At 47.9% G+C, this 118,341-nt stretch overlaps 1 protein-coding gene across 1 annotated transcript; it reads right to left on the reverse strand.

Annotated features, from left to right (window-relative positions):
* Nucleotides 1–26,606: 26,606 nt before the first annotated feature.
* On the reverse strand, nucleotides 26,607–112,742 carry LOC139234764 (rho GTPase-activating protein 25-like). Its single transcript, XM_070865456.1, has 11 exons — nucleotides 112,492–112,742; nucleotides 91,287–91,486; nucleotides 86,936–87,023; nucleotides 73,274–73,399; nucleotides 51,592–51,799; nucleotides 49,247–49,379; nucleotides 46,563–46,636; nucleotides 42,249–42,370; nucleotides 39,480–39,664; nucleotides 37,906–38,507; nucleotides 26,607–27,407 (listed from the first exon to the last, which is right to left on the reverse strand). Exons 1-11 carry the CDS (start codon nucleotides 112,664–112,666, stop codon nucleotides 27,206–27,208), a joined length of 2,115 nt encoding a protein of 704 aa, XP_070721557.1. The 5' UTR covers nucleotides 112,667–112,742; the 3' UTR covers nucleotides 26,607–27,205.
* Between the last annotated feature and the right edge of the window lie 5,599 nt (nucleotides 112,743–118,341).

Below are 118,341 nucleotides of genomic sequence, written 5' to 3' on the forward strand. Positions count from 1 at the left end.
GTTGATTAACCATGTAACGAGGTTTATCGGAGTAGTGTCAGCCGTGGCTCAGTGGGTAACACCCGCGCCTCTGTCAGACGGTTGTGGGTTCAAGTCCCACTCCATGACCTTAAACACATAAATCTATGCTGACACTTCCAGTGCAGTGCTGAGGGAGTGCTGCACTGTCAGAGGTGCCATCTTTCAGATGATACATCTGCTCTCTCAGGTGGATGTAAAAGATCCCATGGCACTATTTCGAAGAAAAGCAGGGGAGTTATCCCCGGTGTCCTGGGGCCAATATTTATCCCTCAATCAACATAACAAAAACAGATCATCTGGTCATTATCACATTGCTGTTTGTGGGAGCTTGCTGTGCACAAAGTGGCTGCCGCGTTTCCCCACATAATAACAGTGACTACACTCCAAAAGTACTTCATTGGGTGTAAAGCGCTTTGAGACGTCCGGTGGTCGTGAAAGGCGCTATATAAATGCAAGTCTTTCTTTTTCGGAGTGCAGACAACTCTCGATTATCTTTTCACATATCCAATGGGAAACCGTTGTAATGAGATTTAAAATTCTGTTGCTAAGAAGTGAAAAGACAGCTCCAGATAATTTGGAAAAATCGCCTTCCAAACGCAATGCTAATTTTATTTGCTCATTCTCTGTCTCACACACTCTCTCTCCCTCTCTCTCTCACACACTCGCACATTCTCTCTCGCACACACTCTCTCTCACTCACTGTAAAAATCACCCTCCTCTGGCCTTGCTTTGCTGGGTGTGTGTGCACGCGCTGCTGTAGCCGTGGTCTCTCGCGGCCGCCGCTGACGTTGGGAACGGGGGCAGGACCGGCACCAGGCTCCAGGCACAGAACCTGTACATGCACGCTGGTAATGTCCATCTTTTGTTACTGTTTGTAGCTGATTGTATTGATTCATTAAAGTGTTAACTTTAAAATGTGCACTCACCCTAACGGAAAAATCGTTTACCCGGAATAGCCCAATCCCCGAGTAATCGAGAGTTGCCTGTACTTTTCTGCATACTGCGTTTCAATGCCGTGGATTACTGTCGCTCAGGATGAGTCCTGATTTAATTGAACTTTGGATATTGATTGAATGCCACCTGCCGAAATCCAGCCGATTTAAGGTCACATAAAAAAATTAATGCCGGCCTTGCCAGCAATGCCCACATCCCGTGAACAAATAAGGAGAAAAAAAACTAGATGGACCTTGATCTGTTTTAAATCTAGCAACTCTCCTGTTCCTACGAACCATTGAAAGCAAAGCACTTAAAAAAAAGTTGTGACTGTTAGATATAAAATAGTGGTTGGAATAAGTTGGCGTGTGATGTAAAAGTTCAACAAACGGCAGTGCACTGCCCCACAGGGCTATAACTGCACACTTTCACTTACTACTGTTCTGTGTTCAGGTCCCTGGCAGTTGTGAATGGTTTAGGTTTATTTTGAGCGAGCCTGTGTAAACTCCAGACCCACAGGGGTGACTGCAGTTGAGGAACCTATTTTAAAACCACACACACACACACACACATACACACACGGCGGGGAGGGGGGGAAAGTGAAAGCCCCCAAACCCAATGACCCTGCAAATAAATGAGACCTGACGCTCCAGCCTGCCCACTGGCCGAGAGTTTTGTTTATTGGCCTTTGCTTTATTCTGTTAATTCCTTTTTGTTTCCTGCCATTTCCTGCTTTCTTTCACCTCCCCTCTCTCCCCCGCCCCCACCATTACTGGATCCACTTCCCCACCCCGACCCCCGTATTCGAGGTGAACTTTGACCTTGGTACACCATGCTTAAAACGGAAGGTTTTGTCGAAAGGAGATTTTCGAGCCGATATGTGGAAGGGGGCCCTGGTTTTATTTTTGGCAGGATCTGTCACTGAGCGGGAAGGTAGGACTTCAGGAGGTAAGATGCCGGCTCTGACATTTTCTGCAGGCTTATCCACCTTTTGAGTTGCCCGCTGCCCGTCAGAGAAGCGGGTCATGGCAGAGGTGGAAACGACTGATGCAGAATTTGACTCCGGGCCCCCCACGACCTGTGTGAGAACACCACCGCAGGTCGGGGCTATAAATAGAGCTGGAGCGCCGGGCCCTGGAACATTGTGGACGAAGGTGCAGCGAATGAGGGTACGGGGTCCAGAAGAGCCGAGGGCCCAGGGGCAGCACGGGTCAGCCCACACTGTGCGATATGTGTGCGCACTAGGTCCGTGCAGCAGAGCAGGTCTCCAGTCGTCCTGGTTTACCCTTGCCACTGGATAAAGACCTAGCTCTGTCAAGCCCGTGTGGTGGCTGGTGTGCAACGGTCACCACACGTTAAGAAAATAAGGCATCTTCCACCCCCTCAACTGGAGTTCAGGACTGGAACATCGGGTCCTTCATTGAAACATCTGTGAACTCTTGTGGAAGCAAGCTATCCTCGTTCGAGGGACCGCCTATGATGATGAGAATTTGACGAACACCAAAGGCAGTGTCTGTTTGAATTGTAGCCTTTCATGTGTGCCTTCCAATAGCTGGCACCTTACTGGCAGCAGAGAGAGGTCTATTGTCCAGGAGCTGTTGGTGTATGATGAACCTGTATAAGACACTGGTTTGGCCTCAACTGGAGTATTGTGTCCAATTCTGGCATCGCACTTTAAGAAGGATGTGAGGGCCTTAGAGAGGGTGCAGCAAAGATTTATCACAATGGTTCCAGGGATAAGAACATAAAGAAAGTGAATTTGAAGAAGAGAGGAAACAAGCAGGAAAAAAGGGTAAAAAATCAAATTTAAAGGCACTTTGTCTAAATGCATGTAGCATTTGTAACAAAATAGATGGCACAAAATTGAGACAAATGGGTTTGATCTGATAGCCATTACAGAGATGTGGTTGCAAGGTGACCAGGACTGGGAATTAAATATTCAGGGGTATTTGACAACCCGGAAGATCAGACAGAAAGGAAAAGGAGGTGGGGTAGCTCTATTGATAAAGGATGGAATCACTGCAATATGAGAAACGATATTGGCTCAAATGATCAGGATGTTGAAACAGTTCGGGTGGAGATAAGGAATAATAAAGGGGAAAAGTCACTGGTGGGTGTAGTCTATAGGTGCTCTAACAGTAGCAGCTCTGTTGGTCGGAGCATAAACCAGGAAATAGTGGGGCTTGTAAAAAGGGAACAGCAATAATCATGAGTGATTTTAACCTCCGTATTGATTGGACAAATCAAATTGGTCAGGGTAGCCTTGAGGAGGAGTTCATAGAATGCTTAAGGGACAGGTTCCTTGAGTAGTATGTAACGGAACCAACCAGGAGGCAGGCTATCTTAGATCTGGTCCTGTGTAATGAGACAGGATTAATAAACAATCTCCAATAAAGGATCCCCTTGGAATGAGTGATCATAGCATGATTTAATTTCAAATTCAGGTGGAGGGTGAGAAAGTTGGATCTCAAACCAGTGTACTAAGCTTAAATAAAGGAGACTATGAAGGTATGAGGGCTGAGTTGGCTAAAGTGGACTGGGAAAATAGATTAAAGTGTAGGACGGTTGATGAATAGTGGTGTACATTTAAGGAGATATTTCACAACTCTCAAGAAAAATATATTCCAGTGAGGAGGAAAGGGTGTAAGAGAAAAGATGGGCATCCGTGGCTAACTAAAGAAATAAAGGATGGTATCCAATTAAAAACAAGGGCATACAAAGTGGCCAAAACTAGTGGGAGGTCTGAAGATTAGGAAGCGTTTAAAAGCCAACAAAGAATGACTAAAAAAATGATTAAGAAAGGGAAGATAGACTATGGAAGTAAACTAGCACAAAATATAAAAACAGATAGCAAGAGTTTCTATAGGTATATAAAAAGGAAAAGAGTGGCTAGAGTAAATGTTGGTCCCTTAGAGGACGAGACCGGGGAATTAATAATGGGGAACATGGTGTTATGTATGCAATAAAGGTACAAACTGAGTACTGTTTAACTGAACAAGGTACAACCTTGTTTCTGCTTTATTACGGCCCAAAGTGCCTGACTCACAAAATGGCTGGCCTTTTATACCAGAGCAGCACCATATGCGTGATGCTCAGTGGCCTCCAACAATGACACCATCTGGTGGCTACATCAGCATGTACATACATCACACATGGAGATGGCAGAAACTCTGAACAAATATTTGTATCTGTCTTTACGATAGAGGACACTAATGATATTCCAACAGTCAAGGGGCTATGGGGGGGAAGAGCTTAACACAATCACAATCACTAAGGAGGTGGTACTCAGTAAGATAATGGGACTAAAGGCGGATAAATCCCCTGAACCCGATGGCTTGCATCCTAGGGTCTTAAGAGAAGTAGCGGCAGGGATAGTAGATGCTTTGGTTGTAATTTACCAAAATTCCCTGGATTCTTGGGAGGTCACAGCAGATTTAAAAACTGCAAATGTAACGCCCCTATTTAAAAAAGGGGGCAGGCAAAAAGCAGGAAACTATAGACCAGTTAGCCTAACATCTGTGGTTGAGAAGATGTTGGAGTCCATTATTAAAGAAGCAATAGCAGGACATTTAGAAAAGCAAAATTCTGTCAGTCAGAGTCAGCATGGATTTATGAAGGGGAAGTCATGTTTGACAAATTTGCTGGAATTCTTTGAGGATGTAACGAACAGGGTGGATAAAGGGGAACCAGTGGATGTGGTGTATTTGGACTTCTACAAGCCATTTGACAAGGTGCCACATAAAATATTACTGCACAAGATAAAAGTTCACGGGATTGGGGTAATATATTAGCATGGATAGAGGATTGGCTAATGAACAGAAAACAGAGAGTAGGGATCAATGGTTCATTCTCGGGTTGGCAATCAGTAACCAGTGGGGTGCCGCAGGGATCAGTGTTGGGACCCAAACTATTTATAATCTATATTAACGACTTGGAAGAAGGGACTGAGTATAATATAGCCAAGTTTGCTGATGATACAAAGATGGGAGGAAAAGCAATGTGTGAGGAGAACACAAAAAATCTGCAAAAGGACATAGACAGGTTAAGTGAATGGACAAAAATTTGGCAGATGGAGTATAATGTTGGAAAGTGTGAGGTCATGCACTTTGGCAGAAAAAAAATCAAAGAACAAGTTATTATTTAAATGGAGAAAGATTGCAAATTGCTGCAGTACAGCGGGACCTGGAGGTAATTATGCATGAAACACAAAAGTTTGTATGCAGGTACAGCAAGCGCTCAGGAAGGCCATGTAATCTTGGCCTTTATTGCAAAGGGGATGGAGTATAAAAGCAGGGAAGTCTTAGAAACATAGAAACATAGAAAATAGGTGCAGGAGTAGGCCATTCAGCCCTTCGAGCCTGCACCACCATTCAATAACATCATAGCTGATCATTCACCTCAGTACTCCTTTCCTGCTTTCTCTCCATACCGCTTGATTACTTTAGCCATAAGGGCCATATCTAACTCCCTCTTGAATGTAGCCAATCAACTGGCATCAACAACTCTCTGCAGTAGATAATTCCACAGGTTAACAACTCTCTGAGTGAAGAAGTTTCTCCTCATCTCAGTCCTAAATGGCTTACCCCTTATCCTTAGACTGTGACCCCTGGCTCTGGACTTCCCCAACATCGGGAACATTCTTCCTGCATCTAACCTGTCCAGTCCCGTCAGAATTTTATGTTTCTGTGAGATCCTCTCTCATCCTTCCAAACTCCAGTGAATACAGGCCCAGTCGATCCAGTCTCTCCTCATATGTCTGTCCTGCCATCCCGGGAATCAGTCTGGTGAACCTTCGCTGCACTCCCTCAATAGCAAGAACGTCCTTCCTCAGATTAGGAGACCAAAACTGAACACAATATTCCAGGTGAGGCCTCAACTGTAGTAAGACCTCCCTGTTCCTATACTCAAATCCCCTAGCTATGAAGGCCAACATACCATTTGCCTTCTTCACCGCCTGCTGTACCTGCATGTCAACTTTCAATGACTGATGAACCATGACACCCAGGTCTCGTTGCACTCCCCTTTTCCTAATCTGCCGCCATTCAGATAATATTCTGCCTTTGTGTTTTTGCCCTCAAAGTAGATAACCTCACATTTATCCACATTATACTGCATCTGCCATGCATTTGCCCACTCACCTAACCTGTCCAAGTCACCCTGCAGCCTCTTAGCATCCTCCTCACAGCTCACACCGCCACCCAGCTTAGTGTCATCTGCAAACTTGGAGATATTACACTCAATTCCTTCATCTAAATCATTGATGTATATTGTAAATAGCTGGGGTCCCAGCACCGAGCCCTGCAGCACCCCACTAGTCACTGCCTGCCATTCTGAAAAGGACCCGTTCATCCCGACTCTCTGCTTCCTGTCTGCCAACCAGTTCTCCATCCACATCAGTGCATTACCCCCAATACCATGTGCTTTAATTATGCACACCAATCTCTTGCGTGAGACCTTGTCAAAAGCCTTTTGAAAGTCCAAATACACCACATCCACTAGTTCTCCCTTGTCCACTCTACTAGTTACATCCTCAAAAAATTCTAGAATATTTGTCAAGCATGATTTCCCTTTCATAAATCCATGCTGATTTGGACCGATCGTGTCACTGTTTTCCAAATGCGCTGCTATTTCATCTTTAATAATTGATTCCAACATTTTCCCCATTACTGATGTCAGGCTAACTGGTCTATAATGACCCATTTCTCTCTCTCTCCTTTTTTAAAAAGTGGTATTACATTAGCTACCCTACAGTCCATAGGAACTGCTCCAGAGTCGATAGACTGTTGGAAGATGATCGGTTGCTACAGTTGTACAGGATATTGGTGAGGCCACACTTGGAATACTGTGTGCAGTTTTGGTTTCCATATTTACGAAAGGATATATTTGCTTTGAAGGCAGTTCAGAGAAGGTTCAGAAGGTTGATTCCAGAGATGAGGCAGTTGACTTATGAGGAAAGGTTGAGTAGGTTGGGCCCCTACTCATTGGAATTCAGAAGAATGAGAGGTGATCTTATCGAAACGTATAAGATTATGAAGGGGCTTGACAAGGTGGATGCAGAGAGGATGTTTCCACTGATGGGGGAGATTAGAACTAGAGGGCATGATCTTAGAATAAGGAGCCGCCCATTTAAAACTGAGATGAGGAGGAATTTCTTCTCTCAGAGGGTTGTGGATCTGTGGAATTCGCTGCCTCAGATAGCTGTGGAAGCTGGGACATTGAATAAATTTAAGATAGAAATAGACAGTTTCTGAAACGATAAGGGGATAAGGCGTTATGGAGAGCGGGCAAGGAAGTGGACCTGAGTCCATGATGGGATCAGCTATGATCGTATTAAATGGCGGAGCAGGCTCGAGGGGCCGTATGGTTTATAAGAACATAAGAACATAAGAAATAGGAGCAGGAGTAGGCCGTTTGGCCCCTCGAGCCTGCTCCGCCATTTAATACGATCATGGCTGATCTGATCTTGGCCTCAACTCCACTTCCCTGCCCGTTCTCCATAACCCTTGACTCCCTTATCATTGAAACATTTGTCTATCTCCACCTTAAATATATTCAATGACCCAGCCTCCTCTCTAGGGCAGATAATTCCACAGATTCAAGTCCCTCTGAGAGAAAAAAATTCCTCCTCATTTCCGTTCTAAATGGGCGGCCCCTTATTCTGAATATATGCTCTCTAGTCTTTGATTCTCCACAAGGGGAAACATCCTCTCTACATCTACCCTATCAAGCCCCCTCAGAATCTTAGCCGTTTCAATAAGAATCACCATTCATTTTTATAAACTCCAGTGAGTGTAGGATCAACCTGCTCAACCTTTCTTCATAAGACAACCCCCTCATCTCAGGAATCAACCGAGTGAACCTTCTCTGAACTGCCCCCAATGCCAGTATATCCGTCCTTAAATAAGGAGACCAAAACTGTACGCGTGTTGCCAGGTGTGGTCTTACCAATAGCCTATACCGTTGAAGCAGGACTGCCTACTTTTATACTCGATCCCCCTTTGCAATAAAGGCCAACATTTCATTTGCCTTCCTAATTACTTGCTGTACCTGCATACAAACATTTTGTGTTTCATGTACAAGGACCCCCTGATCCCTCTGTACTGCACAATTCTGTAGTCTCTCTCCCTTTAAATAATAATTTGTTTTTTTTATTTTTGCTACCGAAGTGGATAACCTCACATTTTCCCTCATTATACTCCATCTGCCAAATTTGTGCCCACTCACTGAGCCTGTCTATATCGCTTTGCAGATTCTTCGCGTCCTCACAACTTGTGTTTCCACGCATCTTTGTATCATCAGAAAAAATTGGCTACATTATGCTTGGTCTCTTCATCAAAGTCATTAATATAGATTGTAAATAGTTGAGGCCCCAGCACTAATCCCTGTGGCACCCTACTATTTACAGTTTGCCAACCTGAAAATTACCCATTTATCCCGACTCTCTGTTTTCTGTTAGTTCGCCAATTGTCTAACCATGCCAATATATTACCCCCAACCCCGTGAGCTCTTATCTTGTGCAGTAACCTTTTATGTGGCACCTTATCGAATGCCTTCTGGAAATCCAAGTACACCACACCCACTGGTTCCCCCTTATCCACCCTGATCGTTACATCCTCAAAGAACTCTAGCAAATTTGTCAAACATGATTTCCCCTTTTATAAAACCATGCTGACTCGGCTTGAGTGCATTATGATTTTCTAAATGTCCTGCTACTATTTCCTTAATAATGGACTCCAGCATTTTCCCAATGACTGATGTTAGGCTAACTGGTCTATAGTTTCCTACTTTCTATGTTTCTATTGTTGATGCCAGTTTATTGGATATATTCAAGAGGGAGATATGGCTAAAGGGATCAAGGAGTGTGGAGAGAAAGCAGGAAAGGGGTACTGAGTGAATGATCAGCCATGATCTTATTGAATGGTGGTGCAGGCTCGAAGGGCCGAATGGCCTACTCCTGCACCTATTTTCTATGTTTCTATGTTTCTGCCTCCCCTGGATGAGGGAATTCAGTTGCATGGATAGACTGGAGAAGCTGGGGTTGTTCTCCTTGGAGCAGAGAAGGTTGAGAGGAGATTTGATCGAGGTGTTCAAAATCATGAGGGGTCTAGACAGAATAGATAGAGAGAAACTGTTCTCATTGATGGAAGGGTCGAGAACTAGACGACACAGATTTAAGGTGATTGGCAGAAGAACCAAAGGCGACACGAGGAACATTTTTTTTACACGAGTGGTTAGGATCTGGAATGCGCTGCCTGAGAGGGTGGTGGAGGCAGACTCAATCGTGGCTTTCAAAAGGGAATTGGATAAGTACCTGAAGGAAAAAAGTTTGCAAGCCTACGGGGAAAGGGGGGGGGAGTGGGAGTGGCTGAGGTGGTCTTGCAGAGAGCCGGCACGGGCTCGATGGGCCGAATGGCCTCCTTCCGTGCTGTAACCATCCATTCTATGATTCTATGTGTGAATAGTTTGTTGTGCGAGTGCCCAAGAACTAATCTGTTCTTCACAAATTAACTTTCAGTTAAGGTAAAATCTTAAAGGAGATTGGTGCGCTAATAAGAACATAAGAATTAGGAGCAGGAGTAGGCCACTCAGCCTTTCGAGCCTGCTCCGCCATTCAGTATGGCTGATCTTCTTCCTCAACCCCACCTTCCCGCACTATCCCAATATCCCTTGATTCCCTTTGAATCCAAAATTCTATCAATCACTGCCTTGACTATACTCAATGACTAAGCATCGACTCCCTACGGTCTCCGCTGTTATTGAAAGGATATTTTGGATCTGACAATCTGCAATGTTCCAGGAGCACTTCCCGATACTTATCCTGGCTCAACTTGTTCCTGTAAATCCCCTGGCATTAGTCTTTTCTGGATTAAACAAACTCTCCCTCATCTCACTAGATTCATCTGCTCTTTCTCTCGCGATCGTTTAATCTTGAATAGTATCGAGAATTTTTCCACTTTCTGGCCAGCAAAATTGAATATATCTCTAACTTTCCCTTTTCTGAAATCGCCATTCTCGATGGTTTATGTGTTAATGGCAATTTCTTTGTCGGATGTGATCAGTGGTTTAACAGCCTGTGTGTAACCGATTCCGCTCTTTGTGTGTTCCCTGTGCAAGACACACCCCAGCCTGTGTGTCACCTTGTGTGACATGCCCAGCCTGTGGGTAACTCAGCAATGACACAGCCCAACCTCTGTGTGGTATCCCCACTGTAAGGTGTCAGCCATGGCTCAGTGGGTGGCACTCCCGCCTCTGAGTCAGAAGGTTGTGGGTGGAAGCCCCATTCTAGAGACTTAGGCACCACATTTAGGCTGGCACTCAAGTGTGGTTCTGAAGGAGCACTGCACTTTTGAAGGTGCTGCCTTTCGGATGAGACGTTAAATCGAAGGCCCTGTCTGCTCTCTCGGGTGGTTGTAAAAGATCACAAGGCACTATTTTGATGACGAGCAGAGGAGTTATATCTGGTGTCCTGGCCAATATTTATCCCCCAATCAACAGAACAAAAACCCCCCAGATTATCTGGTCATTAGAACATAAGAAATAGGAGCAGGATTAGGCCGTACGGCTCCTCGAGCCTGCTCCGCCATTTAATACGATCATGGCTGATCCGATCATGGACTCAGGTCCACTTCCCTACCCGCTCCCCATAATCCCTTATTCCCTTATCAGTTAAGAAACTGTCTATTTCTGTCTTAAATTTATTCAATGTCCCAGCTTCCACAGCTCTCTGAGGCAGCGAATTCCACAGATTTAAAAACCCTCTGGGAAGAAATTTCTCCTCATCTCAGTTTTAAATGGGTGGCCCCTTATTCTAAGATTATGCCCCCTAGTTCTAGTCTCTCCTATCGGTGGAAACATCCTCTCTGCACCCACCTTGTCAAGCTCCCTCATAACCTTATTACATTGCTGTTTGTGGGAGCTTGCTGTGGGCAAAATGGCCGCCGGGTTTCCTATATTACAACAGTGACCACACTTTAAAAAGTAGTTTGCACGCTTTGGGATGTCCAGCGGTCATGAAAGGTGCTTGACAAAATGCACGGTAGGGTTCGAAGCGTCACGAGAAGTGGGCCTGTATCAGAAAGTCGGGGAAGACAAAGTCACGCCAGCTGACGTGCTGTGTTTTCCAACTGCTCATTTGGGGATGACAAGGGATGCTGCGTAACCAGCCGTCACAGACTAAGCTATAAACCAACAACAACTTGTATTTATATAGCGCCTTTAACGTCCCAAGGCGCTTCGCAGGTGACCATATGTCAATTATGAGAAAATTTGACACCGAGCCACATAAGTAGAAATTAGCACAGGTGACCAAAAGCTTGGTCAAAAGAGGTAGGTTTTAAGGAGCGTCTTGACGGAGGAAAGAGAGGTAGAGAGGCGGAGAGGTTCAGGCAGATGTTCCCGAGCTTGGGGCCCAGGCAACAGAAGGCATGGCCACCAGTGGTTGAGCGATTATAATCAGGGATGCTCAAGAGGGCAGAATTAGAGGAGTGCAGACACCTCGGGGGGTTGTGGGGCTGGAGGAGATTACAGAGATAGGGAATCGAGGCGTTGTTTAACTGAGAGCCAATGCAGGGCAGCGAGCACAGGGCGATATAAAAGCTGGTCCAAGTCCCACACTCAATTTGAAACCTTATACAGAGGCTCTACCCACTGCTTCTAGGATGGGAGTCCCTGGAACTGGCCTGCTGAAGCCTCTTAAAGGCCTAAGTCAGTTTACTCATGGTCATTTTTTTTTTGCTCATCCCTTGAACTCTTTTCAGCATTTTAACATAAGAAATAGGAGCAAGAGTAGGTCATTCGGCCCCTCGAGCCTGCTCCGCCATTCAATAAGATCATGGCTGATCTTCCATCTCAACTCCACTTTCCTGCACTATCCCCATATTCTTTGACTCCCTTAATATCCCAAAACCTATTGATTGCTGTATTGAATACATTCAACGACTGAGCCTCCACAGCCTTCTGGGGTAGAGAATTCCAAAGCTTCACCAGCCTCTGAGTGAAGAAGTTTCTCCTCATCTCAGTCCTAAATTGCTGACGCCTTATTCTGAGACTGTGACCCCTGGTTCTAAATTCCCCAGCCCGGGGAAACATCCTCCCTGCATCTACCCTGTCAAGCCCTGTAAGAATTTTGCTCCAGTCATTCATTGGTTTCGCTCTCCATTTTTGTTTTGTTTCTCCCCACCCCCCCCCCCCCCCCCCATCCCGTGCCAATAATTTGCTTCATTCATTCTTGGTATCCGCTGGCTTGGCGATCACACCTTCTAAAAAAGTGAGGTTGGTCACTGAACGTGATGCATCATTATCAGCATAACCTCCTGTAATGTGTACACCTGTGAGGATGCTCACAGGTTTGTAGTGCAGTTGACACGCGGTGTCCACCAGTACGCTTGCGGCCTTCCGTGAGAGGTGGGCGCCGGAGGGACTGGAGTGCATCATCACCCCCGGCAACCAAATTTGAATCTGATTTTTTATGTTTTAAAGTTTCATTAATTTTATTTCCGGGTTTTAGTGTCCCCTTCACCTTTTAGCCAGGTGGCACTTGTATAACTTGTGTTTTTAGTGCCCAAAAAAACCACAAAAAAACCCCCAAAAAACAAAAAAAACAAAAAAACATAAAAAAGGGCACTTGAAAAGTGTTTGGAGTGCCCCCCCCTCCTTTTTAATCAGGGGGCACTTGATTTAATTGATTTTGTTTTTGCAACAAAAGAGTTGTAGATCAGTTGACATGCGGTGTCCACCGGTACGCTCGCGGCCTTCCGCGAGAGGTGGACGCCGGAGGAACTGGAGTGCATCAACACCCCTGGCAACCAAATTTTAATTTGATTTAAGTTTGTGGTAAAAAGTTAATTTGTTTATTTGTCGGTTTTAGTGCCCCCCGTTAACAAGGGGGCACTTGAGTTACGTTTCAACTAAAAATAGTTGTAGAGTTGTTGAGTTGGGAGTGGCTTAGCCAGTCACGTGGTGTTCACAAGATTCAATAAAACCCCAGCCAGTTGGGTTCGGGGGATCCTCGATGGGGCAGGTGGTTGTGAGCCTGGTGGATGAACTGGTAATGTGTAGTGTGATTGTTAAACCTTTTGCAAATAAATCAACTAGCTCTTAATAGCAATGTGATGCTATGAATTCTTAAGCAATGAACACATGAAGCAAATACCTGTACATTACACCTTATATTCCCTTCTCCCAAATAGCTTCCCCTTGCATGTTTGTATGTATGTTACTTCCTTTATTAGGTGAGGCATATAATTTAAGAGCAGGGAGGTTATGCTTTGAACTGTATAAAACACTAGTTAGGCCACAGCTACAGTACTGCGTGCAGTTCTGGTCACCAATGTGTTGCTATGAATTCTTAAGCAAAGAACCCACAAAGCAAATACATTACAGGTGTGAACATCGATAGAATTTGAAGTATTTCCTCATGACATTGTCGCTGGTCTCCAGTTGCATTTGTTGGTTGGGGTGATGGATGGGGAGACTCACAGGACCCAATCATAAGGTTTGAGGAGAAACAGCATTGATATTTAAGTGAATGACATTCATAGGAGATGCTCACAGTCCCTTTTTAAAAAGAAAGACGTGCATTTATATAGCGCCTTTCACGGCCACCGCACATCCCAAAGTGCTTTACAGCCGATGAAGTACTTTTTTTGGAGTGTGGGAACCGCAGCACAACAAGCTCCCACAAACAGCATAACCAGAAAATTGTATTGTTTAGTGACGTCGATGTGATTTTTATATCTGCATTGTGTCCCTGTTTCCAATCAACGATTCGGCATAAACAGCCCAATATACACATCTCCTCAGCCGACCTTTGTTGCCTGGGTTACACACGCCATATTCAGACGCCAATCATGCAGCCAGTTGGTTTCTGAAGGAGAATTTATTGTTGGCCCCAGCAGCCTGAATCTAACGAGCGCAATGCCACAAAATTGCATCGGTTTTAAATTGACTTTTCTGTCCCATTGTGTTGATCAGGGGTTGAATCCACCGTGGGTGACTTCCTTGCCCTTCCCAGGATAGGCAGATGTTCCGAATACTGGGCTCGTGTCCCCCTCACAGCCCTGATAGCACTGGTGTCAAGAATGTCTTGTGAGTCGTCATGCGGTGATGACGACTCAGGAGGTGCGGAGGCCTCAGAGATGAGCTCGGAGGGGGTTATCTGCTGTCATTTCACACTTGGCATTGTGTCGCTGATGTCTGGAATGCAGTGTTGCGCCCCCATTGGATGACAGAGCCATGATGGCACAGGATTGGAATTCTACACTGCGTTCAACGCCAGTAGATTTTTCCACAAGATAATTGAGGCGAGGCTCTGTGCAATCGAGGGGGAGAAAGCAGAATATATCCTTATAAGAGAATAGCAGGATGGCATCAGCCTGGGCCTCCGAGCCCTCAACCTGAACGGACATCGGCAGGCCTCCAACATGTGGCAATTTTTCAGGTACCAGGTTGAGAGCAGATATATCCGAGATAATTTTTAGAACAGGTTGGCTCGGTTCTTGTGGCTGAGCAACTTACAGGGTTACAGATAAAAAATCAGAGCGTGGTGGGACTAAGCAGGACTGTGCTCTCCCTCGAGCAGTGCATTACAACAAGGGCCACACTTCAAAAAGTACTTCATTGGCTGTAAAGTGCTTTGGGACGTCCTGAGGTTGTGAAAGAGGCGATAGAAATGCAAGTCTTGCTTTATATGCTGATAGGGTTAGGTGAAGAGTGGTGGGGATCGGTAGCATGGTGGCTATGTTGCTGGACTAGTAATCCAGAGGTCTGGATTGATAAGTCAAGAGACATGAGTTTGAATCCCACCACGGCAGCTGGGGAATTTAAATTCCGTTTGTCAAATAAATCTGGAATTAAAAAGCTTGCGTCAGTAATGGTGACCATGAAACTACTGGATTGTCATTCAAAACCCAACTGGTTCACTAATGTCCTTTAAGGAAGGAAATCTGCTGCCCTTCCTGGGTTTGGCCTATGTGTGACTCCAGACCCCACAGCAATGTGGTTGACTCTTAACTGCCCTCTGAAATGACCGAGCGAGCCACTTGGTTGCACCAAACTGCTACGTCAAAGTCAGGACCTTCACCATACGGACTGCAGCTGTTAAAGAAGGCGGCTCACCATCATCTTTTCAAGGGCAATTAGGGATGGACAATAAATGCTGGTCTTGCCCAGCGACGCCCACATCTCATAAATGAATAAAACATTTTTTTTAAAGAGGCTGGTATGGAGCACAAACACCGGCATGGACCAGTTGGGTCCATGATTCTGCGATCATTCCATGGGTAGAAAGCAAAACACGTATTAAGTGCCTCCAAAGGTTTGCTGAGCCATATCTGACTTTGCAGATCTCGTGCTGAATCGAACTGCTCAATAACCTTCAGCTTCAGAAATTATTGTTATTGTGCCAGATTATTCATCGATGGCTTGCTGGTGTGCCAAGAGAAGAATATAAGAAATAGGAGCAGGAGTAGGCCCTACGGCCCCTTGAGCCTGCTCCGCCATTTAATACAATCATGGCTGATCTTCGACCTCAACTCCACTTTCCCGCCCCATCTCCATATCCCTTGATTCCCCTAGATTCCAAAAATCTATCGATCTCAGCCTTGAATATATTCAGAAACTCACCATTCAAAGCCCTCTGTGGAGGAGAATTCCAAAAGATTCAGAACCCTCTGAGTGAAGAAATTCCTCCTCATCAGTCTTAAATGGCCGACCCCTTATCCTGAGACTGTGACCATTGGTTCTAGACTCTCCAGCCAGGGGGAACAACCGCTCTGCATTTACCCTGTCAATTCCCTTCAGAATCTTGTATGTTTCAATGAGATCACCTCTCATTATTCTAAACTCCAGAGAGTATCGGCCCATTCTACACAATCTCTCAACATAACACAGCCCTCTCATCCCAGGAATCAATCTAGTGAACCTCTGTTGCACCGCTTCCAAGGCAAATATATCCTTCTTTAGATATGGAGACCAAAACTGTACTCCAGGTGTGGTCCCACCAGAACCCTGTACAATGGTAGCAAGACAACTTCCTTACTCTTACCCTCCAACCCCCTTGCAATAAAGGACAACATGCTATGTGCCTTCCTTATTGCTTGCTGTACCTGCATGCTATCTTTCTGTGTTTAACATAAGAACATAAGAAATAGGGGCAGGAGTAGGCCATATGGCCATTCAAGCCTGCTCTGCCATTTAATACGATCGTGGCTGATTTGATCATGGACTCAGGTCCACTTCCCCGCCTGCTCCCCATAACCCCTCATTCCCTTATCAGTTAAGAAACTGTCTATCCCTGTCTTAAATTTATTCAATGACCCAGCTTCCTCAGCTCTCTGAGGCAGCAAATTTCACAGATTTATAACCCTCTGAGAGAAGTAATTCCTCCTCATCTCAGTTTTAAATGGGCGGCCCCTTATTCTAAGATCATGTCCCCTAGTTCTAGTCTCCCCTATCAGTGGAAACATCCACGTGCACAAGGACACCCAAATCTCACAGAGCCCCAGAGAATCGCCAGTCTAATGAAGCGAAATAGAATCAAAGCCCCCCCCGCAACCCCAAAATAAATCGGACAGTCCGCGTCAGACCTGGATTCGGTGCGAGGGACACTGTTCCAAGGGACCATCTAAAGGAACAGCCATTGGCTCATGATGTCAATGGCCAGGTCCTCGTGTGGCATACCTCTCCAGCGATTCCTACATTCAGCTGCGTGCAGTTAGCGAAGGTGGAATTCTCCATTCCCCCACCCTCCCCCCCACTCCCCGTTAGCTATCGCAGGGCCAAAGAATGTTGCTGTCAGCTCTTGTCTTGAGCAGTGCACTCCAGTTAAGTAGAAAACTGTCCTTTGACAGTGTTTTATACACTTATCAGGAGGAGACACTTGAAGAAGTAGATACGAATGATGCTGTGTTATATTCGCAACAAGTTGGGCCGTTTGGAGACACAAAAGTTGATCCTTTATATGGGAGAATACACTCTTATATATATTTTAAATTGCAAAAATTTATGACGGTTCAGTGCCCATTATAAAGGACACGCCTGGAGTTGAAAAAAGTAGAGACAAAAGGCATTAAATCAAGAATTAGGGATTAACTGCGATCTATCCAAAAGTCGTAGGAATAAGGACATGTGAGGAAGATTCCGTTGTTTTGAAATCCTGGGAGGTACTGTGCAATAAGAACATAAGAAATAGGAGCAGGAGTCGGCTATTCGGCCCCTCAAACCTGCTCCGCCATTCAATAAGATCATGGCTGACCTGAGATCTGCCTCAACTCCACTTCTCCGCCTGCTCCCCATAACCCTCGACTACCCTATCGTTCAAAAATCTGTCTATCTCCACCTTAAATATATTCAATGACCCAGCCTCCACAGCTCCCTGGGGCAGAGAATTCCAAAGATTCACGACCTTCTGAGAGAAGAAATTCCTCCTCACCTCTGTCTTAAATGGGCGACCCCCCTTATTCTTCTTTTCAAATGGATGAGGGAAATTTGGGATTAGAAAATAACATTTTGGCATCAAGTCTTCAAATGACTGCCGGAACCTTATTCCAGTCTTCATCGGTTGAACACGCAAAGTATTGATTCTTCTTCATGCTGCATCTATATAGTGCGGAGCAGGCTGACATCCAAACTCTTGACATTCAGCTGATTTTTTTCGACTGTACAGAATGAGTCTGCAGTCCAGCACGAAGATGGTACGTCACAACCAACGAGCAAGTTGCACAATGCAGTCTGGCCCTGTATTTTTAGCACGATTTCCCCCTCCCCAGAAAAACTCCCACATGTATAGAGAAATAGATGTATTTTTAGCGAGAAGGTTTTGCTTATGAAGCAAGCGTGGGGTCTGGAACTCAGACAGAGTCGGTGGACATGCTGGGAAACATTTGTAGCCCTTGGGGAACATTGCACTCTGCAGCGTGACATTTGCTGCCGGGGGCTTATCTTCTTAACATAGAAAAACATAGAAAATAGGTGCAGGAGTTCGGCCCTTCGAGCCTGCACCACCAGTCAATACGATTGTCATGTATCTTACATTATTATATATAACTGTATCCTAACATGCTATACATGACTGTAATAAGGTATGATCTGTAACCACCAGCATACCTTACCACCAGGGGTGCACTTGCAAGAGACAGGTATATAAGGACAGGTCTCAGGCAAGTGCAGCATTCCAGAGCTGTGAAATAAAGGTGCAGGTCCAGAGTGACCTTGACTTCACGACATGCCTCGTGTGAATCTGTACTGAGGGGACAGGACTTTACAGTGGCGACGGGTTACGGGACTACAGAATCCACAGAATGGCGAACAACGGATCAGATGAAAAGTACAATGCGGGAGACAATTGGGAGGACTTTATAGAAAGGCTCCAGCAAAGCTTTGTAACCAAAGACTGGTTAGGCGACGATAAGGCAGACAAGAGAAGAGCCCATCTCTTGACCAGCTGTGGCTCGAAAACATACGCTTTAATGAAGGATCTGTTGGCACCCGAGAAACCAGCAAGCAAGTCGTTTGAAGAATTGAGCACACTGGTAAGAGACCACCTGAAGCCAGCGAGCAGCCTACACATGGCCAGACACAGGTTCTACAACTACAGACGCTGTGTGGGCCAGAGCATACTCGACTTCGTGGCAGAACTTCGGAGGTTGGCTAGTTTATGTGAGTTCTCCGATGAACTGAGGAGAGAAATGCTGAGAATTGAAGGAATAGGCCACGCAGGCATATTCCGAAAGCTCATAGAGACCAAGAACCTGACCTTAGAGGCAGCAGAATTGGTTGCACAGACATTCTTGGTAGGGGAAGAAGAAACAAGGTTGATTTACAATGCAGGTACGACAACTAACGAAATATCAGAACAAGAAGTTCACAGCACTAAACAAGCTGCTACCCCCACACACAGTCAAAACTGAGAGAACAGGCTCTCGACAGCAGGCAGAAGCCATCAAGGGCCACAGGAATGGCCGTTCACACCTCATCAACCCACAATGCGAGCAATCAACTACAAACTGAGAGAAGCTCAAGAGAAATCAGCCAGATGCAGCTCATTCTTTGGGAACACTTTGAACAATGGAACAGATCTGTGCTGGAGGTGTGGGGGTGGGCACTCGTCAAGGGGATGTCAATTTCAGCAGGCTGTTTGCAGAAATTGTGAATATACAGGGCATTTGGCCCGCATGTGCAAAAGAACGGCAGCTCGGCTGGTATACGAATTGGATGGGTCGGAAAGCGGACCAGAAGATGGTGGGGACAGTACCCGGTACACCAATGTACACCGGGTCAACACGATCAATGGCCGCTGCTCCTACAACAGGACGCCTCCTATAATGATGAGGGTCCTACTCAACGGGATATCTGTCAACATGGAGCTGGATACAGGAACGAGTCAATCTCTCATGGGCGCTCAACAATTTGAACAACTGTGGCCGCATAAAAAAGACAGACCAAAACTCACAAGGGTCGACACCAAAATAAGGACCTATACCAAAGAAATCGTACCAGTCCTCGGCAGCGCCATGCTCTCTGTCACACACAAAGGGACAGTGAACCGACTTCCCCTGTGGATTGTCCATGGAGACCCCCCAGCATTTCTGGGGAGAAGCTGGCTGGCAAAACTAAACTGGAAATGGGATGATGTCCATGCCATGTCATTAGAGGAACGGACCTCCTGCTCAACAGTTATAAAGCGATTTGAACATCTCTTTCAGCCAGGTGTGGGCACTTTCAAAGGGGCCAAAGTCAAAATCTACATCACACAGGATGCTAGACCGGTCCATCACAAGGCCAGAGCTGTACCCTATGTGATGAGGGAAAAGATTGAACACAAACTAGACAGGCTTCTGCGGGAAGGCATTATATCACCTTTGGAATTTAGCAACTGGGCAAGTCCCATCGTCCCAGTCATGAAGCCTGATGGATCCGTACAAATCTGTGGGGACTACAAATCTATCATAAACAGAGTCAGTACCAGTACCTGCTGCCCAGAGCAGAGGACTTATTTGCCACATTGGCTGGAGGTAAACTTTTCTCAAAATTAGACCTCACATCTGCGTATATGACGCAAGAATTGACCGAGGAATCCAAGCTACTCACCACCATCAACACACATCGAGGCCTTTTCATGTACAATCGATGTCCATTCGGCATCAGGTCGGCAGCTGCCATATTCCAGCGCAACATGGAGAGTCTGCTCAAGTCCATCCCGGGGACGGTTGTATTTCAAGACGACATACTTATCACGGGCAGGGACACCGACTCCCATCTCCGTAATTTGGAGGAAGTACTAAAGCGGTTGGATCGGGTAGGCCTACGAGTCAAGAAATCCAAGTGCCTGTTTCTCGCACCCGAGGTTGAATTTTTGGGCAGAAGGATTGCCACTGATGGAATCCGCCCAATAGAGTCCAAAACAGAAGCAATTCGCCTGGCACCCAGGCCCCGGAATGTCTCAGAACTGCGTGCCTTTCTCGGGCTACTCAATTACTTTGGGAACTTTATGCAGAACTTAAGCACGCTGCTGGAGCCTCTCCACGTGCTACTCAGGAAGGGTGCGATTGGTTTTGGGGGGACGCCCAGGAATGCGCCTTCAATAAGGCACGCAACCTTCTGTGTTCCAACAGTGTTTTGACTTTCTTTGACCCAGGTAAAAAGCTAGTTCTCACATGCGATGCGTCAGCGTATGGGATCGGGTGCGTTTTGCAACATGTCAATAGTGCGGGCAAATTACAACCCATAGCTTATGCCTCCAGGTCACTTTCGCGGGCGGAGCGCGGGTACGGAATGGTAGAGAAGGAGGCGCTCGCGTGTGTTTACGGTGTCAAAAAGATGCGCCAATACCTTTTCGGGGCCAAGTTCGCATTAGAAACCGACCACAAGTCTCTCACGTCCCTCCTATCCAAGAGCAAGGCAATAAACGGCAATGCCTCGGCGCGAATTCAATGGTGGGCACTCATGCTGGCATCCTACGACTATACCATAAGGCACAGACTAGGCTACCCCTGACGACCACGGAAGGGTCTGACGAACAGGACTGTGAGATAGTCATGGCAATCAATGCCTTTGAGTCCACAGGTTCGCCATGACGGCTCGCCAAATCAGAGCCTGGACGGCCAGCGACCCCACCATTGTCACTGATCAATATGTCAGGGATAACCGGTGACTGGGCAGAGGCTCGCGATGCCTGCCCCAAGGAATTAAAACCCTTTCACAGGCGCATGCATGAGCTATCACTACAAGCAGACTGCCTGATGTGGGGCGGCCGAGTAGTCATGCCTCTGCGAGGCAGAGAGGCATTTGTCCGGGAGCTCCACCGCGAGCACCCGGGGATCGTTGTCATGAAGGCCATAGCCAGATCCCACGTCTGGTGGCCTGGTATTGACGCGGACTTGGAGCTCTGCATCCGAAGGTGCACCATTTGTGCCCAACTCAGCAATGCCCCAAGGGAGGCTCCCCTGAGTCCCTGGCCCTGGCTTACCATATCGTGGTCGCGGGTGCACGTAGACTATGTGGGCCCATTCATGGGCAAAATGTTCCTCGTAGTTGTAGATGCATTTTCAAAGTGGATCGAATGCACCATTTTAAACTCGAGCACAACCTCCACCACTGTGGAGAACCTCGCAACCATGTTTGCAACGCACGGAATCCCTGACATATTGGTCAGTGACAATGGTCCGTGCTTCACCAGCGCAGAATTCCAAGACTTTATAATTGACCACAGCATAAATCACGTCAAGACGGCACCGTTCAAGCCGGCCTCCAACGGCCAGGCGGAGAGAGCAGTGCAAATCATTAAACAAGGCATGCTTAAAATCCAAGGTCCCACGCTGCAGGGTCGCCTGTCGCTACTGCTGCTGGCATACAGATCTCGTCCGCACTCACTGACTGGGATCCCCCCCCGCGCAACAGTTGATGAAAAGGACTTTAAAAACAAGGCTCTCATTAATCCTCCCAGACATGCACAAAATCGTTGAGGCAAAGCGCATAAGCTGACTGAGTACCATGACAGAAATCCGAGGGGGAGATGGAATGAGATAGGGGACAAAGTGTTTGTACTAAACTATGGCAGGGGTCCCAAATGGCTTGCAGGGACAGTAACGGGCAAGGAAGGAAACAGGCTACTGGTAGTACAAATGGACAATGGCAAAACCTGCCGGAGGCATGTAGACCAAGTCAAAAGCAGATTTACCAACAACACTGCGGAACCAGAGGCAGACTACAACGTGGAACTCGCACCACACCTGGTGGACAGACAGAGGGAACAACCTGAGGAAAGGGCAATCCCAACAGACAGCCCAGGCGAGATACCAGCAACCACACCCAAAGAAAAATAGTCACCAAGGCAAACAACTGAACCACAACTCAGATGCTCCACGCGAGAGCGTAGACTACCTGAGAGACTGAACCTATAAAGACAATAAGACCTTGGGGGAGGGTGATGTCATGTATCTTACATTATTATATATAACTGTATCCTAACATGCTATACATGACTGTAATAAGATATGTCCTGTAACCACCAGCATACCTTACCATCAGGGGTGCACTTGCAAGAGACAGGTATATAAGGACAGCTCTCAGGCAAGTGTAGTATTCCAGAGCTGTGAAATAAAGGTGCAGGTCCAGAGTGACCTTGATTTCAGTACATGCCTCATGTGAATCTGTACTGAAGGGACAGGACTTTACAACGATCATGGCTGATCATGCAACTTCAGTACCCCATTCCTGCTTTCTCTCCATACCCCTTGATCCCTTTAGCCATAAGGGTCACATCTAACTCCCTTTTGAATATATCTAACGAACTGGCCTCAACAACTTTCTGTGGCAGAGAATTCCACAGGTTCACAATTCTCTGAGTGAAGAAGTTTCTCCTCATCTCGGTCCTAAATGGCTTACCCCTTATCCTTAGACTGTGACCCCTGGTTCTGGACTTCCCCAACATCGGGAATATTCTTCCTGCATCTAACCTGTCCAATCCCGTCAGAATTTTATATGTTTCTATTAAAATCATGTAACGATGCGAGCAAAGGCCATCACAAGTCCCTGGGGGGACATGTCAACACTGCCTGCCGCTGGGTGCTGATCTCCTTGCGCACTGCACCATCGAGGGGTGGGACTGTCCAATTGTGATCTTTGCCTGGGCTGTTTCTGAACGGTATGGAACAAAAGAACTTGAATCTGTGTCCTGCTATTCATGAACTCCAGACGTTCCCAACAACAACGTGTATTTATATAGCACCTTTAACGGAGTGAAACATCCCAAGGCATTTCACAGGAGTGTTATAAGAGAAAAAAATTTAACACCGAGCTGCATAAGTCGAAACTAGTGCGGGTGACCGAAAGTTTGGCCAAAGAGATCGGTTTTAAGGAGCGTCTTGAAGGAGGAAAGAGAGGTGGAGAGGTTTAGTGAGGGAGTTCCACAGCTTGGGATCCAGGCAACAGAAGGCAAGGCCGCCAATGGTTGAACAATTATAACAGGGATGCTCAGGAGGGCAGAATTAGAGGAGCGCAGATATCTCGGGGGGGTTGTGGGGCTGGAGGAGATTACAGAGATAGGGAGGGGCGAGGGCCATGGAGGGATTTTCTGGCACAGTAGCACACGATGGGTATTGGGTACTAAACTCAATCCTTTCACAAGGATCATTGAATGTTAGTTCATTGCAGCTGTTCCTATCAATATAGTTGGTGCCATAAGACACTGTGTAACTCGCACCAAGTCCCGCTCACCCATCACCCCTGTGCTCACTGACCTACATTGGCTCCCAGTTAACCAATGCCTCGATTTTTAAAAGATTGATCCTTTCTTTCTAATCCCTTCAATGTCTCTCCCCTCCCTATCTCTGTAATCTCCTCCAGCCTCACAAACCCCCGAGGTATCGGCATTCCTCTAATTCTGCCCTCTTGAGCATCCCTGATTATAATTATGCCTTCTGTTGCTTCGGCCCCAAGCTCTAGAATTCCCTCCCTAAACCACTCCACTTTTACCCTTTAAAACGCTCCTTATAACCTACCTTTTTGACCAGGCTTTTGGTCAACTGTCCTATCTTCTTATGTGGCTCGGTGTCGGTTTTTAGTTTGATAATTGCTGCTGTGAAGCGCCTTGGGACGTTTTACTTCGTCAAAGGTGCTATATAAATGAAATGTAGATGCTGACACCACTCTGGCCACGGAAGGTGTCATTAAATGTAGCTTACTCCGTTCTTATCTAATGTATGCACAGGTTTGGAGAGCTGTTGATGCCGTCCGGACACGCCATGGCGCACCATCTTGCCATCCGGAGGAGGCAGGGGTCCCCAATGGAGTGCACTCGATGTGGGAGTCCTCCCTCTATTTATTGGGGACTTGGCCTGGAGGGTGTTGCACGGAGCAGTCCCGTGCAATCGTTTTTTAAGCTGGTTCACGGACTCCATGTTCTATGTATGTGTAGAGTGTGCGAGGTTGCATGCCCCTGTTCCATTATTTGAAGGGGCTGCTCCTCAAATTCTGGTTGCACTTCAGTCCCACACTCCTGATCTTTAGGCACCCTGTGCAGAGGGGAGCGGGCAGGTTGGAGAGCCTCCTCGTAGGACCGCTCCTGGGCATGGACAAGGGGGCCATTAATCGGTCCAGGCAGCGGGCGGCCGAGGGGATCGTTCAGCCCGACTGCCTGCCTCTCTTCTGCAGTTACATCCGAGCCAGGGTGTCCCTGGAGATGGAGCACGCGCTGTCCACCGGTACGCTCGCGGCCTTCCACGAGAGGTGGGCGCCCGAGGGACTGGAGTGCATCGTCACCCCCGGCAACCAAATTTTAATTTCATTTCAGTTCTGGTAAAAAGTTAATTTGATTAATTTGTCGGTTTTAGTGCCTCTTAGTCAAGGGGCACTTGATTATTGTTCGACCAAAAATAGTTGTTGAGCTGCTGAGTGGGAATGGCTTAGCCAGTCACGTGATGTTCACAAGACTCAATAAAACCCCAGCCAATTGGGTCCGGGGAATCCACGATGAGGCAGATGGTTGTGAGCCTGGTGGATGAACTGGTAATGTGATTGTTAAACCTTTGCTAATAAACCAACTAGTTCTTAGCAGCAATGTGTTGCTGTGAATTCTTAAGCAAAGAACCATGAAGCAAGTACATTCCAATATTTCTCACTGTGGGTACTAGGGACGGTGCAGGTAGACTCAGTCACTGACGTTCTTCATCCATTCTTACCTGTATAGCACTCCCCAAAACTGCAGTAGTCTGGTTTCTCCTCTCACCATGTGATGGCAGTGTACCATTTGTTAGCCTGATTTGTTGGTGCACTGAATAGGTCAGCGATACAGAAAATAGGACGCGACAGGGAGTGGCCATCAATTCTTGTGACTCAGCAGGGGAGAGTTTTTTTGGTTGGGAAGAAAAATCGTTAAGTGTTCTGGGGCCCAGACTGACTTTTGCAGTGTCGCAAAGTGTTTTCTCTGCTTGATTCCACCATCGTGCTGCGCCTTGGTTCATGAAGGAAAGGAGACTTTGCCAGCTGTGTGTCCTCGCCGGCAGTGCCCCTTTAAAACTCGGAAACTGGTGGCAGAGATTGTGGCTGCTCCGCAGAAGTGCAGAGAGTCAGATTCAGTCGCACTGCTCCACCTGCTGGAAGCACAGTGCAAATGCAGTCACTGCATCCATGCAGGGAGGATGTTCCCCTGGCTGAGGAGTCTAGAACCAAGGGTCACAGTCTCACAATAAAGGGTCGGCTATTTAGGACTCAGATGAGGAGAAACTTCTTCACTCAGAGGGGTGGTGAATTTTTGGTATTCTCTCCTCCAGAGGGCTGTGGAAGTTCAGTCGTTGAGATGCAAGCGCTCTACTTGGAACTCCTACACGGCAAGCGAGCCCCAGGTGAGCAGAGGAAACGTTTCAAGGACACTCTGTCACTGATAAAGTGCAACATCCCCACCGACACCTGGGAGTCCCTGGCCAGAGCCCACCCTAAGTGGAGGAAGAGCAGCCGGGGAGGCGCTGAGCACTTCGAGTCTCGTCGTCGAGAGCGTGCAGAAAACAAGCGCAGGCAGCGGAAGGAGCGTGCGGCAAACCTGTCCCACCCACCCTTTCATTCAACCGCTGTCTGTCCCAGCTGTGACAGAGACTGTAATTCCCGTATTGGTCTATACGGCCACCTGAGAACTCACTTTTAGAGTGGAAGCAAGTCTTCCTCGATTTCGAGGGACTGCCTTTGATGATATTCAAGACAGAGATTGATAGATTTTTGGATATTAAGGGAATCAAGGGACATGGGGATAGAGGTAGAAGATCAGCCATGATCTCATTGAATGACGGAGCAGGCTCGAGGGGCCGAATGGCCTACTCCTGCTCCTAATTCTTATGTTCTTAAAGTTTGGCAATATACCGTCCCAGCACGGAGTAGTACCTAGCGTCAGTGTCATTGTCTATCAGGCTAATGTTACCTTGACAGGCTCGAGGGACCGAATGCCGTACTCCTGCTCCTAGTTCTTATGTTCTTATGTAAGGCACATGAACCGCAGCAAATGGCAATCGATTGTTGTACTTCAGCCAACCATGTATTGATTGAACAGTCAGTCAGTGCAAAGGGACACTGCAGGATTTCTGCAGTCCTTCCTGCCCTCCATTACCTCCGTGGAGCTTGCCTCCAACATTGTGACAAACTGGTGGAAGGAAAAGTAAAAGTGGAACATCTTTATTTCATTTGATTTCTAAACATCCATCGCAATGTAAAAATTTGTGAACTGGAAGAAATAACTTGAGACCAAAAAGTCTCTTCAGACTGGTGTTAGAATTGAAGATTCATTCAGTGGGACACTAGCTAAAGCAACTTAAACAGCGCGAACATAAATAACTGATAACGGGCAGCTCCAAACATCTGAAGGCCAAGAATGTCCTGTCTGACTCCAACCTCGGGGGATAAATGGGAAGAGGAGGGTTTCACGCAAGAGTTGAGACAAAGATCCCGACATATCACGGGTTAAATTGCCCTGCCAATATCCTACGCCAGACCCACCCCTAAGAGAGTATGAAAGAAAGACCCAGAAGGTGTTTCAGGGCAGACGGTGCAGAGAAGAATTGTTCATGCCACCAACCGTCTCTCTGATCGGGACTCCTACCTGCTACTTGTCATGGTCGTATGTCTACTATGTCGATGTTGATTGTGTGTTGTGTTTGACTATATTTGAACTACCGCTCCCTTAATAAAATGCCTTATAACTCCGAAGACCCTTTGGATATCTGTGTGTGACCTGTGATCCGAAACCTACAGCAAGAACCTATTTGGAGATTTAAGCCGAGTGTTCATTTTTTGCCTGAACTAAGTCCTTCAGCTCCTGGGCCAGGACCTGGTTGCGTGTCTCGGCGGCCTCCTGTGCACGCAGAGTGTTGCTCAGCCTGATTTCCAGCGCTTCGTGTTGCTTCTTGTCTTGCTCCATCTGCTGGTTGAGTCGCACCACCTTGGCCCAAACTTCATAATTCTCCTTTTCAAGGCTGCAAAACAAAAACGATTTGATTTCGTCAGAATGTAAGGAATAGGAGCAGGAGTCAGCCATACGGCCCCTCGAGCCTGCTCTGCCATTCAATAAGATCATGGCTGATCTGATCCTGGCCACAACTCCACTTCCCCATCTGCTCCCCATAACCCTGGACATAGGAGCAGGTCAGTGCCAATGATCAGAGACATTAAAGCACAGCAGCAGAAAATAGAACACAGAAACACCTCGAGGCCCTTATTCTAGCTGCTTGGTGTCTGCCGTGGCTCAGTGGGTAGCACTCTCACCTCTGAGTCAGATGGTTGTGGGTTCAAATCCCACTGCAGGAACTTGAGCACAAATATCTAGGCTGACCCTCTAGTGCAGTGCCAAGGGAATGCCGCAATGGTGGAGGTGCTGTCTTTTGGATGAGATGTTAAACTGAGGCCCTGTCTGCTCTCTCAGATGGACATAAAAGATCCCATGGCACTATTTCAAAGAAGAGCAGGGGAGTTCTCCCCGGTGTCCTGGAGCCAATATTTATCCCTCAATCAACATAACAAAAAAAACAGATTATCTGGTAATCACATTGCTTTTTGTGGGATCTTGCTGTGCGTAAATTGGCTGCCGCGTTTCCCACATTACAACAGTGACTACACTCTGAAAGTACTTCATTGGCTGTAAAACGCTTTGAGACAGAAACAGAAAATGCTGGAAATCTCAATGGGTTAGGCACCATCCGTGGAGAGAAACAGAGTTAATGTTGAAACATTAACTCTGTTTCTCTCTCCACTGACGCTGCCTGACCCGCTGAGATTTCCAGCTTTTTCTGTTTTTATTTCAGATTCCAGCATCCGCAGTAATTTGCTTTTGTACAAGCGCGTTGAGACATCCGGTGGTCGTGAAAGGCACGGAATAAATCCAATTCTTTATTTCCACTTTTTATGCAAACACAAGATTTGGACCCTTGCAGAATTCTGACAAATGACCTACCTCCCCCACCGCACCACCCCCCCCCCCCCCCCACCCCGCCCCCCTCCACTTTCTGATATTGGGGCATGCCGCAACATTTAGCTTTGAGTTAGGGGTCATGTTCCCTGACCTGTGACAGCTGTGTCTGTATCCTTTCTGAACCCACAGCAGCAGCTACACCACTTCCTGTTCCATGTACTCAGTCACTCAGTGCATTCGTGACATGCGGATGTGTAATATGAGGAAATCATCTGCTGCCTGGAACACTAAATGCATAGCATTGTGGCAATTCGTGCAAGATGTGATCTTCAGGCTGAGATCAGAACTGTTCTTATCAACCAGCCGGCACTAAAATTCTTATTAAGTTTGACCGGGGCCTCTTGAGCATCCCCCGATTATAATCGCTCCACCATTGGCGACCGTGCCTTCAGCTGCCTGGGCCCCAAGCTCTGGAATTCTCTTCCTAACCTCTCCGCCTCTCTATCTCCCTCCCTAACCTCTCTGCCTCTCTATCTCCCTTCCTAACCTCTCCGCCTATCTATCTCTCTGTTTCCTCCTTTAAGCAATTTTATATGAGTCCCTAGTGAGACCACACCTGGAGTACTGTGCACAGTTTTGGTCTCCTTACCTAAGGAAGGATATACTTGCCATAGAGGGAGTGCAATGAGGGTTCACCAGACTGATTCCTGGGATGGGAGGGATTGTCCTATGAGGAGAGATTGAGTAGACTAGGCCGATATTCTTTCGAGTTTAGATGAAAGAGAGATGATCTCATTGAAACATACAAAATTCTTACAGGGCTCGACAGGGTAGATGCAGAGAGGTTGTTTCCCCTGGCTGGGAAGTCTAGAACCAGGGGTCACAGTCTCAGAATAAGGGGTCGGCCATTTAAGACTGAGAGGAGGTGAAACTTCTTCACTCAGATGATGGTGAATCTTTGGAATTCTCTGCCCCAGAGGGTTGTGGAGGCTCAGTCTTTGAGTATATTCAAGACAGAGATCGATTGATTTTTGGATATTAAGGGAATCAAGGGATATGGGGATAGTGCAGGAAAGTGGAGTTGAGGTAGAAGATCAGCCATGATCTCATTGAATGGTGGAGCCGGCTTGAGGGGCCAAATGGCCTACTCCAGCTCCTATTTCTTATGTTCTATGTTCCACCGCAGGTCTCCCGCATATCTGCATCTGTGAGTGTAGAATGTGAGGGGCAGCATGCTATTTGGCCATGGGGGCAGCACAGCTGGGTCGTAAATCTGGTGAATTCTCTGCCCCAGAAGGCTGTGGAGGCTGGGTCATTGAATATATTCAAGGCGGAGATAGACAGATTTTTGAAACATTAGGGGAGTCACGGGTTTTGGGAAACAGGCAGGAAAGTGGAGTTGAAGCCAAGATCAGATCAGCCATGATCTTATTGAATGGTGGAGCAGGCTCGAGAGGCCAAATGGCCGACTCCTGTTCCTAATTCTTATGTCCTTATGTTCTAAGATGCTCCTAAAAACCGACCTCTTTGACCAAACTTTAGGTCATCTGCCCCAATATCTTCTTATGTGACTCGATGGCAAATTTTTTGTCTTGCAGTTGTGTTTGATAACACTCCTGTGAAACGCCTTGAGGTTTTATTATATCACAGGCTCTGTTTAATAAATGCAAGTTGTTGTTGTAGTCCCACCCTCAGATTTACGAGGCGTTGGACAGCATGGAGAGGAACACTATATCCCAAATTTGTGTTGACTGCTCTCGCGATGGTAGTTTAGCTCTGACCAGTTTCACAGAGAGCTGACACTGCTGAAATGAATTCCAGGGACTTGGGCACATAACTCAGCTTGACGGCACTCCCAGTGCAGTGCTGAGGGAGCACTGCACTGCCGGAGGTGCCGTCTTTCAGATGAGACGTTAAACCGAAGCCCCCCCGTCTGCTCTCTCGGGTGGACGTAAAAGATCCCATGGCCTCTATTTTGAAGAAGAGCAGGGGAGTTATCCCCAGTGTCCTGGGGCCAATATTTATCCCTCAACATCACTAAATCAGATCATCTGGTCATTATCACATTTCTGTTTGAGGGAGCTTGCTGTGCGCAGGTTGGTTGCCATATTTCCCACATTGCAACAGGAACTGCACTTCAAAAGTATTTCATTGGCTGTAAAGCGCTGTGGGATGTCCTGAGGTCATGGAAAGCGCAAAATAAATAGAAATCTTTCTTTCTATCTTGCTATTTCTGTAAAGTGATTCTGGACATTTGATATTCACTCACTCATCACTGTTCTGTTCCTAACACAGATGAGGCTGCACACAGGGAGGTTAAAGTAACAATGACCTCAGTCTTTAATAAGACACTCCAGAGTGAGGAACAGGCCTTAGGGGCCGGCTTATTTACAGTGCTCCCAAAGGATGCTGGGATCCCTTGGAACTTCAGGGGATGAGCTCCCTGGTGGCGGAACATGGGAGTGCATGCTTTACAGATACACAACATCACTCCCCCCCCAAAGTCAAAGTGAAAACTATTTACAAGGAGAGAAGGTCGGGAGCCTTTCTTGCCCTGGTGGACCGCCTCGGTACAAATGTCTGTTCTGGTGTGTTGGCTGTGCCCTCGCTGGGCTGGCGTGTTGTTGGCCCTGCAGGGCTGCTGGGTGAGCCTGGCCTTGCTGGGCTGTTGGGTATGATGGGTTCGATTTCCTGGTCCGACGTGGTGTCGTTAATCCTTTGGGTGTGTGTTGTGGGCTCGAAAAGGTGGTGTCTGCTGTGGGTTGTTCAGGGCAATCTGTGAACTGCAGCCTCATTTGGTCCAGGTGCTTTCTGCAAATTTGTCCATTGTCTAGTTTGACTACAAACACCCTATTCCCTTCTTTAGCTATCACCGTGCCCGCGATCCACTTGGGACCATGTCCATAGTTTAGCACATACACAGGGTCATTCAGATCAATTTCCCGTGACACAGTGGCACGACCATCGTTTACATTTTGTTGCTGCCACCTGCTCTCTACCTGATCATGCAGGTTGGGGTGAACCAGCAAGAGTCTGGTTTTAAGTGTCCTTTTTATGAGTAGCTCAGCCAGGGGCACCCCTGTGAACGAGTGAGTCTCGTGCGATAGTTGAGCAGTACTCGGGACAGGCGGGTTTGGAGTGAGCCTTCTGTGACTCGTTTAAGGCTCTGTTTGATGGTTTGTACTGCCCGCTCTGCCTGCCCATTGGAGGCTGGTTTAAACAGGGCCGAGGTGACATGTTTGATCCCATTGCGGGTCATGAATTCTTTAAATTTGGCACTGGTGAAACATGGCCCCTTGTCACTGACCAGTATGTCAGGCAAGCCGTGGGTGGCAAACATGGCCCTCAGGCTTTCAATGGTGGCGGTGCTTCCCGACATTATTTCACATTCAATCCATTTTGAAAAAGCATCCACCACCACCAGGAACATTTTACCGAGAAACAGGCCCGCATAGTCGACATGGATCCTCGACCATGGTCTGGAGGGCCAGGACCACAAACTTAGTGGTGCCTCTCTGGGCGCATTGCTCAACTGAGCACATACGCTGCATTGCCGTACACAGGACTCTAAGTCAGAGTCGATACCGGGCCACCACACGTGGGATCTGGCTATCGCTTTCATCTTTACTATACCCGGGTGTGTGCTGTGGAGATCCGAGATGAACGTCTCCCTGCCCTATTTTGGTAGCACTACGCAGTTACCCCACAACAGGCAGTCTGCCTAAATGGACAGCTCGTCCTTTCGCCGCTGGAACGGCTTGATTGGCTCTTGCATTTCAACGGGGATGCTGGCCCAGCTCCCATGCAGTACACAGTTTTTTACTAGGGCACAGTTTTTTTACTAGCGACAGCAGAGGATCTTGGCTGGTCCAAGTCCTAATCTGGCGGGCCGTGACAGGTGATTTATCATTTTCAAATGCTTCCATGACCATCAACAAGTCTGCGGGCTGCGGCATTATCAGCAAGTTTGCAGGCTGCGCCATTTCCACCCCCGTGGTGGGCAATGGTAGTCGACTGAGAGCATCCGCACAGTTCTCGGTGCCTGGCCTGTGGCGGATGATATAGTTATACGCTGATAGTGCGAGTGCCCACCTTTGTATGCGGGCTGAGGCATTAGTATTTATCCCCTTGTTTTCAGTGAACAGGGATATGAGGGGCTTGTGATCGGTTTCCAGCTCAAATTTGAGGCCAAACAGGTACTGATGCATTTTTTTTACCCCGAACACACACACACACTAATGCCTCTTTCTCAATCATGCTGTAGGCCCTCTCGGCCCTTAGACAAGCTCCTGGAAGCATAGTCGACAGGTTGCAACTTCCCCGCAACATTAGCTTGTTGTAATACACACCCGACTCCGTACGACGACGTGTCACATGCTAGCACAAGTCTTTTACACGGGTTATACAATACAAGCAGCTTGTTGGAGCATAAAATGTTTCTGGCTTTCTCAAAAGCAATTACTTGTTTTTTTTCCCCATACCCAGTTCTCACCTTTGCGCAATAACACATGTCGGGGCTCTAAGAGGGTGCTTAACCCCGGTAGGAAGTTACCAAAATAGTTGAGGAGTACCAGGAACGACCGCAGCTCCGTGACGTTCTGTGGCCTGGGCGCGTTCCTGATAGCCTCTGTCTTGGCGTCTGTGGGCCGAATGCCGTCCACCGCGATCTTTCTCCCCAAAATCTCCACTTCTGTTGCCATGAAGATGCGTTTCGACCTCTTCAGCCGCAGCCCTACGCGATCCAGTCGCTGGAGGATTTCCTCCAGGTTTTGTAGGTGCTCGGCGGTGTCCTGACCCGTGACCAATATGTCGTCCTGAAAGACCACCGTGTGTGGTACCAACTTGAGTAGGCTCTCCATGTTTCTCTGGAAGATCACTGCAGCCGACCGAATTCCCAACGAGCATCTGTTGTAGATGAACAGTCCTGTGTGCATAATGATGCAGGTAGGGCCCTTCGAAGACTCCTCCAGCTCCTGCGTCATGTAGGCCGAAGTCAGGTCGAGCTTGGTGAATGTCTTGCTTCCTGCCAGCGTCGCAAATGGGTCGTCTGTCTTTGCTGGCAGGTATTGGTCCTGTAGCGAGAAACGATTAATTGTTACTTTATAATCGCCGCAAATCCTGACCGTGCTATCACTTTTGAGTACTAGAACAATCGGGCTGGCCCACTCGCTGAATTCCACTGGGGAGATGATGCCCTCGCATTGCAGCCTGTCCAGCTCAATTTCCACTCTCTCTCATCATGTGAGGTATCGCTCGCGCCTTGTGGTGAATGGGTCATGCCTCTGGGACCAAGTGGATCCGCACCTTCGCCCGGAAAAGTTTCCAATGCCTGGCTCAAAAAGGGAAGGAAATTTGTTAAGAACCTGGGTACATGAGGCCTCATCGACATGTGATAGTGCTCGGATGTCATCCCAGTTCTAGCGGATTTTGCCCAGCCAGCTCCTTCCAAGCAGTGTCGGGCCATCGCCCGGGGCAATCCAGAGTGGCAGTTCCCACACCGTGCCCTCGTAGGTAACCTTGACCACGGCGCTGCCCAGGACAGTGATAAACTCTTTGGTGTACGTTCTCCGTTTCGTGTGGATGGGGCTCAGGGCTGGTCTGAATGCCTTGTTGCACCACAGTCTCTCAAACATCTTTTTACTCATGATGGATTGGCTAGCGCCAGTGTCCAGTTCCATGGCTACGGATAAGCTATTCAATTTTACGTTTAGCATTATAGGTGGACATTTCGTCGAAAATTTGTGCACCCCGTGTACTTCAGCATCTGCCTCCTCTCTCTGAGGCTCGAAATTGCTTTGATCCACCTGCAAGCTCGTTGGAGGTGCCCCATTGTTCCACAGCTCTTGCAGACATACCCTTTGAAGCGGCATGAATAGGCTGAATGGAAACCTCCACAACGCCAACAAGGTGTGAATTGCCTTGCATTCATCCTTTGTTGGGGACTCTGAGTCATCTGGGTCACCTGAGGCCTGCTGACAGTTGCAGACTCGTGGTTTCTGCCCTGTACATTTCTGCTCACAAACACAGTTCCAGTTAATTTATGAACATTGCTAGCACTTGTGTACTGAGAGATTTGTTTGGTGTTATCACTGGTGGACATAAACGCCTGTGCTCTCGCAATGGCCTTACCGAGGGTCGGTGTCTCTACAGTCAAAAGTTTTCATAGGATGGTCTCATGGTCAATGCCCAGTACAAAAAAGTCTCTGAGCATTTGCTCCAGGTAGCCATCAAACGCACATTGTCCTGCAAGTCACCTTAGCTCGGCAACATAGCTCGCCACTTCCTGACCTTCAGATCGCTGGCACGTGCAGAACCGATACCTCGCCATCAGCATGCTCTCCCTTGGGTTAAGATTCTCCCGAACCAGTGTACACAGCTCCTCATATGACTTATCTGTGGGTTTCACCGGAGCCAGAAGATTCTTCATGAGGCTGTAGGTCGGTGCCCCGCAGATTGTGAGGAGGACCACTCTCCTTTTTGCAGTGCTTCCTTCTCCGTCCAGCTCATTGGCTACAAAGTACTGGTCTAGCCGTTCGACATAGGCTTCCCAATCCTCACCCTCGGAGAACTTTTCCAGGATGCCCAAAGTTTGCTGCATTTTTGCGTTAGATTCGTATTCTCGTCGCCAGTTATTGTGTTCCTAACACAGATGAGGCTGCACACAGGGAGGTTAAAGTAACAGTGACCTCAGTCTTTATTAAGACACTCCAGAGTGAGGAACAGGCCTTAGGGGCCGGCTTATATACAGTGCTCCCAAGGGATGCTGGGATCCCTTGGGACTTCAGGGGATGAGCTCCCTGGTGGCGGAACATGGGAGTGCATGCTTTACAGATACACAACAATCACGACTAAGACTAACTCATTCATAGGAAGCTCCTGTCAAGTGAATATTTTGCTTCGGCAATTAAGCTCATGAGAGCTTGATAGTATTAATCCTCTATTTTTTTGTTTACATTTCTCTCCCACACCACAGCACTTGTAGCCAAGAGATCAGGAAATAACTGATGAACTTGAATTTTATACAGTTTCAATCACAACCTCTGGACCATCCTAAGGCGCTTCACAGCCAATGAAGTTTTTTTTGAAATGCAGCCACTGTTGCAGGAAACACAACTGACTTGTGGCCCCGAAACTCAATCTACTCCCAGGCCACCAGCAGGTCCTGTGTGAAATCCCTCCATGGCCCTCGCCCCTCCCTATCTCTGTAATCTCCTTCAGCCTCACAACCCCCCTGAGATGTCTGCGCTCCTCTAATTCTGCCCTCTTGAGCAACCCTGATTATAATCGCTCAACCATTGGTGGCCGTGCCTTCTGTTGCCTGGGCCCCAAGCTCTGGAACTCCCTGCTTAAACCTCTCCAGCTCTCTACCTCTCTTTCATCCTTCAAGATGCTCGTTAAAACCTACCTCTTTGACCAAGCTTTTGGTCACTTGTCGTAACTTCTTCTTATGTGGCTCGGTGTCAAATTTATTTGTTTTGTCTTAAAACACTCCTGTGAAGTGCCTTGGGATGATAAAGACGCTATATAAATACAAGTTGTTGTTGTGTAAGACAGCAGCCCCTGCCGTTGACATTCCTTCCCACCCACTCGGGGTGTTCCATGACTCCTACGGCATGGACTTTGTGAAAAGAAATCTCGTCCTTTCAACACAAAGGTTCATTTGCCGTTCCAACCTGTCAAGGTTCCCCACCTGTCCCCTTTTTTCCAGTGGGATATCTGGTCTTTTCTAAAAGCTAAACTGGAAAAAGTGAAATATTATTTAAAAGTCCAGGTTGCTTGTGTGATTGTGACAGCATCAGTTAGTGAGCTTATTGAAGTTTCTAATCAGTTTCCATCGCTCCCTCCCTAACAGCACTGTGGGAGCACCTTCACCACACGGGACTGCAGCGGTTCAAGAAGGCGGCTCACCACCACCTTCTCAAGGGACAATTAGGGATGGGCAATAAATGCCGGCCTTGCCCAGCGACGCCCACATCCTAGAACTGAATTTTTGGAGGAAAAAACAGCCAAACAAACTTGGAAATTGAAGTCCTGCCTCACAGGCTCACACTGCCTGCCTCGTTCCTTGTTCCAATCGTCATCCCACACTGACCTGACAAAGTACCGCGAACCAGCTGATACCCCCAAAGGCTCAAAAATGCCGTCCTTTTTTAAAAAAATATTCATTCACAGGAAGTGGGCATCGCTGGCAAGGCCAGTATCTCTGGCCCATCCCTCATTTCCCTCGGGAAGCTGGTACTGAGCCATATTCTTGACAACTGAGTGTCTCGCTGGGCCATTTCAGAGGGCAGCTAAGAGTCAACCACATTGCTGTGGGTCTAGAGTCGCATATAGGCCAGACCGGGTAAGGACGGCAGATTTCCTTCCCCAAAAGGACATTAGTGAACCATTTGATGGGTTTCTAATGACAATTTGGTAGTTTCATGGTCATTATTACTGATATGACATTCTCTTTTTAATTCCAGATTTATTTAATTAACTGAATTTAAATTCCCCAGCTGCCGTGGAGGGATTTGAACTCGTGTCTCTGGATCAATGGTCCAGGTTTCCAGGTCTCCTTATTTAAGGAGGGATATCCTTGCATTGGAAGCAGTTCAGAGAAGGTTCATGAGGTTGATTCCTGAGATGAAGGGGTTGTCTTATGAAGAAATGTTGAGCAGGTTGGGCCTCTACTCAGTGGAGTTTAGAAGAATGGGAGCTGATTTTATTGAGACATATAAGATTATGAGGGGGCTTGACAGGATAGATGCAGAGAGAATGTTTCCCCTCGTCGGGGAATCTAGAACTAGGGGACATAGTTGCAGAATAAGGAGTCACTCATTTTAAATGGAGATGAGGAGGAATTTCTTCTCTAAGGGTTGTGAATCTTTGGAATTCTCTACCCTAGAGAGCTGTGGAGGCTGGGTCATTGAATATATTTAAGGTGGAGATAGACAAATTTTTCAACGATAAGGGAGGGAAAGGTTATCGGGAGCAGGCAGGGAAGTGCAGTTGAAGCCAAGATCAGGTCAGCCATGATCTTATTGAATGGCGGATGCCAGATATGAGACTCCAAAAGCAAGCACTCTACTCAGAACTCCTTCACGACAAACGAGCCAAAGGTGGGCAGAGGAAACATAACAGGGACACCCTCAAAGCCTCCCTGAAAAAGTGCAACCATCCCCACTGACACCTGGGAGTCCCTGGCCAAAGATCGCCCTAAGTGGAGGAAGTGCATCTGGGAGGGCGCTGAGCACCTCGAGTCTCATCGCCGAGAGCATGCAGAAAACAAGCGCAGGCAGCGGAAAGAGCGTGCAGCAAATCTGTTCCACCCTCCCCTTCCCTCAATGACTGTCTGTCCCACCTGTGACAGGGATTGTGGCTCTCGTATTGGACTGTTCAGCCACCTAAGGACTCATGTTAAGAGTGGAGGCAAGTCTTCCTCGATTCCGAGGGGCTGCCTATGACTGACTGAATGGTGGAGTCGGCTCGAGGGGCCGAATGGCCGACTCCTGCTCCTATTTCTTATGTTCTTATGTTCTTATGATTACTAGTCCAGTAATCCTGTCTGTTTTACAGACACTTACCTGTCAATTCTCTCCTCGTAGCTGTGCTTCTGGCTCATCATCTCCTGCTTCAGCTCCAGGAGCTGGTTCCAAACCTGTTCCATGCTCATATCTCCCTGCCCAGCCTCCACTTCCTCTACTTTGCCTTCTGCCTTTGGTTGCTCCTGTTGGGTCTTTGTCGAAAGGCTTTGGCTGGTCTGGAGCAAGGACTTCCCCGAGCTTCCCGCTTGACCGCTGCCCCGTTCCGCAGCGGGAGGCGCACAGAGTGCCGCGCACCACCCAGCGTCCAGAGAGTCCTTATCCTGAGAGGCAGTCGGTGTTGGGACGTTGTCATAGGTGGAGACCCTCTGATCGGCAGACGGGGCCTTCTGAATGTCCTGGGAGTGAGTCCTTCTGTGCCTCTCCAAAAAGATATCCTTGCAGTTGCTGACCTGGGAAATCTTCGGTGCATTCCAGAACTCAGTGCCAGAACCGTCTGCCGTCACACTCTTGAACATCTCCCCAACTGAGCCCAAGGTGCATTTCCTGGCTGGGAGTGTCTGCGTTCTTTTCCTGGGGCTCTCGTTCCAGCTGTCCAATTCGCTCTCTGACGTAACATTGTCATTCCCATCGATTTGGCCAGGCTGGAGAAAAATAAATTACTGTAAATAGTCTTAATATTTTCCCATAGGAAGAATTGCATTTCTATAGCGCCTTTCACAACCTCAGGATGTCCCAAAGCGCTTTACAGCCAATGAATTTTTTTTTTTTGGAAGTGTGGTCACTGTTGTAATGTAGGAAACGTGGCAGCCAATTTGCGCACAGCAAGCTCCCACAAACAGCAATGGGAGGACAGACGCATCAACGTTAGCGCCCTTGATTAGGCCAACATCCCCAGCATCGAAGCACTGACCACATTCAATCAGCTCTGTTGGGCGGGCCACATTGTTCACATGCCAGACACGAGACTCCCAAAGCAAGTGCTCTACTCGGAACTCCTTCACAGCAATCGAGCCAAATGTGGGCAGAGGAAATGTTACAAGAACACCCTCAAAGCCTCCCTGATAAAGTGCAACATCCCCACTGACACCTGGGAGTCCCTGGCCAAAGACCGCCCTAAGTGGAGGAAGTGCATCCGGGAGGGCACTGAACACCTCGAGTCTCATCGCCGAGAGCATGCAGAAACCAGTCTCAGGCAGCGGAAGGAGCGTGCGGCAAACCAGTCCCACCCACCCTTTCCCCCAACGACTGTCTGTCCCACCTGTGACAGGGACTGTGGTCCCCGTATTGGACTGTTCAGCCACCTAAGGACTCATTCTTAGAGTGGAGGCAAGTCTTCCTCGATTCCGAGGGACTGCCTATGATGATGAATGACCAGATAATCTGATTTAACAATGTTGGTTGAGGGATAAATGCTGGCTGGGACACTTCCCTTAATGGCTCCTGCTTTGGCTCGGTGTCAAATTCTGTCATCTGCCGCTTCTGTGAAGCGCCTTGGGACGTTTGACGAGGTTGAAGGTGCTAAATAAGTGCAGGTTGTTGTTGACTGAGATCGTGGCACGACAGCGGTGAGCTGGCGATTGTGTCAGACTTGGCTTAGTCTTCACCGATCCTACCCTGGAGGTTCTGGCTGCTGTTCCCGTCACAATCTCTGCAGCTCCCCAGCCAACCATACTCCGCTGTACTGACGCTTTCCTGCTGTCTGACTTCGAAGGGGAGGGAGGTTTATCCTTGTGTTTCGGAAACAGTTCGTCATGGCCGCTGATCAGCACGGTCATCAGCTTCTGAATCTGTGGTGCCCCTGTTTCAAAGAAAATGACAGAAGATTGGTGTCATGTATTCAACCAGCATTGTAACCCATGTATAATCTGACCTAAGTTGTACACTGTGAGAACAATGACCACTAGGTGGTGAACTTGTGGGAGACACTCCTAACCGGGACCTTCAGATATAAAAGGGGAAGCTCCACCTAGTTCCATCACTTGAGTGCTATGGAATAAAGGACAGGTCACAGACTGACCTTCTCTCAAGCATAGGCCTCATGTGCATTTATACTGTATAGTAAGGATGTATCAATTGGGTTATTATTCTGCAGGCGAAAGAAAAGTCTTAAGTTCAACATATTGCCAACAAAACGCCTTTGACTTCAAGCCTCTCGGGGACAAATAAAATCCACCGGTTAAAATGAGTTGCAGGACAAAGTAATTCTCCTAATGGCACACAAGGTGGCAACGACCTCGTGCCTCCGGAAATGGCCACCAGGCATCCCAAAGCGCTTTACAGCCAATGAAGCATTTATTTTGAAGTTAAGCCACTGTTATAATGTTGGAAATATGGCAGCCCAACAGCAAGCTCCCACACACAGCAATGGGATAATGACCAGATAATCTGTTTTTGTGCTGCTAATTGAGGGTTAAACAACGCCTCCATTTCAACATTCTCATCCTTGTTTTCAAAACCCTCCATGGCCTCGCCACTCCCTTTCTCCTCCAGACCCACAACACCCCCGAGATGTCTGCGCTCCTCTAATTCTGCTCTCCTGAGCATCCCTGATTATAATCGCTCAACCATTAGTGGCCGTGCCTTCTGTTACCTCAAGCCCCAAGCTCTGGAACTCCCTCCCTAAACCTCTCCGCCTCTCTTTCCTCCTTTAAGAAGCTCCTTAAAACCTACCTCTGTGGCCTCCTGCCGTAATTTCTTCTTTTGCGGCTCGGTGTCAAATTTATTTGTTTTGTCTTATAACACTGCTGTAAAGCACCTTGGGACGTTTTACTATGTTCAAGGTGCTATATAAATACAAGTTATTGATATAAATATTGGGCCCAGGACACCGGGGATAACTGCTCCGCTCTTCAACATCGCAACAATCACTGCACTTTAAAGCAGTTCATCACATGTGAAGGGCATTGGGCCATTTCTGAGGTGTGACGTGACACTGCAGAAATGCAGGTCTTTTTTTCTTGTTTTTCCTTCGTTCAGACTAAGCATTGTCGTTTCTTCCTGTGAGATATTTATCTTCTCACCTTCCCCTCTCTCTCAGACGTGACTTTCCACGCACCTGGTCTGTTCGCAGATGTCTATTGATACCACCCTAACCAGCGATTGGAATGTGAACAGTCTTGTCCAAGGCGCGATACTCGATAACAACAACTTGTATTAAAATAGCGCCTTTAATGTAATGAAACGTCCCAAGGCGTTTCACAGGAGTATTGAGATTAATGAAAATTTGACACCGAGCCACATAAGGAGAAATTAGCGCAGGTGACCAAAACTTTTTCAAAGAGGTATGTTTTAAGCAGCGTCTTGAAGGAGGAAAGAGAGGTAGAGAGGTTTAGGCAGGGAGTTCCAGAGCAACAGAAGGCATGGCCACCAATAGTTGAGTGATTATCATCTGGGATGTTCAAGAGAGCAGAATTAGATGATCGGGGGCTTGTGGCGCTGGAGGAGTTTACAGAGATAGAGGGGCGAGGCCATGGAGGGATTTGAATTTTGAAATCGAGGCGTTGCTAAACCGGGAGCCAATGTAGGTCAACGAGCACAGGGGGTGATGGGTGAGTGGGACTTGGTGCAAGTTAGGACACCCTTTGATATCCTGCCTTCCCCCTCCCCCTGTTGGGAAGAGTTTGACCTCCCTTTAAGCATTTCATGAAGAAGGCACAGCTGAGATGGGCATGTGGGCAGGCTTGTGCCCACTTCCTGTCCCTCTGTGGTGCCACGTGTTTGGGTGCCCCATCCATGCCATGCCCCCTACCATCGCAAGATCCTACAAATCCCCTGGGAGGACAGACGCACCAATATTGGTGTTCTCCACCAGGCCAACATCCCCAGCATTGAAGCACTGACCACACTCGACCAGCTCTGCTGTGCAGGCCACATCGTCTGCACGCCTGACACGAGACTCCCAAAGCAAGCGCTCTATTCGGAACACCTTTATGGCAAACGAGCCAAAGGTGGGCAGAGGAAACGTTATAAGGACACCCTCAAAGTCTCCCTGATAAAGTGCAACATCCCCACCGACACCTGGGAGTCCCTGGCCAAAGACCGCCCGAAGTGGAGGAAGTGCATCCGGGAGGGCGCTGAGCACCTCGAGTCTCGTCGCCGAGAGCATGCAGAAATCAAGCGCAGGCAGCAGAAAGAGCGTGCGGCAAACTAGTCCCACCCATCCTTTCCCTCAATGACTGTCTCTCCCACCTGTGACAGAGACTGTAATTACTGGACTGTTCATTCAACTAAGGACTCATTTTTAAGAGTGGAAGCAAGTCTTCCTCGATTGCGAGGGACTGCCTATGATGATGATGCCCCCCACCAGCAAGAGCGTCATGGACCAGCACGAACCATCGGATTCAGGCACGGCTGAAGAATTTGCTCAAGACTCTTTGACTTGCCTCGCATGATGGCCACAGGATCTTCGATTTTGGGCCTGAGCAGATTCACCCCGATGACCGTTGCCAGGTTATCAACGCTCATTTTGTTGATGCTGGAGTGCAGCTGGACCTCGTGGAGAAACCTGTCCGAGGAACAGGGAAGAAACATTCATTTTGCACGTTCTTGTAGATCTGGGACCAGTGACCCCAAGGCTAAACATGTACTGTCAAAGAATCATAGAATAGTACAGCACAGAAGGAGACCATTCGGCCCATCAGTCCGCGCTGGCTCTCGCGAAGATCAATCCAGTGAGTCCCACTCTCCCGCTCTTTCCCCACAATCCCTGCAATTGTTTCTCCAAACAGTAGTAGTGAGGTTGGGGACAGCATCAAACAAGAAATTAGGGATGCGTGCAATAAAGGTACAGCAATTATCATGGGCAACTTTAATCTACATATTGATTGGGCTAACCAAATTGGTAGCAATGCGGTGGAGGAGGATTTCCTGGAGTGTATTAGGGATGGTTTTCTAGACCAATATGTCGAGGAGCCAACTAAAGGGCTGGCCATCCTAGACTGGGTAATGTGTAATGGGAAAGGACTAATTAGCAATCTTGTTGTGCGAGGCCCTTTGGGGAAGAGTGACCATAATATGGTAGAATCCTTTATTAAGATGGAGAGTGACACAGTTAATTCAGAAACTAGGGTCCTGAACTTAAGGAAAGGTAACTTCGATGGTATGAGACGCGAATTGGCTAGAATAGACTGGCGAGTGACACTTAAAGGGTTGACGGTGGATATGCAATGGCAAACATTTAAAGATCACATGGATGAACTTCAACAATTGTACATCCCTGTCTGGAGTAAAAATAAAATGGGGAAGGTGGCTCAACCGTGGCTAACAAGGGAAATTAAGGATAGTGTTAAATCCAAGGAAGAGGCATATAAATTGGCCAGAAAAAGCAGCAAACCTGAGGACTGGGAGAAATTTAGAATTCAGTAGAGGAGGACAAAGGGTTTAATTAGGAGGCGGGGAGGGAGTACTAGAGTACGAGAGAAAGCTTGCTGGGAACATAAAAACTGACTGCAAAAACTTCGATAATATGTGAAGAAAAAAAGATTAGTGAAGACAAACGTAGGTCCCTTGCAGTCAGATTCAGGTGAATTTATAATGGGGAACAAAGAAATGGCAGACCAGTTAAACAAATACTTTGGTTCTGTCTTCACGAAGGAAGACACAAATAACCTTCCGGAAATACTAAGGGTCCGAGGGTCTAGTGAGAAGGAGGAACTGAAGAAAATCCTTATTAGGCGGCAAATTGTGTTAGGGAAATTGATGGAATTGAAGGCCGATAAATCCCCGGGGCCTGATAGTCTGCATGCCAGAGTACTTAAGGAAGTAACCCTAGAAATACTGGATGCATTGGTGATCATTTTCCAACAGTCTATTGACTTTTGATCGGTTCCTATGGACTGGAAGGTAGCTAATGTAACACCACTTTTTAAGAAGGGAGGTAGAGAGAAGGTGGGTAATAATAGACCGTGTTAGCCTGATATCAGTAGTGGGGAAAATGTTGGAATCAATTATTAAAGATGAAATAGCAGCATATTTGGAAAGCAGTGACGGGATTGGTCCAAGTCAGCATGGATTTATGAAAGGGAAATCCTGCTTGACAAATATTCGAGAGTTTTTTGAGGATGTAACTGGTAAAGTGGACAAGGGAGAACCAGTGGATATGGTGTATTTTCAAAAGGCTTTTGACCAGGTCCCACACAAGAGATTGGTGTACAAAATTAAAGCACATGGTATTGGGGGTAATGTACTGACGTGGATAGAGAACTGGTTGGCAGACATAAAGCAGAGATTCGGGATAAACGGATCCTTTTCAGAATAGCAGGCAGTGACTAGTGGGGTGCCGCAGGGCTCAGTGCTGGGACCGCAACTATTTACAATACACATCAATGATTTGGATGAGGGAATTGAGTTTAATATCGCCAAGTTTGCAGATGACACTAAGCTGGGTGGCGGTGTGAGCTGTGAGGAGGATGCTAAAAGGCTGCAGGGTGACTTGGACAGGTTAGGTGAGTGGGCAGATGCAGTATAACGTGGATAAATGTGAGGTTATCCACTTTGGGGCAAAAACACGAAGGCAGAATATTATCTGAATGGCGGCAGATTAGGAAAAGGGGAGGTGCAACGAGACCTGGGTGTCATGGTTCATCAGTCATTGAAAGTTGGCATGCAGGTACAGCAGGTGGTGAAGAAGGCTAATGGTATGTTAGCCTTCATAGCTAGGGCATTTGAGTATAGGAGCAGGGAGATCTTACTGCAGTTGTACAGGGCCTTGGTGAGGCCTCACCTGGAATATTGTGTTCAGTTTTGGTCTCCTAACCTGAGGAAAGATGTTCTTGCTATTGAGGGAGTGCAGCGAAGGTTCACCAGACTGATTCCAGGGATGGAAGGACTGACATATGAGGAGAGACTGGATCGACTGGGCCTCTATTCACTGGAGTTTAGAAGGATGAGAGGGGATCTCATAGAAACATATAAAATTCTGACGGGACTGGACAGGTTAGATGCAGGAAGAATGTTCCTGATGTTGGGGAAGTCCAGAACCAGGGGACATAGTCTAAGGATAAGGGGTAAGTCATTTAGGACTGAGATGAGGAGAAACTTCTTCACTCAGAGCGTTGTTAACCTGTGGAATTCCCTCCCGCAGAGATGTTGATGCCAGTTCATTGGATATATTCAAGGGGGAGTTAGATATGGCCCTTACAGCTAAAGGGATCAAGGGGTATGGAGAGAAAGCAGGAAAGGGGTACTGAGGTGAATGATCAGCCATGATCTTATTGAATGGTGGTGCAGGCTCGAAGGGCCGAATGGCCTACTCCTGCACATATTTTGCATGTTTTCTATGTTTTCTCTAAGTATTTATCCAATTCTCTTTTGAAGGCTACTATTGAATCTGTTTCCACCACCACATCAGGCAACGCATTCCAAATCCTAGCTACTCGTTGCATTAACAAAAGTTTTCCCTCATAATGCCTCTGGTTCTTTTGCCAATCACCTGAAATCTGTGCCCTCTGCTTATCCACCCTTCAGCCATTGGAAACAGTTACTCTTAATTTCCTCTATCCAAACCCTGTCATTTGCATTAAAGATTTACCACATCGGATGAATCAGTAATCATTCCCATTTTAAACTGAAATTTGAATCCAACTTGTAGAATTTTTTTAAATTTCATTCACGGGATGTGGGCATCGCTGCAAGGCCAGCATTTATTGCCCATCCCAAATCGCTCTCGAGAAGGTGGTGGTAAGCCGCCTTCTTGAATGGCTATTTCAGAGGGCAGTTAAGAGTCAACCACATTACTGTGGGTCTGGAGTTACATATAAGCCAGACCGGGTAAAGAAGCCAATTTCCTTCCCTGAAGGATATTAATGAACCAGATGGGTTTTTACAACAATCCAGTAGTTTCATGGTCACCATTACTATTACTCGCTTTTTTATTCCAGATTTATTTAATTAACTGAATTTAAGTTACCCAGTTGCTATGATGGGATTTGAACTCATGTCTCTAGATCATTAGTCCAGGCCTCTGGATTACTAGTCCATTGGCATAACCACTGTGCTACCATCCCCCGAATTGTATAATAAGTGGTACATGCGGAGGAAACCATGGGAAATCCTATCTGGAGACCCAGACCAGATCAGCCCATTCCTGGCAAAAGAGTCGCATCATATCCTCTGCCTGTTATATCCTTATCTGCTTGGTTGGCCATGTGCTCTCTCAGAGAAAGTCCATGAGGAGATATTGATTCCATACTCTGATTGGGAAAGTCCATCCTTTCTCCAATCTTGCAAGTTCATATCCAGAGTCTTCACCAATTAGTTCATCTCTTGCGGCCAGACCAATATCCTTCTATTCCCAGCCCCAAATCTCTCCATTCCCAATCTCACATTCCTCTACGCCCAATCCCATGTCCCTCTACTCCCAATCCTATGTCCTTCTATTCCCAATCCCAAGTTCCTCCATTCCCAATCCCACATTCCTCTACTCCCAATCCCATATCCCTCTATTCCCAATCCCACATTCCTCTACACCCAATCCCATATCCCTCTATTCCCAATCCCATATCCCTCTATTCCCAATCCCTTATCCCTCTATTCCCAACCCCATATCCCTCTATTTGCTACCTCATATCCCTCCAGTCCCATAGCCCTCGGTCGAGAGTCGACATTCTGATTTTCCAACACCAGGTGAAGCAAAGGCCGAAGTATGCAACAATCGAAGGGAGTGTGCGTGTCGAGCGCCTCGGGTGTGACCACCCTACCTGCAGATGTAGCTGAGCAGGTTGTAGTTTGCCTGAGGTAACAATGACACCTGTTTCATCACCTCCTGCTGCCCCTGTCGAGAGAAAAGTTAACAATTCTTAGCATCAGTCGGGTGTCCGAACAGGTCGGCACAAAGTACATTTTGCCTCTTTTACCCGCAAACTGCTGGTACCAGAAGAAAGGATTCAAAGGGTTAATTTGCGTTAGATTCTGGCCCACCTTCCTGGGGAACTACGCGACAGAACCTCTCCCAGTGATGCACAAAATGTCTCCTTGAAAAGGAGACTGAACATCACAGGCAACAACCTGTTCTTGATCATTGCATCACCCCCATAAAATTCAAAGTGACATTTTAAAAAGATCCACAGGATATTTCAGTTTCTAATCATAATTTTAAGGATCAGGGGCCATTTCCCAATACAGGTGCTGAGAGTATAGTCGTATTTGTGCAGCTTATGATCGCGCCGCACCGCAAGGTGAGGGCTTAAACATTGCAAAGTGCCGCAGTACAGCGGGACCTGGGGTACTTGTGCATGAAACACAAAAGGCTAGTATGCAGGTACAGCAAGTGATCAGGAAGGCCAATGGAATCATGGCCTTTATTGCAAAGAGGATGGAGTATAAAAGCAGGGAAGTCTTGCTGCAGTTATGCAGGGTATTGGTGAGGCCACACCTGGAATACTGCATACAGTTTTGGTTTCCATATTTTCAAAAGGATATACTTGCTTTGAAGGCAGTTCAGAGAAGGTTCACTAGGTTGATTCCGGAGATGAGGGGGTTGACATGAGGAAAGGTTGAGGAAGTTGGGCCTCTACTCATTGCAATTCAGAAGAATGAGAGGTGATCTTATCGAAACGTATAAGATTATGAGATTGACAAGGTGGATGCAGAGAGGATGTTTCCACTGATAGGGGAGACTAAACTAGGGGGCATAATCTTAGACTAAGGGGCTGCCCATTTAAGACTGAGATGAGGAGGAATTTCTTCTCTCAGAGGGTTGTTAATCTGTGGAGCTCGCTGCCTCAGAGAGCTGCGGAAGCTGGGACATTGAATAAATTTAAGACAGAGATAGACTGTTTCTAACCAATAAGGGTTTAAGGGGTTACGGAGAGCGGGCACGGAAATGGAGCTGAGTCCATGATCGGATCAGCCACGATCGTAATAAATGGCGGAGCAGGCTCAAGAGGCCATGTGGCCTACTCATGCTCCTATTTCTTATATTCTTATGTTCTTAAAATAACTCTGTGTTGGCACTGAATCCATTCAGCCCCTGGGACGTAGCTGGTTGCCGCAGAATTGGCTGTACCCATTGAACCTGTAGCAACATGTCACACACATATCTCTGCTTTTGTGCAGCAGCAACTATCATTATTGGGAGGGGATTACTTCTGTCTTCCCACCTGCTTTAATTCTGAACCACAACCAACATTCTCACTTAACTCTCTGTTGCTGATTCTCCAGTGTGACTTCCTGAAGTGTGGCACCGTATCTACCATGTTTTATCAGAGATGGCTTGGCTGTTCAACAACAATTTGTATCTTTACAGCGCCTATAACGTAGTGAAACATCCCAAGCCGCTTCGCAGGAGGCCATAAAATTTGACCCAGAGCCGCATAAGGAGAAATTAGGGCAGGTAACCAAAAGCTTGGTCAAAGAGATAGGTTTTAAGGAGTGTCTTGAAGGAGGAGAGAGAGGCGGAGAGTTTTATGCAGGGATTTCCAGAGATCAGGGCCTTGGCAACAGAAGGCAACTCTAACTAGGTTTGTATTTACTATCTTGAGCCAACTGAACGGAATCTATTCCTTCAATCTATCAACGTACAGCTTCATCCATCTCTTATTTCAGATTTCACCGGAACAATACGATGAGGCACTCGCCCTAAAGGCTCGGTGTGGAAGGTGCAAGGTCCAATTTGGGGCTGAGCCATTTCGAAGAAATGGGCAGGATCCTGAGCTGGGGAAATCCCACCATGAATGTTAGGTGTTGGCTCATCAATGAGCTTGGCTGTGGAACCCCTCACAATCCCATTGCCTGACGACAAGTACTGCCGGAACTCGACTGATGAAGAATGATGAGGAACAGGAGGGGTGTGCACACTTTCTTCCTCTCTCCATCAACAGTCCTTGTGGATCACCAACTCCAAATCCTGCTTTACTCGGTCTCTGAACCACAGAACTCCTCCGACCCCCTTTTCTCCTATAATCTAAGCTTGTCAGCACCCAACAACCATTTATTTGTTTACCATGTCCTCTCGCCTACTGTTTTCAAGCATTAATTAGTATCCTGCACTGAGTTTTGTCCGTTTTTCAAAACACACAAGGGAGACCTATAATTCTGCCCTCTTGAGCATCCCCGATTATAATCGCTCAACCATTGGTGGCCGTGCCTTCTGTTGCCTAGGCCCCAAGCTCTGGAATTTACTGCCCAAACCTCTCTACCACTCTTTCCTGCTTCAAAACGCTCCTTAAAACTAATCTCTTTGACCAAGCTTTTGGTCACCTGTGCTAATATCTCCTTATGTGGCTCGGTGCCAAATTTTAAAATCTCATAACAATCCTGTGAAGCGCCTTGAGACGTTTCACGATGTTAAAGGCGCTATAAAAGTACAAGTTGTTGTTGTATATCATCAAGGCTATGCTTTGGAAGGCAGAGATAGAGAACCACAGGTAGAATGACAACACACCCCCTCTTCATCGCTGCTCATTATCTGGCTGCAGGCGAGGAAATCTTCGTACTGGGACCATGGGATCACTGGTTCCGGGAGTTCCCTGAGGTAAAGCTTGAACAAGGAGGCCACGGTGTGCACATCTGTATCCCTGGAAGAAAAGGGAAGTTTCAATATAGGAACTCTGAATCACGATACTACAAACTCCACAGGAAAGGAAGGGTTTCAAAGAACTTACTCACAGATAAACCTACAGATTTAAGCTCATTTACCATGAGATAAAGGCATCTCTGGACCTAGCCACTTGTAATTTATTACAAAGTTTTCATTGCCGGGAATGAATTTTACACACTACAGGTTAAAGTCAGTCACTGGATGAAATTGCATAGGTTAAATGGGGATCACATGGCAATTTCCCTTCTAAATTTCCCTTAACCCAGTCTGGGATGTATATCTTCTCTCAGTGACGAGCACTGATGTCTGGCACATCTTATTTTCCCCAATTGATTTACACCTTAAATTGAGTTCAGTTCTGTACACAACAAGCAATTAAGAAAGCAAATGATATGTTGGCCTTTATTACAAGAGGATCTGAACACAAGAGTAAAGACATCTTACTGCAGTTATATAGGGCCCTGGTGAGACCACACCTGGAGCATTGTGCACAGTTTGGTCTCCTTATCTCAGGAAGGATATACTTACTATAGAGGGAGTACAACAAAGGTTCACCAGACTAATTCCTGGGAATGGGAGAATTGTCCTATGAGGAGAGATTGAGTAGTCTAAGCCTGTAATCTCTAGAGTTTAGGTGATCTCATTGAAACATACAAAATTCTTACAGGGTCGATGCAGGGAGGATGTTTCCCCTGGGCTGGGGTGTCTAGAACCAGGGATCTCAGTCTCAGAATAAGGGGTCGGCCATTTAGGACTGAGATGAGGAGAAATTTCTTCACTCAGAGGGTGGTGAATCTTTGGAATTCACTGCCCCAGAGGGCTGTGGAGGCTCAGTCGTTGAGTATATTCAAGACAGAGATCAATAGATTTCTGTATATTAAGGGAATCAAGGGATATGCAGATAATGCAGGAAAGTGGAGTTGAGGTAGAAGATCAGCCATGATATTGAAAGGCTCGAGGGGTCGAAAGGCCTACTCCAGCTCCTGGTTCTTATGTCCATATGTCCTTATGGGATTAGAAGGGAGACTATTCATGAACATAGTTTCGGGTGGGGTGGAGAGTGCATATAGTGTGATGCACAAGGTATCACAATTGTGTGGGATAGGCTGGATGGACCACAGAGTCGTTACCTGTATGTTTGTATGTAATGTCAGTGCTGAATACCTGGTCACTCTGGGCACCCAATGCTACCGTGAATCACTCCTAGGCCATATATACCATGAGTTAGATGCAGCTGAAGCTCCCTCTATTCTTCCCCAACCGCATTCCTCCACCCCAAACACTGAAGAGCTGTACAGGATCAAGTTCCTGGTTGTGAAGCGAATATAAGACTTTGAATCAAAGCCATGGTTCCCTACATAAGAACATAAGAATTAGGAGCAGGAGTTGGCCATTCAGCCCCCCAAGCCTACTCCGCCATTCAATTAGATCATGGCTGATCTTCTACCTCAACTCCAATTTCCCACACTATCCCATTATCCTTTGATTCCCTTTGTTCCCCCAAATTTATCAACCTCTGTCTTGAATATTCTCAACAACTGAGCCTCCACAGCCCTCTGGGGTAGAGAATTCCAAAGATTCACAGCCCTTTGAGTGTAGAAATTTCTCCTCATCTCAGTCCTAAATGGCCGACCCCTTATTCTGAGACTGTGACCCCTGGTTCTAGACTCCCCAGCCAGAGGAAACATCCTCCCTGCATCTACCCTGTCAAGCACTGTAAGAATTTTACATGTTTCAATTAAATCACCTTCTTAAACTCAAGCGAATATAGGCCAAGTCTGCTCAATCTCTCCTCATAGGGCAATCTTGTCATCCCAGAAACCTTCAGTGCACTTCCTCTAAGGCAAGTATGTCTTTCCTTGGGTAAGGAATACCATAACACTGTAGGTAATTTTGAGTTTGTGTGATAGTGTAAAACGTGTGATTGTGAAGAGCCATCAGATTTCGCACCCCATCCGGTTTTTATTGCCGTTGATGTTTTTAATATTACCCGATGACCTCAATGGAAAGTAAGATCGGGAGAGGTGTATGGCGGACGATGGATGACGGATCTGGCCCATTTTACTCCACCGCCTAACGTTAAGATGAACCCTAGTGTCGTGTGTCATATCGCCAATTGGTAATGGGCTTGAGCAGTGCAGTGCTGTAAGACGAGCTCGCTCATTGTTTAAAAGTGGCTATTTGCCTACCGATCAAAAGACGGCCTCTCTCCAGAGTCGAAGGCATCCCTCAGTTCTTTCACAAGGTTGTCTTGCCCGGGTAACCGAAAGATTCCTTCCTCGTTCAGTCCGTGCTCCCTCATGAAGTCTGCGCATTGCTCCACTATAATGGGTACCAGGTGAGGCCCAAACTTCTGCTCATACGCTACCGTGTCAGCCAAACGTTGGCCAAAGACAGCTGAGGACAGAGTAAGGCTTAAAGTGAAGAAGATATTCTGATCTCTGACACTTTACATTTCTTGCAGCTTGATGGATTTGCGCGAAACAGAACCTGGTGATACTATCAACTTTGGGCCTGATACACTTCATAGAATCGTAGACACTTGCAGCTCAGAAGGAGGCCATTCGGCTCATCGTGCCTGTGCCGCCTTTTTTAAAGAGCATATAAACATAAGAAACAAGAGCAGGAGTCGGCCATTTGGCCCCTCGATCCTGCTCCGCCATTCAATAAGATCATGGCGATCTGATCATGGACTCAACTCCACTTCCCCGCCCGCTCCCCATAACCCTTGACTCCCTTATCGTTCAAAAACCTGTCTATCTCCACCTTAAATATATTCACTGACCCAGCCTCCGCAGCTCTCTGGGGCAGAGAATTCCAAAAATTCACCACCCGCTGGGAGAAGAAATTCCACCTCATTTCCGTTTTAAATGGGTGACCCCCTTATTCTGAAACTATGCAGTTTGTCGCACAGCCCCCGCTTTGTGTCCGCAACCCTGGAAGTTCCACATTCTCCAGTACCTGTCCAAATCCCTTTGAAAATTATTGATACAATCAGCTTCCACCACCTTTTCAGCTCGAGCGTACCAGATCCCCAAAACTCTCTGAGTGAAAAACAATTCTTCTCATCTCCCCTCTGGACCTTTTGCCAAATGATTTTAAATCTGTGACCTCTGGTTTTGTATTAACAGTTTTGGAAGGTCTGAAGTGAAGGGTGTGCGTTCTTGCATACTGAATACAGAGGCTCCAATCAGCCAATCTTCACTTTACCAGCGTTATCCCCTGCTTATATATAAAATCCTAGCTTGATACAAGAGTCTGTTCATGTTATGCATACATTTCAAGCAATTCATCAGCTGTCCAGATTCACTGTTGGATTTAGACACCAGTATATACTGTTAAAATCATAAAAGTTGGCTCAGTTTTGGACACCATGGTCATGTCCTTGAAGCTGTTCCCTCCCCACCGCCATAACTTTACCGGAAGAGCAGTGGAGACTCTTACTTACTCCTGGGAACAGCTCCAAGGAAATTCACAGACACATGCCAATGCAGGCAAATGCTGTATTTTCTCTTTCCAAAGGACACTGAAGATATCTAGCCATGGCTTAGTGTCTCCACTCTCGCCCACAAGTCAGAAGATTGTGGGTTCAAGTCCCGACACCAGAGACTTGGGTGCATAATCTGGGCTAGCACTTCAGTGAGTGCTGCACTGTCGGAGGTGCCGTCTTTCAGATGAGACGCCAAACCTGACCCCTGTCTGCCCTCTCGGGTGAATTTGCAAGATCCCACGGCATTATTCAGAGAAGTGTAGGGGAATGGTCCCGTTGTCATGGCCAATATTGATCTCTCACCCAACACCTATAAAACAAATGATATGATCATTTATTTCATTGCTGTTTGTGGGAGCTTGTTGTGTGTAAATTGGCTGCTGTGTTTCTCTATATTAGAACAGTGACGACACTTAAATAAAAGTACCTCATTGGCTGCAAAGCGCTTTGGGACATCCCGAGGTCATGAAAGGCGCTATATAAATGCAAGTTCTTTCTTTCTATCTAGAGACAAAATACAACCGGCAGGAATTTCCTGGGCTGTTCCGCCAATCTGCTGCTGAATCTTTGATGAAAGATCAATGAAAATGCCAACCAGATGTGTACACGGGATTTCCACCAAGGTTTTGGCTGCGGATCAGAGGAAGCCCAAGTGGAATTCCTGGTGCTTGTACAAAGATACTGAGCTAAACTGTCGACAACTGTATCCGTATCAGAAAGAGGAGACACCGTGTAGTGCTGTGAGTGCAGCAGTAATAGTCATCATCATCATAGGCAGTCCCTCGGAATCGAGGAAGACTTGCTTACACTCCTGAAGTGAGTTCTTTGGTGGCTCAACAGTCCAATACGAGAACCACAGTTTCTGTCACAGGTGGGACAGATAGTCGTTGAGGGAAAGGGAGGGTGGGACAGGTTTGCTGCATGCTCTTTCTGCTGCCTGCGCTTGACCTTTTCATGCTCTCGGTGTTGAGATTCGAAGAGCTCAGTGCCCTCCCGGATGCACTTTCTCCACTTAGGGTGGTCTTTGGCTAGGGACTCCCAGGTGTCAGTGGGGATGTTGCACTTATCAGGGAGGCTTTGAGGGTGTCCTTGTAACGTTTCCGCTGTCCACTTTTGGCTCATTTGCCGTGGAGGAGCTCCACATAGAGCACTTGCTTTGGGAGTCTCGAATCTGGCATGCGAACTATGTGGCCTGCCCAGCGAAGCTGAGCGAGTGTGGTCAGTGCTTCAATGCTGGCGATGTTAGCCTGGATGACGATGTTGGTGCGCCTGTCCTCCCAGGGAATTTGTAGGATCTTGCGGAGACATCATTGGTGATATATCTCCAGCGACTTAAGGTGTTTTCCGTACATCATCCATGCCTCTCAGCCATACAGGAGGGCGGGTATTACTACAGCCCTGTAGATCATGAGCTTGATGGTAGATTTGAGGATCTGGTCTTCGAACACTCTTGTCCTCAGACGGCCGAAGGCTGCACTGGCGCACTGGAGGCGGTGTTGAATCGCCACATCAATGTCTGCTTTTGTTGATAAGAAGTTCCCAAGATATGGGAAATGGTCCATGTTGTCGAGGGCCATGCCATGGTTCTTGATGTCTGGGGGCAGTGCTGTGTGGTGAGGACAGGCTGGTAGAGGACCTTTGTCTTATGGATGTTTAGCGTAAGGCCCATGCGTTCAGCCTCAGAATGTGCACAGACGCAGGCGTCGTTCGCGTACTGTAGCTCAACAACAGAGGTTGGGGTGATCTTGGACCTGACCTGGAGGATGCGCAGGTTAAACAGCTTCCCACTGGTTCTGTAGTTTAGTTCCACTCCAGCTGGGAGGTTGCTGACTATGAGGTGGAGCATGGTAGCGAGGAAGATTGAGAAGAGGGTTGGAGAGATGATGCAGCCCTGTTTGACCCCGGTCCGGACGTGGATTGGGTCTGTAATGGATCCGTTGGTAAGGATCTCGGCCTGCATGTTGTTGTGAAGCAGGCGAAGGATGTTGACAAACGTTTGGGGGCATCTGAAACGGAGGAGGATGCTCCATAGACCCTCACGGTTGACAGTGTCAAAGGCCTTTGTAAGGTTGAAAAAAGCCATATAGAAGGGCTGGCGCTGCTCCCTGCATTTTTCCTGCAGTTGCCATGCTGCAAAGATCATGTCCATTGTGCCCCGTAGAGAACAAACTCTGCACTGCGACTCTGGGAGGAGCTCCTCAGCCACAGGGAGAAGACGTTTGAGGAGAACTCTAGTGACAACTTTCCCAGTGGTTGATAGCAGGGAGATTCCCCTGTAATTGCCGCAGTTGGACTTGTCCCCTTTTTTAAAGATGGTCATGATCACTACATCTCTGAGATCTCCAGACATGCTCTACTCCCTCCATATGAGAGAGATGAGGTCATGTATCCACGGCAACAGCACCTCTCCGCCATACTTTAGTGCCTCAGCAGGGACTCTATCCGCTCCCGTAGCCTTGTTGTTCTTGAGCTGTATTATGGCTTTTCCTACCTCATGCAATGTTGGGGTTTCACTGAGATGGTGGCAGGTTGCATGCTGCAGGATGGAGTCAAAAACACTCGAGTCAAAGGCAGAGTCTCGATTGAGGAGATCTTCAAAGTGCTCCTTCCAGTGGGCCCTGACTGCCTCGGTGTCCTTGATGAGTGTTTCCCCATTCTTGGCCGGCTGTGGAGTGGGGCCTTGGGAGTTTGGATCGTCAGTGGCCTTGACTGCGATGAAGAATCCTCACATATCATGGCTGTCGGCCAGTTGTTATATCTCCTGTGCTTTCTCCATCCACCACCTGTTCTTTAGGTCCTGGGTTTTTTGTTGGACCTCAGCCTTGAGCCGTCTGTAATGTTGAATTGCTGCTCCCGTGTTGGGTTGTTGCTTGAGGCTCAGAAATGCTCTGCGCTTGCGATCTATTAGTTCTTGGATCCCCTGATCATTCTCATCAAACCAGTCCTGATGTTTTCTGGTTGAGTGACCAAGTGTCTCTTCACAGGCACTGGTTATGGAGGCCTGGAGGACAGATCAAGCGCTGTGGGCATTCAGCATCTCAGGGTCATCAAGGCGCGCCAGGTTAGCTGTGAGAAGCTGGCTGTATAGGTCTTCCTTAGCTGGGTCTTTAAGTGCCCCGGCATTGACTTTTTTGCAGCACTGCTTCTGCTGCCCCCTCCGCTTTAGGGCTATATTAATGTTGATGATGTATCGGATTAGGCGGTGGTCCGTCCAGCAGTCGTCAGCTGCTGTCATGGCGCGGGTGATGCGCACATCCTTGCGATCCCTGGCTCAGACGATGACATAGTCGAGCAGGTGCCAGTGTTTGGAGCGAGGGTGTTGCCATGATGCCTTGTATTTGTCCCTCTGGCGGAACAGGGTGTTGGTGATGAGGAGTTTGTGTTCCAGACATTTTGTCAGGAGTAGGGTAGCGCTGGAGTTGGCTTTCCCTACCCCCTCTCTGCCAATCTCGCCTCCCCAGAGGGTTGTGTCTTTGCCGACCCTGGCGTTGAAATCACCCAGGAGGATCAATTTGTCACCCATGGGGACACGGGACAGGGGTTTTTTGAGATTGGAATAAAAACCCAATTTGGTGTCACCCATTGCATCGAGTGTTGGGGCGTACGCACTGATGACTGTGGCGCATTGGTTCCGGGATAGGGTGAGTCGAAGAGTCATGAGGCATTCATTAACCCCGCAGGAGGAGTCTTTGAGGCGGTCGACCAGCTCATTTTTGATGGCGAAGCTGACTCCGTGAAGGCGGCGTTCTTCCTCTGATTTTCCTTTCCAGTAAAAAGGTGTAACCTCCACCTTGTTCCTTGAGCTGGCTTTCCCCTGCCCCCGCTGGGTCTCGCTTATGGCGGCGATGTCGATGTCAAAGCGTCTAAGTTCCCGGGCAACTATGGCGGTGCGGCGTTCCGGCCTGTCGCTGTTGGAGTTGTCCATGAGGGTCCTGACATTCCAGGTCCCGAATTTCATTTTAACGGAGTGGAAGATGCCTGTGCGTGAGTTCTTTTAACATGCAGTGGCCGTTGCACACCAGCCACCACACGGGCTTAGCTGAGCAAGGTCTTGGTCCAGTGGCAAGGGGGTCCAAGACGACTGGAGACCAGGCACTGCTGTATGGGCATAGTTGCCTACGGCGAGATGTTGGCCGCAAGCTTGGCTCCGAGTAGCGCCCTTGATGGTAGGTGGCCCAAGGCTTGGTTGGAGGCAGGCATTAAGAAGGTCAGTTGCCCGCTGGAGCTCCGAGGGATGTTTTAAAAGTTTCTGCCAAAGTTTAAAAAAATAAGAGTTTTCCAAAGTTATTTAAAGTTTCCCCAGAGGATTTTTAAAAAAATTCTCCAAGTTGTTTAAAAGTTTAAAAGTTTTCCCAAATTGTTTAAAAAGTTTCTCAAGTTGATTAAAAGTTTAAAAGTTGATTAAAAATTTAAAATGTAAGTCAGTAGTAGGTTACTCCCTTGGCACTGCTCCATGGGCACTGCCAGCCCTCTGCAGCTGCACAAAGCCCTGGCCAGGCCACACCCGGAGCACCGCGGGGAAGTAGAGGCCCAATAATCCCCGAAGGGGGACCGAATGCTCGGACGCCGCTGGGGAGAGGCCTGGACACCGTGGGGGAGAGGCCTGGATGCCGCCGGGGGCCTGAGTGCAAGCTGGGTGTGTTGAGCAGTAGTTGCGGGTAGTTTCCTGTGTTGTCCTGGGCTGGCCCCGGAGTCTCTTCAGCCGGTTAAACGCCGGCCACGGAGTCCCTCCGGCCGGTTAAATGCCAACCACGGAGTCCCTTCGGCTGGTTAAAGTCATTGGAAACCAAACTCACTTTGACAAAAGCAAAATACTGCAGATGCTGGAATCTGGAATGAAAACAGAAAATGCTGGAACTCTCAGTGGGTCAGGCGGCATCTGTGGCGAGGAAGCAGAGTTAACGTTTCGGGTCGATGACCCTTCATCAGAACTGAAGAGATTTCGTAACACGCACTGAAAGGGGGAGGGGAAGAAAGAACAAAAGGGAAGGTCCGTGATAGGGTGGAAGACAGGAGAGATCAGAGGGACAAAGGGGATGATGGGCCAAATTTAACTCGTAATAGTACAAGTTAGAAAAACATTAGTCTAGATAGGGTGTGAATGGCGGGATAATGACCAACTGCCATTGGAGACAAGGAGAAAAAAAGAAAGAAACAGGTTCTGAGGGGGAGGTGGAGGGGGGGGGGGGGGGGGCAAAGATTGGCAGCGGTTACGTTCTGAAATTGTTGAACTCGATGTTGAGTCCAGAAGGCTGTAAAGTGCCTAAATGAAAGATGAGGTGCTGTTCCTCGAGCAGACTAACTTTGACCTGTTCATGATTTTAGTCCCATGCGCATCCACTCCAGTTGGTTGCAGTCATACCTGTGACAGGTAAATTCCAAAGCTGCTGTAAAGTCTGACGCACAGACATATGCCAGGCAATTGACTGGCCACAGGGCTTAGTTACAGGGCTTCAACACCAGTGTTCATCCACAGTGTCTCTGTTGAGTTCAGTCCATTATTCAGAATACCACTATGCAAGGGGCTGAAGAATAACAAATCGCAGGGAGTCGACTCTCCCGTCTCACCTGTTTAACACACACCCAACTATTGTGGTGCTAATCACAGTCCACTGCCTTCAAAAGAAAGAAAGACTTGCATTGATATAGCGCCTTCCACGACTACCGGACACCTCAAAGTACTTTACAGCCAATTAAGTATTTATTGGATTGCAGTCACTGTTAAATGTGGGAAACACGGCATCCAATTTGCGAACAGCAAACTGCCACCAACAGCAATGTGATTATGACCGGATAATCTGTTTTAGTGATGTTGATTGAGGGATAAATATTGGCCCAGGACAGCAGGGATAACTCCCCTGCTCTTCTTCGATGAGATCTTTTATGTCCACCTGAGAGAGCAGACGGGGCCTCGGGTTTAACGTCTCCTCAAAAAGACGGCACCTCTGACAGTGCGGCGCTCCCTCAGCACTGCACTGGGTGTGTCAGCCTAGAGTTATGTGCTCAAGTCCCTGGAGTGGGACTCGAACCCACAACCTGCTGACTCGGAGGTGCTACCCACTGAGCCACAGCTGACACTGTTCAACAAAGCAACAACTACTTGCATTTATATAGCACCTTTAACATAGAGAAATGTACCAAGGAGCTTCACGGGAGCGTTATCAAGGAGAATTTGATACCGAGCCGTGTAAGGAGATATTGGGACAGGTGACCAAAAATTTTGGTCAAAGAGGTAGTTTTTAAGGAAGGGAAAGAGCTAGTGAGGCAGCGAGGATTAGGGAGAAAATTCCAGAGCTGAGGGGGTCCCAGCAGTCGGCGGAGCGATTAAAATCGGGAATATGCACATGCTCGACAAAAACCAGCGGCGACTTGCGTTTATACCGTGTCTTTAATGCCAACATGGCTGCATGGCGAGTAGACAAGGAGCAAGGTCAGGAGGGTTTAGAAAGAGTGACGGAGAGTTTGGTGCAGGGCTGAGTTTTGGAGAGTTGGTTAAAGGAGGTGTCGAGGTTAAGGAGAGAGGGAATTCCAGAGAGTAGGGCCCAGGTGGCTGAAGGCTTTGCAACCAACGGAGGGACAATGGGTGGGGAGAATATAGGGCTGAAGGAGGTTGCAGGGAGGTAAGTGTGGAGCAAGGCCATGGAAGGATTTGAAGATGATGAGACGGATTTAAAATTTAATGTAGCGGGGGGAAATGTGGGGCCAATATAGTCAGTGGCAGCAAGAGTGTTGGGTGAGCGGGACTTAGTGTGGGACAAGTTATGTGCGACACATTGGAATTTATATAGTACTGGAGCCATCAAGGAGAGCGTTGAAGTGATCATTGGGGAATTGAAAATTCCTGAGTGTATGTTTTTATCAGAGAGTAAAATAATCCACAATGTGATTTTGTTACTGAAGTTCTGAAATACACCTAAAGCAGGCCAGGTGAACAGGTCTCTTCAATAGCCGTTAATGGTGTCATTGTTTGGGAGGGAATATTTTTTGTCTCAAAGTGACTTGTTCATGTAGAGGGCTGTCTCACACCTTTCATGAACTGATAGACATAGGTCGGAACACATGAGTCTATATTTCATTTGGCAGCCAACAAGGTCCCTGTGGTGAAAGTAACAGAGGCCTCATTGTCTTACCTTTGATCATAAACTCTTTGTGCCACAAGAATAGTTTCCAAAAAAGGATCAGTCAGACCCACGGTAACTACAAACACGCACTGTTACTGTCAGTCTGGTAAAAGTTCAGAAAGCCTGTAGCAATCAGCATGTTCCAGCAACATCTCAGTTGCAAATAGTCGTCTGGCCAAAAATTTGGTCAGTGACCACTTTGGCTTCCCTTCTTAACTTGCTAGTTTTTCATTTGTTCTTGAGTCCTTTTCCATAAGATTGGGATCGTCACTATCTTAGTTTCTCACCGTATCTTAACGTTTTTGGAGCTTTTCAAAGGAAAAAAAAACAGCTTGAAGTTTTAATTTTGTAGTGCAAGTCAATATGTACCAAATGGCACAGATCGTATCCTGGGGCTAATATGTATCCCTCAATCAACACAACAAAAACAGATGATCTGGTCATTATCACATTGCTGTTTGTGGGAGCTTGCTGTGCGCAAATTGGCAGCTGCGTTTCTAACATCATCATCATCATAGGCAGCTCATCGAAATCGAGGAAGACTTGCTTCCACTCCAAAAGTGAGTTCTCAGGTGACTGTACAGTCTAATGCGAGAATTACAGTCTCTGTCACAGGTGGGCCAGGCAGTGGTTGAAGGAAAGGGTGGGTGGGGAGTCTGGTTTGCCGCACGCTCTTTCCGCTGCCTGCGCTTGGTTTCTGCATACTCTCGGCGACGAGCCTCGAGGTGCTCAGCGCCCTCCCTGATGCTCTTCCTCCACTTAGGGCGGTCTTTGGCCAGAGACTCCCAGGTGTCGGTGGGGATGTTGCACTTTATCAAGGTGCAGCCTGTAAAGCGCTTTGAGACGTCCAGTAGTCATGAAAGGCGCTGTATAAATCCAAGTATTTCTTTCTTTGGCAAGCTTGTGACGCCCAACCTTATGGTCAGAAAAATGAAGGGATTCTCGTGACCTCCAGTGCCAATGTAGTGGATTTTGTTTTGGAAAAGGCACAGCATCCTATCCTCATTGAGAGACTGACCTTTGGCGGCAGCAGTTATGAGTTATTCAGCTGACTACATGACTTCCTCTGATGACCTGAAGCATCAGAGCATGATAAATGGTTGTCTGTCTAATTGCACGGCACGGAAACAGGGCTCGCTCGGGGGAAGTTTGCTTGGCCTCGCTCGGTGTTTCTCTTCTTCAATCCTGCTGCAATCAGCATTATCAAAAGGGATGTGAGTCTTTTTGCTGTTGACACCGACAGTCCCTCCACAGAGGGGAGCACCCCGTGTCCTTATTTACATAATCGGGTTGGGCAATAAATGCCAGCCTTGCCAATGACGCCCATATCCTGAGAATACATTTTTTTTTTAAACGGAATCAAATCTGAGATAAACTTGTTCCAAAGTTCTTCTCTAGGTATGTGAAACAAATCTTATCTGATGACCGATAGGAAGGGTGTGAAGGCTTTGGATAAGGTATGGAAGAGATTTACCAGAATGGTTCCAGGGATGAGCGACTACATTTACGTGGAGAGACTGGAGAAGCTGGGGTTGTTCTCCTTGGAGCAGAGAAGGCCGAGAGGAGATTTGATCGAGGCGTTCAAAATCATGAAGTGTTTGGATAGAGTAAATAAGGAGAAATTGTTTCCAGTGTCTGAAGGGTGGATAACCAGAGGACACAGATTAAGATGATTGGCAAAAGAACCTGAGGTGACATGAGGGAAAAACTATTTTACACAAGTGGTGAAGATTTGGAATGCACTGCCTTGTAGGGTGGTGCAGCGTGGAGACCCCGACCTGCGTGAGAACACCAGCTCAGGGCCATAAAAGGAGCAGTGTGGAGGCCCAGGAGCAGTGTGGAGGCCTCGGAGAGCAGCGTGGAGGCATACTACTTCAGGGAGCGGTGCGAGCTGGTGCAGGAGGGCAACGGCAGCGAAGAGTGACGTCATCAAGGTCCAGGTCGGTGAATGGGACATGGGCAGATACGGCAGGAGCAGCAAAGGAGCGGCGAGAGACTGTAGAGGGACATGATCGGGAACCAGGAGAGGTGTGAGTTCGGGGCCCAGGGGCAGCACGGGCCCAGCCCACACTGCGATATGTGTGTGCACTAGGTCTGTGCAGCGGAGCAGGTCTCCAGTCGCCCTGCCACTGGACCAAGACCTAGCTCTGTCAAGCCCGTGTGGTGGCTGGTGTGCAACGGCCATCCCAAATTAACAAAATCCACGCACATACATCTTCCACCCTTGAGGATGCAGTTCAGGTCCTTCATTGAAACACCTGTGAGCTCATCCTTTTTTGGCATGGAAGCAGGTCATCCTCGCTTCGAGGGACTGCCTGTGATGATGTTGATGATGGGTGGAGGCCTTCAAAAGGGAACTGGATATTCAAGGAAATTCAAAAGAGCAGAGGGAGTGGGACTAACTGGATTGCTCTTCGAAAGAGCCGGCGCAGACTTGATGGGCCGAATGGCCTCCTTCTGTGTTGTACTATTCTATGATTGAATGCGGGTGAAAATCAATTAAAGGGGAGGGCCGCTGCGCGCTCTGCAGTGCCGTTAGCGGCCGCTAATGGGCCACCGGGGACGCCCTCGACTGGGCCAACAGCCCGGCACCCAAAACGGAGGGCCTGGCCGCAGGACGGCGGCCTGGTCGAGGTGCGGACCACTTTGGTCGGCCGACAGAAAAAGTTGGCTTCGATTACCCCCGAAGCTGACGGTGACATCGGCGAGCGACATCCTCGCCGCCCTTGGGGGCACAAATGGGTCGGGGCGGCGAGGGTTCGGCGCGCACAGCCATGACGTTATCGACGTGCATGCGCTTGTCCGGGGCTCAAATCGTGGGGCCCCCCCAAACCTCCGGTGTAATTTCTCCGGAGGCGCTATCGACCTCCTCCTCTGGGTGGTAACCTCGTTGCACCCCATTAGCGCCCCCTGGAGGTGTTAATGGGGCTATAAAAAAGGGCAATTTCGCCCCCTATGATTTTATCCTTAAGATCTGCAACTGTAACAATAGAGAATTGACCTCACTTGCCATCAGCTATTTTAAACACACGAGATTTCAAGAGTCTTTCGAATGTAAGTGGGCATTCCCCGCCAGTCTAGGAAACCAGAGCAACGGAAGTGGGAAGAGAGCGGAGGGTAGTGTCTGCACCAGTCGTCCTATGGATTACAGCTTTTGCAGAAACCTGTTACTCTGTCTGGTATACTAACCATCCCTTCAGGAAGTCGCACCTGTAAATCTGCACAGATTTCTAGTTGTCTTCCTGAGGTTAAAGAGGCAACGACTTTCATCCAAGCTCAGCACAAGGCCAGCTTCAGCGGAAATCGGCACGCTAGGATTGACAGGCCCCATTTGATAAGTAAGCTCGATGGGAACGAAGGTTCAAATGTGAAAACTCTCAAACCTTAATGAGATCAAATGTTTCAAAAGGCTTGCAGTTCAGCACAGAGATTGAGAACAATTGGACCAAACGATTGAAAAGGTTTTTGCAAACACACCTGTACCTGGGGCAAAACTGCTAACAAAAGGGTTCCAAATTCTCAGGGTCGTGCTAACTATTGGCGGGCACGATGTTAATCAGGCTTCAGGGTGTTGGAGGCCCAGTCACCTCCCTGTTGTTCATGATGAGATGCTCAGTGTCATGGCAACGGTGACATCCAGCTGTGGAGATGCTGGCAGACACCGTGGGCTGAACGCGATTCAGGTTCTCAATAAAAGCAAAATAAGTGCATTTGCAGCGTGCAGGCGAGTGGGAGGGAGGGGCGTGGAGCGGGCGGTGGGGAGTTTGGCTCTCCTGTGGCCTGGCTGGAATCGCTGGGAGACGTCGCATTTTGTGAAGAGCGATGGACTGCTTTCTTGCTCTTTTTCGTTTCGTTGCATGAAACGTCAGATTTACAAACACACTCAGTTGTGATAATGGCAGGCTCATGTCTTCATTTAACCTTCATACTGCACAAAAAGCAGTATGAACGTTATTGAGACACACACACACCCCAAATCTCATGTATGCTCCCTGCCCTTGAGACACACACGTTCTGTTTCCAGTGTCTGCTCTTGAGAGACACACACCCCAATTCTAGCGTCTGCTCAAACAGTAAACACTCGCGTCTCTTATACGAAATTAGGTTTTTGAACTCTATAGTTCATACATACCATCAATAAATCATGGTATATCAAAAGTACATACAAATACCGACAGACGGACAATGTAAGCTCAACAACCAACCACTCAACGTCCTGAAATTGGTTTATTGCCGCAAGTGACTCTTGCCATGAATTCTATCACTGTAAGTGTGCCGAAAATTGCGGCCTCGCTGGTTGCGTACAATGTGCCACACGTCCGAAGAGTCCTCGCAAATGCTGGTTCTCGGCACGCGATGTCCATGCGATCTGTCTTTTGACAAATCCAATGCATCCTCGCAGGAAGGACATCCACGGGGCAGAGACTGGGCCTATTTGCCAGGCGAATGTCCTTCAAACTCTTATGCCTGGTATTAGAAAAATTTAATTTTAATCAATAATTTTTCTGTTAAAAACCCTGGCCATTAAGGTAAGTTTATTGTTAACCCTATTAAAACACATTAAAAAAAATTCAAAAAATATATTTTTTCTGAAACATTTCATTTCAAATCATTTTAAGTAAGTAAGGTGTTTTTTTTTAATTTATTGTGTTGTGTCCTGTGTTTTGAGGGGGTATTCTCATTGATAGTAATGGGATCTCATATAAACGGAGTTCCTTTTATTATCAATCAGGAGACTAGATGTTCATTGGTGGTCCAGGCCCACGTGATCCCAGGATACGAACACGTACCTGGAAGACATGTTCCCGTATGCTGGACTGCAAAACTAGGCCTCCGACACAATCCTCCGCTCCTCCAGGGCCATCGGTATTTTCGTAAAAACATTTCTGGTCAGAGGTGTTTGCCCGAAGAAAACCTCCGACTGCAATTTTCCCCCATTATAACACACAGGTGACCAAATAGACACATTCAAAAGTGGCTGAATGACTCTCATACCTTTTAGCCTTTAATTTCCTCGGCTTTGATCTAAACTTCAAATTTACAATCCGTGCTGATCAGGAAAGCTGCTTGCACTTTTAACCCAGCGCGTGTCATCTCAGACTGCGCTGAAAGCGACGTATTCGGGTAATACGGGCTATCGTTCCCACAAAGTGTTGCAGGGAAGAACTCGGATTCCTACCACTCCATGGGGCAGCACACTGGCACAGAGTTAAGCTATACCAACAGCTGGCCAAATTTGAAGAGTAAGTTGTGCATCAGACATCCAGCAAAACATGTCTATCGCTGCAAACGCAACATCTATTTCAAGCTGACTATTTCTCACTGTATTTCTCACAGAGCGCTCTCGCCTCTGAGTCAGAAGGTTGTGGGTTCAAGCCCCAATCCAGGAACTTGAGCACAAAAATCTAGGCTGACACTCCCAGTGCAGTGCTGAGGGAGAGCTGCACTATCGGAGGTGCCGTCTTTCAGATGAGACGTTAAACCGAGGCCCCATCTGCCCTCACAGGCGGCTGTACAAGAACCCACAGCACTATTTCGAAGAAGAGCAGGGGAGTTATCATCGGTGTCCTGGAGCCAAAATTTATCCCTCAATCAGCAGAACAAAACATTAGATTATCTGGTCACTATCACATTGCTGTGTGTGGGAGATTGCAGCACACAAATTGGCTGCCGCGTTTCCCAAGTTACAACAGTGACTACACTCCAAAAGTACTTCATTGGCTGTAAGCGCATTGAGACATCCGGTGGTTGTGAAAGGCGCTATATAAATCCAAGTCTTAATCTCTTTTATTTCTCACTGTTGACTCCCGATTAAAGTTAATGAATTTGTTCACGTTCTGCCAAAAGTGTCTTGTTATAAGCTTGATAAATGAACTGTCAAAACTCTGGCCAAAAACGTTCCATTTTCCTCTGACATTAAGTGGCCCGCTCTTTGCTGTCAGTGCGACAAACCTCACTGGACCATTTCTAAATCCCCGGTGCAACTCCAGCGGAAAGCTCGACCGATAAAGGAAAGAGTGGGGGGGGGTGGGGATGCAGGTGGATGGGGTGGGGGAAGTGGGTGGAGGTGGGTGGAAGGGGTGGGGGGAAGGGGTGGGGGGGATGGGAGGAAGGGGTGGGGTGGAGGGCAGGGGTGGGGGGATGGGAGGAAGGGGTGGGGGGAAGGGGTGGGGTGGGGGGATGGGAGGAAGGGGTGGGGGGATGGGAGGAAGGGGTGGGGGGATGGGTGGGGGAAGGGATAGGGGGTGAGGTGAGGTTGGGGGTAGGGATGGGTAGGGGGGGTGGGGGGGAGAGGGGCGGGGGTGGGAGCATACCTTTAGTGCCTGAGAAGCAGCTTCTCAGCCCATTGCAGCCCAGCTTCAAACAGGACGCGGGGATGGGAAAGCAGAGCACGCTCCATTGGAAGAAGGCTTTGGCTTCAGGCATGAGAGTCGGCAAAACCAAGCGACCGGCGGGAGGCAGGCGGTTCAGGACAGGCTCCTTGCACCAAATAAATCAGCAGCACGGCAGCTCCTCGCCAAGCTCCATGCCAACCGCTCAACAACTGTTCCTTCAGTGACGTTGGAGCATTCTTTGAACAATGCCACATTCCTTTCTCTGGCTTCCCATTTTGATTGAAAGCCACAATTCCTTTCCCGGAGCCACAGAGCGGGCCTGTGCTTGCCTGGCTCTTTGAGGCTCGGTGAATCAGCAGCAATGTGTTGCACAAACTTGCTCATTGATAGCTCCTCTAATCTCCCTCTCTCTCTGCTCCCTCTCTCTCTCTCGCTCTCCATCAGATTTTAAAGTGTAAAATAAGCGGGATAGGGGGGAAAGTGTGCAGTTTAGAGGGGGTGTAAATGCTTTTACAATTGACCTCGCAAATCGATTTCTCTGGAAATATTTGTTATGTTTGTTCATTGAGTTTTTACTGGGAATGCTAGTGCCACTGACTTTTTGAAGAATGCAGTTTGGATTATAGGAGCAGGAGTCGGCCATTCAGCCCCTCGAGCCTGCTCCGCCATTCAATAAGATCATGGCTGAACTTTGATCCCCAACTCCACTTTCCCGCCCAATCCTCACATCCTTTGATTCCCTCGTGGATTCTATTTCTATTTCTTACAAACAAATTAATTTTCTCTCTCCAGTTCTACCACGAAGGTAGCGATGCTTGCTACGGTTCCACAAATACAACACGGACTGCAGCGGTTCAAGAAGGCGGCTCATCACTGTGGTGTCCCTGCACCTTACTACAAAATCACACGAGGCATGTACTGCAGACACTGCCACTACGCGACCTTAACCTTTATTCCCAGGACCAAGGAGTGCTGACCCTGTATGGGACCTCCCCTTTTATACCTGGAAGCCCAGGTGAGGAGTGTCTCCCACAAGTTCACCCCCTGTGGTCAGGGTGTGCATTTCTAGGGAATAAGTACAGTGTACAGGAGTTACATGAAGGTTACAGTTACATGAAGGTTACCGTTGCATGATGGTTACATACATGACATCACCTCCCCCCTTACATCTTTTTGTGTCAAAGGTTAAGTCTTTCAGGTGGTCGACGCTCTCTCGTGGAGCGCCGCAGTTGGAGCTCTGGTGGCTGAGCCTTGGCATGCGTCTCTGTCACCTGAGGTGATTCCGGCCTGTCCGGGCTGGCCGCAGGGACTGTGCATGCTGTGGATTGTCCTCGTTGCTCGTCCACTGGCAGTGGTGTGGGTGACATCTCATGCTCTTCTTCAGGTTCCTCCGTGTCTAAGCTGAACCTTTTCTTTACTTGGTCCAAGTGTTTGCGGCATATCTGCCCATTGTTTAGTCTGACCACTATGACCCTATTCCCTTCTTTGCCAATTACTGTGCCCTCAAGCCACTTGGGTCCCAAAGCATGGTTAAGAACAAATACCGGGTCATCCATTTCTATACACCTCCCCCTTGAGTTTCGATCATGGAACTCGGTTTGGGACTGGCGCTTGCCCTCAACAATGTCTGCCAGGGCTGGGTGAATGAGGGACAGCCGCGTTTTAAGCGTGCGTCTCATGAGGAGTTCCACTGGCGGGCCTCCCGTGAGTGAGTGCGGGCGGGACCTGTAAGCCAGCAGGAGGGGCGATAGGCGGTACTGAAGGTAGGGTCCTACGATGCGTAGCATGCCCTGTTTTATGACTTGGACCGCCCGTTCCGCCTGGCCATTGGAAGCCGGCTTGAACGCCGCTGTCCGGACGTGTTTGATACCATTGCCCGACATAAACTCCTGGAATTCATGGCTGGTGAAACACGAGCCATTGTCGCTGACCAGGATGTCCGGCAAGCCGTGGGTCGCGAAAACCGTACGCAGACTCTCCACGGTGATGGACGTCATGCATGAATTTAATATGATGCACTCGATCCATTTCGAGTACGCATCGACACCGATCAGTAACATTTTCCCCATGTACGGGCCCACATAGTCTACGTGAATACGTGACCATGGCCTGGTAGGCCAGGGCCACGGGCTGAGTGGGGACTCCCTGGGGGCATTGCCCAGCTGGGCACACATCGTGCAACTGCGAACCCAGTGTTCCAGGTATGAGTCAATCCCCGGCCACCATACATGTGACTGGGCAATGGCCTTCACGATGCCCGGGTGTTCGCTGTGGAGTTCCCTGATGAATGCTTCCCTTCCTTTCTGGGGCATAACTACGCGGCTGCCCCATAGCAGGCAGTCGGCTTGAATGGAAAGCTCATCCATCCGTCTCTGAAACGGTCTGACTTCCTCGGGGCACGCCCCGTGTGCAGGCGCCCGATCCCCAGTCAGAACACATTTCTTTATCATGAATAGGAGGGGGTCTCGGTTGGTCCAGAGTTTGATCTGGCGGGCTGTGATGGGGGAGCCTGCGGTGTCAAAAGCCTCGACGGCCATGACCATCTCAGTGCTTTGCTCCGACGCCCCCTCAGTGGTGGCCAGTGGGAGCCTGCTGAGCGCGTCAGCGCAATTTTCGGTGCCTGGCCGGTGCCATATGGTGTAGTCATACGCAGCCAGCGTGAGAGCCCATCGCTGTATGCGAGCTGACGCATTGGCATTGACGGCCTTGCTGTCGGACAACAGGGATGTTAACGGCTTGTGGTCCGTTTCTAGCTCGAACCGTCTACCGAAAAGGTACTGGTGCATCTTTTTCACACCGTACACACAAGTGAGTGCCTCCTTCTCGACCATGCCGTATCCACGCTCTGCCTGGGAGAGTGACCTGGAGGCATAAGCCACTGGCTGGAGTCGGCCGTCATCATTACCCTGCTGCAATACACACCCAACCCCGTAGAATGATGCATCGCACGTTAAAACCAGTTTTTTACAGGGGTCATACAAAGTCAACAGTTTGTTAGAACACAGCAGGTTCCTCGCCTTATTGAAAGCCCGTTTTTGACAGTCCCCCCAAAACCATTCACAACCTTTACGCAGGGGCATGTGTAACGGCTCCAACAAAGTGCTTAAGTTCGGCAGAAAGTTTCCGAAATAGTTCAAAAGTCCCAGGAATGATCGCAATTCCGACGTGTTGCCGGGCCTGGGCACCCGGCGGATCGCCTCCGTTTTTGAGTCAGTGGGCCGGATCCCGTCTGCGGCAACGCTCCTGCCCAAAAGCTCGACCTCTGGGGCCAAAAACACGCACTTGGCCTTTTTCAGCCGCAAGCCTACCCGGTCCAATCGGCGTAGCACCTCCTCCAGGTTGTGGAGGTGTTCCTGGGTGTCTCGACCCATTATAAGGATGTCGTCTTGGAATACGATTGTTCCAGGAATGGATTTGAGCAAGCTTTCCATGTTTTTCTGAAAGACAGCTGCCGCCGAACGAATGCCAAACGGACACCTGTTGTAGATAAATAATCCCTTGTGCGTCGTGATGGTGGTCAGAAGCTTGGATTCTTCCGCCAGTTCCTGAGTCATGTAGGCCGAAGTGAGATCCAGCTTCGTAAACAGCTTGCCACCTGCCAGCGTGGTAAAAAGATCCTCCACTCTCGGGAGCGGGTATTGGTCTTGCAGCGACACTCGGTTGATGCTGGCTTTGTAGTCACCACAAATCCTGACCGAGCCATCTGCTTTAAGGACAGGAACGATGAGACTTGCCCAGTCGCTGAATTTAACGGCCAAAATTATGCCCTCTCTGAGCAGCCTGTCCAATTCACTTTCTATTTTCTCACGCATCACATATGGCACTGCTCTGGCTTTGTGGTGCACTGGTCTGGCGTCCGGAGTGATGCGTATCACTACTTTGGTGCCCTTGAACGTTCCGACACCAGGTTGAAACAGCGACCCTAATTTTTGTAGAAACTGTGAGCATGAACTTCGCTCCACAGATGAAATGGCGTGCACATTCCCCCATTTCCAATTCATCTCGGCTAGCCAACTCCTCCCTAAAAGCGCGGGGCCATTTCCCGGGACGATCCAGAGTGGCAGTCGGTTCTGTGATCCATTATGTGTTACCACCAAGTTTGCACTGCCCAGCACTGGGATGATCTCTTTGGTGTACGCCCGTAGCTGCATGTCAATGCGTTCCAGTTTGGGCCTGCTAGCTCTGTGCGGCCATAGTCTCTCAAATTGTTGGGCGCTCATAAGTGACTGGCTAGCTCCCGTATCCAGCTCCATGCGCACCGGGTTGCCATTCAATAACACTTTCATCATCATGGGTGGCGTTTTAGTGTATGAGCTGTGGACATCAGCCACATTGACCCGCTGAACTTCAGCATCTATGGCTTTTCCCCAGGCATCATCCTGCATTGCAGACCCCTCGTCTGGTTCCTCCGTCTCGCAGATTAGCCTCGCTACAGCCTTTTTGCACATCCTGGCCAAGTGTCCACTGACGTTACAAATCCGACAGGTATATTGCTGAAACCTGCAGCTTTTCGCAGTATGTCTACCCCCGCACCTCCAGCATGAGCTGAGATTGTTGTTAACAAAAGGACTGTTACCAGGCATTCCTCTCTGATTGCCCATTTGATTGTTTCTAGGCACTCTGATGGTGGGTGTTAATGGTCCCATCGCGGGACGCATTGTTCCTCGTGATGGCGTGAATTGCCGATTCCCTTTCCATTGTCCCTGTTGCAGGCCCACCCTAGAGTCTGTTGCTGCTTGGGCAGTTTCGAAATGCCCTTGCCTGCCTGTGGGGTCCTGAGCCGCATTCACCATGTTAACTCCCTGGTCCATCGCCACGTTGGCACCAGGGCTGTATGCGTAAATTAGCTTGGTCTCCTCTTCCCCTGCCATGAAGGTCTGAGCTATCGACGCCGCCCCTTCTAAAGTCAAGTCCTTGGTCTCTATGAGCTTCCTGAAAATCCCGGCATGATTATTGCCCTCAATGAAAAAGTCCCTTAACATCTCCCCCCTGCAGGCGTCTGTGAACTTACAGAGACTGGCCAAGCGCCGCAGGTCCGCAACAAAGTCCGAGATGTTTTGTGTAGAACCGGTGCCGGGCCATGCGTACGCTACTCGCCGGCTTGAGATGCTCACTGATCAGCTGGCTGAGCTCTTCAAAGGACTTGTCCGCTGGCTTTTGGGGTGCGAGCAGGTCTTTCATCAGCGCATACGTCTGTGGTCCGCAGCTGGTCAGTAGATGCGCCCTCCGCTTGTCAGCAGCTGTCGCTCCCAGCCAATCCTTCGTGATAAAGCTCTGCTGGAGTCTCTCCATGAAGTCGTCCCAGTCCTCACCCACACAGTAACGTTTCTCTGTGCTACCGGTGGCCATCCTCGTAGTTCGGTGATTCCCGTTTCTCGTCGCCAAATGTGGTGTCTCTGCACCTTACTACAAAATTACACAAGGCATGTACTGCAGGCACAGTCACTACGTGACCTTAACCTTTATTCCCAGGACCAAGGAGTGCTGACCTTGGGTGGGACCTCCCCTTTTATATCTGGAAGCCCAGGTGAGGAGTGTCTCCCACAAGTTCACCCCCTGTGGTCAGGGTGTGCATCTCTCGGTACAGTGTATAGGAGTTACATGAAGGTTACAGTTACATGATGGTTACATACATGACAACCACCACCTTCTCCAGGGGCAATTAGGGATGGGCAATAAATGACGTTCTTGTCAGCGATGCCCACATCCTGTGAATGAATTTTTTAAAAAAATACTGCCCCCTCATCCAAGTGACTGTCTCCAGTGACAGCTGTGGTTCAGTGGTCAGCACTCGCGCCTCGGAGTCAGAAGGTTGTGGGTTCAAGTTCCACCCCAGAGACATGAGCACAAATTTATAGGCTGACGCTCTGGTGCAGTACTGAGGGATTGCAGCACTGTTGCTTCTTCATGTATCGTTGGTATCAAAGCACCTTCATCAAAGCGGAGCTTGCAGACAAAAGAGTTGCCAAAACGATTGTATAGTTACATTGAGTCTATAGCACAGAAACAGGCCATTCGGCCCAACTGGTCTGCGCTGGTGTTAATGCTCCACACAAGCCTCCTCCCACCCCTCTTCATCTCACCCCATCAACATATCCTTCTATTCCTATATCTTGCTTCTGCGGCAGAAGGTTGTGGGTTCAAGTCCCACTCCAGAGACATGAGCACAAATTTATCGGTTAACACTCCAGTGTAGTGCTGAGGGAGCGCTGCACTGCTGGAGGTGCCATCTTGCAGATGAGGCGTTAAACCAAGCCCCCGTCTACTCTCTCGGTGGATGTGAAAGATCCCATGGCAATATTTTGAAGAAGAGCAGGTGCCCTGGCCAATATTTATCCCTCAATCAACATCACTAAAACAGATTATCCGGTCATTATCACATTGCTGTTTGTGGGAGCTTGCTGTGCGCAAATTGACTGCCGCGTTTCCTACATTACAACAGCGACTACACTCCAAAAAGTACCTCATTGGCTGCGAAGCACTTTTGAGACGTCCGGTGGCCAACTGTAATGTATGCACCTGTGAGTATGCTCACAGGTTGGTGGAGCTGTTGAGTTGGGAGTGGCTTAGCCAGTCACGTGATGTTCACAAGAATCAATAAAACCCCAGCCAGTTGGGTTCGGGGGAATCCACGATGAGGCAGGTGGTTGTGAGCCTGGTGGATGAACTGGTAATGTGTGGAGCGATTGTTAACCCTTTTATTAATAAACCAACTAGTTCTTAATAGCAATGCGTTGCTATGAATTCTTCAGCAAAGAACCCATGAAGCAAATACTTTACACCGACAGCACTGCACTGGGAGTGTCAGGCTAGATGTTCGTTATAAGATTTAGTTGGCACTTCAACCATTTATGGAATAGGTCTGCCCCAGCCAGCGTTTGTTTTATACACATCAGTTAAAGATTGCCTGAATGTAAGATAGTACCTCCACTGGACAGAGCCCCCACCGTTCTGCGGATTGCTTTGACCCAGTCTTCCATCTCATTCTGCGAATTGGCCATCAGCATGTGCGAGTCCTGAACGCCTATCCGGTCTCGTTCTCCACAGCCGGCTGAAAAACACCAGGCAGCAAACGATTCAGCAAGCATTCGGTTCAGATCCACATGGCTTAAACCTTCAACCAACCTGGGCTTATGCACACACCGAGGGATCGTCCCCTGATGCCTTACCATTCAGCAGCAACAGTTTGCGTTGATACGGCGCCTTCACAGCGGTAAAAGCCGTATAGCTCGTCGCAGAAGGTGCTGAACAAGAATGGAACTATAATTGGCGGAGGTGACTGAGGGTGATATAAGGAGGCTTTTGAAGGTGGGTGGAGAATGATATGCCGGAGAGGTTTAGGAAAGAGCTTCTGGAGTTTCCTACATTACAACAGTGACTACACTCCAACAATACTTCATTGGCTGTAAAGCGCTTTGAGAGATCCGGCGGCCGTGAAAGGCGCTATATAAATGCGAGACTTTCGTTAAGTGTGTTCGGGCTAAGGTGGCTGAAAGCTGTGCCACTGATGGTAGAGGGAAGAGTTGGAGGAGCAAAGATCATGGTCTGGACATACTGCTGGAGGAGGTGCTCGGGTAGGGTGTGGAAGGGCTGTGGAGAGATCTACACAGGAGTTTGCGAATTTTCAATCGTGCTGGAGGATGGTGAAGTAACGGAGGGTGGGGGCTGGGGAAGAAAGAGGTGATGGAAGATTGGCACTTAAATGTTTGGAAAACTGGCTGGAAGTTATTTTCAATCACAAAATGCATAAATTGACTCAAAAACATAAGGTAACGTGAGCATTATGGTGAAAATTACTTGTCCCTCCCCTCAAATTTCAGATGGGCAAGTTCAGACATTTCTTGTAGCCGGGTAGTTGGAGATCTCCTGCAGTGGCCTTCACCCAACCAACCTGTGATTTCAAACTCTGTGATAATGACTGACCAGCGACATATGTAAAGCACCAAGTTTAACCCTGTTCTGTAGTTAAATCCATAAGAACATAAAAAATAGGGGCATGAGTAGGTCATTCAGGCCCTCGAGCCTGCTCCGCCATTCAATAAGATCATGGTTGATTTTCTACCTCAACTCCACTTTCCTGCACTGACTCCATATCCCTTGATTCCCTTAATATCCAAAAATCTATTGATCACTGTCTTGAGTATACTCAACGACTGAGCCTCCACAGCCCTCTAGGGCAGAGAATTCCAAAGATTCACCACCCTCTCAGTGAAGAAGTTTCTCCTCATCTCAATCCTAAATGGCCAACCCCTTATTCTGAGACTGTGGCCCCTAGTTCTAGACTCCTCAGCCAGGGGAAACATCTTCTCTGCATCTACCCTGTCGAGCCCTGTAAGAATTTTTCATGTTTCAATAAGATCATGGCTGATCTTCTACCTCAACTCCACCTTCCTGCCCTATCCCCACATCCCTTGATTCTCTTCATTGATAAAATTCTATCGATCTCAGTCTTGAACGAGGGTGGATAAAGGGGAACCAGTGGATGTGGTGCATTTGGACATCCAGAAGGCATTTGACAAAGTGCCACATAAAAGATTACTGCGCAAGATAAAAGTTCACGGAGTTGGAGGTAATATATTAGCATCGATAGAGGATTGGCTAACTAACAGAAAACAGAGAGTCAGGATAAATGGTTCATTCACGGATTGGCAATCAGTAACTAGTGGGGTGCCGCAGGGATCAGTGCTGGGACCCCAACTATTTACAATCTATATTAATGACTTGGAAGAAAGGACCGAGTGTAATGTAACCAAGTTTGCTGACGATACACAGATGGGAGGAAAAGCAATGTGTGAGAGGGACACAAAAAATCTTCAAAAGGACACAGACAGACTAAGTGAGTGGGCCAAAATTTGGCAGATGGTGTATAATGTTGGAAAGTGTGAGGTTATGCACTATAGCAGAAAAAAATCAAAGAGCAAGTTATTATTTAAATGGAGAAAGATTGCAAGTGTTGCAGTACAGAGGGACCTGGAGGTACTTGTGCATGAAACACAAAAGGTTAATATGCAGGTACAGCAAATGATCAAGAAGGCCAATGCAATCTTGGCCTTTACTGCAAAGGGGATGGAGTATAAAAGCAGGGAAGTCTTGCTACAGTTATACAGGGAATTGGTGAGGCCACACCTGGAATACTGCGTGCAGTTTTGGTTTCCATATTTACGAAAGGATATCTTGCTTTAGAGGCAGTTCAGAGAAGGTTCCGGGGATGAGGGGGTTGACTTATGAGGAAAGGTTGAGTAGGTTGGGCCTCTACTCATTGGAATTCAGAAAAGTGAGAGGTGATCTTATCGAAACTTAGAATATTATGAGGGGGTTTGACAAGGTGGATGCAGAGAGAATGTTTCCAATGATGGGGGAGACTAGAACTAGGGAGCATAATCTTAGAATAAGGGGCCACCTAGTTAAAACTTAGATGAGGAGAAATTTATTTTCTCAGAGGGTTGTAAACCTGTGGAATTCACTGCCCCAAAGAGCTGTGGAAGTTGGGACATTGAATAAATTTAAGACAGAGATAGACAGTTTCTTAACCAATAAATGAATAAGGGGTAAGGGAGAGTGGGCAGGAAAGTGGATCTGAGTCCATGATCGGATCAACCAAGATCATATTAAATGGCGGAGCAGGCTCGAGGGGTTGTATGGCCTGCTCCTATTTCTTATGTTCTTATGTTCTTATGAATATACTCAACGACTGAGAATCCACAGCTCTCTGGAGCAGAGAATTCCAAAGATTCACCACCCTCTAAGTGAAGAAATTCCTCCTCATCTCAGTCCTAAATGGCTGACCCCTTATCCTGAGACAGTTCTCGATTCCCCAGCCTGGGGAAACATCTTCTCAGCATTAACCCTGCCAAGCACCTTAAGAATTTTATATGTTTCAATTAGATCACCTCTCATCCTTGGCCGCCATGGTTATGCAGATAGTAGATCACAGCCATGACAAACTGAACTTTCTAAAAGTAGATTCAAAGCTTTAATACAACACGCTCACCTTCAAACAGAGGAAGCATGCTCAATATTTAATCAAGTTTAAGCGATGGGTTTATAAAAGATCTAACAAATAAAAACTAAAGTCACAGTGACTTAGAAAACGTAATCTAGCTTTGAGTGAGAAAACACTCCGGTTATACTGTCTTTCTCAGCATCAAATAGTAGAGAGGGTACCGGGTTGCTGCACCGTGTGTTGTTGAATCGAACCCGCCCTCACTTCACGCTAACTTCTCTCACAGAGACCACATCCTTTGCAATTTCGGAAACCAGTCTCGAGCTAGCAGTGCGTGTACATTTGGGTGAAAATTGTTTGCCGACTGCCTTTCATGTGTCAGTAGGGGTTACACAGGATGATAGTCTGACAAACCGCCCCACCCACACATTGGTGGGTGCACGGTGGAGGCAGAGAGGATATTTCCACTCATAGGGGAAACTAAAACTAGGGGACATAGTCTCAGAATAAGGGACCGCCCATTTAAAACTGAGATGAGGAGGAATTTCTTCTCTCAGAGGGTTGTAAATCTGGGGAATTCTCTGCTCCAGAGAGCTGTGGAAGCTGGGACATTGAATATATTTAAGGCGGAGATAGACAGATTTTTGAACGATAAGGGAGTCAAGGGTTATGGGGAGCGGGCAGGGAAGTGGAGCTGAGGCCAAGATCAGATCAGCCATGGTCTTATTGAATGGTGGAGCAGGCTCGAGGAGCCAAATAGCCGACTCCTGCTCCTAGTTCTTATGTCCTTATGTCCTTATTGCAAAAAGGTCATGCAAAGACACCGAGGATCGAAATGAGTGTACACCCGTGTGACAATCCATACCTCATTCTCACCCCTAAATTAAAGATGGAGGTGGTTAATCGCAGATGTTCTCATCTGTGACTGATTCAATAAATCGAAGAATATATAGGTCACCAAAAAACAGAAAAATTATCAAACGTGATGCCTCCCCCCCGCACCACCCCACCCCCCCACCTGAAAATGAAAGGAGATAAAGCTGGCATTCACTTTAGTGGGGTTCAAATCGGACCCCTTTTCGGCCATTTTTTGGGGTGTGAAACAGGGGCAGAAATGACCAATTTTGGGGTACTATGACCTGCATTCAAAGAGCACCTGATGTTCACGAGACTCAATAAAACCCCAGTCAGTTGGATCTAGGTCATCCACGATGAGGTATGCAGATGTGAGTCTAGTGGATGAACTGGTAACGTGCAGTGTGATTGTTAAACTGTTGTTAATAAACCTACTAGTTCTCAATAGCAATGTGTTGCTCTGAATTCTTAAGCAAAGAACCCACGAAGCAAATACATTACACCAGATCAATATTTTTATTTTATAACAATTTTTGTCATAACATTTTAATACTCTTAGAATTGAAAGGTAACCAACAGTATCCCATTACATGGGTAATTCACAGGTGTGACCTTACAAACAGAATCTCTGTTTGAGGGAGTTGAGACACAACGTTGAGATGAAGCTGCAACAGCTGCTGTGCTCCTGGCTTCCTCTAGGGGGAGTTTCTTAAGTATTTTCATCTCTGAGTGATAGTCAAGCTGGTGCCTTGATCATAGCATCACAGCTGAAGAGGAGGACATTCGTCCCATTGTGCCTGTGCTGGCTCTTTGAAAGAGATCCAATTAGTTGCACTCCCTTGCTCTTCCCCAATAGCTCTGTAAGTTTTTTTTCCCTTCAAGTATTTATTCAATTGGAGCAGAGAAGGCTAAAGGGAGATTTGATAGAAGTGTTTAAAATTATGAAGGGCTTAGATCGAGTAAATACACAGAAACTGCTTCCAGTGGTTGAAGGGTCAATAACCAGAGGGCAGATTTAAGATTATTGGCAACAGAACCAGACGAGACATGAGGAGAATCTTTTTTTACACGAGTGGCTACGAAATGGAATGTACTACCTGACAGGGTGATGGAAACAGCTCCAGTAATAGCTTTCAAGAGGAAATTGGATAAATACTTGGGAGAAACAATTGCAGGGACATGGTGAAAAAGCCAGCGAGTGGGACTAACTAGTTTGCTCTTCGAAAGAGCAGACAGAATGGCCTCCTTCTATACTGTACTATTCTATAATTCTGTAATTCCATTTTGAAAGTTATTGCATCTGCTTCCTCCATCCCTGCATGCAGTGCATTCCAAATCATACCAACATGCTGCGTATAAAACTGTTTCCGCATGTCGCCTCTTTTCGTCTCTCTTCTGCACCCTCTCCAAGGCCTTGACATCCTTCCTAAAAACTGGTGCCCTGAATCGAACATAATACTGCAGCTGTGGCCGAACCAGTGTTTTATAAAGGTTTAGCATAACTTTCTTGTTTTTGTTATCTATGCCTCCATTAATAAGAACATAAGAACATAAGAAATAGGAGCTGGAGTAGGTCATATGGCCCCTCTAGCCTGCTCCGCAATTTAATAAGATCACTACTGATCTGATCCTGGACTCAGCTTCACTTCCCCGCCCACTCCCATAACCCCTTATCCCCTTATCGTTTAAGAAATTGTCTATTTCTGTCTTAAATTTATTTTATGTCCCAGCTGCCACAGCTCTCTGAGGCAGCGAATTTCAAAGATTTACAACCCTCTGAGAGAAGAAATTTCTCCTCATCTCAGTTTTAAATGGGCGGCCCCTTATTCTAAGATTATGCCCCCTAGTTCTAGTCTCCCCCATCAGTGGAAACATCCTCTCTGCATCCACCTTGTCAAGCCCCCTCATAACCATATATGTTTCGATAAGATCACCTCTCATTCATCTGAATTCCAATGAGTAGAGGCCCAACATACTCAACCTTTCCTCGTGTCAACCCCTTCATCCCCGGAATCAACCCAGTGAACCTTCTCTGAACTGCCTCCAAAGCAAGTATATTCTTTCGTAAATATGGAAACCAAAACTGCACGCAGTACTCCAGGTGTGGCCTCACCAATACCTTATATAGCTGTAGCAAGACATCCCTGCTTTTATACTCCATCTCCTTTGCAATAAAGGCCAAGATTCCATTGGCCTTCCTGATCACTTGCTGTACCTGCATACTATCCTTTTGTGTTTCATGCACAAGTACCCCCAGGTCCTGCTGTACTGCAGCACTTTGCAATCTTTCTCCATTTAAATAATAACGTGCTCTTTGATTTTTTTTCTGCCAAAGTGCATGACCTCATACTTTCCAACATTATACTCCATCTGCCAAATTTTGCCCACTCACTTAGCCTGTCTATGTCCTTTTGCAGATTTTTTTTGTGTCCTCCTGACACATTGCTTCTCCTCCCATCTATGTATCGTCAGCAACTTGGCTACATTACAATCAGTCCCCTCTTCTAAGTCGTTAATATGGATTCTAAATAGTTGGGGTCCCAGCAATGATCCCTGTGGCACCCCACTAGTTACTGATTGCCAACCAGAGAATGAACCATTTATCCCGACTCTCTGTTTTCTGTTAGTTAGCCAATCCTCTATCCATGTTAATATATTACCTCCAACCCCGTGAACTTTTATCTTGTGCACCTTGTCAAATGCCCTCTGGAAGTCCAAATACACTACATCCACTGGTTCCTCTTTATCCACCCTAATAAAGCCAAGGATCCCATATACTTTTTTTTTTAAACTGTCTTCTCAACTTGCCCTGCCACCTTCAACAATTTGTGTACATACACTCACAGGTGTCTCTGTTCCTGCACCCCCTTTAAAATTGTACCATTTAGTTTCTGTTGCTTCTTCTCATTCTTCCTTCCAAAACATGGCGAGAAAGCAGGAATGGGGTACTGAAGTTGCATGTTCAGCCATGAACTCATTGAATGGCGGTGCAGGCTCGAAGGGCCGAATGGCCTACTCCTGCACCTATTTTCTATGTTTCTATGTTTCTATATTACTTCCCAGCATTAAATTTCATCGGTAATGTGTCTGCGCATTTCACCAGTCTGTCTATCTCCTCCTGAAGTCTGTTGCTATCCTCTCTCTGTTTACTACATTTCTGAGTTTTGTTTCATGTGAAAACTTTGAAATTATAACCCATGAACCAGGTCATTAATATATATCAAAAAGAGAAGTGATGCTAATCATCATCATCATCATAGGCAGTCCCTCGAAATGAGGATGACCCACTTCCACACCAAAAAGGTCACAGGTGTTTTAATGAAGGATCTAGTCGGGATAAACGGGTCCTTTTCAGAATGGCAGGCAGTGACTAGTGGGATGCCGCAGGGCTCAGTGCTGGGACCCCAGCTATTTACAATATACATCAATGATTTAGATGAAGGAATTGAGTGTAGTATCTCCAAGTTTGCAGATGACACTAAGCTGGGTGGCGGTGTGAGCTGTGAGGAGGATGCTAAGAGGCTGCAGGATGACTTGGAAAGGTTAAGTGAATGGGCAAATGCATGGCAGATGCAGTATAATGTGGATAAATGTGAGGTTATCCACTTTAGTGGCAAAAACACGAAGGCAGAATATTATCTGAATGGCGACAGTTTAGTAAAAGGGGAGGTGCAACGAGACCTGGGTGTCATGGTACATCAGTCATTGAAAGTTGGCATGCAGGTACAGCAGGCGGTGAAGAAGGCAAATGGCATGTTGGCCTTCATAGTTAGGGGATTTGAGTACAGGAGCAGGGATGTCTTACTGCAGATGTACAGGGCTTTGGTGAGGCCTCACCTGGAATATTGTGTTCAGTTTTGGTCTCCTAATCTGAGGAAGGACGTTCTTGTTATTGAGGGAGTGCAGCGAAGGTTCACCAGACTGATTCCCGGGATGGCAGGATTGACATATGAGGAGAGACTGGATCAACTAGGCCTGTAATCACTGGAGTTCAGAAGGATGAGAGGGGATCTCATAGAAACATATAAAATTCTGACGGGACTGGACAGATTAGATGCAGGAAGAATGTTCCCGATGTTGGGGAAGTCCAGAACCAGGGGACACAGTCTAAGGATAAGGGGTAAGCCATTTAGGACCGAGATGAGGAGAAACTTCTTCACTCAGAGAGTTGTTAACCTGTGGAATTCTTTACTGCAGAGATTTATTGATTCCAGTTCGTTAGATATATTCAAGGGGGAGTTAGATATGGCCCTTACGGCTAAAGTGATATCCTTACGGATAAAGGGGTATGGAGAGAAAACGGGAAAGGGTACTGAGGTGAATGATCAGACATGATCTTATTGAATGGTGGTGCAGGCTTGAAGGGCTGAATGGCCTACTCCTGCACCTATTTTCTATGTTTCTAATATTCCAGGTCCCGAACTAAATTTTGAAGGGTGGAAGATGCCTGTGCGTGGATTTTTTTAACGTGTGGTGGCCGTTGCACACCAGCCACCACACGTGCTTGACAGAGCTAGGTCTTGGTCCAGTGGCAAGGATTAACCAGGACGACTGGAGACCAGCTCTGCTGCGCGGACTTGGTGCAAACATATCACAGTGTGGGCTGGCCCGTGCTGCCCCTGGGCCCACGCCTCTTCTGGACCCCGATCATGTCGCTAAAATGCTGAGAACTGTAGCTGGATGCATGTCCTTCCTGCCTGTTCAGAAGAGCATGTTAAAATTGCAGATGCTGCGATCATGGCAGCTTTCAGACAGATAAGTCCCAGGGTGATGTTCACTGCCCGCCCAGCAGGTTTCTGCTGAGCGAGTAGGGTTAAAATCGCTCCTATCTCTCCAGATGCTGCCTGATCTGCTGAGTGTTTCCAGCAGTTTCTGTTTTTAAGTCAGAAATGTTGGACCAATAGTTGGAAGTCCTAATACCACTCCAGGGGAACACCACCAGGGGAACACCACTTGAAACTACCCTCCAGTCTGAAGAAGCATCATTCACCTGCATTCTGTTTTCCGTCCCTTAGCCAATGTTGTATCTGCCACTGTCCCTTTACTCCCACGGGTTCCCTTTTATGTCAGCTGCTAATCTATTCTCATACTCTCTCTTTGTTCCTCGTATTCTCTTTTAAAAATGTTTCTGTACTTTCTGTATTCAGCTTGGTTCTCGACTGTATTCTGAACCTTACATTTGTCATAAGCCTCCTTTTCCTGTTTCATTTTAATCTGTATATCTTTAGTCATCGAGGGAGCTCTAGGTTTGGATACCTTTCTTTTCCACCTCGAGGGAATGTGTCTATCCTGTGCCCAAACCACCTCCACCTTGAAGGCCACCCATTGTTCAATTACTATTTTGCCGACCAACTTTTGATTCCAAACCACCAGCCCTTTTTAACTCACTGAAGTTAACCCTCCTCCAGTTAAGTATTTTTACACTGGATTGTTCCTTGCCCATTTCCATAACTATTGTGAACCAAATGATCTCTGTTCCTCACATGCTCCCCCCACTGAAACATACTGCACTTCATTCCCCAAAACTACATCCAGCACTGCTTCCTTCTTCATTGGGTTCGGAACATCCTGATTAACAATGTTCTCTTGTGCACATCTCAGGAATTCCTCCAACTCTTTTCCCTTTACACTGTTACTATCCCAGGCTATATTGGGATAATTGAAGTCCCTATTATCACTGCTCTATAGTTCTTGCATCGTTCTGTAATTTGCCTGCAAATTTGCTTCTCTATCGACTTCCCACCATTTGGTGGCTTAAGGCATACACTCAGCATACACCCATAACGAGCACCATCGGAGCAGGCCGGGGAGCGGAAGGAGCACCCTGGCAGCCATACCACTCCAGGGAGCAGCACGTGCTGGAGCAGGAGAGCAACGGCAGTGAAGAGGGACGTCACCAAGATCCAGATCGCTGATTGGAGCGTGGGCAGGTACAGCAGGAGCGGTGAGAGATTACAGAGGGATATGATTGGGGCCCAGGAGAGGCGCGGGTTTGGGGCCCAGAAGAGGCGAGGGCCCAGGGGCAGCACGAGCCCAGCCCACACTGCGATACATGTGCGCACTAGGTCCGTGCAGCAGAGCTGGTCTCCAGTCGTCCTGGTTAACCCTTGCTACTGGACCAAGACCTAGCTCTGTCAAGCCCATGTGGTGGCTGGTGTGCAATGGCCACCCCACGTTAAAAAAATCCACACACAGGCATCTTCCACCCTTCAACATGTAGTTCGGGAATCTGGAATATTAGGTCCTTCATTCAAACACCCGTGAACTTTTTGGCGTGGAAGCAAGTCATCCTTGATTCGAGGGACTGCCTATGATGATGATGATTATGATATCATCTATTGTTTCTTAAATCTAACCAAATAAATTATTTTTGATCTCTCAACAACCTCATCCCTTTCTAGTGCTGTAACAGTTTCTTTGACCAATACTGCCACCCATCTCCTTTTTTTCCTTTCCTATCTTTCCTGAATACCTTGTAGCTCCCTTTCTTTGAGGACAGTCTCTGTCATTGCCACTATATCATAGTCCCATGTGGTGACTTATGCCTGCAGTTCACCAACCTTATTTATCTGGCTACGTGCATTTACATACATGCACTCCAAGCTCATTAGACTGCCTTGCATTTGCCCTTTATCTGATTCTTCCAATTTCTGAACTATTCTTTACTCTGGTGCAATTTGTCTCTTCCAGTCCTCTGTGGACATTGTTTTTCCTCTCTAATGTCTCATCCTGGTGCCTTTTTTTCAATGAAGCATTAAACCAAGGCTATATCTGTGCAAACGCTGCCACAACACTATTCAAAGAGGAGCAGTGAGTTGTCCTAATGCTTCAGACAACACTCCTCCCTCACTGACACCACCACAAAAAAAATTAAGCCGTCATTCATTTCCTTTTTGTGGAATCTTCTTCAGTGTGATCTCCTGGACTAGTTTCGATCAGCTAGATGGGTCGGAGAGGAATTTCCCAGATCGTTCCCCCAAATAGGCCTGGGGTTTTTTTTCAAATTTTTTTTTGCCTCTCTCAGGAGATCACATGATATCGTCCACATGCCCGACACGAGACTCTCAAGGCAAGCGCTCTACTCGGAACTCCTCATCATCATAGGCAGTCCCTTGGAATCGAGGAGCACTTGCTTCCGCTCTTAGAATGAGTCCTTAGGTGGCTGAACAGTCCAATACGAGAGCCACAGTCCCTGCCACAAGTGGGACAGACAGTCGTTGAGGGAAAGGGTGGGTGGGACAGGTTTGCCGCACGCTCCTTCCGCTGCCTGCGCTTGATTTCTGCATGCTCTCAGCGACGAGACTCGAGGTGCTCAGCGCCCTCCCGGATGCTCTTCCTCCACTTAGGGTGGACTTTGGCCAGGGTCTCCCAGGTGTCGGTGGGGATGCCACACTTTATCAGGGAGGCTTTGAGGGTGTCCTTGTAACGTTTCCTCTGCCCACCTTTGGCTCGCTTGCCGTGTAGGAGTTCCAAGTAGAGTACTTGCTTTGGGAGTTTCGTGTCTGGCATGTGGACAATATGGCCTGCCCAGCAGAGCTGATCAAGTGTGGTCAGTGCTTCAGTGCTGGGGATGTTGGTCTGGTCGGAATTCCTACACGGCAAGCGAGCCCCAGGTGGGCAGAGGAAACGTTTCAAGGACACCCTCAAAGCCTCCTTGATAAAATGCAACATCCCCGCTGGTACCTGGGAATCCCTGGCCAAAGACCGCCCTAAGTGGAGGAAGAGCATCCGAGAGGGCGCTGAGAACCTCGAGTCTCGTTGCCGAGAGCATGCAGAAACCAAGCGCAGGCAGCGGAAGGAGCATGCGGAAAACCAGACTCCCCACCCAGCCTTTCCTTCAACCACTGTCTGTCCCACCTGTGACAGAGACTGTAATTCCTGCATTGGACTGTACAGCCACCTGAGAGCTCACTTTTAGAGTGGAAGCAAGTGTTCCTGGATTTCGAGGGACTGCCTATGATGATGAGTATGATTTACCAAAGTAATACAGACACTGATAGTTCCCTGAAACTTCTACCAAGTGACCATTTTTCAAGTGCGAACCAAAATAGCAGCTATTGATCAACAACAACAAACTTGCATTTATATAGCACCTTTAATGTAGTAAAACATCACAAGGCACTTCAGAAGAGCAATTATCAAACAACATTTGGCACCAAGTCAATTAGGGAGATATTAGGACAGACAACCAAAAGCTTGGTCAAAGAGCTGGGTTTTAAGGAGTGTCCTCAAGGAGGAAAGAGAGGCAGAGAGGTTAAGGGAGAGAATTGAAGAGCTTAGGGCCTTGGCAGTTGAAGGCGCCTTGATTTCAAAATTCTCATCCTTGTTTGCAAATCCGTCCATGGCCTCGTCCCTCCCTATCTCTGTGATCTCCTCCAACCCCCACAAACCCCCCCCCCCACCACACCCACCCCCACATCCCGAGATCTCTGTGCTCCTCTAATTCTACCCTCTTGAGCATCCCTGATTATAATCGCTCAACCATCGGTGGCCGTGCCTTCTGTTGCCTGGGCCCCAAGCTCTGGATCTCCCTGCCTAAACCTCGCCGCCTCTCTACCTCTCTTTCCTCCTTTAAGACGCTCCTTAAAACCTACCTCTTTGACCAAGCTTCTGGTCACCTGCCTTAATTTCTTCTTTTCTGGCTCAGTGTCAAAAAATATTTTTTGTTTTATAACACTCTTGCCTCAGGATGTTTTACTATGTTAAAGGCGCTATATAAATACAAGTTGTTGTTGTTGACAGCACAGATGACAATGGTAGAGGGGTTAAAATCGTGGATGTGCAAGAGGCTAGAATTGTAGGAGCGTAGAGTTCTCTGAGCTTTGTAGGGCTGGAGGAGGTTGCAGAGATAAGGAGGGGACGAGGCTATGGACGGATTTGAAAACAAGGATACGAAAGCAGAGAGGGCATCACAACCAAGGCTCATTCTATCCTCACCCAACATCCTCATCATCATCATAGGCAGTCCCTCGGAATCGAGGAAGACTTGCCTCCACTCTTAAAATGAGTCCTTAGGTGGTTGAACAGTCCAATACGGGAGCCACAGTCCCCGTCACGGGTGGGACAGATAGTCGTTGAGGGAAAGGGTGGGTGGGACTCGTTTGCCGCACACTCTTTCCGCTGCCTGCGCTTGAACTCTGCATGCTCTCGGCGATGAGACTCGAGCTGCTCAGCGCCCTCCCGGATGCACTTTCTCCACTTAGGGTGGTCTTTGGCCAGGGACTCCCAGGTGTCAATGGGGATGTTGCACTTTATCAGGGAGGCTTTGAGGATGTCCTTGAAACGTTTCCTCTGCCCACCTTTGGCTCGTTTTCCGTGAAGGAGTTCCGAGTGGAGCTTGCTTTGGGAGTCTTGTGTCTGGCTTACGAACAATGTGGCCCGCCCAGCGGAGCTGATCGAGTGTGGTCAGTGCTTCAATGCTGGGGATGTTGGCCTGGTCGAGGATGCTAATGTCGATGCATCTGTCGTCCCAGGAGATTTGTAGGATCTTGCGGAGACATCGTTGGTGATATTTCTTCAGCGTCCCAACATCCAACATCCACTTACACACACTTAACAACAGGCCTCATCAGCAATCATAACCCTGCCTAACCATCTTCCACTCCGTGGCTTAGGACCGTGCACCCAATTATAGCAGCCCTACTGCCTCCCTGGTCGACATCCAATATCTCAACATTGGATTGAGCTGGGAGCCTTCCTGCACTTTCTGATTCTGTGCCACACCAGATGGGTGAAGAAAACGCCTGTGTGTGTGTGCTTTGGGGGTCTCGGTGAACGGATGGCACGTACCTGGGACGATTTCGAAGAGGAACTTCCCTGGATCCTCAGGGTTTGTTGGAAGTTCGCTGACCTTGCAATCCTGGAGGACAATGCAACCCTGCAGATGACACAGATGTAACTAATGCATCACAGCAGGAGTGGTTACAATAAATAACAACATTTTGCATTTATATAGTGCCTTCAATGTAGAAAAATGTCCCCAGGTGATTCACAGAGGCATAAAGGCTCAAAACCTCATCAATCACCCTCACAGTGGGGGAAGGCTACACATTAACCATACCGGTCTGTGCCCATGGGCTATGATCGGGTGCAAATATGGGCGATAGCCTGCATCTCAGCGCTTATATGGGCGATAAATGGGCGAAGGTCTAGCCAAGATGTATGGACTAATAGATTTATTTTCCAATTAAAATGTCCTGACATAAATTGTTATGAAATACAAATACGCTACTTCTACTTTCTCACATTCAACATTCAGAAATGAGAGGACATCTCTTTTTCACGTGTATAATGGAAAATGTCCATGTTTCTGAGGCTGTTTTTGGGGTTGTGCATCTGTGATGGACGAGTTGGGATACACTGCAACATTTAGTCCCCCCTCCCCATACACTGGCTATGCTCGCCCCATGTGGGTCCTGACGTTCCAGGTCCCGAACTTAATACTGACGAAGTCGAAGATGCCTATGCGTGAGTTCTTTTAACGTGGGGTGGCAACCACACAGACTTAGCTGAGCAAGGTCTTGATCCAGTGGCAAGGGGATCCAAGACACCTGGAGACCAGGCACAGCTCTATGAGCCTAATTGCCTACGGCGAAGTGTTGGCCGCAAGCTCGGCACCGAGTAGCGCTATTGATGGTAGATGGCCCGAGGCTTGGTTGGGGGGCAGGCATTAGGAAGGTTACTTCCTACTGCCGCACTGCCATAGTTGCCCGGGTACTTAGACGCTTTGACATTAACATCGCCGCCATAAGCGAGACAAGGCGGGCAGGGGAAGGCCAGTTGAAGGAACATGGTGGAGGTTATACCTTCTTCTGGAAAGGGAAATCAGAGGCAGAATGCCGACTTCATGAAGTCGGCTTTGCCGTCAACAATGAATTGGTTGACCGCCTCAAAGACTCCCCCTGTGGGGTTAACAAACGCCTCATGACTCTTCATCTCACCCTATCCCGGAACCTACGGGGCACAATGGACATGATCTTTGCAGCACGACAGCTGCAGGAAAAATGTAGGGAACATGGCCTTCTTCGATCTTACAAAGGCCTTTGACACTGTCAACCGTGAGGATCTATGGAGCGTCCTCCTCCGTTTCGGATGCCCCAAAAAGTTTGTCAACATCCTTCACGATGACATACAGGCCGTGATCCTTACCAACGGATTCATTACAGACCCAATTCACGTTCGGACCCGGGGTCAAACAGGGCTGCGTTATCGCTCCAACCCTCTTCTCAATCTTCCTTGCCGCCATGCTCCACCTCACAATCAACAAGCTCCCCGCTGGAGTGCAACTAAACTACAGAACCAGTGGGAAGCTGTTTAACCTACATCACCTCCGGGTCAGGTCCAAGATCACCCAAACCTGTGTCGTTGAGCTGCAATACGCGGACGATGCCTGCATCTGCGTACATTCTGAGGCTGAACTCCATAATATAGTCGATGTATTCACTGAGGCATATGAAAGCATGGGTCTTACGCTTAACACCCGTAAGACAAAGGTCCTCCATCAGCCTGTCCTCGCCGCACAGCACTGCCCTCCAACCATCAAGATTCAAGGCGCGGCCCTCGACAATGTGGGCCATTTCCCATATCTCGAGAGCCTCTTATCAGCAAAGGCAGACATTGATGCGGAGATTCACCATCGCTTCCAGTGCGCCAGTGCAGCCTTCGACTGTCTGAGGAAAAGAGTGTTTGAAGACCTGGTCCTCATGTCTACCATCAAGCTCGTGGTCGACAGGGCTGTAGTAATACCCGTCCTCCTGTATGGATAACTTGCTTCCACGTCAAAAAGTCCACAGGTATTTCAATGATGGACCTAAAATTCCAGGTCCGAACTAAATCTTGAAGGGTGGGAGATGCCTATGCTTGGATTTTTTTTTAACGTGTGGTAACTGTTGCACACCAGCCTCGACACGGCGCTTGACAGAGCTAGGTCTTGGTCCAGTAGCAAGGATTAACCAAGGGGCTGGAGACCTGCTCTGCTGCATGGACCTAGTGCGCACACATATCGCAGTGTGGGCTGGCCCGTGCTGCCCCTGGGCCCTCGCTTCTTCTGGGCCCCGAACTCACCCCTCTCCTGGGCCCCGATCACGTCCCTCTGTATATCACCAACGATGTCTCCGCAAGATCCTGCGGATCCCCTGGGAGGACAGGCGCACCAACATCAGTCTCCTCGTCCAGGCCAACATCCCCAGTACTGAAGCACTGACCACACACGATCAGCTTCGCTGGACAAGCCACATAGTTTGCATGCCAGATACGAGACTCCCTAAGCAAATGCTTTATGCGGAGCTCCGTCATGGTAAACGAGTCAAAGGTGGGCAGCGGAAGCATTACAAGGACACCCTCAAAGCCTCCCTGGTAAAGTGCGACATCACCACTGACATCTGGGAGACCCTGGCTGAAGACCGCCCGAGGTGGAGAAAGTACATCCGGGAGGACATTGAGTTCTTCGAGTCTCAACGCAAAGAGCGTGAAGTGGTAAAGCGCAGGCAGCGGAAGGAGCGTGTGGCAAACCAGCCCCACCCACCCTTCCCTCGACGAATGTCTGTCCCATCTGCGACAGGGTCTGTAGCTCTCGTGTTGGACTGTTCAGCCAGCAGAGAACTCACTTTGGGAGTGGAAGCAAGTCTTCCTCGATTCCGAGGGACTGCCTATGAAGATGATGATGATGGTATGCTGACCCAATAGTTCAGGCGGTAAGTGGACCTGAACTATTGAGGCTGGCTAAGTCCCAGATTCAATCTCTGCTGAATCCGTCAATGTCCTCCCGGGTGGCTGTGGGGGAGGCTAAGATGCCGAGCTCCCCTTCACAGCACAGAGCTGGCCCATCAGCATCAGATGGTTGCACTCCAATTAATGCTGAGCCTTAGAAGGATTTGTGTTCCGATCCTAATTCCAACCTCCATTTCTCAGTCAAGTTTCTGCCTGGGAGATCTTATAATGACGGAACACTCATAGGTCAGTCCGCCCGCCCAGACCCGCTGTATCTCCCTCCTGTTATGAACTATTAAGCCACCTTATTGGTCACCATGCCTGGATGAGTGCAGCTCCAACAACACTCAAGAAGCTCAACACCATCCAGGACAAAGCAGCCCATCATCGCCTTCAACATTCACTCCCTCCACCACCGGCGCACCGTGGCTGCAGTGTGTACCATCGACAAGATGCACTGCAGCAACTCGCCAAGGCTTCTTCGGCAGCACCTCCCAAACCCGCGACCTCTACCGACTAGAAGGACAAGGGCAGCAGGCGCATGGGAGCACCACCACCTCCACGTTCCCCTCCAGGTCACACACCATCCTGACTTGGAAATATATCGGCCGTTCCTTCATCGTCGCTGGGTCAAAATCCTGGAACTCCCTCCCTAACAGCACTGTGGGAGCACCTTCACCACACGGACTGCAGCGGTTCAAGAAGGCGGCTCACCACCACCTTCTCAAGGGCAATTAGTGATGGGCAATAAATGTTGGTTTTGCCAGCAACGCCCACGTCCTGTGAATGAATAATTACAAAAAATCTGCTGTCTGGTATATTCAGGCACTCTATCTTAAGGAAGACTATGGGCAGACGAGAAGGTAGGAAAACTGCTCCTCTGACTGTCCCATGGAGTCGGCCTTTTTTTTGATTTGCCCACAGCTCCTGCCTCGAGCTCCAAACTGCTCCTCTGACTGAGGTCCTGTGGGAAGGAGTGAGGGAGGAGGACAGTGGGAGTATGTTTGAGTCTGTGTGTGTGTATTGGCACATGCGGCGGAGCCTGGTCTCCAGTCATCTCGGATCCCCTTGCCACTGGACCAAGACCTAGCTCAGTCAAGCCCGTGTGGTGGCTGGTGTGCAACGGCCACCCCACGTTAAAAAAATTCACGCACAGGCGTCTTCCACGGTTTAAAATGAGTTCATCAGTCACCTGAGTATTCATTTTTAGCGGAGAAGCAAGTCATCCTCGACCCCGAGGGACTGTCTATGATGATGAGGATAAAGGCATGAAGATTGGGCAAGCGGTTTTTAAACCAAGTCTGGGGTGTGAATAAATATTCAATATTTTCCAACTCACAATTAACCAGACACTGGCATTCTTGTGGCGATTGGAGAGAAATCTCTCTTCATTCTTGCATTCCTCAGCACCATTGTTGCCAAATGTCCTTACCTGTGGTTTCCCATCCTCCTCCTCCTTGTAGTAACACAGGTAGAACCCTCGAAGCACAAACCAGCGGGACTGCCAGTGCTTCACGAGTGACCGCTTCTTCTTCAGCCAGCCTGACTTTATCGGGCGGTCCAACATGTTGGGGGATGAAGGTCTGTTTGATGCCGTGCTATGGTCACCTGGCATCACACTCTTTGAACGGCCTAGAAATAATCATCAAAGGAAAACTTAGAGCTTTGGGATTTATTCCAGCAGTGCATCCCCTTCTGTCAGTGTGAACCTAGAGAAGTTATTCAGCATTGAGATCCTGTTACGTGCAGTTTTTAAACTTATATAGTTTTCACATATGACATAATCTCTCCACAAATATCAAAGTAGATTATTCTTCATTTCAGTATTTAATTGACTCACCTCCTGACTCCCCAAAGCTTCTCCATGATCTACAAGGCACCAGTCAGGAGTGTGATGGAATACTCCACTTACCTGGATGAGATGCAGCTCCAACAACACTCAAGAAGCTCAACACCATCCAGGACAAAGCAGCCCGCTTGATTGGCTCCCCATCCACCACCTTCAACATTCACTCCCTCCACCACCGGCGCCCCCTGGCTGCAGTGTGCACCATCTACAAGATGCACTGCAGCAACTCGCCAAGGCTTCTTCGGCAGCACTGCCCAAACCTGCGACCTCTACCGACTAGAAGGACAAGGGCAGCAGGCACATGGGAGCACCACCACCTCCACATTCCCCTCCAAGTCACACACCACCCTGACTTGGAAAGATATCGGCCGTTCCTTCATTGTCGTTGCGTCAAAATCCTGGAATTCCCTCCCTAACAGCACTGTGGGAGCACCTTCACCACACGGACTGCAGCGGTTCACGATGGCGGATCACCATCACTTTCTCGAGGGCAATTAGGGATGGGCAATAAATGCTGGCCTTGCCAGCGATGCCCACATCCCGTGAACGAGTAAATTATATTTTTTTCAAATGACCCTTGGTAATAACTAGGAGCCGCGGAATAAGTCACGGTCTGTTTTTCGTATGTGGGATTGTGGAATTTGGTGCATCTGGCAATGAATTGGCTGCTGAGATTGTCTTTCAGGCTGCCTTGTGACGACTCTTGATCATAGTTTTACCACACAGCTCGCCCAATCAATGGACTTCATTTCCAAATGGCACGACTGAGTCATCGAGCTGTGAGACCAGTGTTTAAAAAAGCGCTGTTTACACTATTACATTTAAACATTAGAATATGTAATTGGACTGTGAAAGGCACAGCTGTCCCAGACACAGGAAGTGGTTGCTTAAAATAGACACAAGCTTTCCAGATGCCTGCGCTATCAATGCAGTGACAGGAAGCTAATGTGTTTGAACATGGGAAAGAAGAGAAATCGAGTCACCCCTTTAAATCCAAACAATCCCTCCCTCTTCTGCTTCTAAATTTGGAATTCTTCTGGGAGGACAGACTCATAAATTCTGGCAGCATTTTGCGCATTCTTGATTTTCAACGTTCCACCATTGGCAGCCATGCCTTCAGCCGCCCAGGCCCAAAGTTCGGGAATTCCCTGCTAAACACCTCCACTTCTCTCTCCTTCTTTAAGACGGTCCTCAAAACCTGCCTCTTTGAACAAGCTTTCCTGGTTAAAGAAACACTTGGATTTATATAGCGCCTTTCACAACCACCAGACATCTCAAAGCGCTTTGCAGCCAGTGAAGTATTTTTAGGGTGCAGTCACTGTTGTAATGCGGGAAACGCAGCAGACAATTTGTGCACAGCAAGCTCCCACAAACAGCAATGTGATACTGACCAGATAATCTGTCTGATTGAAAGATTAGTCAGGACAATTCTCCTCATATAATATCTCCCCATGTGGCTCGGTGTCAGAATTTGTTTGATAATCGTTCCTGTGAAATGCCTTGGGATGCTTTACCACGTTAAAGGCGCTATATAAATGCAAGTTGTTGTTTTTAATGATGCCCTCAGGTGTGAATACTGACCTCACAAGATTGGTTCAGGTGATGATCCATTTTATCGCAACCTTTCAGAATACCAAATCTACCGTCTTGCCATTACAGCATCTGATTGCTTCTTAAATTAGCTCTATATCCCGGGCTCGCCTAACCTCCTTGGCAAATCATCCCCAGCTCGTGATCACTCTCTGTGGGGAGGAAACAATCTTCCTGATGCCTGTCCTAAATTTGCCGTTTACAACAGTGGGGCTGGATTTCCGGTTGTCTAACGCCTCAGTTAGCAGCCAGGGGGGGCATTAATGGGAGCGTTAGAGGTTACAGACAGGGAGCACAGATTTTAGTGCCCCGACCGAAAATTCAATAGAAGCTCACCGGGGGCACAAACCAGTAGCGCCCAGCTGCTGACGATCGCTCCGATCCTGACGTATTCCTGGTGCAACGCCCATGCTTGCGCCTCGGTCTGTAAATTCAGTGCGGCCGCCTCATTGAGCGCCCGCCAATAACAACGTCTGGGAAAACAGTCGGTGCAGGCTTGCAGAGTCGTTAACTGGTGGCTTTTTAAAGGGACGAGGAAGCGCTTCCCTCGGAGGTCACAGTCAGTGCAACGTTTACACACAGCACGGTGCGTGAGCCTCCCAGTTTGCAGCAGCAGACAGACAGAACAGTACAGGGGGAAAACAAGTGATTTTGAAAACTTCAATGAGTGCGTTACTATGCCGCACCTTTAAGACTCGTCTTTTCCCGGGATCTGATTCGGAGTTCCGCGCATGCGCAATGACGCGGTTAAATTTAGTGCCGGCATTTCCGTTAGCGCACCCCCCCCCACACCCCACCTCCCCAGCTCTGGTATGCAACGGCTGATTTATCGCCCCGTCAGCTCTTTGACCGATTCTGACGAATCTCTGGGCAGGAGGTGCAAAACTTTTCAAGGTGCTAAAAGTACCGCTCCACCTGGATTAACACCGCAACAGAGGCGCGACCAAATTTCTTCCGCCAAATGTCTGCCCAAAGTTCGACTGCCCCTGGCATAGCTGAAAGTATTTTTGCAGTTTTACTTTCTCTATCCTTTTAAAGATCGTACGTATCTCTCCATAAGGCCTTTCCAAGGCATTATCAAGAGCAACAGTTTATTAAGTCTGTTATGTATTAATGCTTGGGGGTCACCAGACACCAGAGGGCGCCGTGGTCAGAGGTCATCGGGCTGTACGCATGTGGCATGTGTGTTTGGTCACCTGTATATAAGCTGGGTGTCTTTGTGATAGGCATCAGCCATGATGCGATCCTCAGGAAGCTGTTGACTGCAGAGACGCTGGATTTGAAAAAGGCCATTGCAACTGCCCGGGCATGCATGACAACGGATGATAATTTGAGGCAGATATCATCGATGAGTTGGAGTTCCACGGCAAGTACTGTAAACAAGATGGCGTCGTTTTCGGGCAGAGCTGCTTACGTGAAACCTGCCGCTGTTCAGAGCCCACCAACTGGTTCGAACCATATTACACCCTGTTGGGCAATCATCAGTCTCACCAGTGTCAGTTTAGACAATACTCATGCGATGGATGTTCGAAAGTGGGGCATCTTCACAGGATGTGTCCATAACAGAGCAAGCGTGGTGCGGCTCACCACGTGGTTGATGAGGACCAGTTCAGTGATGGCGCGGATATGCAACCCAAGGAGGACGTGAATGGACTGTATTCATTCCTGAGCAAGAGCCAGCCGATAGTCGTTAATGTGAAGCTGAATGGCGTGCCTGTATCAATGGAGCTGGACATGGGTGTGAGTCAGTCGATAATGAGCCAAAGGGCATTCGACAAGTTGTGGGACACTAAGGCTGTGAAACTGAAGCTGCATCCAGTCACTGCCAGGTTGCGTACTTACACTAAGGAACTCATACTGGTGCTCGGCAATGCAGCAATCGAGGTGTCATATGACGGTGTGGTTCACGAGCTACCATTATGGATCATCCCAGATAATGGTCCAATGCTGTTCGGCAAGAATTGGCTCGAGAAAATCAAGTTGAACTGGAATGATGTCAAGATGTTGTCCTCGGTGGATGATACTTCGTGTGCTCAAATATTGAAAAAGTTTCCTTCTTTGTTTGAACCAGGCATTGGTAATTTTATGGGAGCCAAGGTGCAGATTCACCTGGACTCCAATGCAAGGCCTGACTATCACAAAGCTTGGTCTGTTCCATGCATGATGAGGGAGAAGGTTGAAATTGAGCTTGAAAGATTCCAGCGTGAAGGGATCATATCACCGGTCGAGTTTAACGAGTGGGCTAGTCCCATTGTTCCTGCGTTGAAGAGTGATGGCACTGTCAGGATTTGTGGAGACTACAAGGTTATGATTAACCGATTTTGAAACAGGATCAGTATCCATTACTGAGGGATGATGACCTGTTTGCCATTCTAGCTGGTGGAAAGTCATTCACAAACTGGATCTGACGTTGGCCTATATGACCCAGGAGCTTGTCGATACTTCGAAGAAACTCACCTGCATCAACACCCATAAAGAACTGTTCGTCTACAACAGGTGTCCTTTTGGGATTCGTTTAGCTGCAGCCATATTTCAGAGGAATATGGAGAGTTTACTGAAGTCCATTCCTGGAACTGTCGTGTTTCAAGATGACATTCTGGTCACAGGTCGCGACATTACTGACTCTGATCGGCTACTCAGCCCTCAGTCTCAACGGATTCAGAGCGCTCGCCTAGAGCCAAAGTTGAACTGAGACGATCAACTCGTGAGAGGAAAGCCCCAGACCATCTTAATTTGTAAAAAGACTGTTGTTAAGATGTTAAAAGGGGGATGTTGTTATGATTTAATGCTTGGGGGTCACCAGACACGAGAAGGCGCCGCGGTCAGAAGTCATCGGGCTATACGCATGTGGCATGTGTGCTTGGTCACCTGTATATAAGCTGGGCGTCTCATCCTCGTCGCCAATTGTAATGACTCAAGAATCTGGTTACTGTAAACTCAGGTGCAACTTGATCCATCTTTATTCCAGCCCGAGAGTGCGTGCGTGACAAAGACACCCAGCTTATATACAGGTGACCAAGCACACATGCCACATGCGTACAGCCCGATGACTCTGACTGCAGTGCCCTCTGGTGTCTGGTGAGCCCCAAGCATTCATTCCACTGAGGATCAGTTTCAGTGAAGTCCTCTGCAATACCTCTTGCATTGCCTTCTTGCATTGCAAGGACCAGAATAGCATCAAACTTGTTTCAGTGTCTGTTTTGTTGCATTTGATACCCAACCCATCAATGGTGCTCAGTCCAGAAAGCAATCGAGGAACATAAGAAATAGGAGCAGGAGTAGGCCATTTGGCCACTCAAGCCTGCTCCACCATTCAATAAGATCATGGCTGATCTGATCTTGGCCTCAGCTCCACTTCCCTGCCCATTCCCCATAACCCTTGACTCCCCTATCATTCAAAAATCTGTCCACCTCCATCTTAACTATATTCAATGACCCAGCCTCCACAGCTCTCTGAGGCAGAGAATTCCAAAGATTCACGATCCTCTGAGAGAAGAAATTCCTCCTCATCTCCGTTTTAAATGGGTGACCCCATGCTAGGTCAATTGTTAATTTCAAATCTGAGCTTGCTAGATTTTTGTGAACCAGTTGAATGGCGGAACAGGCTCGAGGGGCTGAATGGCCTGCTCCTATTCCTATGGTCCTAACTTATTATAGAAACATGGAAATTTACAGCGCAGAAGGAGGCCATTTCGGCCCATTGTGTCCGCACCGGCCGACAAAGAGCCACACGGCCCTCGGTCAGCAGCCCTGAATGTTATATACAAACCCATGAACAATGAACAATGGCGGAAAGGCAAAGAGCACCCAGCCAACCAGTCCGCCTCACACAACTGCGACACCCCTTATACTGAAACATTCTACACTCCACCCCAACCGGAGCCATGTGATCTCCTGGGAGAGGCAAAAACCAGATAAAAACCTGTTATATATTTAACCCTAGGCAACCTGTATCACACCACCACCAGAGGGCCAACCTGTTGGAGTCCCAAGGGATCCCAACATCCCTTGAGAGCACGGTATATAAGCAGGCCTCCCACGCGGTACCTGCACTCCGGAATCGTATTAAAGGAGCTAAGGTCACACTTACTCGTTGCTCACAGTACTCAGTTTCATCCTTTATTATGAGCTTATCAAAACCCATGAAAATGAAGCTTCATTGTACTGGAGAAAATGAAGGAGAGAATATATTGGAAAAATTGCAACATAGAGATGTGTGGCAAAGGCGGGTATATGGAGTTAGGATCAGCTGTGAGCTTATTGAATGGCGGAACAGGCTCGAGGGGTTGAACGGCCTGCTCCTGCTCCTATAATCCAAACTGCATTCTCCAAAAAGTCAGACACTAGCAATCCCTGTAAAAGCTTAATATTCTTAACCGAAAAGAAAACAAGCAAAAAGAAAAATAAAGTCCCCCTGCCATTTCCTTCCTCTTTATGTTTCCTTCCCACTGTGGCGTGTGTCTTACAATAGAATCCCTCTCTTGAATGGCCATTGATTGCGTCCTTTAAAGCCAGGCTGTTCAGAGATGATATCAGGAAGCACTTCTTCACACAAAGGGTCGTTAAATCTGCAACGCTCTTGCCCCGAAAAGCTGGGGGGTCAATGGAAAATTTCAAAATCGAGATTATTAGACTTTTGTTAGGTAAGGATATTAAGGGATACGGAACTAAGGCAGGTTAAGATACAGATCAGCCGTCACTTAGTTGAATGGCAGGACAGGGAATCAAGGGATATGGGGACAGTGCAGGGAAGTGTTGAGGTAGAAGATCAGCCATGATCTCATTGAATGACGGAACAGGCGCGAGGGGCCAAATGGCCTACCTACTCCTGCTCCTATTTCTTATGTTCTAATGTTATGTTCTAACAGGCTCGAGGGGCTGAATGGTCTCCTCCTGATCCTATGGTCCTGATCCATTAAGAAGCATCATTGTGCTTGAGTCAATGAAGGAGAGAGTATATTGGAAAAATGACAAGGCTGGACCATTCAAAGCCTATACCCCTTTAAGAGCCCCACTGACCCACAACTTCCTCTGCACCCATTCAAATTGGGCTCTGAATGGGCGCAAGGGTGCAAAAGCTAGAAAATTACACCAGGTATTTTAATTTTAAAACTTTTAGATGGATTCCGGGATCTTAGTGAGGCTGTGGCACAAGAGGGTCAGTTCAGCAAATGTTGCTGGTGCTATAGAGAAAGAAAGAAAGACTTGGATTTATATAGCGCCTTTCACAGCCACCGGACGTCTCAAACCGCTTTACAGCCAATAAGTATTTTTGGAGTGTAGTCACTGTTGAATTGTGGGAAACATGGCAGCCAATTTGTGCACAGTAAGCTCCCACAAACAGCAATGTGATAATGACCGGATAATCTATTCCTTTGTTATGTTGCTTGAGGGATAAATATTGGCCAGGACACCAGGGATAACTCCCCCTGCTCGTCTTCAAAATAGTACCATGGGATATTTTACATTCGCCTGAGAGAGCAGACGGGCCCTCGGTTTAATGTCTCACCCGACAGACGGCACCTCTGACACTGGGAATGTCAGCCTAGATTTTTTTTGTGTTCAAGTCTCTGGAGTGTAACTTGAACCCACAATCTTCTGACTCAGAGGTGAGAGTGCTGCCCACTGAGTCACAGCTGACACTAGAGCCTCAGTTGATGCGGGTACAGGCCAGAGATAGGCTATAACACCATGGTCACCAATTCCCTCACTTGTGGTCACCACTGCTGTGCCAGCAGTGCAGCCTCACCAAACCACACCGAAATCGAGTGCAATCTAACACAGAAAATACAGCCAGACAGAAAATTGCACACAGTAGTCATCTGGCAGCGGGCAGCATTCTCTCGCCTCTGAGTCAGAAGGTTGTGGGTTCAATTCCCACTCCAGGATCTTGAACACAAAAATCTCAGCTGACGCTCGAGAGCACTGCTGAGGGAGTGCTGCACTGTTGGAAGTGCTGCCTTTCGGATAATGACATTAGACCGAGGATGCCGTCTGCCCTCTCAGGTGGACGCAAAAGATCCCACGGCACTATTTTGGAGAAGAGCAGGGGAGTTATCTTCAGTCAAATGGCCAATTTGTATCCCTCAACCAACACCTAAAACAAATTATCTGACCTGTTAATTTCATTGCTGTTTCTGGGAGCTTGCTGTGCGCTTATTGGCAGCCATGGAATCTTGGCCTTTATTACAAATGGGTATGGAGTATAAAAGCAGGGAAGTCTTGCTACAGCTATACAGGGTATTGGTGAGGCCACACCTGGAATACTGTGTACAGTTTTGGTTTCCATATTTACGAAAGGATATACTTGCTTTGGAGCCAGTTCAGAGAAGGTTCACTCAGTTGATTCCAGAGATGAGTGGGTTGACTTATGAGGAAAGGTTGAGGAGGTTGGGCCTCTATTCATTGGAATTCAGAAAAATGAGAGGTGATCTTATCGAAACGTTTAAGATTATGAGGGGGTTCGACAAAGTGGATGCAGAGAGGATGTTTCCATTGATGGGGGAGACTCGAACTAGAGGGCATAATTTTAGAATAAGGGGCCGCCCATTTAAAACAGAGATGAGGAGAAATTTCTTCTCTCAGGGGGTTGTAAATCTGTGGAATTCGCTGCCTCAGAGAGCGGTGGAAGCTGGAACATTGAATAAATTGAAGACAGAGATAGACAGTTTCTTAAACGATAAGGGGTTATGGGGAGCAGGCAGGGAAGTGGAGCTGAGTCCAGGATTGGATCAGCCATGATCGTATTAAATGGCAGAGCAGGCTCGAAGGGCTGTATGGCCTACTCCTGCTCCTATTTCTTATGTTCTTATTACAACAGTGACTACACTTCAAAAGTACTTAATTGGCTGTATAGCACTTTGGAACTTCCTGAGGTTGTGAAAGACTCTGTTTTTATAGCAAAATAAATAAAAACATACTAAGTCCCGCTACCCAAGTTTTCTCTCTCCTCCCCCCTCACATCTGTCCTGCACCTGCGTAATTGGTACAGAGCCACACTGGGGTGTTTTATGTAGGTGTTAGCAGATAAAAGCTGTATCTGCTATATCTGACATCATGGCTATCATCAGTATGTGATACTACGGAGCTGCAGCAGTGAATGCACACCGCATGTTTCACCCTCCCATTCAACTGAGCAAACCTCCGCAAAGCTCACAGCCATTGCAGCCCCCTCTACATACACCGAATGCCTGCCGTCATCCAGTTGCCGCTTGAGATACAGAACGGGAAGTTGCTATCAGCACCTGACACTCCTTTCTGTTCCATTCCAGCCCTGCTCTACATGAAAGAGTTTCTGGATTGTCACAGTGATTCAGTTCGGGATTCACTACCAGCTGTACCTTCAATGCAGAGCATGCACCCCATTTCTCTTCAGGTGATTCCCTGACTCTCCCGACATGCTGGACACTGTCTGCGGCTCATATGCATGCAGAGCTGTTCCAGCCTGTCGTTTGTCCAGAGTTGGTCATCTTGTTCCATGTTATGATCTTCTGAGGAGGTCACGACCTTCAAAACTCGGGACATGTCAAGTGTGTTGTTTCTCGAGGGCTAAACTTCCTCCTTTTGGGAGGACTTTGCTTGTCTTCCCCTTTCCTGGTTCTCTATGTGTGCTACCCTCCCTGCCGAGAGCCTCTGCCAGACCACTCCAACTCAGTGCCAAGAGGTTCCCAAACATGCCCCGGGGAGTGTCAGCCTATATTTTTGTGCTCAAGTCTCTGGAATGGGATTTGAACCCACAACCTTCTGACTCAGAGGCGAGAATGCCACGGCTGACACAACCTAGTGCAGTGCTGAGGGAGTGCTGCACTGTCGGAGATGCCGTCTTTCGGATGAGACGTTAAACCGTCTGCCCTCTCAGGTGGCCGCAAAAGATCCCACGGCACTATTTCGAAGAAGAGCAGGGGGAGTTCTCCCCGGTGTCTTGGGGCCAATATTTATCCCTCAATCAACATCACAAAAACAGTTTATCTGGTCATTATCACATTGTTGTTTGTGGGAGCTTGCTGTGCACAAATTGGCTGCCGCATTTCCTACGTTACAACAGTTACTACACTCCAAAAGTACTTAATTGGCTGTAAAGCGCTTTGAGACGTCCGGTGGTTGTGAAAGGTGCTACATAAATGCAAGTCTTTCTTCTTTCACTTGGTTTCTCCCGCTTGCTCTGAGCACACGGCTTACTTCCTCTCAGGAGGTTACTGAGGCTGAATAGTTGTCCTATTCAGTAAACCCAGCTTCTGCATGCCCAGCACAGCCCGCCCCACCGAGACACCAGATGCAATTCTTCAATTCGCCCCTCCACGCTCCTTCAATGGCGCAGTGGGTGCATGCTGCCCCCTGCATGGTATTGATCTTTACCAAACTCATAGTCTACAGGGCTGTAGTGATACCTGCCCTCCAGTATGGCTCAGAGGCATGGACCATGTACAGTAGACACCTCAAGTCACTGGAGAAATACCACCAGCGATGCCTCCATAAGATCCTACAAATCCCTTGGGAGGACAGATGCACCAACATTACCATCCTCGACCAGGCCAACATCCCCAGCATTGAAGCACTGACCACACTTGATCAGCTCCGTTGGGCAGGCCACATCGTCCGCATGCCAGACACGGAACTCCCAAAGCAAGCGCTCTAATCGGAACTCCTTCACGGCAAACGAGCCGAAGGTGGGTAGAGGAAACGTTACAAGGGCACCCTCAAAGCCTCCCTGATAAAGTGCAACATACCCCCTCGAGTCTCGTCGCCGAGAGCATGCAGAAACCAAGCGCAGGCAGCGGAAGGAGCGTGCGGCAAACCAGACTCCCCACCTACCCCTTACCTTAACGACTATCTGTCCCACCTGTGACAGAGACTGCAATTCCCGTATTGGACTGTTCAGCCATCTAAGAGCTCATTTTAAGAGTGGAAGCAAGTCTTCTTCTTTTCCGAGGGACTGCCTATAATGATGATGATTGATCTTTACAGAGTAGGGAGGTCTGAGGTTCATTCTCTGATCTAAGCTGACTTAACCAGTCAGGGCAGCTTCCAATTGGGCTGAATGACCTGAGCAGGGGAATATCAACAGGCTATCCAGTGTCTCCTTGCTACATGGATTGAAGAAGAACAAAAGAGATTTGCTTGCAAGCTACCGCCCCATCTCCAACCTCCCTTTCCTCTCCAAAGTCCTTGAACGTGTTGTCGCCTCCCAAATCCGTGCCCAACTTTTCCGCAATTCCATGTTTGAATCCCTCCAATCCGGTTTCCGCGCCTGCCACAGTTCCGAAATGGCTCTCATCAAAGTCACAAATGACATCTTTTGTGACTGTGACAAATGTAAGCTATCCCTCCTCATCCTTCTCGACCTGTCTGCAGCCTTTGATACGGTTGACCACTCTATCCTTCTCCAACGCCTCTGCACCAGCGTCCAGCTAGGTGGCACTGCACTCACCTGGTTCCACTCTTATCTATCTAATCGTAGCCAGAAAATCTCCTGCAATGGCTTCTCTTCCTGCCCCCGCACCGTTACCTCTGGTGTCCCCCAAGGATTTATCCTTGGCCCCCTTCTATTTCTCATCTATTTGTTGCCCCTTGGTGACATCATCCGGAAACACGGAGTCAGTTTCCACATGTACGCTGACAGCACCCAGCTCTACCTCACCAACACTTCTCTTGATCTCTCCATGGCCTCTAAATTGTCAGACTGCTTGTCCGGCATCCAGTACTGGTGAGTAGATATGTTCTCCAATTAAATATTGGGAGGACCGAAGCCATTGTCTTTGGTTCCCTAACCAGTGACTCCACTCCTCTCCCTAGCATCTATCTGAGGCTGAACCAGACTGTTCACAACCTAAGTCTCATATTTGACCCTGAAATGAGCTTCCAGCCACATATCCGCGGCATAGCTAAAATCGCCTATTTCCACCTCTGTAACATCACCTGTCTCCGCCCCTGCCTCAGCTCATCTGCTACTGAAACCCTCATCCATGCCTTTGTTACTTCAAGACTTGACTATTCCAATGCACTCCTAGCTGGCCTCCCACATTCTACCCGATGTAAACTTTAGGGCATACAAAACTCAGCAGCCCGTGTCCTAACCCGCACCAAGTCCCGCTCACCCATCGCCTTGTCAAATTTATATGTTTTGTCTTAAAACACTGCTGTGAAGTGCCCTTGTACATTTTACTACGTTAAAGGCACTATATAATAATAAAAGTTGTTGCTGTTTGTTGTTGTCCCAGCTGGGAGAGCAGACAGGGCCTCATTCGAAAGACAGCCCCTCCAACAGTGCAGCGCTCCCTCAGTACAGTACTTCCCCTCCAACAGTGCAGCACTCACCCTCCGACAATGTGGCACTCCCTCAGTACTGCCCTTCCGACAGTGCAGCTCTCCCTCAGTACTGCCCCTCCGACAGTGCGGCGCTCTCTTAGTACTGCACTGGGAGTGTCAGCCTGTATTTTTGTGCTCAAGTCTCTGGAATGGGTCTTGAACCCACAACCTTCTGACTCAGAGGTGAGGGTGCTACCCACTGAGCCACACCTGACACTAGGTTAGGCTGCAATGAGCCCCTTGACTGTCGAGCAAGATTGCTCACTATCTCGGCTCGTACGTGAAGAGGAACACGCACTTGGCCTTGGTTCAAGGTTGCATGTTAGTTCCGGGGATAAAGGCTTCATTTGAAAGTTTTTCGACGCGGACTGAAGGCGACCACAGAGGTGATTTGGCCAGCCGCTCAACATGAGAAAATGGACACTGTTGCTCATTGTACACTAGCAGTTACTCCAACACGGCAGTGTTATCACAAACCCACATCCTGTTACTGGGCTCACCCGACCAACAGTTCTACAGTGGAGTCAGAAGTCTCAAACTTTAACCAGCCTCTGCAAACAAAACACATCTCTTCAATAGTTTGTAAACGGGCCGTCTTTCGGCGAGATTGCAAAATTGATTTTCGAAAAGCCATCTGATTTTTTAACGGTATGCATTTTACCCTGAGTCACACATGCACATACACGTGCGTTGGTCGAGGAATGGAGGTTAGAGGTGGCAGCTTAGCAGAAAGAGAAAATCACACTTGATCTCTTCTAAGCAATACATTGCCGTTGTGAAAGCGTGAAGCACTTTGGGATATTTTGACTAGGGGAGGCAAGCTCTAAATGCAAGAATTCTTGTAATTCACGCAGTGTGACTCTCCATTAATACCAGCATTTCATCGCTGCCATCTTTTCAAAGATCATAGGGGGTAATATTCTGTTGAAGCAAGTCAGGAACAGTCGCCTTTAATATTGGGTGCCATGCCTTTGTAACCTCTAGACTTGACTATTCCAATGCACTCCTGGCTGGCCTCCCACATTCTACCCTACGTGAACTAGAGGTGATCCAAAACTCGGCTGTTAACTCACACCAAGTCTCGCTCACCCATCACCACTGGGCTTGCCGACCTACATTGGCTCCCGGTTAAGCAATGCCTCCATTTCAAAATTCTCATCCTTATTTTCAAATTCCTCCATTGCCCTCGCCCCTCCCTATCTCTGTAATCTCCTTCAGCCCCAAAACACCCTGAGATGTCTGCGCTCCTCTAATTCTGCCCTCCTGAATATCCCTGATATTAATCGCTCAACCATCGGTGGCCGTGCCTTCTGCTGCCTGGGCCCCAAGCTTTGGAACTCCCTGCCTAAAACTCTCCACCTCTCTACCTCTCTTTCCTCCTTCAAGACATTTTTAAAACCTACCTCGTTGACCAAGCTTTTGGTCACCTACGCTAATTTCTCCTTATGTGGCTCAGTGTCAAATCTTTTTGTCTCGTAACACTCCTGTGAAGCACCTTGGACGTTTCACTATGTTAAAGGCGCTATATAAATACAAGTTGTTGTTGTTATATTGGGGCATGGACAGTGTCTCAGTCCTGTTTAATACTATAGGGTCTGGTTCCCAACCAACATTAACGTCCTCAACCAGGCCAACATCCCCAGCATTGAAACACTGACCACACTTGGTCAGCTCCGCTGGGCGGGCCACATAGTTCGCATGCCAGACACGAGACTCCCAAAGCAAGCGCTCTACTCGTAACTCTTACATGGCAAACGAGCCCCAGGTGGGCAGCGGAAACGTTACAAGGACACCCTCAAAGCCTCTCTGATAAAGTGCAACATCCCCTCCAACACCTGGGAGTCCCTGGCCAAAGACCGCCCTAAGTGGAGGAAGTGCATCTGGGAGGGCGCTGAGCACCTCGAGTCTCGTCGCCAAGAGCATGCAGAAATCAAGCACAGGCAGCGGAAGGAGCGTGCGGCAAACCTGTCCCACCCACCCTTCCCTCAACCGCTGCCTGTCCCACCTGTGACAGGGACTGTGGCTCTCGTATTGGACTGTTCAGCCACCTAAAGACTGATTTTAAGAGTGGAAGCAAGTCTTCCTCGATTCCGAGGGACTGTCTATGATGATGACATCTGTGGGGGCTATGGGGGAGAAACTGTCTAATGGTGGATTTTATTTATGAAATATTTTATTTATTTATTGCATTTTTACAATAGGCTACTCAGACAAAGCTTTAAAACTCTGGGAATTTGTGTCTCTTTTCTCTTGGAAAAAGAAGGCCGAGGAGTGACCTAATAGAGGTCTTTCAAATTATGAAAGGTTTTGATCGAGTGGACACAGAGAGAATGTTTCCACTTGTGGGGAGGAGCATAACTAGAGGCCATCAATATAAGATAGTCAACAAAAAATCCAATGGGGAATTCAGAAGGAACTTCTTTACCCAGAGAGTGGTGAGAATGTGGAACTCGTTGCCACAGGGAGTGGTTGAGGTGAATAGTATCGATGCATTTAAGGGGAGGCTGGACAAGCATATGAGGGAGAAGGGAATAGAGGGTTATGCCGATAGATTTAGATGAGGAAAGACGGGAGGAGGCTTGAGTGGAGCATAAACGCCGGCATGGACTGGTTGGGCCGAAAGGCCTGTTTCTGTGCCGCATATCCGATGTAGATCAAGTATCTAATTTACTTCAAGATGTAGCGATGAGAGCACAGATACGTGGAGACGATGATGTACAGAGCCCTCGCCTCCAATCACCACACCCTGCAACGTGGTTTCCGTTGGTCAGCACTGTCCAGTTTAAAAGCTGTGCTAATCAGGGTGCATAGGATGGTGCTAGGTTTGGAAGGGGGTACGCAGTAAGTAAAGTTTGGGAACCTCTGTCACAGTGGGTAATGCATTGCACAGATTGGGCAGGGACAGTACTGATTAAAAAGATAAGAAAAAAAGTCTTGGAATCAGAGAACAGTAAAAGCACGGGAAGAGGCCATTCGGCCCGTCGAGCCCATGCCGACTCTCAACCAGTCCCACTACCCCCGCCCTTTCCCCATAGCCCTGCATATTTTTTTTTCTTCAGCCACTTATCCGTTTCCCTTTTGAATGATAAGATTGAGTCTGCCTCCACCACCGTTTCAGGGAGTGCATTCCAGGTCCTAACCACTTGCTCGTAAAATAATGTTTTTTCTTACATCTGCACTTATATAGCGCCTTTCACGACCACTGGATGTCCCAAAGCGCTTTACAACCAATGAAGTACTATCGGAGTGTAGTCACTGTCACAATGAGGGAATCGCAGCAGCCAATTTGTGCACAGCAAGCTCCCACAAACAGCAATGTGATGATGACCGGATAATTTGTTTTTAGTGATGTTGGTTGAGGAATAGATATTGTTCCAGGACACCGGGGAGAACTCCCCTTGCTCTTCTTCAAAATAGTGTCATGGGATCTTTTACGTCCACCTAAGAGGGCAGGCGGGGCCTTGGTTTAATGTCTCATCCGAAAGGTCTATGGAGGAACACATCCTGGCAACGAGAGTGACATACACCTCTTCAACTGAGTCATCCATGGCTCAGTGGGCAGCACACGTGCCTCTGAGCCAGAAGGTTGTGGGTTTAACATAGAAACATAGAAAATAGGTGCAGGAGTAGGCCATCCGGCCCTTCGAGCCTGCACCACCATTCAATGAGCACAAAAATCTAGGCTGACACTCCATTGCAGTGCTGAGGGAGCGCTGCATTGTTGGAGGTGCCGTCTTTCGGATAAGACGTTAAACCGAGGCCTTGTCTGCTCTCTCAGGTGGATGTAAAAGATCCCATAGCACTATTTTGAAGAAGAGCAGGGGCATTCTCCCCGGTGTCCCTGGGGCCAATATTTATCCCTCAATCAACATTACTAAAACAGATTATCTGGCCATTATCACATTGCTGTTTGTGGGAGCTTGCTGTGCGCAAATTAGCTGCCGCGTTTCCCACATTACAACAGTGACTGTACGGGGCTTTGAGACGACTACTGGTCATGAAAGGCACTATATAAATGCAAGTCTTTCTTTTTCTTCCCAATTCCCTCCCAAAAAAGGTTTTCAAATGACCTATTCTTCAGGGCACTGCCTCTTTAATGATATTGGCAAAGGAATCTGAAACTTCTGGGAACAAAACTGAAACAAATGTCAATATTTACAAAGAGCGTTTGGCAGTGCACGCTCGCTAACCTGATAGGTGGCACTGGCACTTTGTGCCTGTTTACGTGCAAATTGTCACAGGCTGCTGAAACGGAGGTGTCTGGACAAAGGCTGAGTGTAAGTGAGGCGGTTAATGTCAAGTTTTGAGGTGACCATAAAATCTTCTGCCTGACCTGATGAAGTTCACCCGATGACTTCACATTAAGTTTGACATTCCATTTTGGGGGAATCTCGGACAAGGTGGACATCACTTTAAAAGGCCATTCAGGAGAGAAGGTCGTTATTTGCTTCATGAGTTCTTTGCTTAAGAATTCTTAGCAATACATTGCTATTAAGAACGAGTTGGTTTATTAGCATAGGTTTAACAATCACACTACACATTACCGGTTCATCCACCAGGCTCACAACCACCTGCCTCATCGTGGATCCCCCGAACCCAACTGGCTGGGGTTTTATTGAGTCTTGTGAACATCACGTGACTGGCTAAGCCACTCCCAACTCAACAGCTCTACCAACCTGTGAGCATCCTTACCAGATGCATACATTACAGCAGGAAACATTTCTTCATACAAAGGGTGGTAGAAGTGTGGAACTCTTTCTTCCACAAAGAGCAGTAGATGCAAGATCAATTAATCATTTTCAATGTGAGATCAATAGATTTCTCTGAGACAAGGGAATGAAATATATGGAGCCAGGGCAGATGGATGGAGTTAAGATCCAGATCAGTCTTGATCTGATTGAATGGTGGATCAGGCTCGAGGGGCTGAATGACCTCCTCCTGCTCCTATAATTTGGTACCTGTAGTCTCTGATGCAGACACAGAGCTGTACATGGAGCAATACTGTCCTGTGATATTCTTCCAACCCGCACCATATTGTTACATGTCACTAGATTGACACCAAGACTTGTTGCAAATCTTCCTTCTCCAACTCAAGTCTTTACAGGATCACAAAACTCTGGGGCGCCTTACTTTTTACAGGCTTTACCACATTACAGCAATGACTAGACTTCAAAAAATACTTCATTTGCTGTATGGAGATTTGGGATGTCTGGTGGACGTGAAAGGTGCTATAGAAATTGCCTTCCTCCTGCATGATTATAAGAACATAAGAAATAGGAGCAGGAGTAGGCCAAACGGCCCCTCGAGCCTGCTCCGCCATTTAATAAGATCATGGCTGATCCGATCATGGACTCAGGTCCACTTCCCCGCCTGCTCCCCATAACCCCCTTGTAAAGTCCTGTCCCCTCAGTACAGATTCACACGAGGCATGTAGTGAAGTCAAGGTCACTCTGGACCTGCACCTTTATTTCACAGCTCTGGAATGCTGCACTTGCCTGAGACCTGTCCTTATATACCTGTCTCTTGCAAGTGCACCTGGTGGTAAGGTATGCTGGTGGTTACAGGTCATATCTTATTACAGTCATGTATAGCATGTTAGGATACAGTTATATATAATAATGTAAGATACATGACACCCTTAACCCCTTATCGTTTAAGAAACTGTCTATTTCTGTCTTAAATGTATTCAATGTCCCTGCTTCCACAATTCTCTGAGGCAGCGAATTCCACAGATTTACAACCCTCAGAGAGAAGAAATTCCTCCTCATCTCAGTTTTAAATGGGCGGCCCCTTACTCTACAGTCATGCCATCTAGTTCTATAGAATGGTGCAGCACAGAAGGAGGCCATTGGCCCATCGTGCCTGTGGTACAGCGAGCCAATTGATCCCACTCACCCTGCCTTTTCCCCATAGCCCTGTAATTTTTTCCCTTCAAGTTTTTACCCAACTCTCTTCTGACAGTTACTATTAAGACTACTTCCACCGCTCTTTCAGGCAGCGCGTTTCAGATCATAACAACTCGCTGCGTAAAAAAAAGTTTCCTCCTGTCACCCCTGGCTATTCTGCCACTCCACTAAAATCTGGGTCCTCTGGAGACTGACTCTTCTGCCATTGAAAATAGTTCATCTTTATTTATTTTTGGCCACAACCTGCACTGTGTGGGTCTTGGCCATTGATTTTAGTTTCATTTACAGAAAATCCATCTTGTCTAGACAAAAACATCATTTATAGAACACCTTTAATGTAGTCAAATGTCCCAAGGTGCTTCAGAGGAGTGATTATAGATCTGACAGTAAGCCACATAAACAGATATTAGAACAGATGACCAAAAGCTTGGTCAAAGAGGTAGGTTTTAAGGAGCATTTTGAAGGAGGAGAGAGGCAGGGAAGGTTTATGGAGGGAATTTCAGAGTTTAGGGCCCAGGCAGACGAAGGCATGGTAGAGAGATTAAAATCGGGGGGGATGCGCAAGAGCCCAGATTTGGGGAAGGGCAGAGTTCCCGGGGGGTTGTGGGTGTGGGGCCAGAGGAGGTTACAGAGATAGGGAGGGGCGAGGCCATGGAGAGATTTGAACACAAGGATGAAAATGTTAAAGTTGAGGCGTTGCCGGACCGGGAACCAATGAAAGTCAGCGAGCACAGAGGGTGATTAGGACACGGGCAGCAGAGTTTTGGATGAGCTCAAGTTTATGGAGGGTGGAAAATGGTTGGCTGGCCAGGAGGACATTTGGAATGGTCACGTCCCAACGGACATGCACACAAGTGGTGACAGGCTGCCAATCAGAGGACCGAGCATGTTGGGTACCCATTGGAGCCAAGCTGCCCACAATACTCATGGTGATTAGCAGTGGGAACCCCGCTTGCTCAGCACTGACCAGGAACTGAATCAAATCGTTCTAGTCTGTGTATTCTCAGTACTTCACCGGGCAGTGGTGTATAACTTTAAAACACACTTCTGGAGTGAGTTTGCCAAAGTAAAAAGAGAGAGACAAATGAAATCGGCAGAGTGGAAGAGGGTGATGCAAGATTTTGAGAAAGTAAGATAAGAACTTAACTTGTGCAGGAACATAGGAACACCCAGAGGGTGGTGGGGGTCTGGAACTCACTGCCTGAAAGGGTGGTAGAGGCAGAAACTCTCACCACATTTAAAAAGTACTTGGATGTGCACCTGAAGTGCCGTAACCTACGGATCAAGAGCTGGAAAGTGGGATTAGGCTGGGGGGCTCTTTGTTGGCCGGCACGGACACGATGGGCCGAATGGTCTCCTTCTGTGCTGTAAATTTCTATGATAGAAAAATGCCAGAAACACAGGAGTGTGCAGAATGAGAGGCTAAAGCTGATGTTTGTTTATTTAAATACATGTTCCTTTGAAAATTCATGCTGGCAAGTGTGCTTTCGCCCAAGACCAGACCATTCATTAAGGTCCCTGGATTACAGTCCCTTACGATTCTGCTATGTGATTCCCTGATTGTCTTCTAATCCACTGGATTAGGCCTGTAGCACTACTACGAATGGGGATATGGGGCCCAGAAGAGCCGAGGGCATCAGGGGCAGCACGGGCCTACCCACATTGCACTATGTGTGCACACTAGGTCCTTGCAGCAGAGCAGGTCTCCAGTCATCCTGGTTAACACTTGCCACTGGACAAAGGCCTAGCTCTGTCAAGCCCGTGTGGTAGCTGATGTGCAACGGTCACCATACGCTAAAAAAAATCCACGCACAGGCATCTTCCGCCCCTAGAGTTCAGGACTGGAACATCGGGTCCTTAATTGAAACATCTGTGAACTCATCCCTTTTGGTGTGGAAGCAAGTCATCCTCGTTCGAGGGACCGCCGATAATGATGACTACACCAGTATGTACAACTGTACCATCAGACTCCCTGTCAATGCTGTGTCAAAGAAAGAAAGACTGGCATTTCTGTAGCGCCTTCCACGACCACCGGATGTCCCAAATCACTTTACAGCCAATTAATAATTTCTTGATGTGCACTCACTGTTGTAAAGTGGGAAACGCGGCAGCCAATTTGCGCACAGCAAGCTCCCACAAACAGCAATGTGATAATGGCCAGATAACCTATGTTTTTTGTTACGTTGATTGAGGGACACCAGGGATAACCTATCTGTGTTGGCAAAATGCACAACAACAGCAATATCGAAACTGATGCAAAATTGCAAATGCAAAACTTTCCAAATGATGCAACACCCGTGCGCTCTCAGATATGTAAGTAGATCACTGATTCAGTCCCTCCCTGCCTCTCCCTCTCCAAATGTGGCTGCAATGAGATTTATCGCCCCACAAACTCCCTCATCACGCTCAGATGAGAAGTTCATCTCCCAACTGCAATGCAGAGAATAAAACCCAACTTCACTGTTGCAAGACCAGTGTCACTCGCCTCTGCTCTGTATGTTGAGCTTTGTGTCAGAGGAGCACTGATAACTTCAAGCCGGGTGAGAAGCATCGCTTTTTCCGCGTCCTTCGAAGATTTGCAACAAACAGCGAGGCTACGCAATGCTCGCGAACCCATCTCTCTGCTGTCCTGTTAAACACACACGCTCCTGGGAATGTTCAGACATACACCATTTGGCACCAAATCCCACCACTTCCAGTCATAGTGCAATCAGGCCTGTGGTGCACAACACTTGTTGATGACCAATTTCTCCCCTTCCCCCCCTCCCGCCCACCACCTATTTCATAAAACCTGATCCTCCCCCCTCATCCACAGTAATTCAATGTGTATGGGGGAAGGGTATCCCGTTGAATGAAATACGTCGCCTTATTTATCAAACGACAGATTCTAAACCACGCACAGCCGGGCGGTACAGCCGGTCGAAGGTTCGAGACAGGCAGGAGGAAGCGGTAAGGGATTAGCAGATCGCACCGTCGCCCCACCGTACCTATTCGCACGGAGTCCACCTTCAGGTTGAAATCCCACACATTCCGAGGCAGTTTGAGGGACATGGTGCCTCTCTTCTGAAAGGGCGGCGATCGTTTGCTGTCGAGGTGCAAGCACTTCTCCTCTGCGAGGGCTGGTCCCCGGCTCAGTCTGTACAGATGTCTGCCAACCCACATCCTTGTTCCTGTTCAACTCGACTGTGACCAGACACGAACCCAGCATGTGCACGAGAGAGGAACGTGTCCGCCCCACTCTGTCTTTCAATTCATAGTTTTGTTTAAAAAAAAACAATGACTGCGTTTGAAGGTGAGGCCCGAGCCTGCCTTGGTCCCGCCATGTAGCTCTCGGTTTCACAGGGACAGGTGTGTGCCTGTTGCAATGCCTCGGTAATGTTGCAAAGTTTCTTTCTTTTCCAATACAGGGAAGTGAGAAAGTGCAGCAGATTGTATCTGGGCAGCTCCGAGTGTTGAGCAGAGAGCGCTGTGTGCGTGTGCGCTATCATCAACACCATCAAACAGTCTTTACTGATTGGGGCCGCGATATCCCTGCCAGTCAGTCTGACCACGGCGAGTTTCAGAACGGTGTCGCAAATAAACTCGAATATTAACCAAAGCGGAATGGGAATGATGTGATGGAGGAGAGAGAGAAAGTAGATCAAGCAATGTCCGGAAATAAAACCCTGGTTCAACCCCAGTTGGAGTATTGTGTCCAATTCTGGGCACCGCACAATAAGGAGGGATGTGAAGGCTTTGGAGAGGGTGCAGAAAATGTCTGAAATAAAATGCTAGTGTCAGTAATAATGACCATGAAACCACCGGTTTGTCACAACAATTTGCGCACAGCAAGCTCCCACAAACAGCAACATGATAATCTGTTTTAGTGATGTTGATTGAGGGATAAATATTTTCCAGGACACTGGGGACAACTTCCCCTGTTCCTCTTCGAAATATTGCCACGGGATCTTTTACATCCGCCCAAGAGGGCAGACGGGGCCTCGGTTTAATGTCTCATCCAAAAGACGGCACCTCCGACTGTGCAGCGCTCCCTCAGCACTGCACTGGGAGCGTCAGCCTAGATTTATGTGCTCGAGTCCCTGGAGTGGGATTTGAACCCACAACCTTCTGACCCAGAGGCGAGGGTGCTGGCCACTGAGCCACACCTGACACTCTCTGCAGCAAAACTTCTGACCTCAGTCTCACCTGTCCCAGAGGATGGGGAATTGTGCACAAGGGCGTTTACCAGCTCCAACACTCAAGGTCCTTCAACAAATACACACTTCTAGAACTCAGTGGATAAAGGCACAACCAGCTTGGAACCGAGTCAGCTTAGATCCCCCGCCATCCATGTAGGAGTTATTGTAGGTAAGCTTAAATTGGACACTGACTTCAATCGGGGCTCCTGCGTCTGATCTCTATCCAGCGAACACTGTCAGAAAACATGTGTGTAGACTTTGGATAAGGAACAGGATAGACCTCATGTCATGGGCTTCATGGTCAAACAGCCTACCAATGTTGTCTGAGCTCACACTCAAGAATGGCCACATGGGCAAGGTTCTGGAGGCTGGCCAGTGCCCAAACATGCATAGCCCAACACCTGGGAATCCCTGGCCAAAGTCCGCCCTAAGTGGAGGAAGTGCATCCGGGAGGGCGCTGAGCACCTCGAGTCTCATCGCTGAGAGCATGTAGAAATCAAGCGCAGACAGTGGAAGGAGCGTGCGGCAAACCAGACTCCCCACCCACCCTTTCCTCCAACGACTATCTGTCCCACCTGTGACAGAGACTGTAATTCCCGTATTGGACTGTACAGTCACCTAAGAACTCACTTTTAGAGTGGAAGGAAGCAAGTCTTCCTCGATTTTGAGGGAGTGCCTATGATATGTTGATGATAGCCCAGCAACAGTCGATGCCTTCAGGAGACGAAGGGTCGGGGTAATCGGCAAACTGAATTACCCATCAGCCTTTCCCCCAACTTTGCTTCCGAACCCGTCTCTTTCTGGGGGCAGGGTGATTTGTGCAGTGGGCATTTTTACCAAATGTCGGTCATCAACAGCTGTCCAGTCTAGTGTTGAGCTGGTTTGAGTGGGGCTGGCCTGGAGGGAGATGGGGGAACCCGGGCCAGAGATTTGTCAATGTTTGCCATTCCTGATCTGGAACATTCACTTCCGTGAGACTGCCTGCGCAGTGAGCTGGCTGGAAACGGGCCCAAGCCCAGACCTGGCGCACAGAGCCCTGACCTCCCGGCTCACCAACGACACATTCCAGGGCCTGTACTTCCATTTCATGGCGAGGCTCCCATTGGTTCATATAAGGGAGAGAGGGGAATGTGTGACTGTGGTGCACTCAGCAACCGAAGGAATGAGTAACCACTTCATGATGAATACCCAGGAGTGAGTTACAGGCTGGGATCTCATCGAGGGGTTCGGGGGGTTTATATATAGAACAATGAATACCTGGGAGTGAGTTACAGACTGGAATCTAATCGAGGGTTGGGGGGGCGTTATATATAGAATAATGAATACCTGGGAGTGAGTTACAGGCTGGAATCTAATCAAGGGGTTCGGGGGGGTTTATATATAGAACAATGGATACCTGGGAGTGAGTTACAGGCTGGGATCTAATCGAGGGTTGGGGGGGCGTTATATATAGAATAATGGATACCTGGGAGTGAGTTACAGGCTGGAATCTAATCAAGGGGTTCGGGGAGTTTATATATAGAACAATGGATTCCTGCGAGTGAGTTACAAGCTGGAATCTAATCGAGGGGTTTAGAGGGTTTATATATAGAATAATGGATACCTGGAAGTGAGTTACAGGCTGGAATCTAATCAAGGGGTTTGGGTGGTTTATATATATAGAATAACAAATACCCAGGAGTGAGTTACAGGCTAGGATCTAATCGAGGGGTTCAGATGGTTTATAAAATTGAGATCTGTAGCTCATTCCCAGGTTGTAATTGAGGAATTCACTATCAACGCTTTGTACGATGTACCTGATGTTGTGGTTAAATTGTAGCTTTGCTCACTGCCTGATACTGCGTGTTAATCTTTATTGCCATACTGAAATAGTGAATACGAGATTGAAACTTCAGTGATTCATGCAGAGTGAGCTCACGCCTTGGCGAGGTGCAGTGTGGGCCCACTTTGGAGGAAGTCTGTTCTTTGTCTTTTTGTTTGCAAATCTGCAGAGAAACAAGGGGTGGGGGAGCTTTCCGGTTCAGTCTCTCAGAAAGCAGCAGGATGCAGCACTGTCAGAATCAAGAGGCCTGGGCAATGCCTTAGGATCATCCTACTGACTGACAGTCTCCTCACCCCCTACATCTGAACCTCACCCCCCCACATCTGTACCTCACCCCCCCACATCTGTACCTCAACCCCCCACATCTGTACCTCACCCCCCCCACACCTGTACAGCGCTGTGTGTTACCACATCAACCTACAGTTATATAGCACCTTTATGTGTCGCACTGAGCTGCATTGAGTTGTATTGCTTTGCGTTGGTTGAATATTTTTGGCCACTGAACAGTCATAGTACACTTTATACCTGAAGTATTTCCAGGTAGACACAGTCATTGAAGGTTGGCATGCAGGTACAGCAGGTGGTTAAGAAAGCAAATGGCATGTTGGCCTTCATAGCGAGGGGATTTGAGTACAGGGACAGGGAGGTGTTACTACAGTTGTACAGGGCCCTGGTGAGGCCACATCTGGAGTATTGTGTACAGTTTTGGTCTCCTAACTTGAGGAAGGACATTCTTGCTATTAAGGGAGTGCAGCGAAGGTTCACCAGACTGATTCCCGGGATGGCGGGACTGACATATCAAGAAAGACTGGATCAACTGGGCTTGTATTCACTGGAGTTCAGAAGAATGAGAGGGGATCTCATAGAAACGTTTAAAATTCTGACGGGTTTAGACAGGTTAGATGCAGGAAGAATGTTCCCAATGTTGAGGAAGTCCAGAACCAGGGGTCACAGTCTAAGGATAAGGGGTAAGCCATTTAGGACCGAGATGAGGAGAAACTTCTTCACCCAGAGAGTGGCGAACCTGTGGAATTCTCTACCACAGAAAGTTGTTGAGGCCAATTCACTAAATATATTCAAAAAGGAGTTATATGTAGTCCTTACTACTAGGGGGAATCAAGAGGTATGGCGAGAAAGCAGGAATGGGGTACTGAAGTTGCATGTTCAGCCATGAACTCATTGAATGGCGGTGCAGGCTCGAAGGGCCGAATGGCCTACTCCTGCACCTATTTTCTATGCTTCTATGTTTCTATGACTCCAGTCGGCACAACTACAGCTCAGGAAACAGGAATGGTTTCCGTTGGTGAGGAAGAGATTTCCAGCTGAATTGGATGAAGTTTTCAATACTGCGAAGGAATTTATAATTTAAAAAAAAATTCCAGGCAAATTGCTCACTGTGGCACAAGATTTGAATACTAGGGGATTCATTAAATTTTTTTTAAAGAGTATTCTGCCAGTTGATTGGCAGGGTTACACAGAATGTATGGCACAGAAACATGCCATTCGGCTCAACGGGTCCGTGCCGGTGTTTATGCTCCACACCAGCCTCCTTCCACCCCTCTTCATCTCGCCCCATCAACATATCCTTCTATTCCTTTCTTCCCCATTGTTTATCTGGCTTCCCCTGAAATGCATCTGTACTATTCACCTCAACCACTCCCTGTGGCAGCAAGTTCCACATTCTAACCGCTCTCTGGGTAAAGAAGTTCTCCTAGTTTTGGACTCCACCACAAGTGGAAACATTTTCTCTACTTCTGCCCTATCGTAACCTTTCATAATTTTAAAGACCGCTATTACATCATCCATCAGTCTTCTCTTTTCTGGAGAACAGAGCCCAGCGAGTTCTGTCTTTCCTGCTGGTTAGAACCTCTCAGTTCTGGTATCATCCTTGTAAATCTTTTTTGCTTGTGCCTCTATATATTCTTTTTATGATATGGTCGTGGGATAAATTGCCAGAGAAGACTCTTGGAAATGGACAGTATCAAGGGGTTCAGGAGACAACTGGATATGTCTTTGGAGAAAGGATTGAGGGATTTAAGCAGCAATTCGATGAAATCTTGTTGCTGGTGGACAAAGATCGATGATAGTGACATGGAGTGGTGAATTACCTCAGTGGGCAGGGTTGATCCAGGGAAAGGAGGCAAGCCTTTTGGGTCAAACTGCCTTCTCCTGGTCCTAAAAAACGGTTCTCTTGTTAAAAATATCACCCCAGCCTAAGTCTTCTCAGGCAGTCCCCCGGAATTGAGGATGACTTGCTTCCACACTAAAATGAGTTCTCGGGTGACTGATGAGACCAATGCAGGACCTACAGTCTCTGTCACAGGTGGGGCAGATGGTGGTTGGAGGGCCGGGTGGGTGGGGAGGGCTTGGGTTGCCGTACGCTCCTTCTGCTGTTTGCGCTTGGCTTCCGCATGCTCCCGGCGAAGAGACTCGAGGTGGTCGCCACCTTCCTGGATGCTTCTCCTCCACTTTGAGCGGTCTTGGGCCAGGGACTCCCAGGTGTAGGTGGGGATGTTACATTTTTTCCTTTAAGTGCTTTCTGTTCCATCCTGGGACTCACTTGCTGTATCGTAGCTCAGAGTAGAGAGCTTGTTTCTGGAGTCTAGTATCGGGCATGCGGACAATGTGGCCCGCCCACCGGAGCTGCTCGAGTGTGGTCAATGCCTCGATGCTAGGGATGTTGGCCTGAGAGACAACGCCGACGTTGGTGCGCCTATCCTGCCAATGGATTTGCAGGATCTTGCGGAGGCAGTGTTGGTGGTACTTCTCCAGCATTTTGAGGTGCTTGCTGTACATAGTCCCACATAGTAACTTGTGGCTACCCCAGTTTTCACTCC

Source organism: Pristiophorus japonicus, chromosome 22, assembly GCF_044704955.1.
Source record: "Pristiophorus japonicus isolate sPriJap1 chromosome 22, sPriJap1.hap1, whole genome shotgun sequence".
Lineage (NCBI taxonomy): Eukaryota > Metazoa > Chordata > Chondrichthyes > Pristiophoridae > Pristiophorus > Pristiophorus japonicus.

What these genes read in the sequence shown, in the direction of transcription:
- LOC139234764 (XM_070865456.1), bottom strand. Translation starts at nt 112,666, where the DNA reads ATGTGGGTTGGCAGACATCTGTACAGACTGAGCCGGGGACCAGCCCTC. An exon ending in TCCTGTGGCCATCATGCGAG is followed by an intron (nt 39,665 to 42,248) that starts GCAAGTCAAAGA and finishes TCTTTGAAACAG; the next exon opens with GGGCACCACAGATTCAGAAG. An exon ending in TACGAGGAGAGAATTGACAG is followed by an intron (nt 27,408 to 37,905) that starts GTAAGTGTCTGT and finishes TTTGTTTTGCAG; the next exon opens with CCTTGAAAAGGAGAATTATG.